Genomic DNA, 144,179 nt, shown 5'->3' with positions numbered 1-144,179 from the left:
GTCCGCACGCACTCTCCAGCCCAAACTCTAATAAGCATTCATTCACAAACTAAATCAGGAGACCTTTAACGTTTTACGTCCGATTCGCTCCTTTTTTCCTCGCTGTACACAGCTCCAGTTTGGGCATTAGCCTGTCATCAGATTGTATTTGTTGTTGTTGCTGCTGTAGCGGAAGTTTAGTACAATTATTTTTGATTAAATACTCAATCTCCAACCTCCATAATTGCACTTGCTTCAGTTGCTTGCTACTTTCTAACGGCGGTGAGAGTGGTGCAGTGACGCTATCTATCTTCTATCGATTAGATTTATGATTACAAATTTATAAAAGTAGGGTAGACATGTGGATATTATCCGACTGAACACAACGTGCATTTATCTAACAGGTTTGGTTTCCACTGACCTTATTTCGAGCTATTTTCAAAAATCCTATGGAGAAATCCCATTGCTTTCTGTCGAGGGAAACCGAGCGCAGCTTACTTCCGGGTTTTAGGATGCGTCACTGCAACACTAAGTTGATGCGATTTGATTGGATTGTGAGGCAAGGGAAGCCAGCCGCCTCTGGCTTCCCTTGGCATGGCCCTGACCAATCACAGGTTGGCAGGGGCATGACGTGAGCCTCATCTGATTGGTCAATCCTTCCATTTTTTTTCACCACGGGAAGCCAATTTCGGCTAGCCTCCTCTCGCAACAGAGAGTGCCATCTACTGTTTCACCATAACATCTACAGGGGCGCTGTTTCACTCTTTGTAAAATACTCAATGAGAATGGGGGAGAGCCTGGCCGGCAGCAACACACAACAAAGAATTTCCTAAATTAAACGAAGTGTTTTTATTTATTTATTAAAATTATAACTACAATCCGAAAAAACAGGGGAAGCCTGGCTTCCCTTGGCCTCCAGGAGAAAACGCCACTGCTTAACACATAGAGAGGGTAAATTAAAAGTATAGGCTGCATTCACTGACATGAATGACATGGATATGGCGCCACCTTGTGTCACGTTTACAATACAGATTATTGACATTAGGTCTGGCAATACAGTCAATCATTATCCTGGTGATTATTTTGCAGATAAACCTAGTAACCCCTAGTAACATGACAACAGCTGCACTGCTGGTATTTAGTATACCAGCAATTGAGGGTGGACACGTTTACTACCACTTTAGTTTCAAATAATTGTGTTAATTACTTATTGTAAAGCATTTGAACATTCTTTTGTGTCACATGTTCATTATTAAGTTGATGTATAACTGCATAGTATCTTAATTATTTTAAATATAAGGTGACTGAAAATGGCAACCGTATTTTCAGTTTTGGCAACCAAAAGCTGATGCCTGGTTGCCAGCCTGGCAACCACTTTTAAAAGTTAGCGTTGAGCCCTGATAATTGTAATATTCCAGTTATAAACGACATGAATCAAAGATGTGTTGCTGTAATTTAGTGGTAAAAAAAATGCATTCATCATCATAATTATTCTATATATATATAATTTACACAGTGCCTTTACTGAGGGATAGGGTCTGCAAAATTTGTTTATTTTGGGGATGGACCGGATGCTCTGACCGTTCCACTTCCTGCCCGGCGCCTTTGCGACACCACGCGTCCAAGCCCCCAGGAAGTGCGCCGGAGTCTGATGAGAATATTCGTGCTGGTCAAACGGCGGTACTACACTTCCTTTAGGTTGCTGGGCCCGGAAACACTTTTTCCCATTGACTTACATTGGGAAAGAGTGGTCTGTAACTCGTTGGATAATTTTTTTTAAACTAAATAAACTACCCAGTATGAACGTTTGTATAGCCCTTATTAAAAACATTCGTTCCTCAAGTTGTAAAAATGTGCTAATAACGTTATTCTGAGAGTTATTTCCCTCTGCATTATGAACGCGCATGTAACCCACGGGACCGCGCCGCCCGGCACTTTCATGTTACGTGTTCAGTACTACATGCGTTTATCTTTACCCATGGATGCACAATAACAACGGAACATATCGCCTTACTGCCATCCCACGGAGCTGTAATAATGGATATATTGCACATGTTTGCTGTAATTCATCATTTGTAAAATATTATACTACATGGGCTGTATGATGTAAATCTTGTACTGTAAATGTTGTATTAAATAAAGTTTATATTACCGACGTAGATTAACGTTCCTGTAGCTTCTTATTGCACTTGCAATTGTTTTAGTTACTTGTGGGCTACTTAACATGAATAATCACAGTTACTATCCTTTTACTCCATCACATTTCAAAAAGAAATAGGCTATTGTTATGTTAACTCCACCACAGTAATCCATCATCAGCTTTACTTTTTAGATAAAGTTTTAACTCACAATTGATCATAACAGGCTTCAACATATACATTTTTATATATTACCAAGTGGTTTCATGTACAACCCACACAAATATCATGCTAAATGAAGCTCTGTTGCTTGGATATCACTAGATCCTGATGTCAGCGTAATATAAAAGTACATAACGATTGATGTGTAACTTAGCATAATTTACTAGCTAGCCGCTAGCTGCTAACTTCCGCCTCATTAATATAAATCCAGTACCATGCTGTCATGAACGCGCGGTGCTGTTACGTGTATGCAAATTCACGTGCTTAATGTGAACGAGCCTTTTGGGCGGCGTGGTTAAAGTTGCGCATGCTCTGAGTGCACATACGGGTACTTCTCAGGCATGCCGGGTAATCTGTGACGTTTCGCTCTCTCAAAAGTTGGGCCATTTTGTCATCATGCGCCATTGAGCAACTCTCATAGGAATGAATGAGGCCCCGCCTCCCACGCTGTATCCAGTTCTTATTATACATCCATGCACGCGTTGCGTCGAAAATAGACTTGCATCCTATTTTGAGCGGAGCCCAGCGCCGTGACACCGTGACATTATCTCCACGATTCATTGTTTTATCTCTGGTTCCTGGAGCCCTGAATGTGTCATGTTTTAATGTCTTGTTTTATCCAACTAAGAGTACACAAGCTAAAGTTTAACATTTTAAAAGACTGAGAGAATATTGTACATGCTTAAAAATGACTAAACTATTTTATAAATCAAAACACAAGAAAACAATTAACATTTTAAAATACAACATAAAAAAATGTGAAATGTATTTAAGATATTAATTAAATGAATATAATTTTGCTCTTTAAATGTAATCTTAAAGGTGGGGTAGGTAAGTTTCAGAAACCTGCTCGAGTGCACTAAAATTTGAAAGTACACAGCCGAAAAGAATCCGCCCCTTCCTTCAGACTTCCTTACAGAGCACCTCCTCCAACCATGAACGTGCAATACACGCCCAATGAGGGCACGCCCAATGAGGGCACGAGATACATTTGTGCGTGCACGAGATGGAAGGCTGACAGACAGGGCGGCAATCCGGGCCGGCTAAACGGATTGGTCGTGCTTTTTACAGTATTACGGCTTCCACAGATGACATTTTTTTATGGATTTTTTGTTAAAGCACTTAAGATATTCATTGCTATCGGGATGTTAAGAGCATTCCATGGAATATAACAAAAAGTGTATCTCGAGCCGGTTTCTCAAACTTACCTACCCCACCTTTAATAGAAGGCACTTGCATTCAAATGAATAGAGTGGCGAAGTCCCTCCCCTTCCGGATCGGGTAGTGACAGTATTAAAAGAGGTGAAAATCACTACAAGTCTGGCCATGTTGAGAACTGTACATACACAAAAGGGGAGTTATTCGTTCCGTAAGAGCCAGCATGCGGGACCGGTTATACAAGGTGTCAGTGAGTAACACGGGTGTAATGTGTAATGTTAATGTACACGACTCTGGGATTTGTAGTCTTTCTAGTTGCATATTTTTCATAGTTGTATATTTCAACAGTTTTAAGACAAACTGACTTTTTTGACATGGAAATTATTTTTAAGATTGACAAACATCATATGTGTAATTCATGGCACAATTCAAACGGGATCGAAAGATAAGTTTTCTCTCTCCATTGACTTCAATACATAATTTTTCAGAAATAAGGTCCCATGGGGCGGAAGTAGATGGGCGTGACTTCGCCACTCTATACCTACAAACTGCAACTAAAAGGAGTGGACTTATCAATTAGTCATTAGATACAAAGTTAAATCAACACAACAATTTGATAAACACATTTTTGTCTCTTATATTGTAATTAATTTGCAATTGTTGTAGATCTGACTAAATTCAGAGCTTGGAATAGCATTTTTACTCTGTAGTATTGCAACTTTTACACTTAAAAGTCTCAATGTTTCTTCCACCAGTCCCTTAAATAGTTCAGACTAAATATCTTTTGAGTCTGAGGCAAAAGTATTACTTTGGTAGTTCTACTTACCAAACTTATATTCCCTACACATAAAACTATATTTTAGACTCAAGAACACATTCATAAATAAAAAAATAAATATATGAAGGGTAGCCTAATCATGTCGACAATATTAAATACAGTCAACCATTATTAATAAATTCACATTTATGATTATTAGACCATTTTTTTGTAATCTTTGACCAAGCATTCGTCAGTTTAATTAAATACAATGCGTTTAGCTTAATGAAATAGCATGCAATTAGCTTAAATGCCATGTTGTTAGCTTAATTAAATAAAATAGCATGCGGTTAGCTAGAAACATTAGCAACAGTGCTAAACCTACCGTTAGCTTGTTAGCTCGCTCATCCCGAAGGAGGTTCAAAACACTTTTCTAGGCTTTGGTAACATTTTGCTCCTTTTTGTGTTTGTATCCACTGTCGACAGCAACTTTAATGTTTTAGCACGCCATTTTGGGGATTTTCTAGTTCCTTCCAATAAATGTTCTGTGCAGGGAGGGCGCACCTGCCACGCAGTTGTTATAATAATGGTAGTGTCTGATTTGCGTCACCCGGGTGCGAGCCGGGCGGTGATTAATGGTGTACCAAACGTTATGTTGTCATGTGTGTTTCTCTTCATCAAGCATATGGATTCTAACAAACCATTCTGATAATTATGCAATAATGCGTAGACTGTATATAAAGGTGTCATGACTCATGTAGCATTCAGCATGTGTTTTTAGAAACATGTGATATTTAGATTCCTAATAACAATTCTTAATAGTCCATTTTATAATAGCCTACTGGTATTTTTCAAAAAATAATGTCATGATTTACAATAAGCTTTCTCTACTGGCAGGTAAGTCCTTCTGGTGGTCAAAGCATTAAGCAATATCCATATTTTGAGTCAGACACTTTAGTAAAAAAAATCCTGAAATACTATTTTAATATAGATGTTATTTACTATATCGTTAATAGTATTTAAACACTTCTTTCTATTCATGTAATTAATTCCCTGAAAATATTTGTTGGCCGTGGTGCAAAATGCTACTCAGATAAAGTCCAAGTAATTATACCAGTGAAAGAAAATACTCTGTTAAAATCAAAAGTCCTTAATGCAAAATCATTCATGTTTTAATGTAACTTATAATTAAATGTGTTGCTAGATGGTTATTTCAGTTAGATTGCAATTATTTCCAACTGTATTGGAGTAGAAGTAAAATTAGCATACCATTGACCTTAGTACCTCACAATTTAACTGAAGTACAGTAGTTGCATGTATGTATAGTTAGTTACAATTTGCAAGTTACGAAAAGATAAGTTAAGATAAGATAAACCTTTATTGATCCCTGTAGGGAAATTTGGGCACAGGATAGGAAAGGTATGAATTTAAACAAGGGAAATAATATTAAAAAATGTTTACAAATTTTAAGAGGAAATACATATACATTAACATTGAAAGTGTTAACATATACAGATATGGATAATTGATAAAATGTTATATATGTCAGTTTGGAAGTCTAAGTAGATATATTATCAGACAATTGCAACCTACAAAATGACAAACCCACAGTGTAGAATGTATCCCACTTTGAACAGAGAAGGCTGATATCCACAGTGATCATACATCCTTCATTTCACTGCATATTTCAAAGCTTCCTGACCTATATCCCTTCTGTCCGTCTTCATTTCACCCCCCTTCATTTACCTGGCCATCCAGGACAAAGTGTTTCCATAGCAACCCCTCTTAAGAGAAGGTCTGCAGTGAAAAGTAAGGGTTACCAAGCACACTGGTATTTAGCCACACACACACACACACACACACACACACACACACACACTCTATAGGTCAGCGACAGAGACATCAGCTCTTTAGCTTGGGAAGCTGTGGTGCAGGCTCTGTGCCTCCAAGAGGATCTGTGCACACTGTAACCCCCGGCTGCCTTTTATGTGGCTCCACCAATCAGATCGCCAGGATGCAGGCCAGCTTTTTTTTCAGTTAGTCTAGTTTTAGGCTGATTATGGTTTTATAATGATCTTCTTTGAACCAGAAAGAGCAGTACTGTTAAGATAATGTATTGGTGAAATGGAACTCAACACAGGTACCAGTAGTTTTAGGGTATTCTTACTTGAGCATATACATGATACAGTAACTTAAAAAATATATATATACATATATATATTACTGTATATATATATACAGTAAGTGCACAAGGCATTAACGTGTATTTAGTCTTTTGTATTTAGGGAGAGGAATAAAGAAAAAACGTCACATTTCCATAGTTTTTTGAGCTAGCTTTTTTTACCTTTAAAAAAATGAATAAAACCATCTTATAAGTTTAGAGGGGTTGACTATGGACAGATTCCCTGGCCAGTAGTTTTGAAAAACTATGAAGAGTTCCAGTTTATAGTACTGAATTATTTGAATTATACAGAAATGTATTCACACTAAATATTGTTGGATCATTTTAAGATTAAATGAATGATTCATTTCTGACACTTGTGAATATTTGTTTTCCCTTTTAAACATTCTTTCACATAATTAGTCATTCAAGGTGTATTTTTCAGTTGCAGATTTTACGTTTTTGTATTTTTCCCAAATGTAACCTTGAACTATAAGTTACGTTTAATCAAAACTGCTGGCCTGATTCTAGCCCCATAAATAGTCTTGGTTTAGAGTTAACACAATAGACAATATTTACAATTTAAGAAAAAATATTTATTTAACATATAAAACAGGTCTGAAAAAGGCACAAACATTCAAAGTGTATAAAACTAATTTTTGATTTAAGACAAAAAAGGGTGAAAACAGTAAGCCTAGTACTAGATGAATTATAATAATAATGCATATATTTGTAGACAGGCTAAGAAATGGACCTTCATTATAAAAAGCAAACAGTAAGTGCAAATATTTAAAGTAAAAGAAAATATGATCAAACAACCACCAATCAACAAAAAGGTCAGAAATGCTGGATTTTACTGCTGGAATTTCCCAAGGAGTTAACTGGCAATAAATCAGTAATTCGATATTAAATATATGAAAATCACTGCTAACTGCTAACTTTATTCTATGTTTGTCTAGACTTCCGCTTTGCCGACTATTTTATGCTAATACGACTTTAAAGGTTAAACTTGCTCACCTTTTTAGCCAATATCAAACACCAAAAAAAAACGTCCTAAAAAAGAATAATATATTTTGTCTTATCTAAAATAAAGCGCTGTCATAAAGTCTTAATTAAAGCTTTCTCCGGGGGTAAAAAACACCCTGATAAAACCCTTCCATGTTATATATTTGGTTGTTTAAACACAAGACACTGCAGTCCCCTTCACCACCATTGTGCAAACGTAGCAATGAAAGTACTTAAAGTTTGTTCTAATTAAAACATCAGATTGTTTTTAAGGCACCAACAAGAAAGTTACTGTACAAAACTTCACAGAGTCAGAGGAGTGAGAATTGACATGCTACATCATTGCAACCTGGGGCATGTTCATGATTACAACACTACAAAAAATACATGTCTTACATTGCATGGCTGAAAAATACACATTCCTCTTCTGAGTGTTGACTCGGAGTGCCCTCTGGTGGCCACATCCTCTCAGTCCTCCAATAAAATGTCCTCCTGCATGCCCTCACACCTCTCATCACGTGGATCTGAATCAAAGTGCACTAAAAGTCTGTCCAACATGGCTCGATTATTAAAAATAAAAAACGAACCACTGTCTGGATGTGTAGCTGGAATGATTTAAAAACTAAAGAGAGGAGGGGGGGCTTCCCAGGAGTCTTAGAAACCTGATAGCGTTATCACACAGGCTACACTTTGCACTGCTGTACCAACAGTCTGCTCTTTATCAGCTGTGCTTATAGAGTCAATAAAATCCAAAGACTGACAAACATGCTTTTGAGGCCGAGGTAATATAAAAGGATCAACAGGGCAGAGGTCAGGAGCTGTAAAGGGTGTCACAGCGCTACACAGACACAGGGGTGTTTGAGGCACACTGGGAGGATGCCCTTGTTGATTTGGTGGAACTCCACCAGCTGCAGGAGGTCTATGAAGAGAGTCAGCCCGTCGTCCATGGTGAAGTACTTCCTGCCTCCCTCCTCGCACTGCAGATAATACAAAGACAGTTACAATAAAGTACATATTTAACACATTTTGTAATTGCAAATACAAATGTGTTTTATCTGTGGTAGAATGGAGTTTCTTTGAGGGGAACTCACAGGGATCACCAGGTAATGTTTGGTCTTTAGCTTGTAGCACAGCGAGAGGACGAAGCACTGGGCGTGCTGCTGGCTCTCACGGATCAGGAACATCCTACACAGAAACACACGTGCAGAGAAACAGTTCAGATACTAACTTACTTTAATGCACTGGTCAGGGTTTATTACGTAAAACTAGAAAAGGTCACTCAGTGCAGTAAAGACATCAAGCAGGCGTCTCCCTCTACCCTCCCATTAAGGAATGAAATCTCGTACTCTGTCCTAATTCACATTCTTAGTGAGTGCATAAGTATGTTAACACTGAGAAGTACGGCAACACGGTACACTTCTCACCTTCACTTCACATATAAATTAACGTACCACTGTACTTTTGTATAATGAAGCCACTGTTTATTTAATTTAGTTGATTGAGTAGTACAGTATGTAACGTGATCAAAAAAATGTCAAGCTAACTTGCTAGCTAACAGCCGGGAACATCACTTCCTGTGAGGGCACAGCAGCTGTTTAGGATTCTAAACAGCTACTTGGTTGAAATTCAAACACTGCAAGTGTTAACCGTGTATGACATAATAGTATATTAAGTGACTTATCCAAATTCATATACAGCATCAATCTATTCTCCCTCCCAGCTCCCTTATAATCAAACTGGATTTATTAATCTTGTAACATACCTACATTCAGTGTTTCAGTTATAGTGTATTCTGCTGATATTCCTTTTGAAAATGAGACCAAACTTTTGTACGGCTGTCACTATTTGAGCAACGACAAAGATGACCTGCAGGGCCACTGTAAAGCTCAGTGGATATAGCTGCAGCCTCATTTAAGCCCAATGTAAGTCCCTGCTGTGGTGGATACAGGTTTGAATCCTGCCTGAGATCAATAAAGCCTGTGAATCTATTGAATCTTCAGCATGCAGTCATTAATCAGCACAAACAATGTAGGTCTGATCATTCATAGAATGTAATTAGTATTCCAAATAAACAACTAAATAAATAAACAACTGCAAACAGACAGACACACCCAATCAAACACACTATCTCCCTACAGGTTTACACTGGGCGGAGATTCAATTCATTCAACTTGGGTTTTGGTTCCATAAGAGAGTTTTTGAGACCACAGTGTTTAGTGAATGGGTCTCCCCTGCAGTCTCTCCACTCACCCGTCCACCAGGCCCTGCTTCTCTATCAGCCGCTGTGTTTCCTTTCTGGAGATGCCACCATGAAACCACGGCTGGGACTTATGGATGGCTACAGACAGACACAGACGGTAAACATCAGAAAAGTGAGAGGGGACATGTATTTCACATTCCACAGGTGTGATGTATTGTCCTCTCATGTGGACTTACAGGACGGTCTGGCGGCGGCGTTGGAGTTGGGCAGACTGCACCTCAGGGCTTCTCTCCTCTGCACCAGTGGAAGAAAAAAATCACAGTCAGATATTTGTGGATGTTTTCTACATCCTTACATTTTAGCTTTTTAAACAATCCTACATGATTTCATTCTCTATAATCAATTAGTTGTTTGGTCTATAACATTTCAGAAAAAGGGGAAATATTTTCCCAAAGCCCAGAATGACGTCTTCAAAGGTCTGTGTTGGTTTGTCCACAATCCAATATTTAAACACTATACTGTCATAGAAGAATCATGAAACTATTTTGTATATTAGATAAATGTTGACTTTTTTTCTTTCTTTAAAAAATGCAAAGCCTGCAACAAAGAATCGGTCAGAAAGAGTCAGCCTGTGATCAATAATACCTGAGCAGGGTCTGAGAAGGATTTTTTTCCGCACCATCTATCTAGTACATGCCTCCTCTCAAAATATAGAAATATAGAACTGCAACCTCTGATATATTCCACCAGTTTTATCATATGGTGAAAAATATGTTTATAGGAAGTAAGTTACCATGTTTGCCAACTCCTGCATAAAAATGACATGAATGCCATTTTTCTTCACACTCTGATGAAGCTAACCAGGTTCAAACGTAAGCATGTTTTTGTTTGACATGGCCAGATTTAAGTACTGAGATTATAGTAGTACTTTGTTCGAAATATCTATGTGTGTGCAAGCTGTTTACCTTTGGGTATTAATCTTTGAAACATAAATTAACCTTTAAGACTTAAGTGAATCTCGGCTGGACGGAGGTACAGCCATGCGTCATTACTTCCTCCATATCAGTGTTTATCACCGTTTGTATTGCTCCCGCTCAGCAGCCATGACCCTCCCCTCATGTCCTCACCCTCCAGGCTTGCCCCTCCTCCCTCTCTGCGCTCTGGGCCTCCGTTGGGTTCTCGATGACCCGCCCGCCGGCCTTGCCCGAGAAGTCCATGGCCACCAGGCTCGCCTCGGACTTTGACTGCTCACACAGAGAAACAAGCAGCGTGTGTGAGAAGAGAAATGTGAGACGACGCTACACAATGATTTCTCCTCTTAAATCATATCATGTCTGATGATCTCACTTTGGCATCTGTGAGTTTGCTTCCTTCCAGGATTTTCGGGGCCGACTTGGATAACTGGTAGTTGCACTGAAGCTGCTTCCCATACTGCGCACACACAAAATAAAGGTTACTGCTATAGTCAAGGATGATGTTCTACCAAATTGTATTCCCATATACTTAAGTAAATACAGTTTTGTAAAGAGGAAAAAGACAGGAAACCTTGAAGAGTCTGAAAGCAGACGTCCAGCAAGTTCGAGTCTGTTCGTTCTCAGCACACAGGATCTTCAGGTCCTGAGTACGCACAGGGTTCTTGGAGGGCTGTACAAACACACACATAGTACACACAGCTCCTTTGAGATTTAGTTTTCACAATTGTCATTAAATGCTAAGTCCATCAGATAATTAAAATTTTGAACAGTTGATATTCTACATTCTTTATGAGAAATGTGACCAAGCAGAGGCAGATTTACTAGATTTTCTTTATTGATCTTATTTTTATTATAATTTTTTTAATTTGTATGTTGTTATTTCTGTCTTGTTTTGCCTGTTCTTACTCAGCTGTTTTCTATTTCTTCTTTTGTTAGACATCTAAAATCCCATCTCTCTGAAGTGTTTACCTTGATGCAGAAGGTGAAGTCTGTAGGCGCTCCGTACAGTTTACGGCTGTTCACCACTGTGTACACGTTCAGATCGTCCAGATCAGCAACATACTGAAGGTGGCGAGGCTCCTGTTTGATCAAAATGTTATTGAAATGGCAATATGGACTAGTACAATTCCCAAATCACAGGAAGCACAATATTTGATCATGTGTTAAAATACCACTTGAATGCAATATTGTAGAGATGCAAAGATATCCCGGCCTTCAAATAATATTCTACAAAACAGATTTGTTTGGTATAGACCACACCATAAGCAGTTTTAATGATGATGAGAATTATGATTTAAAAAAGATCAACCCCTTCAGTATGCTGAAGATTCAGCATACTGAAATTGCAATATCAGCCAAAATAAATGGAACAAGTTATTTTTGTATAATCTTAAGCGTAAATGAAGTTGCTGATAGAAGTGTTCCTCTCACATGATTTGTCCTTTGTTTTCAGATGATGATGAATGGCCGGGTTGTGGGTTTTCATAGATTATTTTATAAAAAAAGTGTCATTTATCCATTTAGTCTGCGCTTATTTATTCATTATGTTTGACTCTGACCTTGGAGGAGCCTTTGGTGGAGCAGTAGAGCCCGGAGCGGCGGAGGAAAAAGTAGACCTTCTTCCAGGCCTTACGACTGGGCTCTTTGACCTGCAGGAAGCCCTGAATCTCCGGACACGTCCCGGACTTCAGCAGGTTCTGAGGAACACAAGGGATCAGAACAGTGAGCTGTTGTTCTCAGGCTACTAATGCACAAAAAATTATGTATGAAAAAGGAAAATTGTGTTAATAAAAATGTATGAACACAATATTTTATGATATAGAAAAAAACTGTTGCAAAACAAGTATTTCAAAATATATGCCCTTGATTTAGTTTTTTACATGAAAATAAATTATTTCCTAATTTTTGATCATTGCAAGAGGACCTTGTTTTCGGTAAACGATAATATTTTTCCGATATGTGTGTGTAGGGGAACAAAATTGGCATGATAAACAGTTTGAACCCATCAAGGGTTGAAACAGAAAATATATTGATAGACATTTTTGGTTATTGATTTATTCTTCAAAAAATTGCCAAAAACGATCCGTCCCGAGCACAGAGAATGTTAGGATGTGTGGCTTTTTCGGTCTTTTATATCTCTCTAAAAAGATATTTTTTAGTTAGCCAAAACTCATTTTTGCAATATTCTTTGATTTTAAAGAAGTAAAGACTAATACAAAATAAAAAATTCTAGGCAGTGTTCTGTAAAATAAAATGAAGCTGAATACATATTCAGTTAAGTTATCATACTTTTAATGAATATGGCAATTTATAGAACTTATTTAAAAATAGATACCTTTGCTTTAACAGCCTTTGTGTCTAAATAAATATATTTAAAACAAACTTTAAGCAGACAGGTCCACTGATGATTACCAGTGTTTCTACATGAATCGGTGTGATTTCAGCAGGTTTACCTGAATGAGCTCTGAGGACGTCATGTCCTTGGTGACATCAGCGCTGTCTGAGATCATAGTCTCTGGGAAGAAGAGCTGAGAAAGGAAGCAGAAGGATGTCATCATAAAACCCTCATTGAAAGACAAGGAAGCTGCAGGATTCTGCTTTTGACAGTGATTATCCTGAAAATGCAGATTAAACACATGCTCCTTTGTTGGAAACCTGATGAAACATCATTACATAGAGTTCGGACAAAGCCTTAACTAAATGATCAGCCATGCATTGTTAGCCACCTGTGCACAAAACCAACAGGCGTCACATTTCAAATGTGCTCGGAGGGAAACAAGAGGTCCTTTTGGTGTCTTTGTTTGCATACTGTATGCACCTGGATGTGTTGAAATGACTGTAGAGCTTTAAGAGGACATAATATGCTCATTTTCAGGTTATTATTGTATGTAGTGTCTCTACTGTGACATGTCTCCATGCTTTAATGTTCAAAAAGCTCTTTATTTTTCTCATACTGCCTGTGCTGCAGCACCTCTTTTCACCCTCTGTCTGAAACCAGAGCCCAGTCTGCTCTGATTGGTTAGCTGGCCGGCTTGGTTGTGATTCGGCAACCGCTTAGAGATGTCCAGCTAGACTGGCAATCAATTGATAAATCAAGAAAATCAGCAGATCATTTAATATTAAAAATAGTTAACAAATAATTTACAGCTATGAATGACTTGTATCCTGTGTGCATGACGCAGTGGTATGCATTGCTCCATGACACATGGTCACAGTGTAGGACACATTTTATGAGTGAAATGCAGTGGGTCCATGATTAAATTCACTTTAGTGCCTTTGGAGACAGTGAGGCATACTCTAAAGAAACACCAGTGGGAGGATCATCAAAACCAGTTTTTCATTTCAAGTGTCACCTTTGTTTAAGAGCAGATCTGATGTCATGAAATACCTGAGGCATGAAGTAAGCCTGTCTGCGGCAGCACGCAACCCGCCAAGGACTTTGTTTTTTAGTAGTTATATAAAAGCAAGTGATGTAAATGTATTCCCTCTTGTTTTTTTTATTCTATTCTCAGAGTTGCATTGTTACATTTTGAGCTATAAAAAAAGGCTGTGTGCTGCTTACCACTGGCTTCCTGAAGAACTCGTACTTGGCGTAGTTCTTGCAGAAAACAAGCCTCGTGTCGCCTTTGAGAGACCAGGTGGCCTGAACCTCCACCACCACCTCGTGGTCCTCCAGGCATCTCTCTGAGTAGACAGGAGAACATTTCATAAGGCATTCTTTACCATTTAGGAGAGGAATAGTTCACCCCAAAAAAGTATAACTATATGTATATCAATTACTCACCCCATTTTACCTTTATTCTTTGAAGATAATTAAGTATTTCACACTCCCCACCTGCCTGAAACACATCCACTGGACTCTTTTTTTTTTACTTCCGTAACATAATGACATCACTTGGTAACACTCATTTTTGGGCATATGAGCATAATAGGGCCCCTTTAAAATCTCACTATTTAAACTGGTGTCAATTAATTACATTCATTATTTTAAAATAATTTGAAAAAGTATGGCATCTCTTATTAAACTGTCTTCAACACCAAAGTACAAAGCCGGTATAAAATAGTTTTATGTTTGTCTTTTTACTATTCTTTTTATTAGATTATTATTTATTTTTTTGTCAAAAGTAAGAGGAATTTGTATATATTATACATTAATAACTGACTGACTTGAGCCTGTGTCATTTCAGTATTGCCTGTATTTGTGAGTGTCACTATTTGTATTTGTCAAAAATACGTTAAAAAAAACTCAATAAAGATATTGAAATCATGTGTTCAGGAAGAACTGAAGACTTGGATTAAACTGCAAGAGTATTGTGAGATATGTTGTTTTGATGTTGTTGGGTTTCACCAACTTCAATTCATTACGTTTTTTTATTCTTCGCCAACCATGGAGGTATGCAAGAACCTGTTATCTTACATTTTCTTAATGAATTCAAACTAACCCAGGGTGAGTAATTGGTATACAAATGGTCATTTTGTGGGTGAAGTATTCCTTTAAACATTATGTCTATCCTACAGCTCAGTCGTACCCAGGCCCAGAGTGGGATAGAGCTCCAGCAGAGCCCAGTTCTCCTGGTCGCTGCAGTGAGCCGTCTGCACCAACATGTGACACACCTCTCTGGCTGTCGCTGCTCGAGAAACCCACACCGACCTGCTGTGGCTGTCCTCCCCGTACACCTTCACCAACTGAGGGAGAGGAGGAAGACATATTCAGATCATTAGAGTAAAAGAAGCAATAACCCATAATTCAAGTTGCCATGCCAAGAAATACATTCATTGTAAGAGTAGGTAGTAGCCAGGGGTTAAATTGGGCCGGGGCTGTCCGGGGCTAAGCACCGGCACATAGGAAAATGCTCTGACGTCATGCCCCTCGCATATTTTTAACAATGTATGCAGCATGCCTATATCATATGTTTACACTAGGGCTGTCAGTCGATTAAAATATTTAATCGCGATTAATCGCATGATTGTCCATAGTTAATCGCGATTAATCGCAAATTAATCGCACATTTTTTATCTGTTCTAAATGTACCTTAGAGGAATATTTTTCAAGTTTTTAATACTCTTATCAACATATGAGTGGACAAATATGCTTTATGCTAATGTTTATTATCATTTGAACAATGACAAATATTATAATGAATATTAAACACAACAACCTCTGAACATTACAAATATTCACCTCAATTCAACCTGGAACCTCTCATACAATACAAATGGTGTGTGTGTGTGTGTGTGTGTGTGTGTGTGTGTGTGTGTGTGTGTGTGTGTGTGTGTGTGTGTGTGTGTGTGTGTGTGTGTGTGTGTGTGTGTGTGTGTGTGTGTGTGTGTGTGTGTGTGTGTGTGTGTGTGTGTGTGTGTGTGTGTGTGTGTGTGTGTGTGTGTGTGTGTGTGTGTGAGAGAGAGATGGATCGTTGGAGCTATGTGCAACTCAAGGCATATGCTCGAACCGGAGCTGCCTGGACGCTGCAATCATGTTGCGCACTATCCGTGCTGAGTGTGCTGACTTTTCGTACAATGTCCCACTGTCTGGCTGCCTGCATAAAGTCAAGTGCTCGGCGCAGTTGTGGCGAAATGTCGCTCCTCTGTTTTCATTTAAACAGCTCCATATCCGTTAGCGCAGCTAGCTAGCACCAGATGCTAACAACAACAATGCACGTAATGTCTCTCTCTCGCTCGCTCGGGCCACACATACACACACCCTCCCGGTCCTCCAGATGGCCAGTCGGTGCCTGCCGGTGAGCGTGGAAGTGTGGTCTGCCACAAGCGGGCGGCAGGAGCGGGGCTGTCAGCATCAGCTTGGAGATGGTATTTTAAACTCTATGCGCTCTGAAACTACGGGGCGGCCGGGGACAAAAAATACACATGCGTTAATCGCGTTAAAAAAATTAGTGGCGTTAATTTTTGTTTTGCGTTAACGCGTTATTAACGCGTTAACTTGACAACCCTAGTTTACACAAAAAATATATACATGTTAAAACTTTTCTTTCTATATGTTTAAGGTTCTTAATAATTCGAAAAATCAATAAAACACTCTTTCTAGCTGTAACATAAGATGACGCGACGATGACTTGCACTTTTCAAATTTTTCGCGGGTTTCCCCTTTCTTTATTTTCTTCAAATCTACTTGGCTGATTGGCGACCACAGTCTCTTCCGTCAGTCACACAGACAGCCAGCAGAGTGACAGATGAATCCGAGAAAAAGTGTGGAGAAAAATAGGTAATACGCTGACAGGTTTCTTAACATGAATTCGTCTGATATTCTGGTTTTACGTTCGACTACCATTAAGTTAAATAACGTTTTTTTGTTTGACTAACTTTTGATCAAATCAAGCGTTTCTTAAACTAAGAGAAAGACACCAGCCAATGGTCGATATTGTTGACTTTATTTTAGAATAGCAGATCTCTGCGACCAGCTATAGTTTGTCGGCTTTGTCAGTGAACGTGTGTCTCTGCTCCGATCGTGAGCTTTACACCGCAGCACCTCCCGCGGGAGTCTGCTGCGGTTCCTCCGTGCAGAGCGCCCGTTTCCTAAACTATGCTATGCAGGGGCGGTTCTAGGGGGGGCAAACAGGGGCCAGTGACCCCGTAACACTGACCAGGTACCCCCCTATGGCTCCCCTCCAAAAAAAGGTTACAATATTACGATTTATTGGAATTAAATCAAATCAGAGATGTACAGTGGAGATTAAACTGTTCATTACCTGATAAAAGCAAATACTGTTCATGTTTTTTTTATTAAATTGTCACTTAAATTTACCAAAACAAATACTAATTATTGTATTTTATGTTTATTTTACAAAATTACTTTATACTGTCAATTTAACCCGCTTTTATTGTACCCCTCTCATGAAATAACTGGCCCCAGCCTGATGCTATGTATGTGTGTGCATAAAGCTGAGATATGCATACATTTATTTCCTTTCTCTTTGAAAGTTTCAGAGTTTAAAGTGAGGCATGATGCCATACTTGCCAACCCTCCCGATTTTCGCGGGAGACTCCCGATTTCATTGCCCTCTCCCGGTTTCCTCCCGGGGTCATATTTCTCCCGATTTCTGACAAAATCAGATTTACTCAGGACTGTTTCCACTCGGACTTTAATACAGCTACATCATTGTTTGGTTTTCATGGTAGCGCGTCTCTTTAGTAGCGCGCGCAACTGAAAGTCTGAGAGGGTGAGGAAGACAATCACAGCAAACAGAGCAACTCCACCCTCTGCTCACTCCTTTCCTGTAAAATACCCCCGTGGTGGTTTTGGAAATGCTCCCGATTTCTGAGGTCTCAAGGTTGGCAAGTATGCATGATGCAGAAATGAGTGAAGCAAAAAGGAGGAAACTTACAGACTTCTTTAAAAAGGTATGTCAAAGCCATTTGTATCTTTTATTTATTCACCATAAGTTCCTTTGTTAATTATCCTACATTTAAATGCAGAGTTGAGCAGAACAAGGCAGGTGATGGGCGAGCAGGGCAGCTTGGAAAAGAGAGAGGATCAGAGCAGTGTAAAGAAGGGAAGGGAGTGGAGGAACTTGAGGAGAGGAGTAGAGCAGGCTGAGGAGAGCAGAGCAGCCTGAGGAGGGGAGAGGAGCAGGGCAGCCTGAGGAGAGCAGAGCAGAGCAGCCTGAGGAGGACAGAGGAACACGGCAGTTTGAGGAGGACAGAGGAGCAGGGCAGCCTGAGGAGAGCAGAGCAGAGCAGCCTGAGGAGGACAGAGGAACACGGCAGTTTGAGGAGGACAGAGGAGCAGAGCAGGGAAGCAGTGTAGGAAAGGCTGACAACTTGCCTGACTGCTGTTCGTTCAAATGGTTGGACCTCCTCTTGCCTCTTGGGACCCCACAAAATATGTGAGGAAGTGGGTAGCTACCAGAAGGTCTGCAGACCATTTAGCCTGTAGACAAAGATGCACGACTACACAGGCTTCCCCCTATCAGCCCATCTGGGATTTGATGAAGTTGCTGGTCGTACATACAGTAATGTTGTTGAACTGCTTATATTGATGTGGACTTTCATTCCTAAATCAATTCAGATAATATGTCTCTGTACTCATATAGTTGTTTTTTAATGTTCTTGATTAAGTGTGCAGAGAAATGTTGACTTAAAATGGCAATTTGAAGGTCTGTCATTTGTGAAAAATGTTTGTGTATATATTAATAATTTCAAATGTAAATTCATTCCAGTTAAATAATACTAATAAAAAGACGGTCTATTTGACATACTTTCTATGTTTACTTTCTCGATTGGTGGCATGAAATAGTGCATCTGATACAGGAGCAGTTGTTTTAGGATTGGGCATCATATATTGCCCCCCCCCAAAAAAAACACAGCCCCCCCCCCACACATATCAAATCCCAATTAACCCCTGGTAGTAGCCATATGAATACAAATCAATTATCAAAATATATCTTGACAAATACCTCGATAATGATATTGTGTCGATATTGTTTGGTTGCCAATTGATGCTTTTGAAAAAATTATTACACAATGAGAATTTTGATAAATAATCATTAGATCTGAACAGCTAGATCATTCAGAAAATGACATCCATTAACTGTACTTCAGCCATTAAAACCAGGGAAAGACTTATTGCGATCTCTCATATCGACTTAGACAATATCTAGTTTCATATCACTTATTGGTCATCAACAAGAAAATCCAATATCACAAAATGATTGTTGTTTAGACGATATTCAAATAAATTGGTAATAGGTGTTCTATTCGAAGCAACTGTTGACCAACTATACCTATGAAATAAATTAGGTTTAACTTGATCCTTCTGACATATAGTAAAGTAGACTTCAAAAGATTCTAAATCTTCTTCAATTATATCACACTGGTCACTTAACAGCTAGTTGACATATGTAGAGGTCATCTCATCTCATGTAAGTGTTTGAATTATTTGGATAAAGCAGGGTTATTCTTGATAACAGTGATAACACTTTTCACACCTGGCTTTGGCAATACTTCAAAACATGAGACAGGAAGCCAAAATGGGAAGCCAATAATATGTCAACCGCACTGCAGAGGCAGATAGTCGCTGGCTCCGATAAGAGACAGCCCGTCATCATTTTCGATAGAATTACATAACAGGTTGTTACTCGGAGAGACGGAACACGAGCGGTACTAGGGGGGGGGGGGCGGGGCAACAGGGGCCAATGCCCCCGTAACACTGAGCTTTGGAGGCCCCCCTCCAGAGAAATGTTATGATAGTACAATTTGTGCATCGAAGACTAAGACTAAGAGAATAAGAGGAATCGCTTGTTTTTTTCCACTAAAGTAATTTAATAAATGTGTAACTAATTATGTAACTAAAACAAACACCAATCATGGAATTGTATGTTTTTCTGTTGTGAGCCATGACTTTATACTGGATGCAAAATGATGAAATCTTGATTACTGTCTTTGTCTCGGTGTAGTTGGTAGGGCTGCACAATTTGGGAAAACAAACTAATTGCGATTATTTTGACTGATACTGAAATTGCGATATGTATTACAATTGTGCAGGGATCAACCATTTTGAATGATAATTCTCGTTATGATTGAAAAATATATTAAAATGGTCATGGTGTGATTTAAAAAAGAAACAAGTGTCATGCCTTCAGAATGTGATTTGTAGGCTAGCTCTCAGCAGCTACAGAATATTGCAATTTGAATATTACACAAGCTGATAAAGCGATTTTGTTAAATATCGATTAACTGTGAAGCCCTAGTTGTTGGTCTAGAAATATACCATAAACCTGCTTAAGAAAACCTTTTGTAAGTAATTTTCTCTGTTCCTAACTGTTTTTGTTCTTAGATGCTTTTTAAATAACTTATCTTTACCAGGATGGTTCAAGGTTCTTTATTTTGTCATACGAACATAGCTACAGTGTAGTTATGCCGATGGAATTCTTAGGTCAGAGGCTTCTCCAACAGAGCAACACAGATAAACAGAAAATATGGTGCAAGTAAATACTATGGGCTCAGAACAGTCTCATAATACACACATGCACACATGCACACAGAAGGATTCACACTTGTATTTCATGATCTGCAAAAGGATCCACACTTGTGTTTTTCAATGCACACACAAATGTGTTCCGTTTCATATACATGTAAATAAAATCCAAATACAGAAAAAAGTTTTACATATGTATTTTTGATCCTCTATTTGTTTTCCGTTTAAATCCCCTGAACCTGCAAACACAAACCGCTTCCCGTGCACAGATCGCTGTGCATTCGTGTGTGGGTTTTTTGAGACTCCCCTGACGGTCAGCCGATTCGTACTTGTAATTTTTTCTATCTATAGCCAATCAGATGTCTCCTCAATTCTAAGCCAATCACATGAGCGCGCCCCCACGAGGGTAGATTTATTGCGTTCATGACGTAGCGCTTCATATACGCATTTTGCGCTGTCCGGAGCTGACAGGTCCATGGAGCCTGCCTGCAGGCGCTAATCTCAGGACACCTCCACTCTCAGTACAGCGCCACTTTCCGAACAGGAAATGCACGCAAATACAAGCCTTTATATTATTAAGGTACAGCGCCACTTTCCGAACCATTGATGAATGCTTGTGTACACAAAAACGGCAGAAGCCAGTGCTAGACAGTGAACTGTCAACGGGGGGAGCCCCGCCGGTCATTATCGGCTCTTAATAGTTTGATCGGTGCTCTCTATAAAGGCCGATAAGGTGAGCTGGATCTGATCGATATGGACATAAAGACATAAACGTGTTACAGGCTTGGCCTGTCACTTTAAGAGTAGCAGCCGCAAGGGGTTGTGGGTTTTTGGAGTGTGTGTGAGTAAAATGTGATGGCCACGGCGAAGTGCGGAGTTATGAAGAGAGAGACGAAAGTATAGAGAAAGTGGTCAGAACGGGAAAAGTAACTAGTCTGTATGTAGGCCTATGCAATACAGTGTCAATGTAACTGATTAGTCTGAAGAACGTGAATAAACGGAGGTTCTTCCCACGGCACACGAACCCCCCGTTTGCATCCCTTTTCCCCTCGAAATGTCTGGGCAGCTGGTTACCGGCTGACAACGAGCCAAGTCAGAAACCACCGGTGTGTAACCGAAACTACGGTTTCGGTGCCGAGATACAGTTAGTAAAAAGGTAACAAACGCGAGTGAAGTATAACCGGACGCGAGAGAGAGATCAGATCAACTGCTGAGTCTGACGGAGGCCCAATCCCAAACCACTCCCTCGACCCTACCCCTCCGTGACGTGAGTGAACTCCGTCTGTAGCCACACTCGCAGCTCAACGAGGCTCCCTCCTGTCAGATGGAGGGCGTAAATACAGCAGCAAGCTTTGGGACGGCCTCCCCTCTCTCCGGAAGAAACAGGAAATGCCGTAACTGTATGTAACAACGGTTTCAAATCAGCATCTCTTTGACAAAAAATGTAAATTAATAACTCAAATAAAACTCCAAACATCTTTCATTGTGTTACTTTTTTGTAAAGCTCTTTTAGTTTTACACCTGATGTTTATAAGCTTCTTAGTGTTTGCAACAGTCTGTAAATATACACAACTTTATAATAAAATGCACACATTTACCTTTTTCTAGACTAAACACAGGTATGATCCTAAGTTAAAACATATGAGGTTATCATGAGGTTGTTAACATCGCAGTTTATCAGTGGATGTTTGCTGGAACTACTTGTTAACAGCTTGTTTCCTGACGGACACACACAGCGTTGAGACGGGTCAGGTAGAGACCGGTCTCAAGTCAGCACCGATGCAGACTCGCTGTTTGAGTGCTTGATAGCCCACTCCCCCTCCACACTCGTTGCTTTGGAACAGCCCTTAATATGGCGGACCCTCCGCGTGAACGCGCAAACGGAGGGGTAGGGTGTAGGGGGCGGTTTGGGAATGGGCCGGAGACTCGCAGCTCTGCATGATCACCTGATGCTCCGCCCTCTGTTTAGCGAGCTGACCGGACAGCACAAAATGCGTATGAAGTGTCATGAACCCAAGAAATCATACCCTGGTGGGGGGGGCGCTCATGTGATTGGCTTAGAATGGAGGAGACATCTGATTGGCTATAGATAGAAAAAATTACAAGTACGAATCGGCTGACCGTCAGGGGAGTCTAAAAAAAAACACACACGAATGCACAGCGATCCGTGCACAGAAAGCGGTTTGTGTTTGCAGGTGCAGAGGTTTTAAACGGAAAACAAATATGTGAGGATAAAAAATACATATGTAAAACTTTTTTCTGTATTTGGATTTTATTTACATGTATATGAAACGGAACACATTTGTGTGTGCATTGAAAAACACAAGTGTGGATCCGGAAATACAAGTTTGAATCCTTTTGCGGATCATAAGATACAAGTGTGAATCCTTCTGTGTGCATGTGTGTATTATGAGACTGTTCTGAGCCCATAAAATACAAAAGAAAAATAGTTTAAAAAAGTGAAATAGTGCAATAAGAGTCTATGCAAGTTATTGGAATGATATATTAGATAAATAGATAAATAATTACTAAGTAGCAGATGGATGTTGTTTCAGCAGTTCAGGTGTTTAACAGTCTTATGGCCTGTGGGATGACACCGTCTCGGAATCTGGTTGTTTTAGTCCGGATGCTGCGGTAACGCCTGCCAGACGGCAGCAGACAGAACAGTTTGTGGCTGGGGTGATGGGGGTCTTTTATAATCCTGAGGGCTTTCTTCCTAAGCCTCTGGGAGTAAAGGTCCTCCATGGATGGCAGCTCCGTCCTGGTGATGTTCTCTGCAGTTTTCACCACCCTCTGTAAAGCCTTACGATTGAGGGCGGTGCAGCTGCCGTACCAGGCCGTGATGCAGCCAGTCAGGATACTCTATATGGTGCACCTGTAGAAGTTGCAGAGTATCCTGGAGTCCATGTTGAACCTCCTCAGCCTGCGGAGGAAGAAGAGCCACTGTCAAGCTTTTCTGGTGATGGTGTGAAGAGTCCATGTCAGGTCCTCAGTGATGTGGGCACCGAGGAACCTGAAGCTGCTGACTCTCTCCACCGTAGTCCCATTGATGGCGATGGGGGCGTGTCCCTCTCCCTGCTGCTTCCTGTAATCCACAGTCAGCTCCTTTGTTTTGCTGACGTTGAGATTGAGGTTGTTATCCTGGCACCAAGATGTCAGGTTTCCGACCTCCTCTCTACGCCGTCTCGTCGCCGTCGGTGATCTGGCCGATGACGGTCGTGTCATCAGCAAACTTCACGATGGTGTTGGAGCTGTGTGTGGCCACGCAGTCGTGAGTGAACAGGGAGTAGAGGAGAGGGCTGAGCACGCAGCCTTGAGGGGCTCCGGTGTTGAGGATCAGGGTGGAGGATGTGATGTTTGCCACCCGCACTGCCTGGGGTCTGCCCGTCAGGAAGTTCAGGATCCAATCACAGAGGGCGCTGTTGAGCCTGAGGTCTCTGAGCTTGATGACCAGCTTGGAGGGCACAATGGTGTTGAAGGCTGAACTGTAATCAATGAACAGCATTCTCACATATGTGTTCCTCTGGTCCAGGTGTGAGAGGGCAGTGTGGATGGTGAGGGCTATGGCGTCGTCTGTGGACCTGTTTGCTATGTAGGCAAACTGCAGGGGGTCCAGAGAGTCAGGGAGGGAGGAGGTGATGAAGGTTTTGACTAACCGCTCAAAGCACTTCATGATAGGGGTGTAACGGTATCCGTATTCGTCCCGTACCGTCACGGTTCGGACGTCACGGTTCGGCACATGCAGTCACACGGCGAATACGCCTTTTTTTACGACTGGGAAAAAAGTCTGTCACTCAGGGCAGTATTACACTCTATATAATCCAGGGGGCGGTATTGCGCCTAAAAGCCAGCCGCCCGTAAATAACAAATGAAGAACAAGAACAAAACACAACAAAACGAACACAATACATGAAGAAGAAAAGTTAGTAGCTACGGCGAGTTCACACAACACACAGGAGCTAGAAGACCCACCTGCTTCTTTTAAATCAGCTGTGTGGGAACATTTCGGGTTCCCTGTGGACTACAACAATGATGGGGTGCGAGTTGTGGATCGGACGAGGACGGTGTGTCGGCGTTGTTCGACAGCGGTGCGGTATGCTAGTGGTAACACGTCAAACATGCTCAATCACATCCGAGTCAGTCTCAGTCCCCAGCGAGAGGGTTTTCTCGACGGCAGGTGACATAGTTACCGCCAACAGATCTGCCCTCACTACTGACAACGTAGACAAACTCATCTTTTTGAAGAAAAACTTGAAAATAGAGTAAAGCTTGAGCACCTTTATTTAGGCATAATGGCCTCACACACTCACAAGTTAATTACACATTGCTCCTAAAAGGTACAGATTTTATTTTGTTTTATATTTATCATTGTATTTATTTTATATTTTGACATCAGGAGATGTTATACGGTTCTGTATTGCCTTTTATTGATTGTGATTGAAACACTTTCTTATTATTTATTTAAATATTTTCAAGACATTCTTTTTAGTTGTACAGCTTATTTATTATTATAAATAATATGGCCATCTGAGTGTGTGTGTGTGTGTGTGTGTGTTACTGTTTGTAGTTTGTTTTTAACTGTGTAATACAGTTAATGATTCCAAATGTTAGAGTTCCTTATTTTCATACCAAAACTTGCACTACTGTTAAAAAAAAATGCATTTGGGATTTTTTTTTGCTTTTCCTTGTTGTACCGAGCCTGTACCGAACCATGACCCCCAAACCGAGGTATGAACCGAACCGTGACTTCTGTGAACCGGCTACTGGGCGGTAGTCAATGAGGCTGGTGATTGTTGTCTTTTTGGGGACAGGAACGATGGTGGAGTGTTTCAAACATGTGGGGACTAATCTAAGCTATAAAAAGGGACATTCTTAGAAGAGCTCATAACTCTAAGAACTGTCCCTTCCAGATGATAGGAGCAGCCATGCTTGCTGAGTGCCTGTGTTTCTGCTGCTGGGGTGAAATGGGTGCAGGTTATTCGTGGGTCAGGATGTTCCTCAGAGCGTGCTGCTGTCTGACACAACGTCTGGATCCTGCAAGCCTTAGGAAAACAAACCTGCCCAACCAGAAACCTGCGGCTGTCAATCAGCAAGTCCTGACTGGTTGTGTGAGTGCCGACGTCAGGACTGATAATGGCTGAGTATCAACCGGAGGATTACAGGGGAGGAACATTCCTTCAGTTCAATATCCGGTCAGTCCACTTTGACTCCACAGGGGGTTTTATTAAAAAGCAGAACATATGTTCCTTTTTAGTCAGAACAGTTTATTTGCTTCATACATAGAAAGCTGAATGAGACAACAGTGGAGATCTTCATATATTAAAAACGTACTCAGACAGTAGCATTTCATGTTGTGCATCAAATCTGAGATGCTGCATTGCTGCTGATCCCTCCCAAACTGATTTTGTATGTCAGAGAGCATAGTGAGCTATAATCACATTTTATTTTTGTACAACAAGCGTAGAGAAACAATTTAATTAATAAAATGTTTATTGATTGAACAATTGCTTCGGTGGTGAAAATACAGTTTTAACTAGAAGCTTCAGAAAGAGCTGATATTCAATGAAAGAGGTTCATTACATTGACAAAATGATATGAACACCTAAACGTCCAGAGCTTGAGGAAGGAAGTCACTTTTGTGCATGTTCTCACGCTCCAAAGCCACATAAATAAATACGTTTTGTAAGCCAGGAGGCAATGCGATGGACGTGAATGTATTTAATATGTGCCCAGTAGGTAACTTTATTAATTAAAATTAAGCATGATTATTAAATGTTTGTTCATTTCTTTACCACGGAGAAAATAAAAGCAAGATTACAGCTGAGAATATACATTTTAAATATTTATTTCACTAAATGATTGTTGTTTTTTAAAATCTTTATTATTATCATTATTTCACATTTTATTTCATTCATTGGTGTTACCTGAGGTGCAATATTTGCAGTGCACTGCTCATGTTTATGTAATTCTTAAATGAAGTCTTATTGTGTAAGCATCTTCTTGTATCCTTTGTATTATGTCGGGGAATTTTAATAATATAAGCGCCATTAAACAATACACTTATATTATACAGGGGCATATGAGCGTGATTAAAGTAACACAACAATATATAAAAGTCGATTCCATTTCTGTTTGTGACACACAGGAGACAGTGTGGCACGCCACTGTCATTAGACATGTCTATTCTGGCAGTGCATGTTTGTCAAAATAAGACAGCGCAGTCATGGCAACACGGTCGTCCTGTCAGTCACAATCATAACCGAACTTCATCTGAACTATTTGAAGGCAAGTTCAGACACATTAAAGGGATCCAGCTGCCAGAGCCTACAGGCAGGTGTGATGGGGTTAACACTGTAGCTGTGAGTTGTCCAAACAAATATATGAGAGAGGATCAAACCTGACGTTATCTTATTTTCTTAACATCCATTCATTGCATGAAAACCTTTGAATCTTTAAAAAACAGCTCACAAATATAGTAAAAAAAGGGATCAGCATTTCCCTCAAACAGCTGGTCCCTTTAAGTCAAACCAATAAATAGTAGCCCACATAAGTAATGGAAGCAAAGGAGCAATACTTTAAAACATCAGAAGAGGTAGTGACTTGCTGGCTAGATATTGGAGTCAAATAAAAGAAACACGCACAGATGTTGTAAGCTAACTCTGCGACTGCTGGCCAACTTTCAACAACACTCCGGTCCCAGACGTGTACATCACTTTTTACGGTGCCCGTCTGCAGGGTGATTTGATCTTCTTGCAGCGTTTTGTATTTGCAACGTCTCATTTATGTAGGCTATCTAGACACCTTAATCCTGAGTCACACTTCAGTGTGTGAAAATATGAAACCATTAAAAGATGCAAAAGACTTGCTTACCAACAAGGCTTTGAACTTACATGTTTGTTACTGGACAGTTGTGGAAGGGAATTATTGAGCACTGGAGACTTGGAGGGGCTGCACAGCTCTGGAAAGGGGTTGGGTATCGAGGAAGAGAAGTGCTCTACGCCTTTGGCCCTGGAAACAAAGTTAAAAAGAACACAAAAAAAGGTTAGGAGCAGCCAAGATAAATTGCAAAGAAAATTATTTTACCATACATGCTATACAAGTGGTGGTGGTGTTTATTGTTGACAAATCCCATGAGGAGACCAAAACAATATCTACTGACAAGTGTTTTATCAATGAGAAACACCATATGAGTCCATGAATACACTGTAATGTATTAAACCGACGCTGAAAATATTGATGATTGTACCTTTACAGATGAATGTCTTCAGGAGGAACTAATGGGATGGGGTGATCAACTCAGCTAGTGTCAAGATACAGGCTTACACATGATTGATTTGGTCCTTTGTTTCGATTTTTTTTTTTACAATAAGAAAAATCCAAATAATTTCAGCCTCTTCAAGGTATATGTGTGTTTCAAAATCAAATGCTTGCACTTGTCCACATAAGAGATCTTTTGTGTATTTGGACTTCACACAGAGAGTAACAACACTTCCCTATCTTGGCTTGCATTGGCTGAATACAGCATTTGGTTATATTGTCAGAGAACAAGCCAGTCACTAGATAATACGTTGTAACAAGCTATTATGTAAAGACACAGGGAAGTGAAACAGAAACAAATCTCTTATCAGTCACAAAAAGTGTAGAACAAAGGCACATGTAAGCATGTGTACTAACACTAGTGGAATTATTTCCTTGAAATGCCATAAGGAAAAAAAGATGTTCCTCCTTTCAATGCTTTTCCATATGCCTAGCCTCTTTAACTCTTCCTTGAGTTGTCTTACCAGAAACTGCTGTACACGTCAGAGGACTTTTGGCCTGAAGTTGAGTCACATACTTGGGTCAATACGCAAGTTCAGAAGACAATTGACTCACTTTCTGCATGCACGTTAATATTGAGTAACCAGTGAGTAATGCGTTCTGCCTGTGTGCACTGCTGCTGGTTGTACCTGATTACGGTGATCAGGATGGGTTGGGAGCGCCGTATGGAAGGAGACTCAGGTACCAGAGGAGCCAGGGTCAGGGTGGAGCTCCCCAGTAACGTTTCTGCTCCATCGGACATGTCCTTCATCTCCGAGCCCTCAAACACCTCTGTCCAGGGACCTGCCACTTCCATCATGTTACCTGAGGGAAGGAAGAGTCATATTATTAAACTTATGATATTCTAACATAAGCAACCTATTATAAGTGTTGAAACTAAGAATATTTTTAGGAGTTTTAGGAAAATATATAAGATTTTATGCAATGTATTCTTTTGTCTTTGTGGCCTTCCATGTTTACTTGATACTCAGCGAGGGCTGCACGATTTGGAACAATAACTTATTACCACTATTTTCACTGATTTTGCGATCGTGATATAATTAATAGCCCCCATTGAAAAATATATATAATTATTATGGTGTAATTCCTTTGAGAGGATCTGTCCCAAACAACTATGTTTTGTTAAGTCTACAGAATATGATTTGAATATCCTTGCAGCGCCATTTTACTCGATTACACATTTTATTTTAAAGAGGCCCAATTATGCATATTTGATTTTTCCCTTTCCTGTAGTATTTTATAAATGTTTTTTGTGCATGTAAATGGTCTGTGAAGGCTTAAATCCCCAATTTCCTCTCCAGAGGGAGTTTCTTTCCCACATACTCCCCTCTTTCCTGAAACGCCTCCATTGTAGTCCTTTGTTTACTTCAGTAACATAGTGACATCGCTACATAACACTTGCTATTCTATTGACTAGTGCACCAACACATTGTACGTGATATACTAAGGGGCAGAACATCTCTAAGCGATGGACCAATCACAACAGAGCCGGCCAGCTAACCAATCAGAGCAGACTTTGGTTTCAGACAGAGGGTGAAAAGAGGTGGAGTATGAGAAAGAGCTTTGTAAATAACCGAATTTGTGTTCTGTGAGACTGAAGGGGATGTTGCATTGTTTTTGTTGCTTTCGTTGCAGTTTTATATACATCTTAAATGTAATTTAGGTTAAATTCCTGTTTTATTTAGATACTTTTATTTTGAAGGCGAGTTTACGTTGTTGACAGGAAGTTGTTGTTGCTATAGAAACAACGTAAAGAAAAGAAAAGTATCTTCTATATATAACGACGGAGAAAGAAAATAATAAAGTGTATGGTTAAATGTTAGCACCCCCCCGAAGAGGCACAAGCTCTTACGTTGACTCTGGAGTTTCAATACACATCTAAATCATCAGTAAAGTCTACGACCATATTTCGGAGGGATATGCTACAAGCTTTTTGAACATTAAAACATGGAGACATGTCACAGTAAAGGCATATGAGCATAACAGGACCCCTTTAACACATATCTAGCGTTCAAAATATTCGAATTTTGCAGAAATGTATGTTAAGATTTCGATACAATTTTTAATAATTTTGCAGCCCTTCTCCCAGGGTATGTCATTAGATCATGTGACTGCAGCAAGTGTTTTTCTAAGATAAGGATTTCTAAGAGCATTGCAATATGTGAGAGAACGCAACTTGTATGAGAGATGTAATAAAGCTGATCAAGCTTATAGTTAGGGCTGATTAGATTCAGCCCCTAGTTTTGCTGATATAGGCTTAGTTTGTCGGGGGACATCTTACTTCTTCCTTCTCTCTGTCTATACCTGTGTACTCTCATGTTCCGATTAACCCAGCTTCCCCAAATGTCTTTCTTTTTGGTGTCTATATACGCCGGGATCCGGAGTCATGGATGATCCTGCGGTCCTGTGTCCTGCATCGCGAGCCCTGGATCTTGAGTCGTGGCTGTGGTCCTGGATCATAGGTCCTGGATGGATATCCTCGTGGATTCATCTTCCTATTATACACACATGCATTTCCAAACATTTGGACTACCTATGTTGCAAATGTATTATCTTTTCAATTTAGACACGGCATCTATTGCACGTCTGTCCGTCCTGGGAGAGGGATCCCTCCTCTGTTGCTCTCCCTGAGGTTTCTCCCATTTTTCCCTTTAAACTATGGGTTTTTCTCCGGAAGTTTTTCCTTGTACGATGTGAGGGTCTAAGGACAGAGGGTGTCGTATTGTCATACTGATATTCTGTATACACTGTGAAGTCCACTGAGACAAATGTAACATTTGTGATATTGGGCTATATAAATAAACATTGATTGATTGATTGAGATGTATTATTAAATTGCGTGTAATATCAGCTCTAAACTTAATAAATCCACACCCATAACATATTAATTTGCACGAGAGGTTTGTCAGACAACAAAACCAAGTGATCGTCATAGTTAAATCCAATTTACATACTTTCTCATTAATCATTTTTTATGTGTAAGACTTGTTATATGTTGAAACCTTGTCAGTCTGTGAATTTCCCATTCTACAGTGACAAATCAAATGTTCACACTATTAACTTGAACTGCATTTGCTGTTCGATAGCTGATAACTCATAGCAATGTAAACAAACTTGGCTTTTAGACAAGAACAAAGTTTGAGAAAAGTTAACGAAAGGTGACATTATTCAAGGCTTATGAAAAAGTGTTCATATTTAGGGAAATATCATTTATTTTCCAATGACGCATACACCCGCAGCAGGTAGTGTGTGTGTGTGTGTGTGTGTGTGTGTGTGTGTGTGTGTGTGTGTGTGTGTGTGTGTGTGTGTGTGTGTGTGTGTGTGTGTGTGTGTGTGTGTGTGTGTGTAAATTCAGGTTTGTAATAGTTCTCTGGCTCTGCGCCACCAAAGTCTATTTTCAGTAACGATAGTGTGACTCAACAGTGTTGTTTTTAATCGTAGCATTGTCTGTTCATGTGATCAGTCTTTTTTATGATGTAATTGTTGTTGTCACGAAAAGCCATCTCTAGGTGTGTAGTTTGACTGAGGCAGCACCAACATAAATACTTGCTCAAGAGTATCAACAGATGACACAGTAGACATTCTACAGATGGCCAGTCCGTCCCTGGAAAATGTCTATGCACACGTTAATAATAGTAATACAAATAACAGTGTTTCCCATACATCGACATAAAACCCCCACAGATCCTCAACTCCGGTGTGTCTCACTCATTAAGGCGAGACACGGCAGGCAAAAACATCGTTTTTCATGCACTGGTCAATTTTGATATGTTGTGCTATTTTGATTCCATAACATGTTTTCTTTCAGGCTTTTGGAAGGGAAATGTACAAAATATACATTTAGGTGTTTATTTTACTAGGCTATAGTTTGTCTATTTGCGGTGCCCCTACAAATAGAATCAAATGATGTGGGAAACACTGGATAATAATAATACTTTTTTAATTATTTATCTTTTTATTTTAATCATCTCGCGACCCCCCCTCGGGAACCCCATGGGCTAAATTGTCACATAGTACAAACAAATCATCAAATCATTACAGTCTAGATAGAAGCTTGTATCAGTGAATATTTGTATATGTATTTATATATATACTCTATTTAATTTCAATGAATAACCTAAATTGCTGACAATACATGTTAGTATAAAATGTTGTTATTTGACTAAAGCTCATTGAGTGACTAACAGACCTTGTGAGCTGAAATAACTAGAGTTAAATACAAGTCCGCAGAACACTAAGAGCTTATCATGTTATGTAATAATAAATTAATGTTATTTCTCTGGAACATGTGTCTCTTATTTATCTGTAAACGGAGGGTGGAAAGGACTAACTACTGGTAGTTCTAAAAGCCTAAACTCTTGACTAGGCTAACACAGGTGTTGTCACACAGCTCCAAAACCTAATACTGAAACTGAAGAAAATGACTCACCTTTTCTCATTAAAATACCTTTGGGATAAAAACAATTTAACTAAAATGACACCGAGATAAAGAACAATACGGTTAACTTCGGCTACAACATCTATTTGAATAAACGTTATATTTGAGGTTAAAACCAGCCTGCACCTGTTTGGGCTAGCTTGTTAGCACAATGCAACACTTACCTGTAGACTGTGCGTTGTCAGGCGGCAGGTTTTCAGCTGTCCGCCATTGCATTAATGCCAAAAACGTGATGCAGGACTTTGTGTCTGTTCTTACGTGTGGCACACAGAAACAGGATGCCGCGCCACTACTAAAGTGCCAACAACATTATCTGAGTGTAGAGGCGGAGTCTGTCCGTCAGGTGTGCTCCATGAAACCGACCCCCTCCTTCACCGAGCCGCTGACACCGTTTGTAGGTGAATGGGTTCGTTTACATCATAATGTTTATGGTGCGCACCATTCGGGCTCATTTAGGCCTACTCCTCATGTAGCCTACTATTATATTTTATTGCAAAAAGTAATTTATTAGGCCTCCCTTTCCTCAAAAACAGTTTTGAGTAACGTGTACTTTATTTGACTGTTTACACTTCTAGGCTTTATACTTCCACTCTCCAACATTCAGAGGCCAGAGGTACTTTTTTGTACTGCATTAGAACTGCATTTATTTAATAAACTTGAGTAAGACATTTATCTAGAAAAACAATGTGGAATGTAGAGTGTTATCTGGGAAACCCCCACATGATGGCAGTGTTAAAACCATGGTTAAAACGAAATATAATTGTTAACAGATTCACTTGCAGTGCAAGTATGATGGGCTTTGTTCCTCTCCCAAATGGCCTATAGGCTACCCTTCCAAAGGGTTTTCATGCAAATGTAACAGTCATATGGAACAGTGCTGCTCAAATCATGTATTGACTGAATTAAAAACTGTACATTATGATAATACATCTGTAGTCCTGAAATAAATCATAGGTATGGGGTGAAAAGAGGTGCTGCAGCACAGGCAGTATGAGAAAAATAAAGTACTCTTTGAACATTAAAGCATGTGAGAGTAGAGGCACAAAATACAAATATGAACCTGAAAATGAGCATAATAGGGCCGCTTTAAACATACCTTGGTTGCAGGGATCCGTAATGCATTATACTGAGGAAAGGCTCTTCATAGATATCAGCACCTGGACAGCATGAATGACACTGGCAGATTTGTCATGGTAAGGCAACGACATGCAAGCCACATCCATGGCCTCATGTGTTGGCACAGGTTTTGTAATGTAATGTAATCTAATAATCTCCACACCTTCACAATGTTGGCTTTCTTGCATTACGTAAACTTTTGTGGTGATTTAATCTTCAAGGTTCATTAACATTTATATACATTTTAACTGGATTATGGAAACCGCAAATATTCTGTTTCCTCGCTTAATTTTTATACAAAAATGTGCACTATAATAAAGCATTCATCATCATGATAAAGAAATATGAGATGCACTATTATAACTATTAATTCTACACAATGACTACTTTACTGGCTTTATCTAACATCAGAAATGGCTTTATCTAAAATCTGTGGCTTGATCTAACATCAGTTATATTTTGCATTGACCAGGATCAAAAATATGTGTACACTTGTGATAGATGCTACTTGTCTCCCCCAAGTGGTAGAGTCTGGTTAACTGGAGAAAGACAGGTGACACAATTGTTTTTCTTTACTTTACATGTGTGTTTCACCCGAGTAAAGTTTAACTACAAATTCAACCTGGGTTAAATGTTTACAGTTCTGTGAAGCTCCAGAAGAAAGAACAGACACATCACAGCAGCCACAATCAATAAGGCTATTATTATTATTATTATTATTATTATTATTATTATTATTATTATTATTATTATTATTATTATTATTATTATATTAATAAATAACGTCAAATTTAACCCAGATGCAATATTTCTACATCAGCTGCATGCTGCATGTTTTTATGCAGGACAAAGTGGAAAACATGCTGACTCGTGCAATTGCCAGATCTCCAAATATAATGACGTTTTTAATCCTACTATATTCCATGAAATGTCTTAATTACAATTTGTTTTAGTATTCTATATCATGCTACTTACTATAATTTTACGCAACTACTTTTCAGTCATATATGTAAAGTGTCTTTGAGCATTAGGAAAAGGGCTATACAAATCCCATGTATTATATATCTATAATTATAAAACGGACAAGTCAAATCAAGCAATCTGATATATGGTATACCACGGGTAGAATTGTAAATTACTTTTCACAACAAGTCAGTATCCCTCCGCGTCTGAGAAAAACTGCCCAAACTGCCTGCAGTTTGCTTTTCATACTGGAACAAGAAAGCAGCGGAGAAGTAACGGGCAGAAAGAAACCCTCCTTTTTACGCAGCGGTCCAGACATAGACATCAAACGGCAAAACATATTCAGTGTGCAGTTCCTTTGGCATTAGGGCAGGGATTTCTAGATACTTTCCATGGTTTGACATCATGAATTGTGCTACTTTTAAACAAGCAACGATGTTTTCAAATCTGTAATCAAAGAGGTCCGCAAAAACACTATCGGCCAATCAGATTGCTTGATTTGACTTGTCAGTTTTATATTTACATTTCTTCCGTTATGTACGGAGCCCTGGAGGGTTCATAGAGAGAAAAATAAATAAAACGTGGCCACGTTTTACTTTCTCGTGCGCACGCTTTAGTAACTCGTGCGCACGAGTTACTAAAGCGTGCGCACGAGTTAATAAAGCGTGGCCTCGTTTTATTTAAATTGAGGGATTCCTGTCCGTGACTCACAGTATCTGCTGCCCACAGCTGTTTTATAGAAGGAAAACCTCCTTCACTTTATGAAATCTCTGCGGCACCAGTGGCCTGTACTACGAAGCAGGATTTGCTATTTACTAGGGCTGTCAAACGATTACAATTTTTAATCAGATTAATCACAGCTTAAAAATTAATTAATCATGATTAATCACCATTCGAACTATTTTCCAAAATATGCCATTTATGTATATTGTTGTGGGAATGGAAAGAAGGCGGATATATCCATTTAACATACAGTATCTATGTTTATTATAACATTTTCTGCATGTCAAAATGAAAGACAACCCACACATCAATCATCAAACCGTGGGGTCTTAATTCATTACGTGTTGATTTCTATCAACGGGGGAGTACTTCAGGAAAGTCGACAGAGGGGGGGGCGGCGGCTAGTGGAGTACTTCTTGACCACAGAGTGTGAACGTTGTGATCAGCTGTTTTAGCGCAGTTCTCCAGTGAAGGGGGGGGGGAGTCTCCCTCCGCAGCCGGTTGGCTAGTTTTGGCACAATTCCGTTGTACAGACCGACGTTAACAGCAGCCCTGTCTGTGCATACGGAGACCGACTCTGTCGTCCGGTGATCTAACCGCCTTCTGGAAAAGCTTCACAAGTACGTCGGTACGCAAATGCGCTTTGTGACACAAGTGACGGTACGCATTTCAGATTACGCACATAACCTGCTGCGTACCAGTTATGTGCACTCCTGTACTACAGCAAAAGTATTCTCCGTCGGGACTTCCTGCAACAACACCACGCCGTTATCAAAGATGTTCTGTTGAGAAGACGATCACTACGTGACAAAAGTTTTCAAAACCGTGGCTACTGAAATCAATCTTACTAACTGCTGTCTGTGCAATTTACTCCGCGAGTTGGCAGACTTTATTTTGCTTACTTTAACATCATTTTTCATGGTGGGGCTAAGCCATTTCTTGGTATGGGTGTAGCCTACCCCAGCCATACCCTGGCGCTGCCACTGGTGGCATGTATGGGGCGGGCCATTCTGCACATGCGTTAAATGCGTTAAATATTTTAACGCAATTAATTCAAAAAATTAATTACCGCCGTTAACGCGATAATTTTGACAGCACTACTATTTACACTATTCATTCATGAAGCATGACGCTGCGCTGTCAGCACGCGTCTCCATGTTTGTGATTGGTCAAATGTTGCTAACCCCGTCCCTTTCACGTGAGCGCGCTCTCAGCCGGACAGAGAAACCCTGGTTGATTTACTGAGTTGATAATCAGCTTCGTAGGACCGCTTATCGACATCGCGTTTGTTAGGGTCAGTTAAGCCGGGTAAATCGAACATATCCAGGTCCAGGGTCTGTTGAACTGGCTTCGTCGTACAGGGCACTGGAGGAAGTAACGTGTAACTCAGCAGAATCTGAGAAGAGCAGCACCAGCTGCAAAGAGCTGTGCCTTTTACTGTTTACTTCACTAGAACCGCTGAATAGAGATCGAGGCTGCTACGTTTAACCACACACACCTATACACACATCGAACTGAGTATTCCCCCTCGCTTTATGAAGGAGATGTCCTGTCACCGGGGCGCATGATGTGTGTATGTGTGTGTATCCGACACCACCGGCATTTGTTTTCAAATTACCACGAACAGCACACGCACACACACACACAAAACGAGGCCACGCTTTATTAACTCGTGCGCACGCTTTAGTAACTCGTGCGCACGCTTTAGTAACTCGTGCGCACGAGTTACTAAAGCGTGCGCACGAGTTACTAAAGCGTGCGCACGAGAAAGTAAAACGTGGCCACGTTTTATTTATTTTTCTCTCTATGAACCCTCCAGGGCTCCGTAGTTACGGAACAAACTTACAAAGCATAAAATGGAAACATTTAAGATTAACTTTCGACCTCCGGGGTGGTCTTACTATGGAGGAGTGGATTGAGGAGTGCCTCTCTCCAGAAAAAAAGCACCTATCGATCGCGGGGAGATTCCCAGTCGATCGCGAGATGTGTCTAAAAATAGAACAACAATATTCTGTTTTATCGTTAATGTCCTATAACATAATCTTCCCGTGCCAGAATAATACACTTGAACGCATCAAAGCTTTGTGATTGGCCGGCTAGACGTGTCGGGGCGTGGCTGGTCCGCAGTGGGCACTATTTCTCTGACGTTGTCCGTGTCAACAACAAAAGTGACAGTCCGCACACACACATGACCGGCAGAAGCAAAAAAGCCCAAAATATATCATTTTCACTCCGAGTGGGAGGATGATTATTTTTGTATCTATTCCAATTCAAAGTCCATCTGTCTCATCTGCAATGCGAGCGTGGCTTTATCGAAGAAGGGTCATTTAGGAGCGGCATTTCAAAACAGTGCACAAACGCTATACGAGACGGAATTCCCTCCTAATTCTGCCCTACGCTCCCAAAAGGTGAGGGGCCTGAAAGGACAGCTAAATGCACAGCAGTCCATTTTCACCAGGCCCAACAACAAGAGCAAGGCTGCTTCTATTTCGTATAAGGCTTCGCCCTCTAAGGCTATCACTATTGGGTAATCCCACTGCACGTGTGCAGCACTGACAGACTTAATCCACGCCCACCTATGGGCCCCACCTACGGACTCACTTCCGTATAAATAGGAAGTAGTCCCTACAATCTGCTCCCACTTTTCTTCAGCACTCCGTTGCAGAAGCACTGTACACAGTGCTGGAATTGGGCCGGTACTCACCGGTACGCAGTACCGGCACTTCTGGTTCTGACCCATGGAGTACCGGCACTTCTTGCTCAGTACCGGCATGCTGGCGGTACTCCGGTACTCATGCACCGTGCCAGTACTCAACACTCTCCCGCCGTTCTTATTATACATCCATATATATATACAGCCGCCCGGTACTCAGTAGATGCGTCATGAGGTGCCGAACGGACATTCTCATCGCTCTAACGGCTGGAGTTTCACAGCGGCTGTCAGCTGTTTACTCCTGTCATTCAAACAGAACGTGCTGGAGAGGGGGCGGGGCTTATCTTCTCCATGTAAATACTGTGGTGGAAACGACTATGTCAAAATTAACCTATTTGACCGTGATTTAATAGTAATACACGTTTCAAAATAATAATAATAATAATGCCGAAGTAACAACATACTGAAAACTGTTAGTAAAACCATGTTTTAATGCTTTACAATTTACATACCTAGATGCACGTGTGTTTGTGTTTATGCAGTGCAACTCCCACCCAGTGGGTGGCTATGTAGAGTGATAGAACAGAGCAGGCACGCCCCCGAGAGAAGGAAAGCAAGTCACGTCACAAATTAGCATTTCTAAAATGTTAGCGTGGATTAATAAAAGTGCAAAAATACAGCGGTTGTCGCCGGAAGAAACTTCAAATACAGAGAATGCTGTGCCTGTGTTGGAAATTGTGTCTGATGGGGAGCTTTCTTTGGTTGATCCTCCTGCTCCAAGTTCTAGTGCATTAGCATTAGCACTAGCTCCGCCGCCTCCTCCAGAGCCTCTAAAGTTAGCTGCTGCTGGCGCAACTGCCACCACCAATACCGGGCAAAGCGATGCACCTGACTGCTGGACAACGGACCAGGTGCAATATTTTTACAAGACCAATGCATGGCTCCTTCTTAAAGATAAGAAGCTAGGATGTCGGATACGCAGAGATGTCAAATCTTTGGGAATACACACTGGACAAGGACTGAAACTGTCAACTGAATGGGGTGAGTGTGCAGTGTCTCATTTCGGTGTTGACAAGGGCAAACAACAAGCTAGCCTGACAAAAAAAATCAAAGAACATAAAGAATCACAAGCCCATGTAAAAGCTGCTAACATCCTTACATCTGCTTCACGTGAAACTATTCAACATCAAGTGCAGTCTATGCATACATCTGAATTAGACACCACTATCAGAGTTTTTCGAACGGCATATAAAATTGGCAAACATAGCCGGCCATTCACAGACATGCCAATTGATTTGAATGTACAGAAACTGAATGGGCTGAACGTGGGCAGGGTTTTGCACTCCAATAAAACCTGTGGCGAAATCATCGACCACATAGCTCATGAGCTGAAGAAAAAAATGGCAAAAGACATTACAGAAAACCAAAGAAAACTCTGTGTTTTGGTCGATGAATCTACCACTATTAGTGGTAAAACGGTGCTTGTTGTGTGTCTACGCTCAGCATTAGCTGATGCTGAGCCCGAAACGTTTTTTTGGGAGCTGATCGAGTTGGATGGAACAACGGCTGATGACATCACAAAGGCGTTAATGGAGTGTCTTGGAAGAGATTTTAACGAGGACTTTTTAGGTCAGTGTTTTGTTTCTTTTGCATGTGATGGGGCTTCAGTCATGCTAGGGAAGAGAACAGGCGTTGCTACCCAGTTGTGTAGTAAATTCCCAAGCCTGTTTGTGTGGCACTGCTCCAATCATCGTCTAGAGCTGGCAGTTGGGGATGTGGTCAAGGAGGTCTCAGGGCTCAATCATTTCCAGATCTTTTTTGACAAACTCTATTCCTTGTTCCATGCCTCCCCCAAAAATCAGAGGCAGTTAGCGCAGTGTGCGCAAGCAGTCGGACAGCGTCTCCTGGTGATAGGGCGTGTTTTGTCCATCCGCTGGGTGGCTTCAAGTGAAAGGAGCGTCAGAGCAGTCTGGGAAAACTACCGAGTGCTTCATGATCACTTCACAAATGCTGCAAACGACACGAGCAGGGATTCCAGAGACAGAGCAAAGTACAAGGGCCTGGATGATGTGCTCACATCTGCAACGTTTGTCAGCAATCTGGGACTGATGTACGATGCGCTCACAGAGCTCAGCGACCTCTCTCGGCAACTCCAAAAAAGAGAGATGACACTGCCTACAGCAGATAGGCTCTTAACTCGAGAAATACGAGTTTTTGAATCCATGGTCACCATGCCTGGCCCACACATGACTACAGTTCATACAGCTCTAGCTGAGAAGTCCTTCAAGGGTGTTGCCCTGCGTGAGAATGGCAGGCTTGTACAGATTCATGCAGGTCAGTTTTTCCGCAGTATGGTAGAGAATCTGAGACACAGAATGACTTCCACAACCTCCTCTCATGTCAGCACAAGAGAAATCCCATTACATGGCCGGGAGGCCCGGGACAATCAGCTAATCCAGGACATGAAAGTTATCCATCCTGGAAGTTGGCCTGAAGAGGAGTTAGACGTACAGTATGGGGACGTTGAGGTGCTACGTTTGTGCGAAGTGCTGAAAGTGGACAGAAGAGAGACTGTTCAGGGCTTTCGCGAATACAAGGAAACCAGGGCATCCCGTACACCTGCTGCCATGGAGCCTCTACTGAAAGCAGTCCGAACCATCGCTGTCTCCACTAGTGAGTGTGAGCGGGCATTCAGCTGCATGAACGATATCCTTACTGCAAAAAGGAATGCTCTCTCTGTCAGCCGACTGTCCAGCCTGGTTTTCATTCAATGTAATGGACCATCACTAGGACAGTTCAATCCGGAACAGTATGTGAGGTCCTGGCTGGCAAAGGGAAGGAGAAGTGCTGATGAAAGAGCCTGTCCAGCTCCAGCCCCTGATACTGATGTCCCCAAGGCCTTCTGGAGCCTTTTCTAACAATGTGAAGTATATTGCAAAGCAGCTCACCCAGTGAGAAGACTTTTGGCATAATGTGCCGATTTGTACAGATCCTGGAGATATAAGGACTTCAGACCAACCAGGGAGTTATCTGATCAGCTTGGTGTTCAATGTAACTCTTTACCATGGCTCAGACTTTGTTACTTGCAGTTACAGTTTCTCATTTTAGATTGTGCAAATTTTGCATTTGTTTTTACATGTTCTTTGTTCATGCTCTTTATCATTTTTCTGAGTTGGAAAGTTAGATTGCATCATAGTTTACTTTATACATATTTGTATTCTTCAGTGGTGAAGTATATTGCAAAGCAGCTCAGCCATGTGAGAAGACTTTTGGCACTTTTTCGTTTTTCGTTTTCTGAGTTGGAAAGTTAGATTGCATTCAAAATGTACAGAAATACTTAATTTTGTTAAAGCTTTTTATAAAAAATGCTTCTGACCAGAGCTTTGTTTCCTTGTCATTAATGTTGAACACCACCAGAGGGGCTCTCACCTGAAAGGTCTCTGCTTCATGTGTCTTCAGCAGAAGATCTAGACTTTGATTGCTATATTTTCAGTTAATATTGACCTTACTGAGCTTTAGCCATATCCGCTGCCTATCATAAAAAATGTTAAGTACAGTGAACCTTTCTAAAATATACAGTAGTAAAGAGACAAACCCACCAGCATTATAGTAGCCAAATTCTTGTTTGTGGGCTGTATATATAAAATTGACTTGAAAAAGTTGCTGATTTTAGAGTACTGGCACCTTTTTCATTCCAATTCAAGCACTGCGCAACACCATGGGACAGCCGCGAGTTAACGCATTGGCCATGCTTTCAATTGAAAGCCAGTTGATCCAGCAACTACAGGACTTCATCCCCAAAGTGATAGACACATTCTGTCAGAGGAAGGACCGCCGTGCCGCTTTTCTTTTCAAGTGAGCCTTCAGCTTTGGTAAGTTCATTTATGTCATATATTTTGTTGATCTTCTGTGTTTTGCCTCTGCTGGATCGATTGATATTGTGACCTCGATGATGAGTGTCTGTGTTTTCCTTATATTTACAGTCTATGGTGTTTTAATGCTAAAGCATTACGGTTGTTGTTATTGTTAAGAATTACTTTGTGATGGTGACCTTTACTCCATGTATGAAGGTGCATTACTATGACATCCCCACGCTGTGTACGTAAATGTATGCGCTCACAGTGTTGCTCCTGTGGTCTTCAGTATGTAATTTGACACTCCCCCTCTCTCTCTCCTCCCCCCCTCTCTCTGTCCCCCCCCTCTCTCTCTCTCTCTCTCCCCCGACCTCTTTCTGCCCCCCCAGTTTTGTACACCTAGAAACGCCACTGCGCGCATATGATTATATAATCAGACAACGTCCGTTAAAAAACATTATAACACATAGCCTATAATGAGAGACGTTCTGCAGTAAGGAGGGGCGTTTCACCGACGACAGGTGTTCTTAATTTTATGTAGTTGACGGAGCATTTTTACTTTACACGACACTGTTCAACACTTCATTCTGCTTCATTCTTTAACTAAACAACCGCGGATGTCTTGAAAGACTCTTTCGCTAAAGATTTTTGAAGACATCCGCGTTCTTGTGACACGTAAATACTACGCTTCCTATGTTTGGTGCGGACTGCGTTCACACCAGCAATGAACCGCTCCAGAGTTCGCAAGCAAGCGTTCCGAGACCACCTATTTTAGCGGACCAGAGTCCGGTTGTTTAGTTCACTAAGAGGTCTCGGATTGTGTTCACACCGACCCAAATGAACCGCACCAAGTGGCTAAACGCACCAGGGTTCGATTCAACCGGACTATACAAGGCAGGTGCAAAAAGGTGTTTTATCTTTGTGCTGACTCCTTTCAAGCACAGTTCAGGCAGATCCACACCAGATTCTCCTTCTCAGGGTGTTTCTGTTTCAAAGGATGAGTCCTGCAGCTGAAGTTACGGGCTGCATGAGACCTCTTGTCCCACAGAGAAGCTCCTCTTCATCTTACTGCTTGTTGCGTATCACAGGAATGAAATGACCATCCAGCCAAACTACACATATTTGAAGCTTTGGCTTTGCAGCCAGGTGTTTTTATTTACTTCAAGGAGTATATGTATGGCTGTGTATGTCAGTTTGCTAAAGAGACATTATCAAAGGACTTTGAAGTTCCAAACAATTCAAAACATCGAGGTCAAGCTGGGTCAAGATCATACATCTGTTTACCTCAAAGACACATGAAACAACACAAATGAAAAACAAAACTTCATGAGAGCACACTTACTCCTGTCTCATTCTCACACACAATCACTCACACAAGGTATAAGGAGGTTTAATATGTAAGAGTGTGTATGAGTTTGGGAATGAGGGAGTGAGAGAAAAAGAGAGAGAGAAAGAAAGAAAGATATGAGGCGAAAACTGCGACTTGCTGTAAACCAAATCTACTATATATTGTTGTCTCTGTGCACACACACTGTACATCCAGACACACACACACACACACACACACACACACACACACACACACACACACACACACACACACACACACACACACACACACACACACACACACACACACACACACACACACACACACACACACACACATTTCTCAGCTATTACCACTCTTCCACATCCATATCAACACACCTACATCATATTAGTTGCATACATGTATTCCAATGGCTGTCAGGGCCCCATTATACAACAGGCCCAGAAACCAAGAAATGACAAGCATGTAATTCAATGGTAAAATGTCACATCTGGTCATATACAGTAAAAAGGACAAACTGAACTATTTTCCTCCAATATAAAACCCTGACATTACAAAATGCATGATTTTATACCGGTATGGCGGAGAGATCAAAAGATGTGGTTATAATGGGAGTGGATGGGACATTTTTGTCCGCGAGTGGCTAATGTGAGTTTTTTTGTTTAATCTGATTCTGTGCAAAAACTAATTATCCACCAAAATCAATGTTGTTGCTAATCTTTGACATATCCAAGACTGTGATAAAAGACCCCCCCAACATTCATTATATGGAAAATAACTGCCTTTTTGTGCATGTTTTTCATAGAAAACGCAAATTCATGTTTTCAAACTGGCAGTTCAAGGGTTAAAATCCTGAACATAATTTAACATTTGGTATTTTTGATCAGGACTGAAGTTGATTGAAAGATTTAACCCCAAAAAGTTAAAAAAAATATGAATCTGTTGTCATTTTAGAGCAGTTTTTGGAAGTGGACATTTTCGTCCCGAATGACAAATTTGTGACTTTTTTGTTCAATCTGATTTTGTGCAAAAACTAATAATGCAAAAAAATAAATTTTGATGCTAATCTTCGACATATCCAAGACTGTTATAAAAAAAATAAAGAGCCAGTCCCCAGATATGTATTTTTTGGAAAATAACTCATTTTCATCATGAAAAAAACCCAGCGGTTTCATGTATTCAAAATGGCATTTAAAAGGTTAAAATCCTGAAAATGATTACATTTTTGATATTTTCTATTAGGGTGGAAGTTGCTTTAAAGATTGAACCCAAAAAAGTTGTGAAAAAAACCTTTTAATATAATGTTTTTATCAGTCTTTTGCAGTGGACATTTTTGTCTCGAATGACTAATTTGCCTAGTCCAATCGAATGATACCGGAGGGTTAAGTAAATACCTTTTCCATCAAAAGGTCATTAGTCATGCAGGTACTTGGTATGAAGCAAAGAATGTATGTAATTGACATAAAACACTTTAAGCACACAGTTGGATCAAATCATGTTTATTAATGTGTTCAGGAAATCCCCACAGAAACAGTTTACAGGGGAACGTACAGATTTACAATCAGTCTCGACAGAAGTGCCAGCTTAACCCCCGTGGTGCGACACTGAGAACGCCTGCTGAATCTCACGGCCAGATAACTGCACACCCATTGCCCTTTAACAGGTCTACCACCAAGTCCTTCAGCTCACTGGCGAGCCTCTCGTTGAGTATGTTGTTTTTTTTCAGTCATGAAAATGCAGCGCTTTAATATGTAGTAGCCTGTCAAAAGCTCAGTAATTAAACTAGGTTTCCTCTCTTTACATCTGAACCATTCACAGTTAAAGAGCCTTCATATTTGGTGCCAATCCTTCATCCCAAACAGGAAAATTACGCAGCTGGATGCTTTCAGATTTTACAACTGCCAACCGTTGGTGAGAAAAAAAAGAAACCTCTTCAGGCCCTCAAGGATACACTACTTTCATATACAGGATTTGTCATACTGCTCAAATGCATTTGGTTCAGCAGTCAAAGAACAAATAGAAATGCTAAAACTAGACAGAAAAAAACCACATGTAACATCTCTTAAAGGAATAACATGTGAAGCGTGTGAATGTCTCAGTCAACCGGCTGAATTTTGTGAAATGCCCAACGCCTTGATTTTTACCTACATGAAGTAGAAACACTGTCAGAATGATCAATTGTACTGAAAGTCATCTTCAAAGTCCAATTAAATCCAGGAATTAACTGCTAGCTACCCGATACATTTGACTATAATTGCATACATTTGATATCTTTATTTCAAGGTACATTTTAATTTGTTAAAATCGTTGGCTTGCTTTGTGCTTCACGGTCTCGCTCGGTGGGGGGGGGGGGGGAGAGAAAGGTAGTGTTCATTGGAGAACCATTGCTAAGAATAATCTGTAATATTCCAATATAATAATAATAATAATAATAATAAAACAAAAACAGCATGATTTTCAAATGACACCAGAATGATCGAGGATGGGCATTTCTTCTTCTATTTTTAGACTTGCTTCGACCTGATACAGGTTAAGATGCAATTTACTGAATCTCTTACTGGTGGGTTTGAGCTTGAGGTTTCAAAATCAAAAAGAGGTTAAAATGAACATTTAGCATTCAGTCTACATCAGGTGAACATTTCTAGTTAACATAGATATATACTACAGGGGAGGGGGGAGGAGAGCTTGCACCCTTGCTCTTTCTTTGCCGTATGAAAACCATGCTTCCTCTGGAGAGTAAGGGTGGGGAGAAGGGGGCCGTGCAAGACTTGGAGTGGGGGTAGGCTGAGTGGGGCAGAGGCTGAGTTTGGTGGATGGAGATAGGGGGCTTGAAAACCAGACTGCTGATTCCACAGGAGGTGTGTAAAAGGCACGCCAGGGTTACTCCCAATCCCAGCCAACATACACAGAGATGCCTTCACACCCACGAACACACACACGCGCACTCACTCGCTGAACACACAAGGTACACACGCACGCCCACACACAAGCAGCACAGGCTAGAGCCCCAAGAGTACTGACGAGGGCGGAAAACGGGGAGGGAGGGAATGAAGGAAGTTCTTGAAAGAAAGAGCTGAGGTTTGAAGAGTGGGTTAAATGGGAGCGAAGGGGGGCCTGGATCCGGTGCTGCCGCTGTGTTGAAACAGAAAAAATAAACAACAAACAAAAAAATCAAAACTGGTGGAATGGATCATTTCTGGTTCTTCAGCTGGTTGGAGAGCCAGTCCAGGCCCTCGTACAGGCCGTCCCCGCTGGTGGCGCAGGTGGCCTGGATGTACCAGCTGCGCTGACGCAGGGCGTGCAGGCCCAACTTGTCTGTGATCTCTGCGGCGTTCATAGCGTTGGGGAGATCCTGGAGGAGGAGAAACGGACTGTCATTATGCAGGGTACAAAAGCAGATACCTCACCATGTAACAGGGAAGAAAAGGGGCTTTTAGGTAAGGTTAAATATTTTAAGAATTAGCACGAGCCTCCAGTTTTAGACAATTTGAGATTCTCAATCGCAGGTTAATGGTGAAATATAGAAGATACACAGAAACGTGACCTCACCTGTTTATTTGCGAAAACGAGCAGCACAGCGTCTCTGAGCTCGTCCTCAGCGAGCATTCTGGACAACTCCTCCCTCGCCTCGTTCACTCTCTCCCTGTCATTGCTGTCCACCACAAAGATAAGCCCTGCAAACAAGAACGGAAATCAACTGTTAAGACCAGTAAAAACATGTATCCATATAAAAAGTTGTAATGCTCTTATTTATCTTCTGGTTCTAAGGCATCTTCTTCTTACAGGTCAAAATAATGTGACTTTGTTCACTCGATAATTCATTCGGTACAAATTGTTCCAGCTGCTCAACAAGCCTTAAAAATAGCTAACATTGAAAATGTTGTGCATTTCCAAACAGTGTGGTTCGAAAACGATGCATCAATGTAGGCATCAAGTTGCCTACATTGTAGAAAAAAAAGAAATCAACTCGAAATGTATCACTTAGTAACAGCAAGTCTGTTGAGTGTGACCATTTTATCAAGCAGAAAACATGAATCATGGTATCTGACAACTTCACTTACGCCTACAAATATTGTGAATGCAGCATTTTAAAAAAAAAGGGTTTTAAATGTAAGGAGACTCCCAGTTATAGTATAAAATCAAACAATTAAATACTTTTTTGACCATTTCTTTAAAAAAAAAAGGAAATTCATAGTTGGAGATTAATTAAATAGTTGAATAAAAATCAATACATTTTTGCAGCTCTAAAGCCATTGAGGATCTAGTAAGTTTTGTTTACACATCTCCTGATCTGTGTGCCAACATGTTTGCAAAATGTTTCATCATCTTGTAGATTGCTCAAAGCAAACAAGTTATTAATATAGATGCAGTCGTCACTTCGACAACACTAACCATCTGAACACAGCAACACTTTATTACATTTGAGAATATGTTAAAGATATCAGTAAACAAAATAATCAATACTCCCTGAATGTAAGCAGTCTAACGCCAAGGAGCTTTTCCCTTTGGTTTTTGAAACAGAACAAACCGACACTCATTGTTTGATGGTTTTTAACTGTCTTTTAATGGCTTCCCTCAGCCATTTAGAGTCCGATTTTTTTTGGTAAAAGCATTAAGACATTTGTTTCCTACTTGTGCCCTCTTTCTTGGCTGGTGTCAACAAAGTGTCTTCTTGTGAAAACACATCAAGGATTATTATGGGCGTTATTATGGAGATGAATTAGCAGTCCCACCAAATGTGGCACTCAGATTATTTGAATATGTTTAAGAAGGTCCGAAGTGGTAAAGTATTTCCTTGGACATCTTATTTAGGTCAGAGAAATACCAACGTTCCTTTTCTTATCATTTTAATCATATTGTGTTGGCTGAGATTTATTTTGGCATTTCCATGCTGGAAAATCCTTAAAGTAAAGGCTGGGATATTTTCCAGTCAGCAGGTCAAATAGCCTTCATATTTATTCTGGAAGATCAAGTCAGCATCTTTATGTTCTCGAGAAAACACTAAAATACTCAGAAGTAAGGCATGTTGTTTTTTGGATTATACTTGGGACTGTTTTTGATTAATGCTGCTGTATTTAACTGTCATTACCACCGGGATTCACACGTTCAATTTCACACTCCGATGCTCAGTATGCGAATGGTGCTGTTTGTTGCAGCTGGATTTTGGTTTGGTGCATTCAAGGAAAACGGGGAAAAGCTAAAGCATCCCTAGCTGAAATCATAAAATATTTCTGAAAGAAACCACTTGTTTTAAAATCTATAACAAACTACCAGTCCAGTTGAGAATATACATGCATGTTGTATCATTAGTAGGAGACAACAACAGTGTCTTTGCATATTCTGATTAATTAAATTCCAGGAAATAGTAGAGGAGTCACACGATAAGCCCTTTGTGATTGGACAATAGCGTATGAATCACTGGTTGAATAATTGTTAAGATAATCTTTTTTATGCACCAATGAGGCCACCTATAGGCAGTTATGTTCGCTGACAGTACTGCATGCTAATATAAAGTCCCCCTCACCTTGAGTGTTCTGGAAGTAGTGGCGCCACAGCGGCCTGATTTTGTCCTGACCGCCCACATCCCACACTGTGAAGCTGATGTTCTTGTATTCTACAGTTTCAACATTAAAACCTGGACAGAAAAGGAGAAACCTGGATGAGTCACATGTAAATGATCGAAACATTTGTGTACATTTCAGATTTCAATGCTAATAGTCGTCATGTCTGATATTAAAAAGCTCAAATCCAAAACAATTAGTTCAGGTTTGGAAAGCTGGCATCAAATGTCTTCCAAGTCTTTTTACAAGACAGTTTGTGATTATTCTAATGTTTACTATTCCATTTGGGAATCTTTCTAGTAAAGCAGATTGTGTTAAGAAAACATTTTTGTTAAATGTAAAAAAACTGGGCAAAGAGTGAAATCAAGGTATCAGTCCACAACTTGTATTGACACAAGTATGAATAATATAAAAAGGAAATACACAGAACTATACACCACAACATTTGAAAATAAACCCACACAAAAAAATACATTTGAAATGTGAGCAACATTGATTAATACGATTGAAAATATCCATACCAATGGTGGGAATGGTGGTGACTATCTCTCCAAGCTTCAGCTTATAAAGGATGGTTGTTTTTCCAGCAGCATCAAGCCCAACCATAAGAATCCTCATTTCTTTTTTGCCAAACAGGCCTTTGAATAAGCTTGTAAATACATTCCCCATGGTGACGAAGCTGTCAAAGTACAGAAGGAAACAGGGTTAGGAGAGAAACACTTGCAGTGTTTTAGTTTCAGTGTAGTATATGCCAAAAGGAAAGGAGGAACCAAAACTGTACCAAGAAGATAATTGAGACTGTATACTGGTGGTAAACTGGTGGTATTGTTTGACAGTTTAAAAAAAATGAGATTTCAAAAGTGATTAAAATCCAGCTAATGCATAATTCCCAAATAAACTATTCTGCATAATGAATGTTTGGTACATAATGTTTATTTTTCAAACCGGCGCTTTTGAGCTTTTACTTTTGAATCCACTTCTAACTGAGTATTTTTACACTTTTGTTTAGTCACTTTTTCTAGTAAAATATCCACTTCCAGCACTGCAGAACGATGGCAGCAGTATATTTGGCCAAGTAAAAAGGTCAATTGTCGCCGAACCTGAAGGTAGCAAAATAAATATAACACGGTGGGAACTAAAGTGAAATGTTTGCTTAAGCTAATGGTTAAACGTTAATGTATGGTTGACGTTAGCAGCCAGCTCAAGCCGTCAACATCAAACAGTATTTGACGTGTCTGCATTATTTTCACGACGTCGTGTGATTTATACAGCAATCTTGATCATAATACGATCAAAAAAAACATAGCAAAAACAGCTAGATTGTTATCCCGGATAAATTGAATGGCTAGCTGATCACCAGATAAGAGAGGCCTGTTCCAGCTGGTCACCTCTATCCCTCCCTATGTGCACTAGCAGCAGGGATAATGTTACTGTATGTGAAAGCCGTCACAAGACGCTAGCTGGCTAACAACACCTCGACCTAAAGGCCTACGATCCAACTACGTTCGTGTCAATGCGGATGAAATGTACGAGTTATGGTGTGGGGACTCTTTTAATATCGTATATATGTTAACAAGCGGAGTTGGATGGCATAATCTGGTTTCTAAAACTCGAACAAGTTGACCGTTATCATTACTAAGGGCGGATGCTTCAGCTTGTTAGCTTGCTAGCTTATGTTAGCTTGGTGCTAGCGGGAGCGACACCATTTTTCGGACGGGAACGGTCGAAAGAGCTCCACCGTTTAAATAATTCGGTGACGAATTGTCAACATATTTAACCTCGACATACTTTGAAAAATCGGCCGGTGAAATTTAGGTCAAGTATTTTTGTTAAACTGACAGTGACAGCTCTCCGATCCGACGGTTAACGTTACAGGAACTGCCTTTAGCAAGAAGGCTAACGTTAGCTACAGTTAGCTAAATGCCGCGTCACAGTAAAGAGAGAAAACCATGACGTCGTGTTTAACGCGGGAGAAAAATAGTCTTCCGTACAGAGAAACGTTTAGTTCACACAATGTATAATTTTAAAGCACAAAATCAGCGCGTAAGTGTGGGTTATTACCTTCAGAAAGACAGCTTCTCGATCTTTCCGTTATCTTCACTGTCACTTCAAAATGGCGTCTTGCGCAACCAGGGAGACACCGGCGTACAGGCACTTCCCAGTATAAAACCTGCTCCAATCACAGTGCAAATGGTGTAACTAATAACCCGCCCTCTGTTGTCCTTTTGGCCAATCACAGCGTCGACAGATTCCTGTGTGCACATTGCACAAAATGTCGAGGAAGTGAACCGCACCGCAAGTTTATTCAAGTTTCAGACAAAGTGAATAACAAGGATAAGGATTTACTTTATTGTCCCACATTATAGGACATTTGGCATGGGTTTAACTCATGCTACATCCATAAAAAACATTCCACACAGGGCTACAAGGGGATTCATGCAGCTACAGGAAACAAGAAACAAATTCAGGAATATAAAACATGTAGGCTACTGATGCTTTATAGGTTAAATCCTCTAAAATGTGCTGCTAATTGACCATTTTCACCATTAATAATTAACAATGAGCTACTGTATGTTGGTTTCCATCTAGAATACATCCTTATTACCTTTTCCAATGATGTTTTCATGAATCTTGCGTAAATGGAGTAGCAGGAAGAACTAATTAAACAACATTTACAATTTAATACTCTCGGAGTAGCCCTTGGTTTTTCTGACAGTCAGCAGGATTAGGCAAACACTACCGTCCCGATTTTTGTGAAACTTGGGGGAAGGGTGTAGCATCGTCCAATAAGTAACCCAGTACATTCTTGTTTTGGTCCAAATCAAAGGGAGCATAGGCTACAAGCATTATTATTACCTGCCATTGACGCTGGTATTCTTTTCACCTTTTGAGTCTGTGTGTATGTCCTGAGATCGTTTTTTGACACACTAATAGCATTGCAAGCATGCAAGAGACAGACATGAAGCTTTAGTGATATGTAAGTTGAAATCATAATGCAGGTCAAGTTTTAAGATAAGAGTTAACCAAGAAAGGATGGCAAAGGGGCTGTTTGCCCCCACTTTACCAACCCTGGTCTCAATTGCCTTCACAAACTAAATACACCAATAATCTTCCATTTAGTCTGCATTGGCTGGGCTAGTTTTGTGTTCAATAGCACAGAGAGGTAACCAAGCTGTATTGACAGATCTAGTTAGAGCTGTCAAAGAGTGCAGGCTTGATAAACCTTTCATCAACTCCGTTAACTTGTTGTATTTTCACAACAGACCCTCAACGTGCATGTTCATCAACCAAACTGAATGACTGACTTGACTGTGTGTGGGTTTTCTTGCATGTGCTCAAAAATCCAGTTTGTCAAAATGGTATTCTGGATTATTTCTCATAGACTATCATGGCTTGGACCTGGGCCTTGGTTCAATAATACAATAGACAATGGTGTGTTTCCAACTGTGTGGCAAGAGACTGTGTTTGCCTCTTTCCTGGTTCAACATGACAATGTATCCCTGCACAAAGCTAGCTCCATAAAGACATCTTAAAGGTGGGGTAGGTACATTTGAGAAACCAGCTCGAGATACACTTTTTGTTATATTCCATGGAATGCTCTTAACATCCCGATAGCAATGAATATCTGAAGTGCTTTGACAAAAAATCCATAAAAAAATGTCATCTGTGGAAGCCGTAGTACTGTAAAAAGCACGACCAATCATTTTAGCCGGCCCGGCTAAAGTAACTGGATGGCCTACCTGCCTGTCAGCCTTCCATCTGTGCACAAATTTATCTCATGCCCTCATTGGTCATGTGCGCGTTCGTGTGTGTTGGAGGAGGGGCTCTGTAAGGAAGTGGCAGATTTTCTCCAAAATTACCTACCCCACCTTTAAAGGAATGGTATGCTCATGACACTCATTTAATTTTTTTTATCATCCGATAAAACAGACCAGTCTCTGCCAGTCTCTCTCTTTTTTTTCCGGCCCCATAAAATCGTGGTTCTAGGGCCAGGGACAACGAGGCTGAGTATGCTAAACTAGAGAGGGAATCGCTAACAAGGGTGGTACTACATGCATACATATCTAGTAATCAAAATCATTGTATCTACTAAGTAGTACTAAGTAGGCTCGAACCTGTATGGCTGAATTCCCCCTTCCAATCTCTTCATATTGCTCAAAACTTCGCCATGTTTTCGTGTGTTTACCATAGACTGTATATGGTGTTTACAAAGTGAACGCATGGATGACGTCACGACCATCACGTGACTACTGAAAATGGGCAAAATGGCAGCGGCCTGACGGAATATACAGGTTTTGATAAAAAAGAGCTATAACATCATTATTTACCGGGGAATATCGCTGATTTCTTCAGGGTATGGTTTAAACATAATGTTTCACTAAATACTGAAGTTTTGATTAATTATCTAATGAGTGGAGCATTCCTTTAAGTAACTTTCCGAATTACAATTACAATTTGTTATCCCCTCTCTCTCCATTGAAAACCATGTATCTCCTATCTGTATGTGTTGTTTATATTTTTATGGTAACCTGAAAGATGAAATGTTTCTTTATGTCTTGTGTTATGTTCGGTTAGCTGGAAAATGCATGGGTAAAAAGCTTAAAACAGGGCTGTTCGTCTGAGCTTGGGAAAGTTTACTCAGGACAGCGACAAACATATAATGATCTTATGGAATATAATGCATTTTTTTACATTTGACTCGCCACAACCCTCATAACACAAATATTAAAAAACACACTCACATTAATACAGCAGTAATATTAATTAAAACAATTGAATATAAGTGTGAAACACTGACAGGGAACATTTTACTGCACATCAATACTTTTTTTTTACTTCAAGTACACTTTCTTCATAAACTTATGTTTAATGAGGAAAAGTAATGTTTGAATATGAAGATTTGTACTCGAACTGGAGTATTTACACTGGTGGGAGTTAGTACATTCACATTAATTACATCATCCCAGAGAACAGGATCCTTCAGGTTCTCTTACTCAGGTTTCTTCCCTTCTTTCCTGTTGTTGCTTTTTTCCCTTATCCAAATCTAGTTTTCAAGGACAGAAGGTGTGGTAAACTGTACAGACTGAAGCACTGTTTGTGGTTTAAACTAGAAAAAAAAATAGAACTGACTTTACTTAAATGTGACATTTATTTTGTACATGTTTAATGCACTTTCCTCTTCCTTTGTTCAAGCAGCAGTTTCAAGGCAGAACCAGTCTTCTATTAACCTTTGTGTTGACATGTGTAATTTCTGAGCTACTGGACACCTGCTGAAAGTCAACAAAGATCCCTTTCTATTCTAACCAGGTGGCCTCAAGCCCCGGAGCACGATTAGTTTATTCAGGCCAGAAGGAACAGCCATTCTTATCCTCACATGAAGTATCCTGCTGGAAAGATACATGTTATTTGTTAGGCCAAAAAGAAGGAAATAAGAGTAACACTTTTCAGTAAGGCCTGTCAAAAGGTGGTAGGCCATGTTTAAATATTTACTATAGGAGGAGCTGCTTCAGTGACCCTGTTAGCTCTACATTCCTCAAACATCATACCTTATTTGACAGGAAATCAACCAGAATTGTAACAAATATTGGCCAAATCCTCCACCACAACACATTTTGTGGCAGACACCAACAATTACAATTCTTAATTTGGAAAATTATTTTTGAATCATAGGTATTTTATCTACCATGTAAATAATAATGCATTTCCAAAATTATAATTCTTAATTTGGTTGAAATACCAATCTACATGTATGTATAGACAGTTTGAGAGACCAAAATATAGAAGAAACTAAATATATGTAATTTAACAAAATAAGGAAATCGGCTATAAAATATCCACCAAAATGTTTTAATTGTACAAAAAACACCCTGTTTCCTAAAAAGGTAACAACATTCCCATACATGACCTCGGTGACATCACTTGCTGGAGCATTGTTATAAATCCTATTTTGTGTAGTTTGTATTGAGAGGAAAAGTCTTGAGGCCAAGTCATGTGATCTGATCACGTGTGAAACCCTGTTTTACATGTGATGCAGTCACATCAACTTTCTTTGTGCAAGTTGTTTTATTAGTGTTGTAAATATCCCTTCAAACCTCCTTCAGACTATCGCTCCTGATATTCTACCGTTTCTCACCCATTTCATCAACACTTCTCTAACTTCTGGACACTTTCCAAACAGTCTCAAGGAGGCAAGAGTAAACCCTCTCCTAAAGAAACCCACTCTCAACCCGTCTGATGTTATAAACTACAGGCCTGTCTCTCTCCTCCCGTTCCTGTCTAAAACACTTGAACGCGCTGTCTTTAAACAACTCTCCTGTTATCTCCATCAGAACAACCTTCTGGATCCGCACCAGTCTGGTTTCAAGGCAGGTCACTCAACATAAACTGCTCTCCTTGCTGTCTCTGAGGAACTGCACACTGCCAAAGCAGCATCCCTCTCCTCTGTCATCATCCTTCTGGACCTGCCTGCTGCATTCGACACGGTGAACCATCAGATCCTCCTTCGCACTCTCCAAGAACTTGGAGTTTCAGGCTCTGCACTTTCCCTCATCACCTCATACCTCAAAGACCGCACCTACAGGGTTACTTGGAGAGGGTCGGAGTCCGACCCTTGTCAATTAACTACAGGGGTCCCTCAGGGCTCTGTTCTTGGTCCCCTCCTCTTCTCCTTGTACACAAACTCGCTCGGATCAGTCATTAGCCCGCATGGTTTTTCATACCACTGCTACGCTGACGACACCCAATTAATTCTGTCCTTTCCCCGCTCAGAGACCCAGGTCGTCGCACGCATCTCTGCTTGTCTAGCTGACATCTCTCAGTGGATGTCTGCTCACCACCTCAAGCTCAACCTTGACAAGACTGAACTGCTTTTCCTTCCGGGAAAAGATTGTCCCACTCTTGACCTAACAATCAACGTATCTCGCACCTCTATTGTTTCCCCGACTCAGACTGCAAGGAATCTGGGTGTGATCCTAGATAACAAACTGTCCTTCACTGCAAACATAGCTGCTACAACCCGTTGCTGCAGATACACGCTTTACAACATCAGGAGGATACGTCCCCAGCTGACCCAGAAAGCGACGCAGGTTCTGGTCCAGACTCTTGTCATCTCACGCCTAGACTACTGCAACTCCCTCCTGGCTGGTCTCCCTGGATGTGCCATCCGACCTCTGCAGCTCATCCAGAATGCAGCTGCTCGTCTGGTCTTCAACCTTCCTAAATTCTCCCACACCACGCCGCTCCTCCGCTCCCTTCACTGGCTTCCGGTAACTGCTAGAATCCACTTCAAGACAATGGTACTTGTGTACCATGCTGCGAATGGATCTGGCCCTTCCTACATCCAGGACATGGTTAAACCGTACACCCCAGCACGTGCACTCCGCTCTGCATCAGCCAAACAGCTCGCTGCACCCTCACTGCGAGGGGGACCCAAGTTCCCATCAGCAAAAACACATGGGTTTGCTATCCTGGCTCCAAAATGGTGGAATGAGCTCCCCATTGAAATCAGGACAGCAGAAAGCTTACACACCTTCCGGCGCAGACTGAAAACTCATCTCTTTCGACTCCACTTTGAGCGATAGAACTATTAACAAAGCACTTATATACTAATAAAGGACTGGCTTATCTAAAGCCAGTTGAGTAGCACTTGAAATGTTTTTGCTCTATGAAACCTGATGTACTTATATGATTCTGTTTTCTTCAAGTTTGTATTTTGTTGGTCGAACGCACTTATTGTAAGTCGCTTTGGATAAAAGCGTCAGCTAAATGCAATGTAATGTAATATAATGTTCTATAGGCTACAGCTCCGGTCTAAGTCTATGGTCGGAAGAGAGCATTCCGGCAGCGAGTGTGTGTTGAGTGTATCCCTTCTTCTACTGAAGCTACATTGACCACGTTATGAATGAAAGGAAACATAACTTTAAAACAAGCAGAAGACAGAACTTCTTTGCCTCTGATGTCATCTTTTATTAATATATAAAGTGTCAGTAACCTTGAAGGATTAATGTATTGAGAGCTTATATTGTAATATGAAGGTAATCATTGTTTTAAGCACCTTTACTCCTAAACGACAGTTAAGAAGCACTAACAAACATGACATACTCTAGTTTCCAGATCAGAGATGACGCTAAGAAGCATACTTAAATATTGATCTCTTTTGCCACCAAATAAAAGTAAGGCAATTTAAGAATATAAAAAAAGAACATCTTTAAAAATAGAAAGGCATCTTTAAAGTCACATCTTATTGATGAAATTCATATAATTCCTAAAAAAAATACGCACAGGCTATTTCATCCAGGAAATTCACTCATAACAGTAGCACAACTTCTTTAGTACACATGTTTACATCCTGACTTCTTTAGAACAATCTATTCATAAAGTAGTGTAAATGACAACAAAACTAAAATCTCATTCTCGAAGTTCCAGCTTCCCGTATCTGACCCTCCACCTCCAGCGCTGACACCTGTCAGGAGCAGGAACGCAGCGCAGCCACAGACAGGACTCTCTGATCTCCTGTTCAAAGGACACCGTCTTCCTGTCCAGGGTCTCCAATGTGAAGGCTTTCCCTGAGATCTGGTAATGATAGATGAGATCACTCATGTGGATTTCGGTTGGGTGGGTATCAAACTTCAACTGTCAACTTGCCCATCATTTAATGGTTTCAGCCAACATTTAACATCTGAAGACTTTTGCTTTTTTGAAGTTTGTTCAATTATAATGTTAATATAACTACAATGTTGAGGTTCTTATGCTCTGAGTACACTATATTTCAATGGTTAATATTGTCCTTTTTTACTCCAATTTCTATGACTGCTGTAGTTACTTATTCAGATTTTCTGTTTAGTCATTTTAGTTTATAATTAAGTCCCCAATAACATTACACAAATGTCACAGGAAACCTGGCCAGATTCCATGGAATCCATCCAAACATTAAAGAGGAAATATTATGCTCAGTTTCAGGTTCATATTTGTATTTTTGTTCCTCTGCTGTGACGTGTTTACAAGCTTTAATGTTTATTTTGCCTGTGCTGCAGCACATCTTTTCACCCTCTGTCTCAAACCAGAGCACAGTCTTCTCTGATTGGTTAGCTTGCTGGCTCTGTGGTGATTGTTCTCTCGGACAACCGTGATTTTATCCTTTGCAGACCATTTACATGCACAAAAACGTATATAACACACTACAGGAAATGGAAGACCCCAAAAAGTATAATAGGGCCCCTTTAAAACAATCTACTTTATCTTACCTGATCGCTTATTCCTATAGCAACATGTCCCACTTTGACCTGCCGACGCTCACGGATCCGCAGACACTCGCCCTGGACGTTCTCGATCCAGATGTCAATACCTGGAGCGTCAGAGAAGAGAATATCAATGAAAAAAAATGAATCAAAATCAACCAGCATTAAAGTTATTACAAGCGCCCGGCCATCTTACCCTCGAAGCAGCAGGAGGAGGGCTGATTGTCTGAGGCCAACCACTCCAAATGTCCGTCTGTCTGACTGTTGCAGGAGGAAAATACTCCAGAGCTCAGATCATCAGACGAATGGTCAGAGTCCTTAACACAAAGGGAACTTTTTTTACAGCAGCAATCACACATGCACATACACATCTGTGTGCTTTCAACCAAAGACACACACCTTCTCTGAGGCATCCATCGGTGATGTGTCCGAGCAGCTGAAACAGGAAGGAGGGTCATCTCGAGGTTCAGGGGATGGGGTCTGGATTGTTGTGCCGATAGCTACATCTAGTCATAGATAACATATCAGCAGTTTCTGTTAACAGCTTGACTTCCTTCCAACTAAAGGACAACAGCAGTGTTTTGTTCTCAGATTCAAGTGCTTTAACAAGAAATCAGGATATTAAATATTGCCTTAATTAACTCTCAGAATGTCTGGCTCAGTAACTCAAGGTGCGTGTTTGCAAGAAGCCTTTTCAGAAAATAATTTGGATGGACACCTTCTGTGTAACTCCTTGCAAAATAAACTCAATTTAAATGAGCTTTTACACCTGATATAATTTAAATAATGGCTTGATAGTTTGGACTGGAGCAACAAATACAACAACAAAATACTCATTCAGCATTAATATGGCATTTGACTAATGTATTGCAAAAGTACTTCGCATTGGACTAATCTGCAGGCTTAAAAAAAGGAAAGAAAACTTTTAAAAAGGGCTAAACCAGAGATATCATTCTTTTGTACAAGCATAATTTGTCCTTGTGTAAACCTTGTGCCTGCATTACACACAATGCAATTTCATCATGCTAGGATCAGCTAATGTAGCCTGGAGCAGGTATGAGCAGCAGGCAATACAGACCTGAGCTTGCTAATAGCACACCTCCAGATTTTTTACATTTGCAAACTTGTCAGACCCCACAAACGACTCATGTGACATCCCTTGAGGTAATTTTCTAATGTTTCACACAGCTCTCTCTGGTGCAACTGAGTCTTTTTCAACATTTGATTTATTGCAACAGCTTTTCTGATGATTCAAGTTGGTAGACTTCCTCTTTAAGACAGCCTGGGGAAAACAACTCTGTGTTCCTTTAAATATGCAACAGAGAGGAACATCTCTGTAATCACTGTGAGATGCAGTATTCTAACAAAAATGCAGAGTGTATTACTACCCCTCTTAGGCTGTCCTCATGACACAGAGTTTTTCTGACTCACCGTCTCGGAGGTATTCCAGCTCTGGCTCTGATCCCCATGAATTGTCATTTGTCTGTTGGCCTTTTTGCAGCAAAGGGAAAATGCCCCGAAGAGCACGGCGATACTCTGACTTGGAAGATTCCCACTCTTCTTCGTCCTTATCCTCATCCTTCTCCTCCTCTTCATCTCCTTCCTCTTCCCAATCCCCCTCATAGTCCCTGTCACTTCTCAGCCACTTCTGCTGAACATATTCCTCCTCTGCCATGTATATATCGACCTCTGAGTCAGAAAAGCTGTCCCAGTCTCCTACATCTGTGGTGTAATCATCTTGAAGTGATTTTGGCCGGGATTCCCACTCCCTAATTAAGGAATATGTCTCCGCTTCAGAGTCTTGATCTGAGACACCATCTCTCCAGTCATTGCTGTCCTCGTCCACTGCTGTAGTCCTCCAGGGGCTCACCCAGTACATGGTATCTGATGCTTTAGTTGGGTTGACATCAGGTGACAAAGAACAGGGGGTGTCTTCATTCTGGCTCTTGCTATGATGAAGCTTCTCACAGGCAATTTTGACAGACCAGGGACTCAAACCCCCAACTGTTGAACACATTCAGAGTGGTCAGTGACACAGATCCTTTCACAACAATAATAAAGTACTGAAGATGATCAAATTTGAGGGTTGACACATTGTTTTCCTATTTAATAAATACAAATATCTGTGTTTTTCTGACAATCCCATCAACAACACTATGTCTGAGGTGCCTCAAGGCTCCATCCTGGGTCCTATTTAATTTCCCTATACTTGTTCCCTCCTGAGGATATTATTCCCTGCCATGGGTTCTCCTTTCATTTTAATGCTGACGACTTTTTTAACAAATCATTCAGACTTGTATATGTTTATATGCAGCATATTTCTGACCGTCTTTAAAAGATTCTAAATGTAGCAATATTTGAATCACCATGTTACTATGCTTGTGCAGTCCGTCTTTTCACTTTGTTTATGTTAAAACATCTTCCATGCATTTATTTTGTATGTGCTTTTATTAATGCCCTTTTTACCTTTATTTTTATAATTTACCACTAACGTTTAAAGCATATTGGTGCAGGGATGACGTATGTTTGTAGGCCAACCAGGAAATAAACTGCGCATGGGTTCCCTCGACAAAAAAGCAATGGGATCTCTCCATAGAATTTTGGAAAATAGCTCAAAATAAGGTCTGTGAAAAATGAACCTGATTGATAAATGCACGTTTTGTTCAGCCGGATAATCGCCACATGTCTACCCTACTTTTATAATTTTCGAATCATAAATCTAATCTAACGTTATGCTATAAACGAACTAGAGCCGAGTACAGCAGGGTCGCACGACTTCAACGTGGAATTTTCGATATTCAAAAATACAGATTCAAAATTGTACAAGTTGAAGCGTTTGTTTTAACAGTTTGCAAGAGCGCAGGCAGGCCCGCCCCTCCCTACACGCAGATCACGCAGACTGCGTGCGGAGCGCTCTCTCCCTCTCCTGACAGCCCGTCAGTATCATGCAGCTCGCGGATCAGTAATGAGTGACCCGACAGTAAAACTAAACATATCTATAACTAGTTACGGTAGTTTGAGAGGTAATTAAAATAGCTACGTGTGATATTCTAACCTGAAGTGTGTTTTGTTCCGCTCACCGCTGCATGTGATCATGCAGAGCTGCCTGTCGACTCGTCAGCAGCAGCTGATCTCTCTCTCCCGATTAGACTTTACTCGCGTTTATGTCCATATCGATCAGATCTAGCTAGTTCTAGCTAATGATATGACTACCTGCTTATTAAAAGACACCTAAACAATAAGCATTATGCATTTGTTTACATGCCGACCGGAACCCAGAGGCATTACCAACAGATCAACGCACAATCAACCCATACAGGAAATCTCTTTCTCCACATTACGTGTCACATACTCTTTTGTCTGTCACATAAGTGAAGTTGCGCAACTGATGCGGTATTGCGCTAAGGGGAATATATATTTTGACCGGACGCTTTGACCGGAGAGATTTAGATTTGTCGGTCTTCAGCATATTTTACCGGTCGTAGTTCGGTAATTACCGGCCAACGGGAACTCTGAGCCGTAGTGGTAAAATGCTAACTGTTTATCTTTGTGTTTTTTGTTGTTGCCATGTTTGGTTTACACTAAATTGTTTCGTAAACGGTTTTCTGATCCAGTTTTATGTTTTTGATTCCTTTGTATTGCTTGATATTGTTTTGATAATGTAGAGCACTAATCTTTAATTAAAAACTCTGTTCTAGACAATGTTTCATTATATAAAATAAAACAATGATTCTGGAATATGTATCACATTGACCTGCTCTAAGGGCCTTGGTGGTTTTCCTCCGGAGTTCTTTGGCAGATGTTCGTCTGTCGGATTCTTTCTGGAGTCCAGCCCTGAACACTTTGGCCGTGAAGTTGTTGCAGTTGGACGGCACCTCCCATAGAGGCGGTGGCTCATTGACAATCTGACAAAAACACAACAGGAAATCTTCATGCATGTCATTTAGCTTGAGAATGTAAACCTCACCCTTTCTAATTAATACAAAATGAGACTCTCACCTGCAGACACAGAGGATGGGAGTAGTAACGTATCCAAGGGTGGCATCCATTGAGCATGTGCAGCAGCATACAACAACTGCTCCATACGTCGGCCTTGGCACACAGTTGATCCCCTCGGGCCACCTCTGGGGCCATGTGGGTCTCTGTGCCGGGGAAGGCCGCTCCTACATCCACAAACAACAAATTCATTTTTATCTCTCCATATTTTTAACTCTTAATGACCTCGTCTTCAGGATCGTGCTGCTGTTGTTGACACATTTTGGCCTACTTCTTTCTGAGGCTGTAGGCAGACAGCTTTATTTAATGTTATGTTTTTCTTTCTGTGTTTATAATTATATGGAAGCCCTGAGAGGCAAGTGAGAAAAAAAACAATTTTGGTGATCGAAGTCTGATCTACAGTAAATTGATCTAAACAGAAAAAAAGGGTATTGACTGAATAACCTTTTAAGGTTCATTCTTTTTAAATTACTTTCTTAATTTCCTTTACTGTTTTTTACGTTATTCAGAAAAAAATTCAAGCATTTGTAAGCAGCGAAACAGATTATTGCTCAATACACTCAGCTATGTTGGTGCTACAGCCAGCCTAACTCGGTCTAGTATGAACACAAGCTTATGGGGTAGATTAACAACCTAAAGGGAAATGTTGCTGTATAACTAACATTAACATGGGCCTGTTTGATAACTTTGTGACTTTATACTTGCAGTTGCAGACTTTAAATTATGAAATCTTTTTTTTTTATTAATCTTTAACTTTCTGTTATTTTCGTGGACTTGCTAAAGAACATGATAACACCTCACACCAGTCAGACTGACCTTTAGGTGTAAATACAGGAAGCAAACATAATGTTGTTCATGGGTTAACAGCCATTTGAATAACAGCCGCTTATTTCTTTCAGTCAAAAAGTGAATTTTTATCAATTGTAATTGTTAAAGTAAACTTCATCCCTAATCTATCCAAGTGTAATTTGTTGAACCAAATGCAATAACGTGGTCATGATAAGGTGCATCATATGGTTTTTATAATGTACAATTTGCCACAATGTATGCTGACTTTTTAGACCTTACTCACCCCTGAATGTGTTGGTGCTCCATCCATTGTCATCCAAAGTCTCTGAGAGACCAAAGTCACAGAGGAATGTGTCCCTGCAGTCTGCAGACAGCAGCACATTGTCAACTGAAATAAAATCAACACGCAGGATTTAGTGTGACAGCTTGCTTTCATTTGGTGCTCATAAATAAACAGATGAATGAGAAATCAGGAGTGATGGGTTCACGGGGGTCAAAGCTGTGATGAGCAGGTTGGGAAAATATGTTTTCGGTTACTATTACTAATTGCCTTATTATCAGTGACCTAAGTGTCACATCATTAAAGTGCTTAAATCTGATCACTTTATGCCTTTTATTCAGGCTAATTGTATTTGAATTATATGAAATCCTTTGGTTTAACTTTAAAATGTTTGCAACTAAGTACACAATATAACTAACATGTCAAATAATATACTTGATTTATATATTTACATCCTACCTATAATAATAAGTTTAATTCTTTAGCCCTGAATATAAAACGTCTTATTTTCCATTTGTATTTGAGTAAATAATTGTTTTGACAGCCACAACAACAAATAAAAATGTAACATATCTTGCAGGGAGCAGAAAAGAACAACTTCAGTTGTTAGTTTCATGCAAGTTACAACATTAACATTTTTGAAAGTAGCATTCTACTGCATGCTAACAATATTCTCTGTCAGTGAAGTAAAGTTAAGTGCAGTAAGTTCAATTATGCAGCATTACTTTACACAATGACATCGAAAGGCAAAACAGTCATGTGTCAGTGTCACTCAAGTCAGTGTGACGGCTGTGACTGAATGCTGTCTGTGAGTGCTTTATAGTCCGGCCCATAGCTAAAGAAAGCCAGTGTGAGGGAGGCGGCTCGGTGAATGTGGTAATGTGATCGACGGGTTAGTGACGACCACTGAGGACCAACAATGGAAGTACACGTCACGTCAAATGTACTACAGTTTACAACAATGTGCATTTTTTTATTATTAACTACACTGAACAAAAATATAAATGCAACACTTTTGTTTTTGCTCCCATTTTTCATGAGATGAACTCAAAGATCTAAAACATTTTCTATATACACAAAATAACCATTTCTCTCAAATATTGTTCACAAATCTGAAAAAATCTGTGATAGTGAGCACTTCTCCTTTGCCGAGATAATCCATCCCACCTCACAGGTGTGGCATATCAAGATGCTGATTAGACAGCATGATTATTGCACAGGTGTGCCTTAGTCTGGCCACAATAAAAGGTCACTCCGAAACGTGCAGTTTTGCTTTATTGGGGGGGTCTGGGGGGGTCCGAAAACCAGTCCGTATCTGGTGTGACCACCATTTGCCTCACGCAGTGCAACACATCTCCTTCGCATAGAGTTGATCAGGTTGTTGATTGTGGCCTGTGGAATGTTGGTCCACTCCTCTTGAATGGCTGCGCAAAGTTTCTGGATATTGGCAGGAACTGGAACACGCTGTCGTATACGCTGATCCAGAGCATCCCAAACATGCTCAATGGGTGACATGTCCGGTGAGTATGCTGGCCATGCAAGAACTGGGATGTTTTTCAGCCTCCAGGAATTGTGTACAGATCCTTGCAACATGGGGCTGTGCATTATCATGCTGCAACATGAGGTGATGGTCGTGGATGAATGGCACAACAATGGGCCTCAGGATCTCGTCACGGTATCTCTGTGCATTCACAATGCTATCAATAAAATGCACCTGTGTTCGTCGTCCATAACATACGCCTGCCCATACCATAACCCCACCACCACCATGGGCCACTCGATTCACAACATTGACATCAGAAAACCGCTCACCCACACGACGCCACACACGCTGTCTGCCATCTGCCCTGAACAGTGAAAACCGGGATTCATCCGTGAAGAGAACACCTCTCCAACGTGCCAGACGCCATCGAATGTGAGCATTTGCCCACTCAAGTCAGTTACGACGACGAACCGGAGTCAGGTCGAGACCCCGATGAGGACGACGAGCATGCAGATGAGCTTCCCTGAGACGGTTTCTGACAGTTTGTTCAGAAATTCTTTGGTTATGCAAACCGATTGTTGCAGCAGCTGTCCGAGTGGCTGGTCTCAGACGATCTTGGAGGTGAACATGCTGGATGTGGAGGTCCTGGGCTGGTGTGGTTACACGTGGTCTGCGGTTGTGAGGCCGGTTGGATGTACTGCCAAATTCTCTGAAACGCCTTTGGAGACGGCTTATGGTAGAGAAATGAACATTCAATTCACGGGCAACAGCTCTGGTGGACATTCCTGCTGTCAGCATGCCAATTGCACGCTCCCTCAAAACTTGCGACATCTGTGGCATTGTGCTGTGTGATAAAACTGAACATTTTAGAGTGGCTTTTTATTGTGGCCAGCCTAAGGCACACCTGTGCAATAATCATGCTGTCTAATCAGCATCTTGATATGCCACACCTGTGAGGTGGGATGGATTATCTCGGCAAAGGAGAAGTGCTCACTATCACAGATTTTTTCAGATTTGTGAACAATATTTTGAGAGAAATGGTTATTTTGTGTATATAGAAAATGTTTTAGATCTTTGAGTTCATCTCATGAAAAATGGGAGCAAAAACAAAAGTGTTGCATTTATATTTTTGTTCAGTGTAATTAATCATGTATAATTCATACTATCTACATTGGATTCCACCCTAATGGTCTGGAGCTAGCGTAAAGTGATATTTTAAATAATAAAGCACATTATTTTGCTACTCCAATTGAAGATCTGATATGTTGAGAACTGTTGTTGGTTGCAGTGAACGCAAAGGGGCCTCATTCTGAGCGAGCCCCCTCCTCTTCAATCCTCTCAGTGAGGATTACTGAGGGCTTAGGTGTCAGTTGAGGATTAGGTACCAACACTGGGGATGCCACCTGACAGTAGAACCAGCAGCTACAGGCTTACTGGGCTCCCCCCATCCCTGTAAGAACTGCTGATAATGCCACATCTACTATCATGGCTATTTCAAGCTAACGCTAAATGCAAAAGGAACCATCAAAATAATGTAAAAAGTGATGGAAGATCAGATCCTTTAAAAGTAAATGTAAAGGTAAAAGCAAAAGTACACAAAACAAAAGTAGAGTATCAATTCATCAATTCTTTTTATTTTTTTGTATTTAAATTGTCATATACTCTAATGTTTTTATTATATAATCAACCAGTGTTTCTGAAATGGGGATAATAGAACCCCAAGGTGTATTAGATTTTAATATCGTAGTTTGTAAAGTCACATAGAAATAAATGTAATGGTATAACATTATACTAAACAAATACTTTTTACCACTAAGGGTCAGCTAAATAATCTGTACACAACACTGACATATTTTACCAAACAAAATGTTTATGTGAGCAAACAGTTGCCCGCACAGTAGACATGGAACACCGGTGTCATTCATTTGGAGTCATGTTTCTGGTAACCAAATATGTGTCTCTTTAGCTGCTTATGTTCCTCTTGTTCACCAGCGAGTTTCTAAAGGTTTCTAATTGAGTCTGTCTGCTTTGTTAATGAGTTTTTCTTTTCAAATAAAATCTGCTTTAAACCAATCACTAGTAATCTTTGGCCTTAAATCACAAACAAAATGGTAATATTCCCCTAACAGTTGAGAAGATTTGAAGAGTCTTGAATTGTTTTCTGTGTGTTCGTCACTATGAGTGTCGCCTTTCACATTAAACATTTAATCCATTGCTCATATTAAAATATTGATGAGTGCAGCTTAAAGCAGAGGAATTAAGTTACCTTCCACCACTGTCAACGTATAGCACGAGCATGAACAGTCGTGCAAGAAGTGTTCAGTATATAAAAGTAAAGTTTAGTAAAGTACTAAAAAGTAGCAAAATCAAATGAAAGTATTACAAAAATAGTATTCTTTATATCAGTTAGTGTTATATCATTATATCAATGGACAGTTGTTCCATTGTTCTTCCACGACATTGTTCAAATATATACTGTATTCATTCAATACATTTAAATGTGCACATTGCTTTATTGCTCGAAGAACAGGAGATTAATTTAATTTTGTTATATTCTTTTGGTAGTACTATATCTTTTGTTTGTAAAATATGAATCTAAGGACTGTCTAAAGAAGACTATTAAATGCAATGGAGTAGTTTAAAGTAGCATATCATGAAAATACTCAAGTAAAAATACCTAATACTTGCAATTAAGTACAGTGCTTGAGTAATTGTGGTGCATTTCCATACACATTGCCTGGAGTTACATGTCCGATTACCGTAAACACTGTGGCTCCAACAAGACTATCATGTTGTCTGACACCCAGTGGCGGTTCTACGGGGTGGCACAGGGTTTACAGTTGGCAGCTTTGTTTTGAAAGAAAAGTTGTGGCTCATCGGACATTTATGAGAGAAAATCTCTAATGTCCGAGTGCAATTGAATGCAGCACAAGACACAAGCCTTGTAACCCCTCCCCCGGCGCGAGCGTGGATTGGCGGCGATTTCATTTGAACGGGGGGACAGCGCAAAACGAGAAGCATTTTGGATCCAAGTAGACTGAAGGAATGAGGTATTTGCGGTCTACAATGGCAAAGAAGAGCCCGTCAAGTTTGGCTGTACTCAGCATTGTATCAAAACGCACCATAGCTTTAAATCTTAATAGAGTGGCGAAGTCCCTCCCCTTCCGGGGGAGCTCCATGGGACCTTATTTCGGAAAAATGATGTATTGAAGTCAATGGAGAGAGAAAGATTATCTTTCGATCCCGTTTGAATTGTGCCACGAATTACACATATGATGTTTGTCAATTTAAAAGATAATTTTGCAAGTCAAAAAAATCAAAATGTGTCGTAAAACTGTGAAATAAATATTTTTTTTGTGTGAAACGCTTAATGAACTACATCTCTGGTCTCGCAGACTCTCACAACAACGCACGTCACCAAGATGGCCGTCACTACTGTCTTGTCAAAAAAGCGATTGACTACCCTCACTATCAACACAATGAAACACGTCCAGAAGAATGTCATGCAAAGCTGCCTGCCTGCCTTCCTTTGATTCTCTCTGAACTGCCTGATCTTTTTAATGTTTAATGTCAACTATTTGTGCAGATAGCATGAAGTAGAACAGATCGCCGGTGCTAATGTAGCGTTAGCATTTCTCCCCCGGGCTTAAATGGTGCATTATAGAATGATCACACCGGTGTGACAGTACTCTTCAAAGGGTTCACGAAATATGACTACTACTCTTACTATTTAACATTTTGGGTTACTTGATGTTACTTGATGTTAAGGCTAATAAAAATGACAAGGCTAAGACTGTAATGCTAACTAACGTGCTTGCTACTAGCTAGGTAGCTAACTTGATCCAGCCAGCCACTCCTGGTCCTTTCATCAGACGGGAAGTGAAAGAACGAGCAAGACCCATTGCTGGTATGATTACAGCCTGGTACTAAGCACATAGGCATCTTGTTAAAGTGATCTTATCTTAGCGATCTCTTATATTTAGCGGAGGAAAACAATTGTGACATCAGTTATGACATCACTTACGCGACTCTGGGATTTGTAATCTTTCTAGTTGCGTATTTTTCATAGTCTTATATTTCAACAGTTTTACGACAAACTGTGACTTTTTTTACATGGAAATTATTTTTTTAAGATTGACAAACATCATATGTGTAATTCGTGGCACAATTTAAACGGGATCGAAAGATACGTTTTCTCTCTCCATTGACTTCAATACATAATCTTTTCGAAATAAGGTCCCATGGACCGGAAGTAGATGGGCGTGACTTCGCCACTCTATACGTTTGTGAGGCGTTTTGCTGATCAAGATGGTAATCGCCACATTCAGCTGTAATATGCATGCCACCTTGATGCTCTGCTCACGGATGAGTCGATGAGAATAATAAACTGTTAAGATGATGACCTTACGTCTGTATAATATTTTTCTTCTTTGTGGGAGTCTGCCCCCACAAAACAGTTTCAAGTCCTGAGAAAGTCAAATAAGACGGTGTGTAAAACTTCACTGCCCAGCCAAAAAAAAGTAACCACTTTGATTTATCTAGGCCAGTAGGTAAGGACTTTCCACTGGATAATAACTGTAGCTATGTATATGTTTTAGCTGAATACACGTTTTTTAACCCTAATTGATGCAGTTAGTCACTTCTTTAATGTTTGTTCTGTCTGATGTAAAGTCAAGGTTGTAACTGTTTGCAATGAAGTTGTGGGGCGCTGAACTGTTCTTTTGATTCTTTTGATTTATGATAGTAATTACTTGTCTTTCCAATTTGAAGGAGGGTGAGCAAGCATCTTGAGGAACATTCATCATTAACTCCTCCAAAAAATATAGTTTATTTAATAATAACACTGAATATGTGAATAATAACAGTGATTGACAGCTGATAGGAATGATATGATTGTTAATATTATCATATTCATACAGACAAACATTGATGAGACAGTTAATTAATGTACTTATTGCAGCAGTCTGCATATATTTGGTACCCCTGCTGGTCTAAGAGTGAGACAAACTAATTCAGTTATTGTTCAGTTAAAATTCATTAAATTATGTCTGCCACCTTATATATTTATATGTATGGCTTTACTGATGTGCCACAATAATGTCACCTAATGTTATTGAGTTAAAATATCAATATTGTGGCTTTCCAAGTTAACATTGATTGATATGACTGCGATTAAATCAGCATATACTTCTGCCAGGGGATGCCACCCCTGAAATTCTCCTGCCACCCTCTTGCCACCCCAAGAATATTTTTATAGATCCGCCCCTGCTGACACCTAAACATACCTTTGACGTCCAGGTGAAGGACCTTCCTGTGGTGCAGGTGCTCTAGTGCTCCTAGTGTCTGGTGAAGGTAGTGCAGGGACAAATCCTCAGGCAGGGAGTTCATCTCTTTGAGAAGCTGGGCCAAACATGCTGAAGAAACACATCATTTACTTACAGATAAACAGCAAATTAATTATGTCATTTATTATAAGAGGACATATCATGCTAATTTTCAGCTTTATATTTGTATTTAGTGCCTTTACTGTGACATGTTTCCATGCTTTAATGTTCAAAAAGCTCTTTACTTTTCTCATACTGCCTGTGCTGCAGCACCTATATTCACCCTCTGTCTGAAACCAGAGCCCAGTCTGCTTTGATTGGTTAGCTGGCTGGCTCTGTTGTGTTTGGTCAACCGTTTAGAGATTTGTCAAAAATGTCACATCACAATGTATGCTATAGCCAATAGAAGCGTGGGTGTTTCATAGTGATGTCATTATGTTACAGAAGTAAACAAAGGAGTCTAATTGAGGCATTTCAGGCAGGGAGGGAGTGTGTGGGAGAGAAACTCCCTCTGGGGGGAACACCAGACCATTTACATGCACAAAACCTATAGAACACTACAGAAAAGGGAACCTCAAAAATAGCATAATAGGACCTCTTGAAGATATATATATTTTTTTACCTGGCTTCAAGTCCATGAAGAGGACGATGTTGGGCCCCTCCCTCACAGCCCCAAAGAGCTCCACCACACGAGGAGAGTTGAGAGCGCTCCACGTGCTCACCTCTTCCCCGCTGAAGTGACTCAGTGGAATCTGAGATCAGTGGATTACAATGTGCTGAATTACATTTCAAAAACCTTAAAATCCCTCAGTGCTGAGGAGAAGGACATTTTGGATGATGTCACACACTTTCTTGGCTTACCCTCTTGGCAGCACATTGGAATCCGGTCCTTTTGTCCCGCACACAGAACACGTCTCCATACGAGCCATTCTGGATGTGGTTGAGGACACAGTACTCCTCTCCCTCCCTGTACTGACAGCTGTCGGGCTGAAGTTGCTGAGGGATACAAAAGTTCAAAAGGACAATGGGGCTGAAAAGTTAAAACCATCAGAAAGCCAGATGCAGTTAGGCCACACCCTAAACTGTGATGTCACTGCAGGTGTTTCCTGTCTCGATTAACGGACAAATACTTGCTCTAAAGTGCGTTTACAAAAGTACAATACAGAAAGCTTCAACCACAATTTGATCATTGCTACATCAAATACTCACTTTGTGTCACCTTGAATTCTTAAAGAAAAGTTTTTTTTTCTGGCATTTATCCAGTGAATGATGAATCAAAAATGGATTAAATAATACATTCATTGTAGTAATGCTGGCATTGTTAAAAGACAGCAGAACTTTATGAAAACATCCCTTTACAAACTCTCACACAATTCCTGCAGCATAATCTACAAAAAAAGGCTAATTTATCCAGTCTTACTCACTACTTTACAAACATGCATTTTCGCTAAAATCTTGCTTATTAAATAAACTTTTGCTTGTAAAGTCTTTCCACAGACAAGTAGCAAACTTGGGCAAGCGTGAGACTTTTTTATGAACAATTGTTTTAAATAGTATGGTATATCGAAAAAATAAGTTAGCAGTTAGCCTACAACAAGCTAATTGCTACTTGTATTATACTGCAATTGTTATCTAAGAGTTTGTTAAAGGGTCTTTTGATATAGTTTCTGCCGCGATATACTTTAAATCATCCAAACTAATATCTGAATGAGATTCTTTGTTTACCATGGAGGCCAGCAAGAAAAACAAAGTGTTCTTCATTCATTCCTGCCTGTCTGTCTTCTGTTGATTTCTCTGACGTCCAACGCTCTGTCTTTTAACCTCTTTCTCTCCCTTGATCCTTCTTAGCAACCCTCAATTTTGCTTAGCAGCGGTGTTTTATTGAGTATTAACAACCTCTGAAACTTCCAAATTGACCAATCAGAGAGAGTATTAAACTAAGCAGTGTACTAATTCAAGGTAACACATGGTGAGAAGTTGAGAAATGATTGGCAAAGTATTCCTTTGAATTATTAGATGTCTTACATGATGAAATATGAGTCCTTCATTGACAGGTGTGCTGGTCTTCCAGTCGTTCACAATCTGTTTTATCAAATCTCTGAATAAAGGTGAAACAAAGAGCTTTGGCAGCAGTGTCACTCTGCCTCTGAGGTCGTCCAAAACTGTGTCACTCAAGTCATCAAAACCAAAGGCACACTGAGGTGTATTCACAGTGTAGCCTGAAACTCCCAGCAGGCTTTGCACTCCCTCTGTAGAGTCAGAGTCCCACTCAGCATGAGCAGAGTTAAAACCGGACACTTGCATCAGGTCAAAGGTCAAATTTGACATTTTGGCTTCTACTCCGAAGCTGTCTATGCCATCCTCAGCAGGGCAGGATGAGTCTGACTCGAGAGTGTAAACTGATTCAGAGTCTGCTTCACCTTCAGTGCTGGAGGTGTCGTCGGTATCTGCTGATCTGTAGCACTCCTCTGATAGTGACACACACTCTGATCCATGGACACACACATCTGCACAGCCCTCAGAGTCTCCATGGCTGCAGTCAGTAAACTGCGGAGGCGGCGGTATGATCTCAGCGGATGATGACATCATCTCTCTGCTTGCCAATTTCAGCCAATCGATCTCCTGCACCCAGAGGCCCCGGATGATGGGCGGCTCTTCCCCGTCCTCCTGGCTCTGTCTCCGGGCTTTCCTCCGCTGTTTCCTCTGGAGGTGGTGCTGCGGGAGTTTGCCATCAAAGTCCTCGTCCTCCGAGTCAGTCAGCAGGGCAGTGTCTTTGCTGAGAAGTCTGCAATATAGAGAAAAACTGAGGTTTACAAACTGAAGCTGTGCAGGTTTCACTACGTGCTGAAATGAAGTAATTTGTAGACAACTTAGAGTTTGCATATACATTTTTTAAATGTCATTAGAGCTAATTCTCCCTATTATTTCAATGGCATAACACACCATTTATTTTGTTCCCAATTACTGGTCTGAATATAGTATGCAAAAGTAACAAAACATGTGATTTCCAGGGTTCATACAGATTCAGGTACAGATGTAGATTAGATTTAAGACTTTTTTAAAGCCACTTGCAATAAAATGCAAGAAGTGTACAGTTATTCCAGTTCTTGAAACTGCATGATGTAAATGCGAGAGGCATTTGGATTAAAAACAAATTATGTTACTAATTATTTAAAGATTTTGCAAGTTTAAGAAAGAAAAAGGCAAACATTCCCATGTCCAAGCAATTGTAAGACTTTTAAAATATATATATTAATTTAACATTTGAGGCCCTTATTTAGGTCAAAAATGCAATGCGTCTGAAGTCTTTTGATTTGCATATATGGAACCCTGGCAAAATAAGAAAGGAAAGTCTGCTGCTTAAAATATTGAGTACTCGTTTTGTATTGTTTTAACGTGATATTATATCTTTAAACCACCTCGATTTTCTATGTGTTTCCAGCCACAAGTACTAGAGTCATGATGGAGTGTTTATTATTTTTCCAACTCCTTTTCACACATGTTTTTGCTCTCGCAGCTGATTTGTTAATTTTGTGACATACTGATGGTAATGGGGACTGTATGTTGTGAGGTACCTGTGCTTTTTGAGCAGCTGAGCTCTGGTGTAAGGGCACTGTGTGTTGGAAGGGCTGAACTCCTGGAAGTCTTCTCCTGGGTCAGAGAAATGTTAATGTTATAAAAGCTGCCAGTTGAAATACATTCTGATAATTATTACAAAGAGGAAGAATGGATTTTAAAGCAAATAAAGCAGAGACGTGAGAAGACTGGTACTATGATGCATCGTTGTTGTCCCCCCCCCCCCATCAATCCCATGCAGCATTCATAGGTGCATATTGCAGGTCTTACTCTCTGCCTGTGCCACTATGGAGACACAGAGGTCCTCCTCTGCCCCCCCCGGCCCCTCCTCAGTGACCACGTGTTTGGCAGTGCCGTGCTGCATCACCCGGCTCAGATGGGGTGACATGGCCTGGACCAGCGAGTCCTTCTCCTCCTCACAGCCCTGGCTGCTCTCCTCTTTGCCGAGAAAGGAGATTTCAGATCCTCCGCTCACGATGATGAACGACGTGTTGGAGTTCAACATCCGCGGAATGGCCATTTCTTTGTCGCTGTGCATCTACGCTATGAGAACTGGAGAGAGGATGAACAAACACATCAGTACATACAGACCTGGCGCCAGAACAAATCTAAAGGGAGGGAATATGATTTTCATGGGAGGGCACACAAAACCGTCACGTGCTGCGGGCCTGCGGCACAATATATATCAAACAGCAAGGCCAACGGCATTGCGTAAAGACGCACACTTATCGCAAATACATACACAAATAAAGGGCAACATAGTAACCACTTTTGAAACATTGTGTGCGTGGCAGCACAGACACTGGTAAATCACGAGCAAGGCACACTGGTTAAGGATGGCAGCTTCCTCATCGCTGCACTCGGAGAGAAATAGTAGAGACGGAGACGATGAACTGTTTAGCCCGCCTTGGGCATGGTTTATTTTCCTATGCACTGCAGGTGCATCCTTTCGCTCAGCCGAGCTAACTTAGAACATTATTTTGGCCAACTCTGCATCTTTGTACTGCAGCGTATACTCAAATAGCGAAAGGAAGAGCCCACTGCCTGACTCGGACATGCTGTGGAGTGAATCGTGGTCACCTCTGAGAGGGAGTTGGTTGACAGCTAAAAAAGCTATAATATCAACGACAGCTGACACGTAATAACGGCTCCGTGCCAGCTGATCTGCACCAAAGATAGTAATTTCCTTATTTGTTTCCTCGCGTATCTGTCTCTCTCTCCACAAACTCTCACATGAAATGTGTTCTTTTGATGCGGCATGCCTTAGCAGTCCTTTATCAGTCTGTAATGCGTGTTTCCAGTCGCAAAAACCTTTGACAGTAAAAGCCGCATCAGATGAAGACGTATTTACTTTAAACTGTCTACAGGGGAAACAAAAGGCTGCGTCTGCTTTTAACGAATATTCAAGCCATGGTCTGTTGTTGTACCATGCAGCGGCACAAGTGCGCTTCTTTCCTGAAAACAATCTCCCTGATAACGATCCAGTTTCACCTGCTTGGGTTAACCCCAAGATCATCTGGGGCTGTTGATCTTGGAGCGGTTGCTGGCCCAATAGTACCTGTTGATGTGCTGCAAGGTAGCGTCTGTAGTGGAGGCACCGGCGAGGAGGAGGAGGAGGAGGAGGAGGAGGAGGAGGAGGAGGAGGAGGAGGAGGAGGAGGAGGAGGAGGAGGAGGAGGAGGAGGAGGAGGAGGAGGAGGAGGAGGAGGAGGAGGATGATGATGATGATGATGATGATGATGATGATGATGATGATGATGATGATGATGATGATGCTGGCGGATGCTGGCGGGTGTGGTACAGGGTGTGGCAATGCAGGTGGTGACGGTAGGGGCACAAGGAGCTGTGCCTCGGAGGACAGCGTTGGTGGCGGCCGCCTTGATGAGTCAAGGCTTGGGCTCGCTAACTCAGCCCCGGGGTTTGCCGAGGTCAAGCTTGTGAAATTAAGGCGTGCTGCTGCAACGGCAGGTGCAGGGTCGCCAGCAGCACCATCGGCTGCAGTTCTTTCATTGCTATTTCGTTTTAATAAATCCTTAGACCTTTAAAGCCAATTTCTGATGTCCATTTTGTCATTCAAACAGAAATGGGAGTCTACAGAATGCACAATAAACAATAAACAAATCCAGAATAGGCGGCAGAGTGTGACGCTGTGATTGGTCTAAATGTGGACGAATCACAAACCGCAACAGACACATGAATTTATTTGACGTAGCCTGCGATATTTTTTGTTACTATCTGACATCACATACATCATAGCATAAAAGTTCACAGTTTATTTATAATTTAAAAAAAAATATATATATATACTGAACAAAAATATAAACGCAACACTTTTGTTTTTGCTCCCATTTTTCATGAGATGAACTCAAAGATCTAAAACATTTTCTATATACACAAAATAACCATTTCTCTCAAATATTGTTCACAAATCTGAAAAAATCTGTGATAGTGAGCACTTCTCCTTTGCCGAGATAATCCATCCCACCTCACAGGTGTGGCATATCAAGATGCTGATTAGACAGCATGATTATTGCACAGGTGTGCCTTAGGCTGGCCACAATAAAAGGCCACTCTGAAACGTGCATTTTTGCTTTATTGGGAAAACCAGTCAGTATCTGGTGTGAGGGGTAGGATTAGGGTTAGGGGTAGGATAATGTTGTGAATCGAGTGGCCCATGGTGGTGGTGGGGTTATGGTATGGGCAGGCGTATGTTATGGACGACGAACACAGGCCACTCGATTCACAACATTACCCTAACCCTAACCCTCACACCAGATACTGACTGGTTTTCGGACCCCCCCCCAGACCCCCCAATAAAGCAAAAATGCACGTTTCAGAGTGGCCTTTTATTGTGGCCATTCTAAGGCAATAATCATGCTGTCTAATCAGCATCTTGATATGCCACACCTGTGAGGTGGGATGGATTATCTCGGCAAAGGAGAAGTGCTCACTATCACAGATTTTTTCAGATTTGTGAACAATATTTGAGAGAAATGGTTATTTTGTGTATATAGAAAATGTTTTAGATCTTTGAGTTCATCTCATGAAAAATGGGAGCAAAAACAAAAGTGTTGCGTTTATATTTTTGTTCAGTGTATATTTTTTTTAAATGTTATAAATAATAAAAAACGTGTTTATTAGGGGAGGGCAGGAATGTCAAATGGGAGGGCCTGGCCCTCCCTGGCCCTCCCACGGCACCGGGCATGCATACATAATGCCTTTTGGAAATCACCTACAATCTGGGAACGTTAACATTTTGAATATTGACTACAGTCAAAGACAAATATATTGCAGGACAAAAGAAAAGTGTGGGGTATGATTTTTTTCATTAATACTTTTTCCACCCCTTTCAATTAATTAAATAAAAAGCATGGAGTTAGCAAGCATTTTTCACTGTGCTACTTAAGTTTAAACTACTCTTTTAGCTGTATATATACAACACAAAAAACCTAAATAGAGCTAAATGCTAACAATAACCTGCTAACATACTCACTGACAATGCTAACATGATGTTTACCATATTCAGAGTCCTTATTTAGCATGTTAGCATGCTAACATTTGCTAATTGGCACTAAACAAATAGTACATCTAAGGCTGATGGAAATGTAGTGTTGTAGGTATTTGGTCATAATAGGAAGCCAAGAACAGTCATGCTGTTTTTTACGTTATCTTGAGATCCCATTTGTATTTACCTACTGATAACAAGGTTCTTTTTCTGGCGTAAACGGAAACAGAAAGACAACAGAAGGCTTGACCGTAGACCTGATATCAGCCTCCTGCGTCAGGAAGGATTAATAACGCACACTATGCTCCACATAATGAATCCATTAACTTGAGATACTGACAACTACAATAGCAAACATTTCCATTATAATTCTCTTTCTAGGCTTTTCTAAGGCAATAGTCCTTAAAGAGCTGTGCACGTTCGATTTTCAACTTTTGATTATTTCTGTGAATTATTTCAGATAAAATATATTTTAGGCAGTGTTATAGGTAGTGTTTGCATTTGTGCACTATACCTTGCACCGTGTGATTTGTTCATGTAATGTTGTGTGGCATGCACATTTCAGAGGACCCAACTCTCTACCTCTATGATTTCTGCACAGAACTTTGTGCCAATTCATTCAGTAGATTTAGTAGTTGGGATATTTCACTGGCTATTTAAAGTCATTAGGGTTCATCCTCAGGAGACCATGAATACCTCGCCAAATATTGAACTCGTGAACAAGGGTTGGACCTACCAAGAGTGGCGAAAAAACATGTGCAATACCAGCTAGAAGCATCCACCTCCAATCATAGCAATATCAAGTACTTTTTTGTACACGTGTTTGTCATGGTCACTATGTAAAACTTAAGAACCAGCCTCACACCCTGAATACAGAATGTTTCCGCCCTGGTTGTCAGTAGATTGTACATGTTAATTGATAACATCAGATGCTTTTCCACACTAATGGAATGGCAGCAACAGCACATTTGTAATTGGCACTCATTTGAATGCGGTGGCATTTGCCGTGGCAAGGCGTGAATGAACAGACACCAGAAGTGATCCTGGCAAGGTGCGTATAAATAGCACGCAGAGATTTGGCACGCAGGAGGGCGGCCGCATGCCTTCCACTGCCGGGACAGCTGTCCAAGTCTCTCTTCCTCAAACACTCGCCATGTTGACAGCGAATACTGGAGGGGATCACAACACACACACACTGTACACACAGAGACAGTCCTGATGTCCTCAGACACAGAGCCTTGAGGGGGATGGAGATACTGTAGCCTTTACTCATGAAATCTGGAAATCAACATGTGTCTGTTTTGACCTACAGTTAAAACTACTCTAACAAGTTCTAATTCCTATCATATGCACAATGATTGCACAGAAGCAGTTGTTAGCGATAATAGTCTGTAGTCTCTAATTCCCACCAAATATGCCAATTAAATATGTATGAATAAGAAAAAGATTATATCGTGTGAAAAAACTAAATGAAAACCTGAGCAGGTTGTTTAAAGAGCTAAAAATAATTGAGGACAGGAATGATATTAAGATCACGAGTTGTGGAAATTAGTAAAGGAACTATCATGAAATACACTAAGATGAGATAAAGATCACATAATATAAGATACAAATAAGCTTAAGGTGAGCATTTCTTTTTATCTGCAGAAGGTTAATTTGTAGTAGTTATGACAAGTGTATACAAATAAGAATTACCACAACATTTGGATAAATAAATTGCATAGTAAAGTTGCCTAAAACAGTGTTTTAAACTTATCGGTATTAAGTTAAACACAAGAAAGACTCATTCAATCTTGCATCACATGCTAAATCATTGATCCCATAACAATGGCAAACCCTTCCCATTGGTCACTGATAGCCACACTTCCTGTCTGCTACACAGCTTGCCTCCCTTTGCGACCTGAGAGTGAGAACTCCTCCGATAAAACAAAAGTCAGACTTGTTTAAAGTGTCCTTCCAGGTGCACATTACCTCAGTAAGTGTCGATCTGTGGCTCCACTTCCTGTCTCAGGTTCAGGTGAGATCCTGTCCAGAGAGAAGAAGAAGAAGACGAGTGTTTGCTGACTGTCTGACTCTCTGTTCGTCCTGTTTGGTAATGTCCAAGTGTAACCTACCGGCTCTTTGCCCCCGCAGCCTCTGCTGATTGGTCCACCATGTGTGTGAGTTACAAGCTCTTACACCTCGGACACCCCTGCCCACAGCCAACCCCCCCAACACAACCACCAACCCTTCAACACACCCACCACATAACTGCCTCTACAGACTACAGATTGATTCTGCATTTCTATTATGATGTATCTCTATAATGATAATAATAATAACAACTCTGTCCCCCCTTTAACAAAGATGACAATAAAATGAAAGCAATTCACGCTCCATGGTATAGCCCCAAAACTGGCAAACCAATGCAAACTTTATAGAACATAGAGAAAACTTAAAACTAGTGTTTCCAAAAGCTCAATGTTAAAGTAACCTTAAAATAGAAAACTCAGAAACAGCTGTGAAACCTGATATATATTTAGACTGTTTTTTCCCATCGACCTTCCACTCACCCCAATTATTCCCTCCCCCTAAGTCTCTTAGATCCCATACCAATTAGCCTGATTAAATAAGTTGTACCCTTAGTTAACACTTATTTATTAGATAAGATCAACCTGTCTTTATTATCAGTCAACCAGGATCCTTTAAAGTAGCTATAAAAACTCTTGTTAAAAAGTCTTGATCCAAAGGTTAACGACAACTATAGACCGATATGAAACCTTCCCTTTTTCTCTAAGATACTTAAAAAAGCAATTGCAATTTTTTTTGGTGATTTCTTAATAATGATAGTTAATTTGAATATTTAAGTGCATCATAGTACAAAGACGTTATAATTGCATCCGATAAAGGACTGTTAGATCTTAGTGCTGTTAGTTGTGGAGTCCCGCAGGGTTCTGTACTTGGACCTATTCATTCAGGTGATACTTCTTCTAGGCAATATTATTAGGAAACACTCAATTAACGTAGTTATGCAGGTGATACCCTGTTATATAAATTGATCAAATCAAATAAAACGTGTCAAATTTAAAGCATACCTCACGCTTACTTTTGTAAAATATGTTTTGTTAATCGACCAAACAACATTACATTTTAAATGCATGATATCTATACTCAAAATGTGGTATTTAGGTAATCCTTTTGTTCACCCCCAAAAAACTACTCAACATTATTACAACTATATGAAAAAGGTACATAAAGTTGTTCAATGTCAGCAGGCGTATTAAAATACAGTATATTACGATTAGCCTAACATTTTGCTTAAGCCTTTCTAAAATAACACTCAATATACTTGAAGTTGTAAAAAGGACACATTTCGTATGCACTTTATATTTCAACCAAACTGTGATACATAAAATGTACACACAAAAATGTGAAGTTTATTAACAAAAATAACAATGTAATGTTTGCTACATCTGCTGTTAGCAAAAGTTAATATAGCATCCTCTAGTGGCTGACACATTTGCTGTCCCACATTGAGATGGCAAGAATCTATACATTCCTGTGGGAATTCACAAAATACCAGAGGAGTGTTTGTGTGTGTGTGTGTGTGTGTGTGTTTTGGGTGGAGGGTCCCTCTCCCCGGCAACATCTGAATGGGATCAGGGACTGACCAATAGTGAGGCTGAGAAGAAAGTTTGCTCACACGTCAAAGGATTTTTGTCACTTTGGGCCTCTCTGCTGTTGGTAGGTCAAATCTGCTATACATAGAACTGAAAAGCTTCACAGAGGTTATATTGGGCGAAGAGAAAGGGATTATTCAATAAACAGTAGTTGGATTATTAAATGCTGAGGTAGTTTTTTGAATGAACTGAAGCCCAAATTACTCCTGTTGACTCACTGTTTAGTGGAAAAGTTTGACATTTTGGAAGTATGAGTTAGATTAGAAGATCAATGCCACTCGTATTTATTTGTTAAATATAACGCTGTAAAGCCAACAGTTGGTTAGCTTAGCTTAAATGTAACTTAACAAGGGGAAGGGAATAGCCCTCCTTAAAACGTGCAACTTCCAGTAAAATTCATATATTTATTCTTTATATTGCTTTTTATACAATATGACATGTCTGGTAGGGGGATTTTGTTACCATTGGGGGAGCCACTTCACTCAATCCCCCCTCCTCTGTGATGGTATATCAGGAGGTGGAGGAAGAGGGACACATTCATAAATCAACCACAATTTCAAATGTAGAATGATTAAAGGGACAATCGAACTTTTTTTTATAAAATGTTAAAACTCAAACATTATTATCACGCTCTTTACAGTGAACTTTTTCACGGTATGTTTATGTTATTGAATGTTTTTCATATATTTATTGTGATTTTTTTCTAAATATGGTTATCGTTTGACATGCACCTATAGATAAGTGCTTCTCAGTGAAAATCCAACCTGGCACTGAACATTATTCTGATCATTTGTTTTAGAATTAGTGTGTTTACTTTTGACTTGGCATAAGTACTAGTTAAAGGGGGAACACCTAGGTTAACTCATGTTAAAAGGAAGCCTCAAATACTTATCAAAATATGTATCTGCAGTTATTCATACAATTGCTGGGCAGGTTACTTTTTTTTGCAACCTGCAAAAAAGTACCTTCCTTTCAACACTGTGCATAGTAATACTAAACAATTACAACTAGCAGGTTACTCATTTATTCACACATATTTAACATTATCAATAATGTAAAAAGTAAGTTTAAGTTTTTTTTAACTAAACAACATTCTGTACACATCAAATAAACCAAAGAGAACTTCCTGTAATGAAAAACCCTAACATTAATCATTAGCATTTAAATGATGAATATTTTTTTAAAGAGGGCTGCATGGAAAAGTCTGCCCTGCAGGACTTCCTTCCCTTTTTAAAAAAGTATTTTATATTATTTAAGTTCCTTTAAAGTGAACCCAGCCACTCCTCCACTATATCTCGACTCTACAAAGACATCAGTGTGTGTTGGAGTGTTAATAAGTAACCGTCCTGTAGATCTTTAACAATGGGGCCTCACAGTATCTGACCTCATTTAGAGCTCCAGCAGAATGTGTTGCTCATTGTTTTCCACTCACACAGGAGAGCCGCCATGTTTGTTTCTGACCACCAGAGGGCACACAATAAAGTCAAGCCGGCCTGCCAAGCTCACAGCAAAGTGGGACACCAACCCCCCATCCCACACACACAGCTGTGGCTCTACCCATCCATCTTGTTTTTTACTCTGGTCGTCATAACAACTTTCTGATCACTAGGGAAGACGGGGGAGGGGGTGGGTGGGGGGTAAGAGGATATGGACAGGCAAGGGCAGAGGAAGAGTGTGGGTGTGTGTGATAATACTTCAAGGATGACCTCGCTGAATTTAATTATCAACCACACTTATATTTGGAAGAACTTCATTTCCCCTTCCTGGGAGTTAAATCTTCTTTGAAAGGCTTCAAAAAAAAAAAAGGGAACAACTGTACCAAGACAAGTATCTGGAAGAAGTGACATGATGTTCAATCTGGGTCCCATCTTTATTTATTTATTCATTCAATTACAATAATCTCATTACCTAGAAAGCCCTTCAAATATCCTCTGTGAAATCCTCCACCCAATTAGAGCATTCCATAGCAACATTAATTACAATCTTTCAGCAATTGGAAGCTCTCTCCAAAAGCAAGAAAACACTCGATAACATTGATCTACAGCTGCTGCAGTGCATCCGTGTGTTGCCCCACTGAGAAGCAGAGTAACAGTCAACAATTGAGCACATGAAGCAGGAAACGCTGCTTCTTCACGGAGTGGGGCCCGTACAGAGGCAGATTACTATTCTTAGAAACACCTTCAGCCTAATGTGACGAGATCTTATCAAATGTTGCCCGCACTCAGGCTAGCTTTCTCTTTTTATAGGAGAAATTATATAGGAATGAAATCAATAAAGCAGGTTTAAAAAGTCAACAAATCCCAAGAAAAGACCGAACAGTGAATGTGTAATGTTTTTTTTTGTTTTGTGTATCAAAGCCTGAAATATCTTCTTCCTCTTCCTCAAAAACACATACATGAGCTACACTGTGGCTCTGGGTGACATGTTCCTTTATTACCATGAACACACCCACTGTAATTTACTTCAAATCATGCCAATGTGAGCAAATCCTCACAGCTGACTTCAGTGTCATTGTAATTGATTATCTGGGCCCTAGTTCCTGTCTCTTCTTCCTCACTTCCTGTTTATCCTGCTGCCCCTAATATTCTCTAGAGCACCAAATGTGGATTAATCCGCCACAGAAAACAGTCACGAACAAATACACCATTTCCTTTAAACCGATATATTTTAACTTACGGTTGCGTAATATATTTTATATGAAAAACACCATCACAAGCTAAAATTATCAGGGGAAAAACCATAATGCTTAATCCCTAGGTACCAGGTCTGAAACATTTGCAACCCGAGTGAAAGTAACATGTTTGTAAGAAAAGGTTTAAACTTTATTTACATTTTCCCCAATGTAACCAGTCCATCACCACCATAACCTTTATCCATCTGTATTTTATTTCATTAGTACAAAAGCCCAATGAAACAATCTAAATAAAGAAAGTGGCATGTTTTCACTAGCTAGACATTTTCTAAACAAAATCAAGGCTTGTGTGGAATCACAGCTGGATCAGAATTAAAAAAGGTACGTTTCAAAGAGTCAAATAAAAACAGCCTGTCCAACTTTATCTTCCTGGCATATGAAACAATGGAAAATAAGAAACGATATTTTTCTGAGCCATTTTTTAAATCTTCCGAATCCCTTTCAGTAGAAATCAATTGAGACGGATTAACATGTTGTTTTTGATCTTTGCATGGGATTTGCTGACAATAAGATAAATACAGAATAACAGCAACATTATCCTTGAAAGACAGTAAATCCTCACGTTGCTTGTTGTTATAGTCACATTAAAATGTTGAATTCCAGAAAGTGAGTGTTTTCTGACTGGTGAAAAACGTTAAAAGGACTCCCCCTCACTGTTTTTCACTCTAAGTTGAAACTATGAAACATAGACAGACATATCATGTACCTGTCATGTCACCTGTTGAGCTCCGTAGCAAAGTGCTTCTACTTCATTTTAAAATTCCCCACCCACCCAAAAAACAAAACCTGGGAGTGCACACAGTTGGTATTAAATACACCTAATTGAATAAGAAAACAGGAAGTGTTGCCCATGACAGCATGAGCAGTAGATGGATGTTACGAAGAAGATCAGTGCACCTTTGTGTGGCATTAAAGTCCATGTGGGACAAAGTCTTTCTTTCTGTTCCCGATCAAAAAGTCCCAGGTTAGCTGGGTGTGGGGGACGCAGCCTCCATCCTTCAGGTCACACAAGAAGCCCGCAGGACAGCAGTGCTTGGAGTCAGCGCAGCACTCCGCCTGTCAGGGGAACAAAAGCAGCAGTTAAAACCAGTTTGATTCTTGTTGCATATATATAGTGGCATATGCATCTTTATAAGCTTGTTGCAGAACTTTACTAGAATGGAAACCCCCTGATCCTCCTGGATTAAAGACTTGATATTTCTTCTTAAAAACCGGCTGATTTTCAGGTTCATTTTTGTATTTCGTGTCTCTACTAGGACATGTCTCCATGCTTTAATGTTCAAAAGGCTCTTTATTTTTCTCATACTGCCTGTGCTGCAGCACCTCTTTTCACCCTCCGTCTGAAACCAGAGCCCAGTTTGCTCTGGTTAGCTGGCCAGCTCTGTTGTGATTGGTCAACCGCTTAGAGATGTCCCGCCTCTTAGCCTATCACGTACAATGTGTGGGAGAGAAACTCCCTCTGGAGAAAACCTATACAACACACTACAGTAAAGGGCATAATAGGGCCTCTTTGATCAAGCTTAAGAGATGCACTTCTGCCATAACTTAAATAACTTTGAAATATGTTGAAGGACTTTAACCATGAATAACTTTAATTATTTCCATTTAATAATGTATATTTATAGTCAATAGATAGATTGTTATAATATAAATAATCATATCTGAGTTGCTGCTAGTTTCCCTCCATGCATGTGGAGAACACATTGTTCCCCAACAGTAATATGTAGACTTGGAACAAACAAATGGGACACAGCATGTAACAGGGAAGCTGCAGAGGTTCTCTGGATAATGTAACCCAATGTTCACTGGTCACATTATCCACACTCCAGAGGCTCGAACCAGACGTGGTCGCACTATAAAAACATACGAAAGAAATGTGCAGTGCACATGTGAGTGCAGTGTGAGCGTACCCTGGCTGAGGGGCAGCAGGCCCACGCTGAGTTGGACACTTTACAGCACGTGTCCTGCTTTGGGCAGTGGAACTCCCCCGTGCTGTCACATGGTACGTTTGCGTCGTTCTCTGGGTGTCTGGGCTCGGACTGTACCACTTTGCTCTGAGGGAGGGTGAGGATGAGCACGTTGTGGTTCTTCTTCTCACATGTTCCAGTCTGCATGTTGCAGGAGTAGCCCTGAGGACAGCAGTGCTCCTGGTCCGCACAGCAAACCGCCTGCAGGACACAGAAGAAGAAGAAAGACATTTGATATTTTCGCCATGTTCATAATGCTAGGATTTAGAAAGGCCTGTCACATTTCCAAACTAATTTCTCAAACATAATAAACAAGTGTTTTGGTATTGTTTATTTTTAATTAAAAAGTAAGGTGTAATACCAATCCTGAAAACCAGTCAATGCTGCGTTCAAATGCTCTTCGGATGGTCCCATTTCCAAAATTGTCTTCAAATGTTGGTGTATTCATAAGCTCTATATTAACTCAAGCTGTGAAACATAAGGGTCCCATCTTATTAAAAAATCCCTGAAGAGACACTGACCCTAGTTTTTTCCTTAATGCTATCAAAGTTCTTTTTTTTAATTGACCAAAAGGATTACTGCTTAAACACACAGGACTTAAAGTGGACCTATCATGCTATATTTGAATAATATATTGTAGGGTCATACCTATATAAAACATGTCTGTGAAGTTTTTTTTTCAAAATACCAAACAGATCATGGATTTGAGCCATGCCTCATTTCGCTCTATTTGCTCTTTTCCAGCCCTGTTTTTGCAAGGGCTGATTCTGTGGCAAATGAGCTGCAGCTGACCCCCCCCCCCTCTGCAAAAGAGGGGGGCGAGGCACGAGCGTCATGTTACCATGCTGTTACCATGCCACGGCAAGCTCTCATTCCCCTGATAGGTGGGGCCCATATAGGCGGAGCTCCTCGTTTCTGACGTCAAGAGATATTTCAAATCTGTATCAGCCTGTATCAGATCCGTTGCAGCCCCGTTTTTAGAGATTTGGGTATGGAGGAAAAGAGAGAGGGTTGTGTTTTCTGACACTTGGTGAGTTCCCTGACACACCAGGGACACATATTCATGTATAAAAGACGTACAAATGTGCATTTTGCATGATAGGTCCCCTTTAACTTTGATGCATTTGTTTATGCATTTTTAAACCCAATTGAGCTTCACACAGTGAATGAACTATATGCACTAACATCTAATTAACAGCCAATCATAGCTGTGTTTTTGGGTTATATTGGTTTTACTTTTTTAAACTTTATTTTGACCAACACTGAAATAGGACTCACAATTATGATATGTTTTGTTGTTGTTTATCTGCCTTTTATTAATGATGTTGTGGTCCTTTATTATATTTAGTTTATGGTTGTTGTTGTTTCACTGTCACAGATTCAGGCAGAGACTCAGACTTCAGCATACACCTTATATTTGTTTTATTCTTCACATAAAGATCTAGTAATGTTTAATCACCCTCATGGTATGGTGTATTTGTTTAACTGTAATTAAATGACCTGCAAATGATTAACAGAATAACACACCTTGACGAGCGGGCAGCAGCCCCACTCTCCGGTCTGCAGCTGGCAGCAGGTGGTCCCTGAGGCGCAGCTGCTCTTGTCGTCACATTTAACGTCTGTAACTGGGCTCAGCTCGGTCTGGGAGCTCAGTTTGGTGAACCAGGGAATAGCAACACTGGGTCCCTTGGAGCAGGAGGAGCGGTGCGGCTCACAGGTGTGACCGCCGGGGCAGCAGTGGTTTCCATCCTTACAGCACACCGCCTGAACAACAGAAAACGTTACTGAATACTCAATAAATAAAAGAACACCACCTGATAAGCATTCAATCTGAGGCTGCTTTAAAAGTCTCCTATTATACTATTTCTAGTAGGCTCCATCTTGGGGCCTCTTCTCTTTAACATCTACATGCTACCACTGGCTCAGATAATGAAGAACAACAAAATAAGTTACCATAGCAATGCAGATGACACACAAATTTACTTAACAATTTCACCAGGAGACTATGCTCCAATTCAAACACTGAGTAAGTGCATTGAACAAATCAATGACTGGATGTGTCAGAACTTTCTCCAATTAAACAAAGATAAAACTGAGGTAATGGTTTTTGGAGCCAAGTCAGAACGTATAAAAGTTAGCGCTGAGCTTCAGTCTGCAATGTTCAAAACAACAGATAAAGCCAGAAATCTATGTGTAGTCATGGACTCTGACCTGAGTTTCAACAGTCACATTAAAACTGTTACTAAATCAGCCTACTATCACCTAAAGAATATATCTAGGATTAAAAGACTAATGTCACAGCAGGATTTGGAAAAACTTGTCCATGCTTTTATCTTCAGTAGACTCGACTACTGCAATGGTGTCTTCACAGGTCTCACTAAAAAATCTATTAGAAAGCTGCAGCTAATTCAGAACGCCGCTGCTCGAGTCCTCACTAACACTAAGAAAGTGGATCACATCACTCCAGTTCTGAAGTCTTTACACTGGCTTCCTGTGTGTCAAAGAATAGATTTCAAAATACTGCTGCTGGTTTATAAAGCACTGAATGGTTTAGGCCCAAAATACATTTCTGACCTCCTGCTAAATTATGAACCATCCAGATCTCTCAGGTCTTCAGGGACTGGTCAGCTTTCTGTCCCCAGAGTCAGAACTAAACATGGAGACTCTAAAAAATGCCTTGCCATATATTATAGGTCTCAGATTTATACAAATATGTAAAAAAATATGTCTATGATATGTTTTGCTCAAAATACCATACAGATCACCAATTCTAGCCATCCCTCATACCCCTCTATTTCAGCCCTGTTAGAAAAGGGCAGATTCTGGGTCCTTAGCTTTAAAAAAAAAAAGAGAAAAAAAAGAGGGGCGCGAGCTTATGCAGGAGAATTCTACCTAGAGACTCAGCTAAATGCTGCCGTGATCAAACGCCATCATGTGTAAAACCACATCAAGGATTATTTCTGAAACAGACTTTCTCTCTCGCAGGTTTACCACAAGGTGATTTCCTTTTTATAACCTGCTTCTTACACATACTCTCTCCAGTACAGGTTAGCTCTGAGTGTTAGCAATGCTTGCTAATGTAAACAAAGACCATATTACTTTTAAAACTTTGCGCATTGTCGATAGCAAGCAATATCGGCAGCAAATCTGGATCAGCTCCGTTGTACCCCCGTTTTTAGACATTTGGGTACGGAGGAAAAGAGAGAGGGTTTTGTTTTCTTACACTTTGTGAGCTCCCTTACACACATTTATGTATAAAAGACATAAAAAAGTAGATTTTGCATAATAGGAGACCTTTAATGTTGACGTACCTGCGGCAGAGGGCAGCAGCCCCACTTGTGTGTCCGGTCCATGAAGCAGCAGGTGGTGTCTTTGGGGCAGCTGGTCTGAGCGTCACACATGTTCCTGGCGGACGGAGATGAACCGGAAACGGCCCGGCTGGGCTCCCTCTGCAGGGCGGGGGTCTTCTGCAGCCAGGGCAGGTTGAGGGCGCCAGGCTTATCACACGTCTGCTCTGCCACGTTACATTTGTAGCCTTTAGGGCAGCAGTGGTCATGATCGTTACAGCACACGGCCTTGAAAGAAGAAGAAAGTATACCTTACATCCCTGTAAGCATCACATCTCAGTTCAACAGATGGAAGGGATTTTATGCAACGTGACTTCCAAAAAATGACATAGAAGTAAAAGAATGTCACGCAGATCTGAATAATTTCTGCTTGTATTTTTACAAAAACTCAGCTGTTTTGATAGTCCAGTAATCAATGCCTCTGATTTCATTATCAGCGTCATTTTTTACATGTGATAAAGTTCCAAAAGAGCTGCTGTTTTAAGAATCAATAAATTCTCATTTACCAGTTATGATATAATGTTTTCCAAAATGTTACGTAACACAATTTTCCTGGTTGATTTCATTATAATAAAATGTGTATTTAAAAAGCTACTTTATGTCACTTTTCCCACTCATCAATCAGAGGCATGAATGCAGCATGATTTCCAGCTTAGATGAACAGAATGGGAAAAAAAACTGAAAGAATACCTGGGTAAGTAGAAGTACCTCAAAAACGTACCCAAGTACAGTACTTAAGTAAAAGTATTTAGGAGCCTTCCACCACTTCTTTTTCATTTGTTGGTATTGTGTTGTTGTGTTGGCTCCTGTGGGTGACTTTGTTAAATTCCTACCTTGAGACTTCATCATTAAGTATTTAAATTATTAAGCTGTGTATTTGAGGTCTAGAAGCCAGTAACAACCCCCTTCCATATTATACCGAAGAACAAACAAACCCTCAGAGTAAGTACTGACCTGCCCCCCCCCCCCCACTAAGCGCTGACAGTGTGAAGAAGGAGACACTGACCTGAGGTAAGGGGCAGCAGGCCCACTGCCCGGGGTAGTTCTTACAGCAGGTGGTGCCTCCTGGACACATGGTCTGCTTGTCACATTTCTCCGCCTCCACCTCAGAGGTCAGAGCCGGGACCCTCTCCACCCAGCGGAGGGGGGGTGCGGCAGGGTCGTCGCAGGTTTCAGCCTCCAGGTTGCAGACTGTGCCGTGAGGGCAGCAGTGGAGGTGGTCCTCACAGCACGTGGCCTGGCAGGAACACAGGATACACACCCAGTGAGTGTGTGTGAGGGCATACTGTTTTTAGATCATCATAAAGCCTTGCGAAATACCTTAACGTTTGAAAACCTGTGATTGTTGTTAATGTTTTATAGTGAAATATATGGCACTAAAGGTTTGGAGAGCACATCATCTTTACTTAAGCAAGATAAGGATTTTTTATTCTTTTTATTTACAGATCAAAAAATATGTTGTGCTTTGATCTATTTTCACTATATTTAGGTTTAGTCTAAAAAGTTTAAGATTGACATTTGTGATTCTACTGGGAGTTGGAATCCAAAAACTGGTACCATTTATGGTAGAATATGTTGTCAAGTAGTAGGAGCCGTGTTAGTAGGGGATTGTGTGATCCCCCAGAAGAATACGGGTAAAAAAACATAAGAAAAAAAGGAATATAGATGATAACATTTCACACATAAAAAATATATATTCACTCAGTTGCCAGTTTATAAGTCACACCTGACTTAAACGTATCTATCATACAAGAATCCTGCAAAAAAATAAATTCACAACATCACACACTAAAGCTTCCAAAACTTAAAAGAGTTAAAATAACCTTGATGGAGGAGGATGTATTACAGGTGAAGCTTTTGAATAAACTAGCATCTGAATGTTAATACATGTAATAAAAACTATGAATATGTTGCATGTTGTAATTATGTCGCAGTAAGGAAAATCTCCATAATAACCAGAGTCCATTTGTACCTCCGGCAGCGGGCAGCAGGCCCAGCCTCCAGCCTCCTTCTTGCAGCAGGTGGATTTTCCAGGACATGATGTTGACTCGTCACATTTGCTGTTGTCGCTCACTAAGGGGAAGACGGGCAGTTTGCTGAGCCAGGGCATCAGGGTGCCGCCCGACGGGTCGTCACACGTGGAGGCTGCCAGGTTACAGACGGTGCCGTGGGGACAGCAGTGCAGGTGGTCCTCACAGCACGTGGCCTGCAGGGAGGAGAAACAAACAGAACACAATAGCATTTAAAGATAAAGTCAAACAACTGATACGTTATACGATATAATTCACGAACCCAGAATATAAATAAAACTGTCAAATTGACTCAGAAGCAAACTTAAATGCAACCCACAGCAAAATGTACAACAACAATTTATATAAAATAAAGAATAATTAAAGTAGCCTAAATATTAACCCCAAAAAAACTCAGGTATTATGTCTGTCTACCTATAATATATGGATCTTTCTTTTTTTAATGCATTGTAAAATTGTAATCCTGCTAGTATTCTTTAATTTAAATCAATGTTTTTTTATTAATGTAATTGTACAAAAATGTATACGAATACAGTTACCTTATAAATTATGCTTTTAAAGGTCCCATGTCACGGCCATTTCTACTGATCATAATTCCATTGTTGAGGTCTACTAAAATAGATTTAAATTGTGCAATTTTCCAAACTCACATTGGTTTCTCATACAGCATCTCTGTATAGTATGTGTATTCACTCTGTCCTACACGGCTTGTTGGAGCTCCTGCCCCCCCCCTCCCTCTGAGCCCAGTGGCCATCTGCGAGACACAGCGAAACCCAGCCCAAAACCAGCCCGAACACATACACACACCCGCAGCCTGGCTGGGAGTTTGTGTGTGTGCTCACACACCGACTCACAGCCTCGCCGCGTCCCGCCGTCTCAGGGAGGAGAAATCGGCGGAGCTGCAACTGAGAAAAGATTGAGTGTGTGTGAGGAAGTTCACGGACTTAACCTAACGGCTCCGCGGACGTAACGTAACGGCTCCACGGATAGGTCCATTTGGACCAATGGGTGCATTTGGGTCGTCGTTACGTCACTTAGTACCAGGAAGAAAAAGAGAAATCTCCAACGAGGTGTTTTGGGGCAGCATAGACAGGTCTTTTCTGTGTTAAAGTTTTGGGTGTACTTTGAGGGTTTGTGACTCTGCAGACCGTTTACATGCAGAAAAACCTTCATAACACACAAGGGGACGGGTAATAACCAGAAAAGCATGACATGGGACCTTTAAGTGCTATCCTCATGAGTCGTTGTGCTTTTGAATCCTGTGTAAAAATCTAATAATTGGCGTCTTTGAAGGAAAACTGTCAACTTCTTCCTCCTAGTTGAACTATACTTCTGGACAATAATGTGCTAGAACTCCCCACAAAGTCTGAATATAAGCGGAATGACTTGATATTTCTACACGAGAATGTTGCTACAATACAATTTTACTCAGCCGAGATTAGGGGAAAAGGCTTTTTTTTAATACCGGATCTCTGGAATTGAGTTGTGTGTCGAGTAATTCAGTGCAGCTGGACAGAAAGCCGAACACAGTCAGTGTGTGTGACTCACACACATCAGTATGTGGGTACCTTAGGTAACGGACAACAGGCCCATCCTCCCTCTGACGATTTGCAGCAGGTGGACCCCTCAGCGCAGGCCACAGAGCTGTTGCAGGGAACAGCACCGACTGGAACACAAACATCCTTATCAGTGCACACGCAGGAAAAGATTATCTAAAAAGAGGAGCATTGCATTCCGATGACACCATCGTTGGACTCATGCTGGAACGATGTTTTTAAAGAACGAATCAAATCTATGCAGCAAAATAGACAGAGATATCATCTTTTAATTCGACGCATTCTTCTTACTTTTCGACACCTGCTTCCTACATTGCATGTTTTAATTAATTGCAGTCTTGCAGATAAATGTCTGCAGTTAGATGAACAAAACAATGTGTCTCTTGATAACATGTGTATGGATACCTGGAGGGTTTTTTTGTGGATACTTTTAAGATAAAATAAAAATAAATACTCCACACATTTTTCTTAGGAATTGTTAGCCTTTGTAGACATGTACAACAATCAATACAACACACTACAGGAAAGGAAATACTTAAGATCAAGAAGGTCTCGGTGTGTGGAAAGCAAGTTCTGCTTTAAGAAGGATTTCCTCTCTTTATGAAAACCGTCCAGACCAGACAGATGATCAATACGCTAATCTCAAACTAGCGATTCAAAAATATCCAACCCAGTCCCAGTCGTAACTGCTCACCGTCATTAGGTACAGCAGCAATCTTCTTCAGCATGGGAACGCTCGTTTCACCAGACTGGCAGACCCCATGCTCCAGGTCACATATTGTGTTGCTAGGGCAACAGTGGAGATGATCGCTGCAGCAACTCGCCTGCACGTGATTTAGGCATCAGACACAGAGTCAGTGAGAAAATCACAGTATGTTTAACTAGAAAAATACTTTTTCTTGTTTAGCTAAGGAGAGCTGTGACGAGATGTGACGAGATGTGATGTGATGAGATGTGATGTGATGAGAGGTGATGAGATGTGATGAGATGTGATGTGATGAGATGTGATGTGATGTGATGTGATGAGAGGTGATGAGATGTGATGTGATGTGATGTGATGAGATGTGATGAGATGTGATGTGATGAGATGTGATGTGATGTGATGTGATGAGATGAGATGTGATGAGATGTGATGAGATGTGATGTGATGAGATGTGATGAGATGTGATGTGATGTGATGTGATGAGATGAGATGTGATGAGATGTGATGTGATGTGATGTGATGAGATGTGATGAGATGTGATGTGATGAGATGTGATGTGATGTGATGTGATGTGATGAGATGTGATGAGATGTGATGAGATGTGATGTGATGTGATGAGATGTGATGTGATGAGATGTGACGAGATGTGATGAGATGGCAATCTCTGGAATTAAACAGTAAAACATTCATTTTTGCTGCTGCAAACAAAGATGATGTCGGCTGAGCAGTGTGTAGGTGCTTTTACATGTGTTGTAAATGCTACTAATCTTATCTACTTGTGCATCATACATACTTTTTTGTTATTCAAGTATCATGTATTGAAAATGTATGATGTCTTATCCTGCCTTTTTTTAAACAATTGTCACTTCATCAGCAACACTTCATCTTACATAAATAAGCTGCAGTGGCATTCTCCAAAGTCCTTACTAAACTGTGTGTATGTACACAACAATGACAAATGTTTATGTATACAGTAATTACCAAGAGCTGAAACATACAGTAAAGCACACCTAATACAAATCAAAATAAATCTTTACAAAAGCATATTTACAGCTGCAACTGACACATTTTCTTGTTTAACAGTCTAATATTTGGTCACTGAAATATCAAAAATAGTGTAAAATACCATGGGAAAATGTATACTAAAATGAAACAGCAAACCTCACATTTGAGAAGCTGAATATTTGGCATGACTTAATCAAACAACTGAACTTTTGGCGATTCCTTTCTATCGAGCAACTAATCAATTTATCAACAAATCGTCATATATATCTTCGACAGACTAATAAGTACCTGTGGGTAGGGGCAGCAGCCGTAGTCTCCGGAGGGAAGCTGGCAACACGTATAACTTTCTGGGCAGCTGCTTTTTCCACCAGGACATGTCACTGCATCGGCCACAGGAGCTACACACATAAAGAAAGAAACAGCGTATATCAGCATACATAAAGACCCTTTCCAGCCTATCCAGACAATGTGTTAGAGCGCTAGCCAATAGAAGCATACGTGTTACATAGTGATGTATAAAAGCAATGTTACAGAAGTAAAACACAAGGAGTCCAATGTAGGTGTTTCAGGTATGTGGCAGAGAAACTCTCTCTGAAGGGAAGTCTTGGATTTGTACCTTTGCAGACCATTTACATACACAAAAACCTAAATAGCACACTACAGGAAAGGGAAACCCCCAACAGCATAATAGGGCCCCTTTGAAAATGTAAGTATTGGTTGTCACTCAGTAATGAACTTATGCTGATTCAGTCAACAATTCAAGCCCAAAAAAACATAATAGGAACCCCTTTAAAAATCTATTTTTCACATTGGATTTTCAGTAGAACCCACGCCCCTCTACATGAGGGACTGCCCACCTGGATTATTCTTCCTCCTCCTGGCGGGCAGTTTCTCCAGCATGGGGAAGGACTCCAGTGAGGAAGACTGACACTTTGAGTGAGCAATATCACACTTTGTGTTCTCAGGGCAACAGTGACGTTTATCCTCACAACACACCGCCTGCAGAAGAGGAGAAAATACATTCCGAAAGCCATGAACACTAACTGAATTCAAAACGGAATATAATAAAGCAAATATATATTTTCGGGTCATTTTACTGGATTTTGTATGTTTATTTTTTACCATGAACAAAATAAGATAAAAATATAAAATAAAACGTTTTGAAGATTTGGGACATTTTGTAGTTCTGCAAATATCTTCAAACATTTCTTTATTATGTCTGTACTGGAAATAATGTAACTAACTGTATATGCCTACGAATGGGTTCAAAACTTTAACATAACTTAGAAATGTAGTCTTGGATAATATAGCATTTTCTTATGCAGCTAGAAGAGCAGCAGGCAGAATCTAACACTGACTATCAGACCATGTGATATGTTACTTGGTGCAGGGTTAGTGCTGAGCAAGCAGTTTGAGGCGACAGTGTTTGTGAGCTGGTGTATATCACCTTAGCTAACGGACAGCAGCCCCAGGAGTCGTCGGTAAGCTGGCAGCACGTGGTGTCATCGGGACATTCAGACACCTCGTCCGGACAAGTGATGGCTTTCACCCCCTCCTCGATCTGCGACATCACACATTACAGCCCATGCATACCAATGAATGAAAAAAACAAAACAGCACATCAATGGCAGGACTGCAAATGTATATACTAGCATTCCTTCTCTTATTAACAAATGGAGTGCAAATTAAACTGATCTTATTGTGTGTAAAAAGTGTCATTTAACCTACATTTATCAAAAAGATATGTATGAAAGTCTAAAGGAGGAAGTCTAGAAAACAATCAAAGGCTAACAGAATGTTATGCTCCATTGATTGTAGTGCAAAGGTTGATTAACAACTCAAACTTGCTACAAAATAACGTTTTGTTCAAATACCTTTGTTACAGCTACCCGAGGGACGAGTAGGGCCGGTTTGGCAGGAAGTCGTCTCATCCAGGGCAGAGAAACTGTCTTATTAACACACTTGGAATGAACCAGATCACAAACAGTCGCCTCAAAGCAGCAGTGGAGGTGGTCTGAACAACACTCAGCCTGCAGGCCGAATCAAAACAGAGATGGGGAAACATGATTAAGGTTTAATGAAACACACAGCAGCAGAGAATGACGTGGACCAAGAGTTCACCTTGTACACACCTTCAATTCTTTAAAAGCTTAATATAGACTCTGAAAAACCAACCCGAGTCTAGTCTAAAGAGTCTAGAGAGGCTTCTCAATTCTTACATTTCCCCTCCTCGACTCCTATCCTCGAGACTTAGTCCCGCCCACAGGAGATGCGAGCGGAGGACTGAGGAGGGGAACCGAGGAGAGAGGAGTGGATGCAGCAGGCGGTTAGAGAAATGAGAACTCCTCTCCTCTGAGCGGTCATTTTAAAGAGACGTCCATTAATGATGACAGGAGGCACAGCAGCCCTCTGTCTGATGGACAGATGTGTTCATGATGACTTCTATATTTACTTTGATTCATTGACAGTGCGGTATAATGAGACAATAACAGGCTACAGATGCGGACACACACACATATACACACACATATATTTATATAAATATATACAATTTCAGAATCAAACAAGTATGAGAGCACTCTCATAATAACGTAACACAATCAGAGACTGGATATATCCCCCCCCTCTCTCTGGTCGCTGAAATGGGGAATTGAAATTACGGGCCAAAAGTTGTATTTATAAGTATTAAAAGTAAGCATCGGACACCAAACCAACTGAGACACACACACACTGTACCACACACACCTAGCTCCTAAAGCATAATCAGGCTACAGCCGTTGTGTATTTTATTATGTGAAGCACTAAATGGTCTTAGAAAAAGATCGACTCTTTGTTTGTAGATATCTACTAAACTACAGCAAATAAAGAGAGTAGGCCTGTTATACTGAGTGATATATATTATACACACTGCTCTGCTTTCTGCATGGACCTCACAGCTGTTCTCTCTGGAAACATCAAGACGCGATGAAAGCAGTTACTAAAATAATATCCAGGGGATGCATGCAGAGCTGTCATTGGCTGAGATAAGTCCGGCCGTGCGTCACGCCTCCACCGTTCCCGGAAATGCATCCGCGGAGGAGCCGTGGAGGAACCATCAGTGTCTCCTCGGTTAGAGGATGTGCATTTAGAGAAATGAGATGTCCTTCAACATGGCGCGCTGAAATCCATTTCCGGGTCACTACCGGAGGACCGAGGAGTCGAGGAGGGGACATTTAAGAATTGAGAAGCCTCTTAGGTCACAGTATATCTGGAAGAGGTGGTTTGAATTTCAATTGCCCAAATATCATAACATTCAGATTCTAAAAGTAGATTTGCTTCCATTCTGGGAAGTGAAAACAGGAAATACTGTAAGCATTAGTATGTAATTTCTCACTATCTTCTTTTGCATGTAGTGATTCAAATGGAGTGTTCTAAAAATATAATTACCATTAATAACTTTTCTGTGTTTTATATCATTTTAAAGTGAATATATTAGGGTTTTGGACAAAAAAAGGACATTTAAATCTGTAAAGCTGTTAAATTACTTTGATGGATATTTTCTTAGTATTTTACGAAATCTTTAGACAATACGAATCAGTTATCATTAGTTTCGGCCACACAAATATCACAATATTGTACCTGTTCAAATGGCAAAAAACGTACTTACATTGTTTGACTGTATCAGCAATAAGTCCATTACTGAGTGACCACCAATACTTACATTTGGGAAAGGAGCCCTATTATGCTCTTTCCTGTAGTGTGTTATATAGTTTTTGTGCATGTAAATGGTCTGCAAACACTAAAATCCCAGCATTCCTTCCAGAGGGAGTTTCTCTCCAACACACTCCCCCCCTCCCCCCCTCCATTGGACTCCTTTGTTTACTTCTGTGCCATAATGACATAAAAATGCAGGACTCGCGCTTATATTGGCTCGCGTTTCAAAACATTGCACGTAATAGGCTAAGGGGCGGGACATCTCTAAGAGGTTGGCTTTAATAGCTCAACCTGTGTGACTGAAAAGTAACTCACGTGTGGTAGTGCACAGCACCCGTATCCGCCCACAGCGTTCATGCAGCAGGTGTCGTTGTCCTCACACATGCCTCCATCCGGACAGACCAGGGCTGAGCTCAGGCCCAGCAGAGCCAGGACCAGGATCCTGAGCTGCAGCATCTAAACACAAACAGGAGAGGAAAGGGCCGTTATACATGCCACTATAGATCATGAACTATTGTCAACAACGTCTATTTCATCTTCAGTTTCTGTGTTTTTTATATTGTTTTGTGAGAAACTTAAACTTTGTGAAGAAGGATAAGAAAGATAGAATTATGTGTTAGAGCTCAGCAGGAATTCTTACTCATTAAAAATGTAATCTAATGAACATGTCCTTTTAATTTTTATGTAAAGCACTCATATCTTAATGAAATGTGTTCTTCCCTTTTGTAGATTTTAGAGATGCAATTAATGATTATTTTCTTCATTGAGGTGAAAAATACATTGTTTTATTTTAAAAGCCAGAAATCAGAGAAGGTTTAGCATTTTTTTGCTGTAAAAATGTATGAAACAATGAATTGATTATCCAAACAGCTGCTGGTTTATTTTTTCTTGATTGAATAATCAATAAATTGACCAATCGCTGCAGCTGTTGTATGTTTATCGAGTCAGCACATTGTGTTTAAAACGAGTCAATGAGTCACCATTTCTGATAAGCAGAATCTTGTGCAATTCGAGAAGACTAAATGATTATTTTGCATTATAGAAATGTAAGCTGCTTAAGATTCATGAAAACAGATCATTATTTTTAACTGGATTGTTAAATCTCATCAGCAAAAACTGCACACATGTTGAGTTATCTGTTTAAATACAGCTGTAGAAATGTAGCAGCATCTGATTGAAACACACCTTAAAAAGAACGAAAGTGAAACACCTTTACTGTGTCATGAGCTTAATCAGGTATGTGAACCAGTTGGGCAATGACTTAAGGTTTTTTAAGGATGAAATAACCTGCTGTTTATATGCTTGGTTATTGTTATCTTTTACTTTTGCACAAAAGCAAAAGAATCAACAATAAAACAGTAACAAAATATAAACATTTAAAGTTAAGCATGTGTAGAATCAGGGTAATGTAGTTTATAATATGCAATAATAAATATTGATTAATTATTGATAACATCACTTCATTCATTAATTGAAGTGATTTTACAACTTTATATTACTGCTAGCTTGGATATTTATGTTAAGAATGAATTAAAGGTGGGGTATGTAATTTTGGAGAAACCAGCTCGAGTGCGCTAGAATTTAAAACTACGCAGCCGAAAAAAATCTGCCTCTTCCTTCAGCTATTATTTTATCATGGCTAACGATTTATACAAATATGTAAAAAAATATGTCTATGATGTGTTTTGCTCAAAATACCATACAGATCACCGATTCTAGCCATCCCTCATACCCCTGTATACCCCTCCTCCAACACACACGAACACACACATGACCAATGAGGGCACGAGATAAATGTGTGCACAGATGGAAGGCTGACAGGCAGGTAGGCCATCCAGTTATTTTAGTCGTGCTTTTTACAGGACCACGGCTTCCACAGATGACATTTTTGTATGTATTTATTGTCAAAGCATGTAATGTATTCATTGCTATCGGGATGTTAAGAGCATTCCATGGAATATAACAAGTGTTTTGAAATAAATGACATACCACACCTTTAAGTCTCATCTTTACCGTTGAAAATAATACACCAAATGATTTTTGTCAATTATATTTTGCATTGCTGATTTGACTCTTTACAGTTACTAAAGCTATAAGATAAATGTAAATGTAGTAGAGTACACGTTATAAAGGTAGTAGAGAGTGGGAAATGCTCAAGTAAATAATAATGTATTTAGTTACTGTCCACCACTTTATCTAATATATAATTATTATAAATATAGTAGTGAGAGTACTTTACCATTTTAGCAGAGGACTGAAAGACAGGCAGAATGAGTTCAGTATTTAAAAAACAGCACTATGCAGCATACTCCTCTTACAACCTGTAAAACAACCAAAAAACACAATTATTCACCATCATTCTGCGTTAAGATACTCAACAGTATATATACAAAATAGAGCTTAACATATAACTACTTGACACCAGAAATATCTCGCTATCGGTAACAGTTTAACGAGCTAACATCAGATAAGTAGCTAGAAAAATAGAGCCTATGATAAAAACAAGTTAGCTTAGCATGCTAGGTGGCTAACATGATTAAAGCTAGCCGGTGAATGACTTGGAGCGGTTAACAGACAGCGGTAGAGTGTTTGCCTTACCTGGTAGGTTCAGAGCAAAGAGTCACCTCGTTAATAAATGTCGTATGCATAGGCTGCACAAACATTCAGAGTACAAAGGACAGACGAGCTGTGTTTGATTCACAATTCATTAATCACATGACACTCACACGTGACTGTGCAGTTTTGTGTTAAAGGGACACTGCACTTTACACCACCTTTAAATCCCCTGGAATACGTGGTTTTATTTATTTGTTTGCACATATACAAGTATAACAAACAGTTGTAATTTAAGAAGAAGTTTGAACATCATACAGTAGAGGTTACAAAAAACAGAGTCTAAGAATACTCTTTTACAAGTAAAAGTCCTACATTCAAAATGTTACTCAAGTAAAAGTAAAAAAGTATTAGCATCAAAATATACTTAAAGTACCAAACGTAATAGTACTAATTTGGCAGATCCATTTCAGAATAATATAATATGTTTTGATTATAATGATTGATCATGAAAGTGTTACCAAAGCTGGTAAAGGTGCAGCTAGTTTGAATGACTTTGTATACTGCAGGGTAGCTGCACCCAATATACAAGCTGTTAATAAACTTTTCAATCAATCAATCAGCTTGTGAATTTACTCCAGGTGGAACTAAAGTCTGATATAAGACTTGATTATATTTCACATCAGTCATCCAAATCTGCAAAGTAACTATACGTATTAAATACATTTAATGGAATAAAAGTACACAATTTACCTCTTAATTGTAGTGGAGTGGAAGTACAAAGCAGCATAAAATGGTATCTCAAAATTGTACTTAAGTACATTAATTGAGTAAATGTACTTAGATACTTCCCACCTCTGCTAATCAGAATCAGAATACCTTTATTAGTCCCACAGAGGGGACATGTGCATAGTTACAGCAGGAAAGAGCCACAGACAGCTTAATGTTACATATGTTAAAAAAAAGTACTAAGTTATGATATAATAAAAAATATAATGTAAAAAAAAATACTTTTCAAAATACAAATCCTGTAACAGTTCTTAGGATTTAGCAGCCAGGTATATATTACACAGTTATTAATGGCATATGTATATAATAATGTATATATTTCACATATAGCACATCGTTTGATGGTATTTAACAGCAGCAAGTTACACAGTTTACAAAATACAAAATGCAAATACACACCTTGTAACGGTTCTAAGGATTTAGCAGCCAGGTATAAATTAGTTATTAACGGCATATATATATTGCACATATAGCACATATTGCACATAAAGCAGTTATACATAAAATGCAAGACATATATAATCAACACAATATGTTTTGTTTGTAAATTGAGCTTTGGTCTGTTGTTTAATAATCTATGATATGTAGCTCTTTTCCAAAGAGATGGACCTCTGCATGTCAACGAATAGCCTGATCCTAAAGGGGAAATAGCGGATATGGGAGGAAAAAGACTTGTGCATCTTGTCTTTCTCTTTTTTAATGTATAACTTTATGAGCATCACATGTAAAGGTAATGGTATAAAGTAACCCTGTCTTCATTTACTCAATCACTGTACATAAGCACCGTATTAAGGGTAATACATCCTTTTTTTTATCTTAATAACTTTTTTCCAGATTCAAATCAATCATGATGTTATTCTATCAAACTTGGCTCATCCCCAGGGGCAATTCACAAGCAATCCAGAGTTGATGTAACACATGTAATACTGCTTGCTTAGTCATTTTGTGTTTAATTGCTTCTAGTTTCAATTTGAATTTATATTAATTTGAATTTTCTATTGATTTCAATAAATCAATTGTGTTATGATTTTTTATAAAGCACTGTGAATTGCCTTGTTGAGATTTACTTTAGCCATACTCCTATTCAATATCTCTTAGCCTTTGACCTATTGCTGATTCAAATGTTTGTTTAGTATTTACTTTGTCCTTATTTGTCTATCCTTACATAGATTTGTTGTTTCGCGCTTTCCTTATGCTTCAATGTTTCAACACGAAACTTAAGTATTTCTAAAATAAAATAAAATCACACACGCTGACTGACCGTGGGAACACATTTATTTTTAATTTTGTCTCATGTACAGAAATAACCAATTTACAGTTTACAAACAACTGACCAGGTTTATGAAGCATGTGATTCACTGCACAAGATGGAGGCCTACAGTCCAATCCTCCTCACCCTCATGTGTATGTGTAATATCAAAAACCCAACTAAATGATTCAATACAGGTTTAATGTGGAATCAGCCTAAAACACAAGGTCACAAAAAACCACTGAAAAATCATAATCTGTCATAAAAAAAGACAAGAAAGGGAAGCAACAATTGCACAACTCATAATAAAAAATCCACAGCTGGTCCCAAAAAAGCATTTACAGCAGTGGACACGACAATTCAGTAGGAATCATTTCATGGCTTCATGGTTATTCTTCAGACTTTGAATTACATCACATTTTCAGTTTGGCTACTGACACAGGCTTATGAACAGCAAGCAAATGTGGGGAAAGGACCAACAAGTCAGCGTGACCTTTATACAGCCTTTACTTCATAATCAAACTCTAAAACAAAACAAAAAACATCTTCAAGTTTTCTAAACTGGTGAGCTTTTATGTGCTAGATTATATAATTAAGTTCACAGTTGTTGATGCTTCGTAGGCAGTGGTGATGCTAGAATTAGCGGGCGCGTGTTGTCAGTATGTTGTAAACATTTACGACCGGAAGTGAATTTTTGTTAGAACTGGATCGAGGGAAAAGTCAGTGTTTCTTCATATAACAGAGTTCATTTTTGGCAACATGATTCAATGCATCAGTGCATCATATTTCTGTGCCAAACATCCTGGATGGATATCCGAAAAAATGTTGAATTAAAAACACCCTATTCTACATGTTACATGCACATCGTATACACATAAAATCTCATATAGTTCATCATACCATTTACAAGTTCGGTGAAAAAGAGGATAGATACAAGAAATTAAGATAGTAAAAGGACGTAGTAGCCGCAAGAAAAGTTGTTATTTTTGGCCGGCGTGCTCCCCAGAGTGACGCGTGTTGTTGTTACCACAATGCAGTGTGCTTATTAGTGCAGTAGTGACTGCTAACTGCATTTTGAAACGGGACCTGCATGCCTATCACTCGATCCTATGTGAAAGAAGGCACTTACAGGAGAGAAGTGGTACAGGCCCTGTCCGAAAACTACCCCTGTAGATCTTAGTAGAATATTAAATAGGTAAGACTTCAAGTAAAGTGGTGTTTATGCTGTTTAGAACACACACTTCTTGGCAAATAGGGGTCTACGCAGGAGCCCGACGAACACTGGCTTTTGGTGCCTTCTGTTTATTTCATACATTCATATGCATGCAACCTTTCTGAGCCAAATGCTCTTTAAAATGTCTGGGAATCTATTTACACAGCAGAAATCGCTAAGAAGTCTCTGTTGATCTAAGAGAAGAAAGTCAGAAAGTCCAAATGTTGGCAATAAATCAACGAGAGAGGGTGACATGAAGACTCAAACATGATGCTCAACATTTCAAATCATTATTATCTGAAGAAGTCATTTGTAGATATGAACACAACACAGGAGGAAGAGGAAATCTTCCCTGAAGGAGCAAAATGCAAGTCGCACTTTGGTCTTTAGAGATAATATTATCCACACAGAGGGGCTTAAGAAAAATGTCAGTACAACTCATTGATTCCCTACATATTCAAAAATGAAGACGATGTTTCTTTTAAAGAAAAGTTATTGTAGTTACAGTTTAGGGCAGGGGGAAGTTAGGGAAACACAGCACACATCCTCCACCTCCAATATGAGCCTTTGTGTAGTAAAGGTAATCTAATTCACCCATCAATACCATAAAAAGGTCATCCACTTCCTAATACTTTCAGTCAATCATTTATCCAATAATTAGTAAGTGCTTCTTTCTTATATTTTGCTCTACAAAATGGCTATTTCCACAATCAGTATATGCAATGGCTCAGACGACGGTTCAGTAATGTGATAGGTAACATATGTCACAATAAACTGGATACGTTTCAGTATACGATTGATTATCTCAATGGAAACCAGTGAGATTAACTGATAGTGAGATTACGAGAGCAATCGGAAAGCACTCACCAGAAATACAAACAACAACCTTTAAATCAGGGGTGGGGAACCTTTTTCCTCTAAAGGGCCATTTCAATTTTTTCAACATCCTCCGAGGGCCGTACAAATTATTGACCTCTGCTTAAAAATACTAAAATCACAGCCCATTAATTTCGCCTTTCTTTCATTCTGTGCAAAGAAAAAGCAACCTCTTAATCCAGATATCTTACCATGACTCGCGCATGCATGCACGTGCACGGTTGTGGCATGACCACCCAAACAGAAAGATATGGACACAAGATGTGCGCACATTTATTTTGTTTCCTATCCATGTGGACATGATTTAAGTGGAGGGGGACCTAACCTCCTCTAGGGGGGTCCGGGGGCATGTTCCCCCGGGAAGATCTTTTTTCTTTTTTTTTTTAAATGTTGAAGTTAAAAGCATCAATCTGGTGCACTTTGAGAGCAACATGAGGAGATCTATGGAAACATCTCTCAACACCCATATGAAACAGAACTGTAAACAGAATTATTTTTCTTTATGGATATTTGACAAATCACTCCCCTTTCAAACTGTATTCTTGTTTATTAATAACAACTTTTTTTTTACTGTCATATAGTATTTTATGCCTGTTTACTTTATTCTCTTATTTTTTATAACTATAATGATCATATAAAGATTTGCCTCACTGGTTGTAGAAGCTTCTTATATTCGTTAGCATAGCTAGCTAACCAGATGCTAATAACAACAAAGTTATTGACTGTATGATCAGTATGACAGATGAACAGATTGCCACTGGGCTTTCAACTAAAGACACAGCCACGCAAAAACTGCGGCATGAGTACGGCTCCTTATCGGTACTGCAATTTCTGAAGTGCCGGAGCGACGTTCTGGTGCTCTCCGTCAGCAATCAGCATGTGTCAGACGCATAGGTCACAAGGATCCGTCTTGTGTAAAACTCTCGCGAGAGTTTGCAAGTCACGTGGCTGAATGTTTACGTTTGGCAGGCAGCCTTTCAGTTACGATCGTTAACATCAGTGAGCCACAGCAAATGATGGTGAGAAGCTAAACTATCTATTAATTATGTCAATGACAGGGAGTATGATTGTTGAAATAGGGTGTTAGCGGTCTTGCTGTTCAAAGAAGAATGACAACACTGTAGATCACCAACACTATGGTTTATTTTTTATTCACAGGCAAGTCAACGTTGTCGCAGTAAAAGTCCCAAGATAGCTCCTGGTGCAATAAAATGTTCCCTTTCAGTGTTTTACTATTATGTCTGATGTTTCTCTATTAATATTGCTGCTGCATTAATGTGTATGTTGCATGTTACTGCTGTAGATGTGTTTCCGAGCCGCTCCGATTACAACGAGAACGTGACGTCATATTTACACAAGACGGATCCTTTCTAGCCATAACCTAGGTCAGACGAGACATATACCACGTGATGACACTTAGGCTCGTGTTGTGTTCAAGGACCCTGACCTTGGCCAGGAAAAACAGGCACTCGCTTGTTTAATTATTTTGCGGTCTAGATTTCTTAAAAATCGAAAATTTATAAATTACCTTGAGGGCCGTACCAAATGGTCTCGCGGGACGTATACGGCCCGGGGGCCGGAGGTTCCCCACCCCTGCTTTAAATGGACCAGTGAAGCATGGTTGTGCTTATTGTGATGTCTCTCTGTGAAAACATCTTGTTCCAAGTTTGTTGTGGAAAGATTGTTAAAAGTGTCAGAAAACTCAAACAGCTCACTTCCTGGGGTGGAACACCATGAGAGGCCTGTCTTCAATCTTCTGCCAGGGGCTCTTCTTGTTCTCTTCTTTGTCGTCGGGGTCGTCCTCTGGGCTTGTCATGGAGTCGCGGCGGTTCTCACTGTTGCTGCTGCGGCTGCTGTTCACGCGACTGCGCCCTCTCCTGGGGATTGTGGACCCTCTGGAGGACGGACCTTCATCGAGAAGAGGGGTGAGGGAGTTCTCCTCGGGTGACACCGGGCGTCCCTCGCTGCTGCTGGGCTCGCTGTGATCGGGATACGCCAGCTTGGAGTAACACTTCCCTCCACTGCTGCTGACACTGTGGCCCTTCCTTCCTCCCGTCCCCCAGCGCTCGTCTTTTCCCTTCCGGTTCATTGCTAACATCCGTTCTTGAGACTCCAAAGGTGGTTCGAGGTTGCTTTCTCGCCCGCTGCTGGGGCCACCCAAGAATCCACCAACACCGCCGCCACCGCCACCGAGGTCATTCCCAGCATCGATGTAGGAGTGGCGCACATGAGCGTTATTGCGTCCATCCAGGGAGATGAACCACGCCCTTGGGTGCTGCTTGACACCGAGCTCCAGAAGCTTCTTCTCAGTCAGAGCCTGCAGCTCTCCATTCATCTGAGCCATGGTGGAGTCATTGAAGAGCACCGGGATAGTGACAGGTCCACCGGAGGAGTCGGACGCCCAGCTCGGGTCTTCAGAGTCGTCACCTTGGGATCCACCTTGCTGCTGTTTCTGGGAGTGGTGGTGATGGTGCTGCTGGCCTCCTCCCATCTGGACACCATCTTTGTCTTGGTCCTTCTGGTCTTTGCCATCTTTGGAGAACTCGGAGGGCAGGCGCATGTAGTGTGCAGGGATGACCAGGGTTGGCACCATGCTCCGGTACATGTTCTCCTTCATCTGGTCGATGGAGCTGCAGAAGATGATCTGGCCCGGTTGGGTGTTGAGGGACGTGGGTCTGGCAAGGCTGTCTGCAGCTGCTGCCGAGTATTCCGGGGGTTTGTCACTCTGGTTTGGCACATACCCTTGGAAGCGAGGCGGGGACGGGGGATCAGAAGCGTAACCTCGGTTGTCGTTGGCGTTGTGGTGTCGGTGATATTCAGACTCCTTGATCTCCATGGGGCTGTAGCTCCGGTTGTAGTCTTCATGCAGCAAAGGGTTGTCCAGGTTGTTGGTCTCTGTGGCACGAGTAACCTTCATTTGGAAGCTTTCACCTCGTTGGGGACCTAGAGCATTTTTTCCCTTTGCGTGTCGAAGCATGTGAGCTGGAACATGCTTGGTTAAGTCATCCCTTGTATTCTGGTAGTCTCGAGATGGGGACATCTCAGATTTGTCATTTGAGGGGCCGGACTCAGCATGGCTTCCGCAGATCAGATTTAGGCGTGAAGTAGATGTTCCTTGGTCTCTTTTTGCACCGTTTAGATTTGCGGCGTGGGGTTTCCCTTGCTGCCGACGAGGTTTTAAACACTTCCGCCTATAAGGTAAACAGACACTGAAGGTCAGAAATGAACGGAACACCTGTTATCTTATGTGGATTACAAGAAGAGTCTGATCTAATATTTAACCAGGGTTCACTATTATCAATTATCGCCACCAAAATTCTGTGATTTTGCTATTAATAGAAACCTAAATCTGAGACCTGCGCCTACGCTCCCCACACCTGCAGTAGTAGAGCAGCACACAGAGCAGGATGAGCACCAGCAGGGCCAGCGAGCCCAGGATGGAGAGCAGGAACAGAGTGTGGTAGGTGGTGATGTCCCTCAAGCCTGGATGAGACAGACCCAATCCTGCAACACAATTGAAGTAGAATGAATCCAAGAATCACTCATTGTGTTTCATCAATACTGCTGCCATTTCATATTAAAAAAATATGACGTATTTTCCTAAAAACCTTGATTAAAATCACTAGTTCAAGGAAAGATATAAAGGAGAACTTATTAAAACTCACTGCATTTACACTAGTCTACCTTATTATTCAATGATTTAACATTGCTTTAAATGTTGCTGCCCCAAGGAATTGTGGGATTGAAATAGCTCCTTTTTTTAATAAGGTAAGATCTAGTGAACCCTATGCTAAAGAAATAAGAAATAAAGCATTGAACCCTCTTTTCTTCAGCATATAGTCAAAAAACATTACATGTATGTTTTTTCTCCAAACCATTTTCCTGTGACCTCATTGGAGTGCGTCAAAGTAAAATAAATTACAATGCAGACAACAAGATTTATGTGAGGGCTTTCTTACTAAGATGTGTAATTTATCCTAAATGTACAATTAAACAGAGACAGCGGATTGTATTGATGGCCAAATGGTGCATTGATATCTCCCAGTATAAGGTATACTGGACCACACTTCACCAAAGATAATGCTGTCCTACAATTTAAATGAATGCACCATTTTGCAAGCCTTAAGTAACTTCCTCATCCCCTTTTATCTATTTAATTATAGATCAATTCAAAACATCGATCTTAGGAAGTGTGATTCTGTTTGATTCTGTAACTTATGTAATAAATACAGTTGCTAAAAAAAACTACTATTGGACGTACTGTAGCAAGGGTAGAGAAGATGGACAGTATTGAGAAAAGGACAACCCTTTACCAAAGGAGATAAGAAAATAAGCATTGAAGTATCATCCTTCACATTTATTCAACTCAATTGTAGCTGAAAATGTGATACTTCCTGGTCATTTTACTCAGATAGTAACCTTTTTAAGCAAAAACAGACTATTTATTCCAGCACAGCCACAATAAACTACTGTGTGTTTATGGTAATGAAGCAACAGTGTGACTCATTGATGTTATTTTAATCGTTTTTTGGACAAAAATGTAGCCCTATGGCTTTAAACATTACTAGAAGACACAGTACATGTAGAATATCACCAGCCTCATCATTTTAAGTGGGAGGTTTTTATTGTTATGGGATTGAACTTCTTCCAGGGACAAAATGTTCTATATGTAATGCTTCTCTCAAACTGTATATGAGGAGAATAACACCCCATACAATTTCCCTGTACCGATTTTAATATGTTTTTCCTATCATCCCAAGAGACATACAGCAACATCTGCTGGCAAAGCAGCTACACTAAAGATGAAAGCAGCACAAACAGTAGAGTGGAGGCTGTAGATGGGTTACAGTACCTGAAGATGAAGGGAAGGCGGCTAACCAGTATCCCATCTGAGGAACCACCACGTTCCACACAAACTGTTGGCCGTCCTTTTTGATGTAACCCGTCCCGCTCCGAACCCACAATCCTGCAGGAATGTAAATAATCATGACTGTAATCATTATTCACAAGAAAAAATGTAAAACAGGACAATACAATTTGTGTGCCTCCATTACCTGTCTTAGGCTGATACAGCCAAGCAGGCACGCTGGTGGCCATCCTGTTGCGGGTGTCGGACGGCAGCGGCACCGAGACGTGGATCGGATCTGAGACCTGGATCTCACGGCCATCTTTGTCAAAGAGGTGAATGCTGACCAAGGCCAAAGCCGTCAAGTCTGTCCATCCAGTTTCTGCACCTGAAGAGACACATTTAACAATATCAGCTTTAATTCTTCTTTTATCTGCAAACTGTTGTGTAAGAAAAACATGATGGTACAGGTCTTTTGAGGCCCAAAAATCAGAAAAATACTAAAAAATACAAGTTCCCCATAAAACATGTTTCATGTGAAGGGAAGGCAATTTAAGGACACCAGGCTGATTATTCTCCTACCTGAGCTGTTGGTCTCTTGGCCCAGCAGAAAGGGGAAGCCCCCGATCTCATACTGAGTCCTGGCCGTGGTCAGCGTAGCAGACAGAGCGGTGTAGTTGGAGTCTGACGGCAGCTGGAGGGACTTCCTCTGGAGCTGCACCAGAGGCTGGTTACGACCTCCTGCAGAGAAACACATCAGTGAGTAAACTCTGCAACCAGCTCATCTCTTAATAAGGTGTAAATATACAGTTTTTTAGGGATTGACAGTTACGATGCGATACAATACGATATGGTACAATGTAGAGCGATACAATACGATATGATGCGGTGTAATACGACACAATGCGATATGAGATGGTACAATACGTGGAATATGGTTCATTGTATTACGGTAACATTTGATACAAACGATAAGTTGCGATACAATCTGATACGATGTGATACTATACGATACAATAATACTTTGTTTTCAGGTAAAGTCGGAAATGTTTCTTATATCACAGCAGCTCCATTTGTAACATCAACAAGGACAAATATTAAGACAAGATACAAGGATACTTTTAAGATTACAATTACTGAAGACAATTAATTTAAGACCCTTTAACTTCAATGTACGTTGACCTGGGATTAAACTCTAGGTTTATCATGCAAAATCATAGATGTAAAGAACACACAAATAATTTGTCGTCACGCCCCGAAAGACCTAAAGTGTTGTATAAAATAAGTTCTTTGTTTGTCGTTATTACAGACACATTCAATGAGAAGATGGTCTATCATTACACCTCAGTATTTCTATCAAAGTAGCTGCTTGTTTTTTTAATGAATAGGTGGATGAGACTGAGCTTATTTGTAGGAACTGTTAGAAAAAAGCATTCTGCTACAGCTGTTGCTATGGTGATAGCAGCACAAATGGCACAGGGTCATGATAATGATAATGTGAAGCAGTAAAATCTATGGAGGCCCGAGTAGACACATTGGAGAGAAGAGGGGTGTGAATCTGTATTCACTCTCTGCAGGAAACAGACTAATTTAAGATGTGTTGACAGGGTAACGGTTGACGTGTGAAACTCACTTTCTCTAGACCCCAAAATAGGACAACTGTTACCCAAAAAGGTCTAAATGTTATAAAATGGTCTGTTGATGTGAATCCTTGGAGAAGGCTAACAATGATTTATAAATTCAAGGTATGACAGGATGAGCGCTCATTAACAACTTCATTAATCGCGGATTTTTGGAGATAAATGTGTTATTTTCTTTACCTGGGGACCCAGACAGCACCTGCAGGACGTCATCGTACAGGATGAGTGTTCCTGGCCTCTGGACCAGGAGGTACAGGCTGACTGATGCATACACTAAAAAAGGGAAAGAAAAAGATGAACACAGCAGATTTCTAGGTGCAACAACAACGTTTCTGCAAAGTACATCATGACACATTTTGGGATTTTTTCAAGGTCGACTTAATACATGTATAATGACTGATACACAAAATGGAACTTGAACAGTTGTAACTTAATTAAGGATTAAGTAATATATGAGCTAATCAGTAATATATTACTTGTGTTACTCTTTAAGGTATCAGGATATCAGAAAGATATGGTTTAGATATTAAGTGTTTTTTTATTTACATTTTTGAATGATTTTCCTTTAAAAGGGAGACAAACATTTTATTGACAAGTAAAGAACTGCAAATCATTCTTCATTAAACAACCCTCACACGATAATATTAATTAATTTAGAAATAGATAACATTAAAATGGAAAAGGGAAAACAATAGTTACAATTAATTATTAAAAGGAATATACAAAAATATATCTCGTTGTTTTTGGTAGTACTTTCCAGTAATATATTAAGATAATTCCTGATAATATAATCCATATGACCTGGACTCTCTTAAGATACAATTATTAGTTCATAATTTATTGCTAAATAAACATTATATGTTGAAAAACTAGCAACAGTGTTTGCTTCAGGTCTAATAGTTCTCACTGAAACTCCACAAGTAAGTGACTAACCACAGCCTCCTTTAGCAATACAATCTCACTTTTGATTAGAGGTGTTATTATAAATGTAAGAAAAGCATGCACATTTAAAAGAAAAACATAACAGGTTCTTCTAAGACCTTGTTTGAGCAAACTATTTCCATATAAGACTCTTAAAGCCGTGCAGATCGGTGGAATGAGAGAAAATAGCTGCACAGACAGTCATTGAGATAATTGCTGTGAGGCAGATTTCACAGATAGTCATCAAGTGCCCTTCATGCTTGATAAAGTTAACTGGGTTTCTTCCTCTGAGACTTACGGGGGATGCGGCTGGAGTGCCAGGGCACGGAGTTGGTGACGTAGTCTTGTTTGGAGGCTGTGATGATTACCCATGAGCCCGTACGGTACAGGAAGTTGACTCTCAGGACGCCATCGCTGCCCGCCCGGCTCGACGCCAAGACGGTCTGGTTTCCGTGCACTTCCACCTGAGCGCCCGCCAACGGTGACAGGTCGCTGTTGTCGAACACCTGGACTTTTATTTGCACCTCTGGAAGAACATCGAGACAGATTCAAAGAATTAGTGATAGACAGGAAATGTTATGATAACTTAATTAGGAAACCTTGCAATAAAAAGTAACTGCATGTTGTTAAATATGCAAGATGGAATCAGTGAACATTGCTATTTTGCCTTATGAATAACTTCATTATTATCTGATATTAAACACGTTTCAGTACGTGAAATAATACGCTAAATATCTCTTTAGAGGGAAATTGTTTTTTCACAATTACGGCTGCATGATTTGAAAAACAAAGAAAAAAGAATTGCAATTATTTTCAGAGATATTGCAATATTTATGATTCATGAAATTAGAGGGATTGATAATGTTTGCATTATTACTCTTAGTATAATTGAAAGATGAATAATATGATTGCACTAGCCCATAATTCAAACAAAAGTGTGCAGAAAAATAATCAGTGTACTCATATTCCACTGCAGTATTAAAGCAGTTATTACACCTGGGTTTGGCTCAATGATTTAAGTCACCTTGGCCGTCTTACAAGGACAACATCATTATGCAGCAGTGCGATGATGTGAACCGCCTAAAATGACCTTCAAACTGTAGGGAATTTGGCATGAAACGACCAGCAGCTGAACAGACACGGTGACATCCCCCCCCACCCAAACTAAGACTTGTGTGTCCCTCAAATCCCCCTTTTTGGCAATATTTAGTTGAGAAAATAAAAATATTGAAAGATAGAATAAGGAGCAGCCCCAGTTTGCAATGTACCCATGAATGTACAGACAACTATCACTGAATTACTTTAATGCTGTGTTAAACTTAAAAACTACATTTTTGTCAGGCAAGTTCTGCAGTAAGAGAGAGCGTAATTCATCCATTTTGTGATTTCTAAGCACATTTAAGTCAAAATGTCATTGTCTAGTCAAAATGGACATAGGAGATGATGATATCTGAAAGTCTTGATGAATTAAAAAATATATATTTCACATATTTGCATTTAGATTTAACTGAGTTATGACTATTTTGAGTAACAATTTTGATACGATAATCGGGCGCTAAGGATTAAAAACTACAAAAACGAACTTCCTGTGGTTTTCTGAGGACTTTCACACCACTCAGTATCTATTCTAAACCTCATAAACCTCTGGTGCAAACTCATCATTCCCAGCAGGGATGGATTATGATTTGGATATTTGTAGTCATTACAGACGCAGCCATCACATATCCATCATGTGACAGCTCCTCCCGTGTTTTTCAGCCCCAGTACATTTTGTTTTTCATCTCGCCTCTTGGACAGCGTGGATGTGGGTCATGCTGGGGGAGGTTTCCATGGATACATGCTGTGCTAAGAGCTGTCGTTTTCTAACCCCCCCCCAGGCCTCTAGTGACAAACCCCTCCATGCAAAACTTCCTCAGTCTCACTACTGGCTGCATTCACATCATAAACAGCATGTATGTATGTATGTATGTATGTATGTATGTATGTATGTGTGTGTGTGTGTGTGTGTGTGTGTGTGTGTGTGTGTGTGTGTGTGTGTCTTTATCCATTGTGCATGAGTTAAGGCTCAACTATTACCATAATTGGTTCAATAAAAGGTCCCTTGTGTGTGTGTCCAGAGGATTTCCTCAATCTGGGCTTGAAGCAGCTTTGAAAACACTGAGAGTCACAGTGTCACTTCAAGAGTCTGGGAATTTTCACCCACTCAGATGCTTGAATACAAAATCAACAGAGATTTAGTGGAATGTTAACACTTGTAATGTTGGGGTGAATCATTATAACTTATATAAATATGTTTTCAAAGGCAGGTGTAAGAAACTAATATTTTGAAGAAATTAAGGGCTAAACAAACACATTTTGAAAAATGTTACAGGTGATGTCTTTAAATGTCCTGTTTTGTCAGTCCAAAACCCCAAAATATTCACTATTCAGAGAAAAGCAGTACATGTCCATATTTAGGAGGCTTTAAAAAGCATTTTTCTGAAATGTTTGCATGATCAAATTACTTTAAACTTTAAGACTAATTGCTTTCAAAATAGTAGATTTTGTTTCTTTTGTTGATCATTAATTGTTACAGACCTTTAATTTATACGTTTAGCTTTAAGGTTTTATCCTTTTCTTTAAAATATAATCAACGGATACTGCATCTTTTCTACACAGGCATCTCCAAACTGTAAATGTAAAAGCACAGGAGTGTAGCTAATGAAGAAAAGTGCTGATTATTTTGTTAATTAATTGATGTACTGTTATAGAAAGACCACTGGAAGCAGTTAATCTTAAATACATAATGAATTTTCGGGAATAGTTGCTGATTTATTTTCTGTCTGGTAATTAACAGGTGCTGCTGAGTAGAACTGTACATTTCTTCAGACGATAATTGCTTCACAACATCTTGTGAATTGTTGTAGCCGCTCAGGAGAGATGTGCTGAGCTGTTCCAAACACCTCTGAGGTATCAATTCATTCACAATGTAATCAGTGGCACAGCGGCTGGGGAGCCAAATCTATTCCAATTTATTCAAAAATAGGCCCCAACAGACAAACAAAGGACTGGAAGATCCCAATGCATAGGTTCTAATATGGCTCTGTTTAGTTAACAAATACCTTCGCTGTAATGTGTTATAGGCCTACTGTAAGATGAATAGTGTGTTAGCAGTTTGCTAACATTGTAGCTAGCATATTGAGCTAATTTTAGAAGTTAATATACATGTTGTAGTTTAATCTTCAACAAAGCAAGATCTTTTAAAAAGTGACCAAGTTTTTTTTGTAAAACCGATAAGATTTGGTAACTGTGTGTGAGCTGAATAAAGCGGCCTATGAAGTACAAATACTCCATTACAAGTAAAAGTACAGTAGCCTACATTGAAGGTAATCAAAGTAAAAGTATTGCACTAACTATAAAATACAGACCCTTTCTGTCTGTTTTAAAATGGCTTTTATTGCAATATGTATTACTTACTAGTGTTGTGTGTAAATAGAATATTAATCCTTCTTTGTATTCTGTTGGTTAGTTACATAAATATGCATAATATTGTACTGCTTGATAATATGTTTCGTACATACAATGTCACTCTACTAGCCTATAGATAAATAAAGTGGAGTGAAACGTGTATTATTTCCCTACGAAATGTAGTAGAGTAAAAGTATAAAGTAGAGTAAATGTACTTAGTTACAATCCAGCATGTATGTGTCCATCCATGCGGTTCAAAATAGCTTGAAGCATAAATAATGCAATGCAATTACATAATGTCCTTCAAAATAAAACACCAAAATACAAACACTGGTGCATCGACATTCATGTTTCAATTCAATTCAATTCAAAACCTTTATTTATCCAGGTAAAATCCCATTGAGATCAATGATCTCTTTTTCAAGGGAGACCTGCAGCAGTAGGTTCCACAAGAAGACATAAACAACATGTGTAGTCATGCAAATGCATTTTGGGCTTTTATGAATTCATAATGGTGTCCTGTGTTTTAGTGACACATAGTCACACACAGATAAACACTCTGTCAATGCTGTGCAAAGCAGAAAATAACACACAGGCCTGGGTTCCAGCAGGTGAGGCCTGACATTACAGCAGACTATATTTAAGGCCTTTATACACACATCTGAACAGTATTAGAGCACACACTCTCATGTGGCCCTCTGTGTAATATTACCTCATATTTTAATAAACCCATACCATCAAACTAACATGATGCAACCTCAAAAGCAACCCCTGCGACCATCCCCGTTCAGGGTGCACGATAAGGGGGTGCATCGGTGCAAAAAAAAACGCCGCTTTGTCGACAAAAGCCATAAAAAAGCAACCACTCCCATCTCCTCATTGTGCTGCATCCCCTGTAAAGCGAGCTTACCAAATGCTCCCTGATCTGGAAGAGATTTGGCCGCGCAGATCGAGACGAAGAGGAGCACACGAGAGATGAATCTGGCCGGCATCCTGGCTCCTACATCTCTAGTCCCAGCTTGGCGGCCATGTATCCATACTCCTTCTCCAGGAAGCAGCAGCGGGTCACTCCTCACACATTTAGCTTCGGATACTCGCTGAGATGCTGCCGTCCGCCTGTGTGGGCTTCGCCTTGTTTTTATTGTCTGAGGGCATGAAGAGGGAAAGGGGCCAAGGTTTCCCTCTACTGGGAAAAAGAGGAACAGCAGCTTCTTAGCCACGGCTTCCACAGATGAAATATTTACTTATTGTCAAAGCATTTAATTTATTCATTGCTATCGGGATGTTAAGAGCATTCCATGGAATATAACAAAAAGTATTTCTGAAGTGAATTACCTACCCTACCTTTAAGTGAACAATGGAGGTACTTGCACTTTACTTACTAAGAGAAATTATGACACTTAAGTTTCCAAATGCACCTAATTTACTGCATTTATAAAAATAAAAATAAATCATATATACAACCAAAAATAAACAAATTATTGTCCTAGTCTGCTATAAAACACCACAAGGGCTAAACGTACCAAGTATTGCTGTTATCAATACAATGAATACATTGTAAATTATTTTAAAAAAATTATAAATATTAGCTGAATGACTAATTAAGGTCGTCTGATGTTTCATTAAGATACCAAAAAGGGTTATTAAAATCATACAAAAAATGATTTCCATGTCCTGTTTATAATGCATCACCTATATCCAGTGGTGCAATGTAACTAAAAGGTATACTCAAGTATTGTACTTAAGTAAAAAATGGAGGTACTTTATTTTTAAAGTATGCTACTTTATACCCTTACTTCACTACGTAAGGCAAATGTTGTACTTTTTACTCCACTATATTTATTTTACAGCTTTAGTTACTAGTGACTCTGAGTCTGCAGTTTTAGGTTATTAATACAAAATCAACACACACTACATTATAATATTCTAGGTTAAGCTACCCGATAGTGTATCAATTCATTCAAATAAACCCCACCGTTAACAAGTGCAACCCTGAAGCATTATGCTAATGCTTTTGTACTTTTACGTAAGTACAATTTTGAATGCACACATTTTACATAGCTGTATATTTTTACACTTTAGTATTGCTAGTTTTACTTCCTGTAACATAATCTGAGTAGGCTACTTCTTCCACCTCTGCATTTAACCCATCCTAGAATAGTAGCAAAAGGCAGCCATTATTCAGTGCCCTGGCAGCATTGTGGGGGTCAGTTGCCTTGCTCAAGGGCACATCGGCAGTCACGAGGAGGTGCACTGGCACGTCTCAAAGTACCAGTTCACGCTCTGTTATTTGGTCCGCTCTGGGACTTGAACCGGCCCTCCGGTTCTACAGAGAAGTCCCTATAGACTAAGCCACTGTCACCCCGTGCATGTGAAACTCATATAACACTAAAGACAGACTTCAATATGTTTATGGAAAATATTGAAAGTACTCAAGATGCTTTTTGGAAACTCGTAGCTTTATATACTGCTGCTGGATATCATTACCTATAATTTGCTGTCATTATTTATTAGTTGTTTGTTTTAGCTAATAATCTGAATCTATGAAGTTACCAAAACTGTCAAATAAAAGTACTGGAACAATAAGAACATTGGCTTGCAAAATAGTATCATAGAAACACAGAGAAACGTAGGAATAATTCACCTCTGATGGGCTGGAAGTAGTGTATTGTACTGGTTCAACAATGCATTTGTAGTGATATTATGAGAATGGGCCTCAGCATGTGTTGGGGTACCAGCAAAGAAAACTTTTCTAGCATTTGAGGCTGCCTTTATAGCATCCTATCATGTTTTCTCAATTTAAAATAAACTCTCTAGAGGGCACTGCATCTCTTTCTCTATACTGCAAAGGACCACTCTTGGGCACATTATCACATATTCTCCACAGAAGAGCATGCTAAGAGTCCACTTTATTACATATTGTCTACCATTACAACCAAGAGAGCTGCATTTTTTTCTTAACATGGGAACACCAAGGGGTACAGTATGGATGTATAGCCCTCTTACTGTATTTCTAGTTAACCATTTTTTATTTGACTACTGTGAGGTCAAATAACAGTTATTAAATGAAAGACCATGTAAATAAACAATTAACTGAATTCATTTACATGTTCTTTGTGCCCGACACAGTCCACAATCCCAAATGTTTAAGTTGCAGAGTCAGCATAGAGACAATGTGTTATTTCCAGTGAGGGGTAACGTAAAGTCTCTTTAATGCTTTGAACATAATTCAAAGTTATTTTATATACTGTTGTGCAGTTTCATAATAAATAATAAAGTTTTCTATTTTAGATGCTGATTATTTGTTTTAAATCAATTTAGAGAAAGTACAAAGTAGCATAAGATGTGAATACTAAAGTTCAAGTACTTCCAAATTCTTCTCAACTACTTAAGTAAACCTACTAAGTTACGTTCCAGCAATAATATGCAAGGGGGCGATTCTGCCTGCACAATATCTACTCTTAATATTTCTGGTAAAATAGCATTTATACTTCTGGAGTATTCTAATAAAGGTATTACCACTTTAATCATTAGCATATTTTGAACAGGATCTTAAATATAAACGCTTTCAAAATCTGTATTCTGTGTGAAAAAGTTCCCCGTTGTTGTTTTGACAGCGTGAGGAAGTGAAGCGGCTCAGCAGTCAGAGATCATTTGGGCTCAAACTTCGCTCTGTGTCTGTTTCTCACATCAGAAACTGAGAGAAGAGTAGGGCTGACTACAGGATTCTTTCTGCCTACTTCCACCGCTCGACAGCTGGTACTCATATTTGTAATTTCAAGTATTAAATTAAAAAGTCATATTGCACAAGTATTTCAATCTTTGCAATATGAAGAGGTGTTTGCAGATGTATCGTCCTGCATGTGAGACAGCTTTACTGACGGTCAACAACAAGTTTTTTCTCAACTTCAAAATGTGTGGTTGAACTCCAACACAAAGCAACTGGAGGGTGAACATATAATCACACCTTAAACACACCTTTTTATCTTAAGGCCAGATATAAAAGCATAGTTATTGTTTTTGTACATTATGACCTATGACGTATTGGCATACAAACCTTTGCAACACATCAACATTGTTTTATGAATCGAGACAAGACTAAGAATCTACTGAAGGATCGATATACCAGTATTGGTGAGAAATAAAATGAATAATAATTATACATGATCCGGCAGAGGACTGTAAGGACTTGGCCTGGGAACCGTAGGGTTGCCGGTTCCAGTCCCCGAATAGACCTAAATATGGAGTGTGGACTTGGAGAGATCCCCTCCTTCCCACTGCTCTTACTAGGATGGGTTAAGTGCAGAGGTCCAATTTAACTTTGTGTGACAAATAAAGAGGGTTTCATCCTCCGATTCTAATGATATTGTGGTAAGAATCCATAATAAAACATCTCGTATAAATACTTGGAAGGTTGTGGTTTTTGATTTGGTCAAAATGTCGATGTATCCTTGGGCATGATACTTAACCCAGAGTTGCTCCCAATGGCAAGGCCAATGGTGAATGAATGTGTGTGGGTGTTAGCTTCCTTGAGGATGTGGTACATTGCTCTTTATAAATGGGGTGCAAATGGGTGAATGATGACTTGTAAATGTTAAGCACCTTGAGGGGTCGTAAGACGGGATGAAGTGCTATATAAATACAGTCCAATTACCATTTTATACATTTATGGTAATTTACTTTCCACCACTTGTGTTAAGAGTTAAAAAACACACAATAAACAAAGTTGAAATATTGCAATAATACTGTTTTTGTTGATAATTTTGGCCACAATTAAAACTACACATATGAACGTAATACGGCGTTTGTAAAAAGCAGGGAATTCACTTTGGGGACTAACATTTGTACCAACTTTTATGAAAATCTATTAAGTTGACATATGTTCATCTGGAATTAACTCTTAGTACTGACATTTCTAGAGCCATGCTGCCTGCAGGTAATTCAATGTATTCAAAAGAAAAAGTACCCGTGATGTTCCAGAAAACACCTCATCATCAGTTGAGCAATGGGCAGCAGAAACATTCCATGAATTCAAAACAGAAACATCTCATGGAAAACATGAGCAGAGGTTATATGTCATGTAAGGAAAGTATTAACTCTGGCATCTCAACTACTGTAATTATAAGGATTATGTACAATTCATCAGAAGCAGATGTTTGTTGGCTTTCAGAAATAAAAACAATGTTTATCTAAAGAGATATTGGGTATGGAAGCAAAACGGTGCCAAAAAATGAAAAGTTATTTACATACTCAGTCTGAACTCAGTCCAATTAGGTTTCTTTTCAAATTGGAACCACACAAATTCATATATATATACCATATTTGAACATTAAGTGTAATCTAAATGAAACATTAAAGAGAAACTGAAAACTGCTTTTCAGTTTAAACAGGCATCCTTTCGCAAATAATAAAAAAGTATTATAACGTGTAGTAACTGATTGTGTTTAACTTGTGCGATCAAAAGCATAATTTGTAATCATTGAAAGCAATGAGTGGGATTTCGCCATCTTCCCGAGTCTCCACCTTAACTGGCGGAGATTCAGAACTGATAGCTTTTTCTTAGCTTAGCAAGGCACTACCCTCAACAACATGACGCCCCAATAAGTTTGAAGTACACATTCGATTTTTCACAACTCTTTGGAGGTCAAGTTGATTTTTTGAAGGGTTGAAATAATGGAGATGTCTTGGTCTCAAAACCACTTTTTTAAAGGTTTTGGTCTCGTCACAGGTTCCGTCTCAGACACTTTAATCAAAGAATGGGCAAGACCACAACTGCTGGGTTATCTCTAAATAACAAAACCTTAGGCGCATTCACACCGCAGTACTTTTCCCACAAAGGTTCATGAGAACTTAGTTCATGAGAACTCTTTAGTTCTCATGAACTAAGTACAGATCGAGTTCACACCGGAATAAGTCCCTGGGGGAGGATTAGGCAAATGAAGCCACTGACGTCACTTCTTCTTCTTCTGCTTTGGGTTTACTGGCAGGCCGCAAACCACTTCACGGCGTATACTGCCACCCAAAGTCCCCGGCCGAAAGTCCCCGGAGTTGGGGACTGGCTTCAGTAGAAGCTGCTGGGACTCCCAGCAGCTTCTACTGAAGACTTCCGAGTAAATCGCCAGAACGCCGACACCTCCTCATCTCCACCGCTCCCATGTTTTATTTTGTGTTGCCATAAGTTAGTCTCTCTGCGTTTCTGCGCTGGGCTAATGCTAATGCTAATAATGCTAATGCGAGGATAATAAAATGGCGGCTTCACAAAACCTTTTGGGAGTTTTACGGGGCGTGGTTTGCAATCCGCCCAGCCAATCAGACATAGGAACCTTATTCTCCCACGAAAGTCCCTGCTCTCTAGCAGGGACGGAAAAGGGGGTGAAAAGGTTCTCATGAACTCATTTTAGTTCCGGCTCTTTTTGGTGTGAACGCAACATTTTGGAACTATATCGGAACTAAAGTGGGAAAAGTACTGCGGTGTGAACGCGCCTAATGGTAAACATCTCTGCAATGCATCTTGGTCATTCTATCAAGACTTTTTCCATGGCACAAATATATATAATATGGCAATACATGAGGTAATTTAACCGCTGCTACTCTGGTTCAAACTGGCTCCTACTCTGGTTCAAATTGCATCCACCATGATTTATCGATCCTACGCTGTCATTGGAGGCAGTCGCAATTTCTACAGGCTCGCACTACCTGTTAGCATCTGGCATCTGTTAGCATCTAGCTCTCCTGCTTACAAACTTTTAGCCATCCCTGCTTATACAAGTAGTAGTTTTAGTTGTCTGCGATCTGCCGAGGCCTACTCCCACCTGTTGAGTACGGCTGTACTGAGGTGTTTTTCCTCCGGAGACGTCGCGAAGAGACGGAGCGGCTCCACCTGTTGCTGCATGCGATCTGCGATTTACGGAGGCCTGCTCGTCGCGAAGAGACGGAGCAGCTCCACCTGTTGCTGCCTGCGATTCTGCGATCTGCGATCTACGGAGGCCTGCTCCCACCTGTAGAATACGGCTGTACTGGAGAGGTTTTTACCCCGGAGTCGTCACGGAGAGACGGAGTGGATCCACGCTTCGGGCTTGGCCTGCTTCCACCGGGCGTGTGCTGCTGTACGGAGGAGGATTTTACCACCGCTGGGGCCTGCTTTCCACCTGTCCTGGTTCTGCTGTTGCAGAGGCCTGCTTTCACCCCGGGGATACCACGGAGGGACCGGAGCGCTTCCACGCTGCTGTTTTCGCCTGTCCTTTGCTGCTGTCCTGATTTTGCTCCAGGAACATCGCGGATACTGTGTGCTGGTCTGGGGAAATGGCCCATATCGGGATTCTGCTGTGCCTGTTAACTGTTTTGGACTATGAGAAGATCTCTAGTCATTCTGAGGAGTCTACTGGATTCAGGTCTGTTCTGCCACCCGCAGTGGGCATCCCCTGCAAAGGTTCTGATGTGTTGCTCAAACAATTATCGGTTGCCTTGTCACAGACAATCTGCTCGACAAAATATGTTTGTCTTTTTTGTTTTCCTGCGATGATGGTTCTTCAGGACTGCTTCTTAAGCTCAAATCACACTCTCGTAGACTTTTCCGGTGTTTCTAAATTAGATGACAATGTATGTGTGTCGCTTAAGAGGAAAATATGCCTGTTTTTTTTGTTGTTATTACTGTCAGGAAATGTACAACCTAACCCTGGTCCGCCCAGTAGTAGTAGTCAGATCGCTACTCCTGCTGATTTTAAAGCTAGGTCTGGGTTGGGTTTCATCCACTTGAATGTGCGCTGTGCGCAGTCTGTTAGGTAAACTAGATTGTGTCCGTATCTGGGCGAGCTCAACTGACGCTGACGTCATTGTTTTATCAGAAACATGGCTAAACAAATCTATTTTGGCCTCTGACATTGCCTTAAATGGTTTTAATGTGTATCGTACCGACCGGCCTAATAAAGGTGGTGGCGTTGCCATATATGTTAAGAATAAGTTCAGTGTAACCACATTAGTTTCCAAATCGATCAGTAAGCAATTTGAATTTTTAGCCATAAATATAGAAGTGGCAAAGGGTCAACAGGTCATGGTGGTGGGCTGTTACAGACCCCCCTCAGCTGTCAAAGACTCCTTGTCTTCACTAGCAAATCTTTTATCACAACTAGACTACAAGGAAATAGTGCTACTTGGAGATTTTAACTGGGACTGGTTAACTGCAGTGTCAGAGGATTTTAAAAACCTTTGTATCTCTTTAAATGTTACTCAGATTGTTGACAGTCCTACTCGCCCTAACATTAAGTCCCCTAATAAATCCTCCCTAATTGATCTCATTTTAACTAATGTTCCCCATAAATATTCATCTGTGGGAGTATTTGCAAATGATCTGAGTGATCACTGTGTTGTAGCCACAATTAGGGACACTAAGGTCCAAAAGGTTAAACCTTGCATTATCATTAAGAGAGACAAAAAACCTTTTGTGGAGCAGGGTTTTGTGCATGATCTGTTTGGGTTTGATTGGGGTAAAATCGATCTGTGTGCTGATGTAGAAACCGCATGGTCTTATTTTTATCTTGGTTTTATGGAGATCATTGATAGACATGCACCCCTGCGTACATTTAGAGTAAAGGGACGAGACAATCCTTGGTTCTCTGCTGAACTGTCCAGTCTCCTTCATGAGAGAAACAAGGCCTGGGCAAAGGCTAGGAAATCAGGCTCAGAGGTAGAATGTCTGCGTTTTAGGCAGCTAAGGAATAGCTTCACATCGCAAATCAAAAGTGCTAAATCAAAGTACTATCTGTCAGTAACCACAAAGAATCTGAATAATCCTGGAAAACTTTGGAAAGCCATTAAATCGTTATCCACCGGCGATATCCGTAATGAGCTACCTCCGTGCATTACCACAGCATCTGGCACTATATCGGACAGGGCTACTATGCTAAATTGCTTTAATGAGCATTTTGTGTCCTGTGGTTCTCTATTTGATTCTGTCACTAACTCTGCTTCTGTGAACACTACAGTATGTGACTCTGAAAAACGTGTGTTGGAAAACCCTAGTTTTACCCCTTTTACTGTTGATGTTGTTCGTGAAGCTTTAACCAAGTTAGATCCTAAGAAACCGGCTGGCCCGGACAACGTAGAACCTTTCTTTTTAAAGATAGCTGCAGATTTTATTGCTCCACCTCTCACTACTCTTTTTAACCTCTCCCTCAGCACTAACACAATTCCAAAATTGTGAAAGTCAGCGTATGTCCTGCCTTTGCTAAAAGGAGGGGAGGCCACCTTATTAAATAACTATAGGCCAATCTCTAAGTTGTCAGTTCTGGCTAAGGTTCTTGAACGCTTAGTGAGTGAACAGGTAAAGGTGTTTTTATGTACAAATGACATCCTGTCTAAACATCAGTCAGGCTTCAGAAAACAACATAGCACCATCACTGCCACAATGAAAGTGGTGAATGATGTGGCGAGTATTTTAGATAATAAGCAGAGTTGTGCAGCTCTATTTATTGACCTTTCAAAAGCGTTTGACACCGTCGATCATCGCATTTTAAAGCAGAGGCTAGCCAGTATAGGCATGTCCAGCCATGCAGTAGGGTGGTTTGTGAACTACCTCTCTGAAAGGTCCCAATGTGTTCACTTTGATGGGCTGTCTTCTGAGTGGTTAAACATTGCTAATGGCGTTCCCCAAGGTTCTGTTTTAGGTCCACTTTTATTCTCCATATATATCAACAGTTTAGGTGAAAATGTGGATGAAGCTACTTTACATTTTTATGCGGATGATACCGTGATGTACTGTGCAGGTCCCTCCATTCAGGAGGCTGGTGTTAAATTACAGGATGTTTTTAACATTATTCAAACTCAGCTCTCTGAACTAAAGCTTCTTTTAAATGTTGAGAAAACCAAGGTAATGCTCTTTTCTAAAGCTAAAAAGACACCAGAGCCTGTTTTAGATATTGTAACTTGAAGTGGTTACCTGTTACAAATACCTTGGTATCTGGCTTGATGATTGTCTCACTTTTAAACTTCATGTCAATAACCTGCTTAAAAAGCTGAGGGTTAGGCTAGGTTTCTTCTACAGGAACAAGTCCTGTTTCTCGCTTGAGGCCAGGAAAAGGCTAGTCACTGTGACCTTTTTACCTGTGCTGGACTATGGTGATTTGATGTATATATATAGACATTTTTATTGATTGGGATAAACCCCTTGAGATGCACCATCTCGTTTTCAAGGGGGTCCCGACAATAGCAACAACTTACAGACATACATAAACAAAAATACAAAATGCAAAACATGACACACAAGACAAACCACATATAGTCTGTTAAGTAAAATTCAAGCAATGCATACAATCATTACAATTTGAGACGGTCAAGCAAATCAGTTTCATCAATATCAGTTTCATTATGTATATAAATGCACCTGCCAATTGCCTGGTCAAGTTAGATGCTGCGTATCACAGTGCACTAAGATTTGTGACAAACTGTAAAGCATTAACCCATCACTGTACCCTGTATGCAAGGGCTGGTTTGCTTTCACTAACTGTACGGAGGCTCAGTCACTGGTACATTTTTATATACAAAGCCATGTTAGGGAAACTTCCATCTTATATCTGCTCCCTGATCTCACGGAAAATTGTAAGTGGCTACTGCCTGAGATCGAATGCTGTGGTTTAAATGTGCCAACTGCTAGGACTGTCTTAGGGAAGACAGCTTTTAGATGCGCAGCTCCTCTGTCTTGGAATAGTCTGCAAATTAAATGGAAACTGAACAATCTGGTGCCACTAAATGTTTTTAAAGCTCGGTTGGATGCTACTCAATCGGAAGCTATAGGTACCTGTTTATGTGGATAATTATGTAAATGATGCTGTATGATGTCCTTTTGTTGTTCTATTTATGTTTTTACGTTTCATGTGGAACTACTTGAGCAGGTCTCCCTTGAAAAAGAGATCAATGATCTCAATGGAATTTATCTGTCTAAATAAAGGTTTGAAATGAAATGAAATGAAATCCTCATTTGTATTTCATGTGTAATTTTATGGGAATGTAAATCTTACTGATATTTAGAACAATGTTGGACAAGTGTGTCAGTGTAGGAGTGGCACTGGTCTGGGTATTGACTCAACGTAAATCCTTTAAAGTATTGGTGTTGTCCTGTTCTCTTTACACTTGGTGTTGGTCGTGACATGGACTTGGTTTAGGTGTTCTTGACTACAAGACTTTTACATTTATAAAATGGGATCAGGATAAAAAGAGATATAAAAAGGAACAGTATATAAAATGTACTAACTCTAAAGGAGAGTTATTATTACTCAGTAAAATTCAGGGTCAAACTCACAGTGAGGTACTCTATTGGTCATAAAATGTGTATTATAATTTATTATTAGGGATGCACGATATTGGTTTTTTGAAACCGATACCGATACCGATAACTTCCTGCTTCTCGATAACAAAAATTTGTTTACGCCACTAATTATTTTAACGCGATTAACGCATGTGTATTTTTTTTCCTTGGCCGCCCCGTAGTTTCAGAGCGCATCGAGTTTAAAATACCATCTACAAGCTGATGCCGACAGCCCCGCTCCTGCCGCCCGCTTGTGGCAGACCACACTTCCACGCTCACCGGCAGGCACCGACCATAGACTGTATATATAAAGGCACCGACTGGCCATCTGGAGGACCGGGAGGGTGTGTGTATGTGTGGCCCGAGCGAGCGAGAGACCTTACGTGCATTGTTGTTGTTAGCATCTGGTGCTAGCTAGCTGCGCTAACAGATATAAGGAGCTGTTTAAATGAAAACAGAGGAGCGACATTTCGCCACAACTGCGCCGAGCACTTGACTTTATGCAGGAAGCCAGACAGTGGGACATTGTACGAAAAGTCAGCACACTCAGCACGGATAGTGCGCAACATGATTGCAGCGTCCAGGCAGCTCCGGTTCGAGCATATGCCTTGAGTTGCACATAGCTCCAACGCCCATACCACCGACGACATGTTTGTTTACTGTCCTGGCTTCACGGCCGCACACCATTTCCGTCACAGCCAGGCATGAGTTAGGGAGCGCTGGATTTGTGAAAAACTCCCCTCTTCCTAAACCACTAATACCACAGTACTGGCAAAACGGGAGGAGCCGAGTGAAAAACAAGCGCCCCTCATCCCAATCCACCCACACACCGCAGTATTTTTTTCTTTTTTTTTACCCAAAAAATATATTGTATATTATCGGGGCTATTAATACTGGTATCGGGTTTATCGGGATGACGTCATAATTCCTAATATCGGACCGATAATTATCGGGCCGATAATTATCGTGCATCCCTAATTATAATGATATTTCTTTGCTTCCATAAATTCCAAGTAGCACGTATCATTGCTAGAAGGAGCATCTGCAGCCGAAATAAAATAAAAAAAGTCTAATGATCAGAGTTCATCAGTAACCAGCGGACATTGGGGTTTGTTTCAGGAATGAGCTTTCCATCATACTGGATTATGTTGCATAATAACAAGCATCCCATTCAGACTTAGAGGTTTTTATTATTGTTTGCGAGGTCAGGCGCTCTGTCGAGTTCAGAGAACATAACTGTCTCCTTTCAGCCAGATGAACGACCTCAGAACGGGAATCATGAGGCCGAGTGCGTGGAGTCAACTGTGGGAGGATCATGAGAAACCTAAAACTAAATCATCTGTGGAATGAGACATACCAAATACAAGAATACTTTTTGAAAACAGTAAAAGATGGGTTAACTACTCAAGTTGTAAAGATTTCGAATTCACTGTACATGAACTGTCTCATCAAATATCCTGGTATAAAATTATTATTTTTTACTACGATACTCAAAGAAAAAAGAACAGAATGATATTAATAAACAGCATCATAGAGTTGAAAAATAGCACAAACTTGTGGTTGCAGCAACATACTCTGATGTATTTAAAATATATATATTTCTTATAGACTTCAAACACTTTTTAACAAAAGAACTCAAACAATGTGAGCAACACAATGCTGTATATCAGTGTTGGACTACATTTGTGCGAGATTAAATATACATTTTATTTGTTGTCATGTGTTGTGTGTTGCTCTGGGATTAAGTAAACTAGGAAGAGTTTGACATTTAAACTGAAGCATGTTAGTTAACATGTAAGTAGCACTATAGCATATTTAATTAATTACTACATGAAAGTTCACATGAGCTACAATAATAATAATAATAATAATGAGTTCCATTTATAAAGCACCTCATATTTGACTCCAAATCCCGAAGTGTAATGTATTTTGATCATAAATAATTAACATATACTGCAGGTGTGCAACTATAAAGCCTTGCTGCTCCTGTCTGTACTAAGCTCATACTTTTTTGAAGGTGCCTTATTCTGCTCATTTTCAGGTTCTTATTAGTATTGTGTGCCTCTACTGTGTTTCATGTTTCCAAGTGTTGGAGAGTGTTACACAGTGATGTCATTATGTTACGGAAGTAAACAAAGCAAGACCATTTGAAGACTATTTACATGCACAGATACATTACATTACATTACATTGCATTTAGCTGACGCTTTTATCCAAAGCGACTTACAATAATGCGTTCGACCAACAAAATACAAACTTGAAGAAAACAGAATCATATAAGTACATCAGGTTTCATAGAGCCAAAACATTTCAAGTGCTACTCAACTGGCTTTAGGTAAGCCAGTCCTTTCGAATTCACTGTACATGAACTGTCTCATCAAATATCCTGGTATAAAATTATTATTTTATACCTATATAACACATGCACAGAAACCTATATAACACACTACAGTAGAGGGAACCCCCCAAAAGCATAAAAGGGCCTCTTTAAATAAGTATAAATAAGCAAATGTACACAACAGAATGACCTTCACTTTTCATACCTATTTGTCAGTAAACTGCTACAACTTACATATCACTAGAAATTGAAAAGAATCTCCAGCAATGAAAATAAATCTTTGATATGATGCTATTAGGAAGAAAATTATGAGAGAACCACCACACTATTTTATGCTTGTGAAAGTCAGCTACCTTGTCACATGTGACCTGTAGTAAGTAGCTTATTAAAATTCAAATAAGATCAAACATGACTTCCTGTGTTGAATTAATTATTTACCTGATTAATTATTAGGTTGCCCTTCACGGAGGAAATAATTGTGAGTTGAATTGATTCCGATCTTTACATGAGGAAAGGTTTCGAACCCTTGGAGGCACTTAAGACCCCAGCAATGAGTAATTTAATTAAAAATGTAAAAGTGAAATACTATTCTCCATGTGTAAATATAGAAATATTATGAAGTAATACATGCATTAGAGAAGGACTTGCAGTTAAGTATGAAGTATTTCTTGGCCACCTAAAACAGTTACAGATATGTTTAAACATGTGAAGCTGCAGGGACTTGCTTTTGCTAAACACAGCATTTCCACCGATTTTCATATTAAGTCTTTGCTCGGGTTAGTTTACATTTTCCCAGATCACAACTCCAGATACAACCTTTGTGGTTTTCCTCAAACACACTTACTAAAGACTTTTTGGGCTTGTCCTTGTCACGATATTCATGTTATGTCACGTTTTTATGTCTTGTTTTGGGTGTTTTGCTGTTCTCCCTGTCATGTTTTCCTCTTGGTATAATGTCTGGTCCTTTTCCCTGTGTTTTTCCTCCTGTCGTTAGTTTCCCTGGTGTGTCTAGTTGTCTGATTGTGTTCACCTGTGGCCCTTGTGTTTCTCCTCCCCTGCCCGGCTGTTTCTCGTCTTGTGATTACCCCTCCCTGTATTTAGTCTTGTCTCTTCCTGTGTTCAGTGTTGGTTCGTCTTTTGTTTGTGACCGAGTTCACCGTGGAGTGTTTTGTTTGTTTCCATGTGATATGTTAGATAAGAGCCCTTGAAATAAAGGTATTATCAGTGTTATCTGCGTTTGGGTCCTACCTGCTTCACTCCTCGTATCAGTCCTAAACTTTTGGGAGATTTTTGGAGCTATGTTTTTGACATTCTAACTTAAGTTCTAGGGGGCCTAGAAAGAACCATGCCCTCTTCTGGCGATTCGGCCATTTAGCGCATCGTACAATACTTTCCCCTTGAAATCTCCATCGTTATCATCTCAAAGGATGTTTTCATGAATCTTTAAATGTGCTAAGGATGTAATGATCATTCCACTAAGACACTATTTTCAAAAAATGTTGCGACCTTTCTGTAGTACTTCCTGAATAGAACTCACCTCAGTGGTCAGTTGCAATATTCACCTACTAAAAATGTAAATTACTGGATTGTTAAAAAAATACCTAAGTAACCATATGGCCATATAGGGTTGTCCCTTTTTCCTCATTTTCATTCTAATTTAACAGACTGTCCCTAGTCTACTAGCAGGTAGTTATTAAATCATTTGGCTCATGGTGTAACACCTACAAGTCATATTTGAAAATTGGTTTAATATATTTATTTTTCCCACATTTTTAAAAATGAACCGTCTTCTACTTTTTAAAACATTCTCCGGTGTCAAGACAACAATTAATGAGCTCGTTAAGGGAGTTTAATTTCTGAGTCTGATGCACACAAACAAGTACCTTCATACCAGATGGTGTTGGCGTGAGAGAGCACTTCCTCTCCTGTACCTGCAGTTTTAGGTAATTAGAGAAGCCAACAGCTGCTGCCATGATGTGACTGCATGGGGAGTTCTCCACCAGCAGGGGGCAGAGGTGGGCTTGACAGTCATTTCCTGCTGACAGTGACCTTTGTCACAGTGGACCTGTCATTGAGACAGCACACATGTTGAAATCATGTCATGATTTAAATGCCTCAGGAGATGAAATCTCACGTCAAGATTAAGGGATTTGGTCTTGGCGTGAGCCGAGGTGTGACTGGGTTTCGGTAAGCTATGCAGGGAGACTTGATGGATACCAGGCTTTCAATTTCCAACCCCCCCTACTGTTTGTGTGGGATACATATGTTGAAATGCACCTGCTGTTACCCACTGACCTGCTGCGGGCTAATTGATAGTTATAGTGCTGTTAGCCTGGAAGATAATTATCACTTTAAACACAGATCAAACAATTCACAGTCTTCATGTGGTGCACAGTTTTAAATTCATGTTCGGTATTTATCAAACAGAAAAATTAAGATTCTGCACCAAGGGAAACATAAAAACCCTTCAGTTTTACTCACAGACTTAATGATCAAAACGGTTTCTTATTTTCTTTGACGTATGAATTTAAGACATCCAGTAGTAGGATGTAATTAACACAAACTGTACAAGTTCTTCTGTATTTCCATCTTATTAGGTGGCGGGGGCACATCAGTTTATTGATATTGCTGATTAATTAAAAGCATATCTCCCTATCTATACGTAACATAAATGCTTCATGAATTCCACTGACCTGAAACCAACATAGTTAAAGACATATATTTGCAATTGAGAAATGAAAACACAATTTTCCGGGGCATTACCTATTTGTTGACCAGGTTTGTGCTCAGCTGAGCAAATATTTTTGATAATATTGACAATAATACAGTGATCTCTCCTGGGATAGCATGCTGCCTTACATAAATGATCTATTCATCACAACTGCTCCTTTAATGTTGAAAAAACAAATGAAATACTGTCTACTTAGATGATCCTGCTGAAAGTGTTCTTGTTAAGTCTTTTTTGTTTCAAGTTAAGGCTCCAAATATATTTCGCATCACATACATATCATCAGATTGTTAGGCATAAAGAGATCTTAGACTCTTGTCCTTTGACCATTATTTATTCAGCAGTTTACACTTTCTGCAATGACTTTGCAATGTCCCATAAACCCTGGTTCATTTCTAGCTAAAATACAGTCATCTTACTGGTAGCATGATGGTGTTTGGTAACCTGACTATACACAAAAAGAGTAGGACAGTAAACACGGCTCCATAATTCATAGGAAGTTACATGAGTTATTTTCATCCCTTCCTCAGGAAAATACACAGAGCATCAGAGGTCGGACTGTTTTACCTCCAGGCGGTTAGACTTCTGAACAGCATACCCTTTAAATCACTCACAGATTTATTATTGTAGGATGTTTTATTAGTTTTGTTTTTGAGTCAGGGCAGATATATTTCATTGCATTTGAGCTTTCTGAATGTATATGATAGTTAACTAGAACTTGACCTTAATGCAATAATATCCTATCTCCTATATAATAATATACATTATTCTGAAATCCTGCATAATAACAAGAGTACTTCTACTTTTTGTACTCATGTTTTGGTACTATTATTTACTTCAAGTAAGATTTTTAAAGCATGATATTTTGTAACAGAGTTCTTAAACTATTGTGTTATTATACTTTTATTATAGGTTTCAATTTCTGTCGATTTTTTCTCCCCTACAAAATGATTACAATTATCTTTGCCTTAATGTCTAACTTTCAAAATTGAATATCCAAAGTGTTTCTAAGTATTTCTTATGAGTGTGAAATTCTGAATTTCAAGTGACATCAACATAAAGGGAATTAACTTCAATCAAAAGTTAGTTTGAAGAGCCAAACTGCACTACTCTGAATGCTGCATCTTGCTTTAGAGTTAGACCAATGCTACATTGTAGAATGTGTTTCCGTTCTATAAACAGGGGGAGACGTGCTTTAAAAGCAAATTGAACAGAGAGCAGAAAACAGAAAAAAGTATGAAATAATTCTACAGCAAGTGCTAAATAATAACTGAAGTCATTAGAGTCAGGGTTGAAGCAACCAATAAAAGGAAGTCCACCAGTCTGACATGACTCACGCTGGGCTAATGTAATTAGCGACGGGGAAGGTCAGGATGTGGCAGTCACACTCAGCCAGAGCTTCTGTTGGTGTGCTGATGTTGAGAGTGGTGGTGGTAGCAGTCTTTATTTCATAGAGATTTTTTACAACATAATGGGGATGCAAAAGCATACTTGACTGAGAACAGCTATATCAAACTGCCTCTTGAGCATAAATAACCCCATGTAAATTGAACACAGTTAAACATGCAATATGTTCCGTGACACATGTTTCAAAGAAATAGGGGGCAGTATTTCACCTCTGCTAGCTCAATAGAATCTCAATTTACAGTCATCAGTTGTTAAAAGATTCTTCGACAATATGTTAACTTGTGTTTTTAGTTTTTGTTGTAGCAGATTTATTTTAAAGGGGACCTATCATGCAAAATGCACTTTTTGATGTCTTTTACATAAATATGTGTCCCCGGTGTGTCGGAGAACTCACGCAGCGTCAGAAAATAAAACCCTTTCTCTTTTCCTCCGTACCCACATCTTTTAAAACGGGGGTACAACGAGCGGATACAGATTTGCTGCCGATATTACGTAATTTCGGATGGTGGACCCACAGAGAGTTGCTATCAGAAACAATGCCTGACGTGTTTTGGAAGTAATCTCGTCTTTGTTTACATTAGCAAGCATCGCTAACACTCAGAGCTAACCTGTACTGGAGAGCACATGTGTTTAAAAAGCAGCAAATAAAAAAAGGAACTCACCTTGTGAGAATCCTCCAAGAGAAAAAGCATTTGAGCTCCATACTGTTTCAGAAATAATCCTTGATGTGGTTTAGAACCATACTTGCCAAGCCTCCCGATTTTCGCGGGAGACTCCCGATTTCATTGCCCTCTCCCGGTTTCCATCATATTTCTCCCGATTTCTGACTAAATCAGATTTACTCAGGACTGTTTCCACTCTGACTTTAATACAGGTACACCATTGTTTGGTTTCCATGGTAGCGCGTCTCTTTAGCAGCGCGCGCAACTCAAAGTTTGAGAGGGTGAGGAAGATGAAAACTGAACAAGAATCGACAACTCCACCCTCTGCTCACTCCTTTCCTGTAAAATACAGGTCCAGCCCACACATCTGCTCCATGGTGCTACAGGCATTGCCCTTACAACTACAATAAGCATGTAAATGTTAATCTACAGCTCCGGCGATCCACTAGCACCGGAGTCTCCACGTGCAGACAACTACTGTAGCGTCACCTTGGATACGAGTCCAAACAACTCACAGACACACAGGCCAGGGCGCTGACAGGGCGCCCTTTGAGCATCAGATCTGACGACGCTGATTGGCTGAAATTATGTTTCGGCGGCATAGTATACAGATAGCAACAGTCAGCTTGTTGGCTCAGTGGGTCTCAAACGGTTTGGTCACAATTTATGTAAACACATATTTCCAAGGCACTCCTTTATAATTATTGGGATAAACAGGTTTGAAATCATTCCAATGTATAGGCTACTATAGGACAGTAACCAAACATATCCTTTAAAACTGGAGATACAAAAAAAAAAGCATAAATAAATAAATGTTAAGGTAAAATAAGATATGAACAACAACAATAAAATAAGTTACATTAATTTGTTATTGGCTATTGTAGGTTATTGGTTATGTTCACATACTTATTTGATTACATCCACTTGTCTAAGATGACAACAGAGACTTTCGACCCAAAACCAGCTGTTGACTTGTGGATGCAAGCAGCTAATCGCAGACTCAACCAGAGAGGAAGTAGTAGGCCTACATCATAAGCTACCATGTCTGACAGAGAGGAAGACAGTGAGGAGAACAGTCAGGAGGGTAGTGATGACAGCTTGTAGGATTACTGGTCGTGCTAATGTTGTCTTGTGTTCACCTCTGCATGTGTGTTCTGTGTTCACCTCTGCATGTGTGTTCTGTGTTCACCTCTGCATGTGTGTTCAGTGCCGTGTGTCTGGCAAATAAAGTCAAGACCCCCTCAAAAGTTACAGTTTATTTCATTTTAAGGATGAGCACCAAGCAACATCTCCAGGTGCTCCTTTGAGAACCAGGGCAAAAAAGTTATGTGCACCCTTGATTATGAACATCTTTGGAAACTTCTATGAGATGGGGGAGAGTGGACAACATTGGTCCTATTTTGTATTATCTATAATCTTTTAATATATTTTCATATTTTGTAAACAATTTCAATTTGCACTTTATGCCCTGTTAAAAAAAGTAACATTGGGAATGTTAACATAACATATTTGAACTGCAATAAAATGATGACGGATCAATATTTTTCAAATGTTTTTCCTCAAATTTTTCATGAAGTGTTTAATTTACATAATGATTTAATTAATTACGATACAAATGTAACCCTTTAGATACCAGTTTTGATCGTATACCAGTAACTGCTTTTTTGAAAAAATACACTATAATTCAATATTCTAAAAACTAATTTGACTTTATTATTAGTATAATCAGTTGATCCATCTGAATAATAAATGAGGGACTTTTAACCTACAAGATTTGTACCATAGACTTCCATTATAACCACATTTTTGTATCCCCTCCCCCCTTTAAATTAAAGTGAAAAAAAGATTTTGCCCTAATTGTCCTCTGCATTTTACCCTAAATGTTAGTGGTGCCATGGCAGCCCGGGGACCGACTCTAATTCTGAGGTGCCTTAGTCAAGAGCAATGAAAGGAGTATCTGAACATCCATAACATGCTTGTTGTTTTAGGAGTATAATAATTATCTTTATGCTGGTTGGTCTCCCACCCTCGGCGGGCTATCAGCACAAATTATGTCCCCATATGATAAAATCCACCATCCCCCCTGATTTCTTTTTACAACTTGAGTACTGGATATGAGGGATGTCTAAAATGCATGATCTGTTTGTATTTTGAGAAAAACACATCATAGACATGTTTATATATCTGAGATCCATAATATATGCCTAAAAAAATGCATGATAGGTGCACTTTAAGAATAAAGACATTCAAATGTATTCATTATTTTGTGTTTTGTATTCTATATCTACATTACTCTTTATTTTAGCATTGATATATTTACAGTTTTTTTATATAATGTGTTTCTGTTGCAATATATCTTAATGCTTTAATGTTTTACTTTTATTTGTTGTAAAGCACTTTGAATTGCCTTGTGTTGAAGTGTGATATATAAATACAATTGCCTCATCTGCCTTGCTTTTTTTTTTATATGTAATTCGGTCAGTCATTCAGTCAGTTTGACCAAACAGCAGGAACTCTAAGAGCCGGTCAAAATAACATTGCTAATTTCTAATCTTTACGTGGAGTTCAGCCATCTGTGTGTTTACTGTGGAACGTACTGGGAAAGTCTTACAATCCAGCAGGGAGTCGGGCAGTCATCTTCCCCAGGGATCAGATCAGTGGCGTAACTATCGACGGTGCAGCCGGTGCAACGCATCGGGGCCCAGAGCCGTATATATATATTTTTTTTTTTTTGGGGGGGGCCCCAATGGCATTGACCGGTTCACGCAGTCTTCGAAGTAACCAAGCAACCTAAATTAATTTGTCATTTGTCTGTCCAATGACCTTGCTCCCTTTCATGTCATGTGATACCTTTGCGTGACGAGCAAACAGTTTAATCAACCTCAAAAGTTATAGGTACTGTAGCTAGCAGCAGCAAGTTCGGCAGCATTATAAAAAATTGAATAGCTTGCATTTATAATGTACAGCAAACCAAAGCACAAGAGTGGGGCTCAAACGAGAAAGGACAAGAGAGAACAAGGAGATGTAACGGCTAAACTGACAAAATTAGACCGTTTTTTTTGGCATACATCGTGCTCAAAATCTTGATTAATTCTGTAAAGTGATTGTGTGATTAGTTCGCTGTGCCGTTGTCAGGCTGTGGTGGTCTGAGGCCAGGGCAGGCTGTTGTTGATAACCTACATGTGGTGCTTATGAGTGGTTGTGTGTGTCCGTGCGTGTGTGAGCACATCAGCGTGCGCTTATGTTTGGGACGATGGGGGGGGGGGCCCAAAACAATATTTGCACCGGGGCCAATCACAACCTTGTTACGCCACTGGATCAGACCCCTACCCTCAGGGAGTTTCAGTACTAGATAGAGCTGACAGCTGCAGAGGCTGGTACCTGCCTCTTGCACAACTGATGCCAACCCTGCAATCAAACACACACACACACACACACACACACACACACACACACACGAGAAGGGGGAAGGGAAATATAGGATGCATATAGGACATGCAGGACCAGAAGGTAAACTGCCACCTCTGCAGCTACCAGTCCATGCAACAAATATTTATATATTTTTTTCCGCCTTTTTTTGGTTATGTGTCCAGGGACTTCTTCCAGTGACCATCTGCTGACTGTTGAGTTGCCAAGCCCCAATGGCCTGAGCTACTGCCTGCAGGAGGCTAGTTAGTTAGCATGCTAATTTCAGTGCGTATCTCTGCAACACTAAACTTGTTTTTGACATAACGTGACCACTGTTACCTTATAACATTCTGTTGGTAATGTTAGTTCATATTTTGAATGTTTAAAATTCCAATGTTTGCACCTTTAATTCATTGGATTCTCTTTTGAGCTCCACTGTGTGATGCCCCTGTGGGTTCATCTAGATAGGGTGTGGCTGTGCTGTCTTGATTACCTTGATTGCAGTAACCCTACAGGCACCTGGTTTTGGTTGAGTATGTTATGAGTTTTCTCAGTTGCTTCATTTTGTGCACTTCAACACTCTAACACTCATACATGTCCATGCAATCCTCACCCTGCATTTACACTACTGATACCACTAACATCCACACCTCATGCTTCATTTGTTTTGCACTTAATGCACTGATTTAGAAAACATGATTTACTTATGTGGTTACTTAGGTGGATGCCTTAAGGTTGTTAATATTTTTTTGTAAATGTATTCTTTTTAAATTAATCAAGCTTTAAAGAAACCTGAGGCCAAGAAACCTTTTGTAAAAACAGTCATTAAAAGACAAGAGACAAAAATGTATAATGAATGTTAATAAACAAAAAGGCAAGGTTAGATTCTCAATGACGTCAATTTGAAGTTGAATCCATTTAAAGAATGTGCAAAGCACTTGAAACAATTCCACCGTGTGTGCGTATGGCAGTATTAGTTATGACAAAGACCTGTTGTGATTTTTACAGAAGACCCAGGCACGGAAACAGGCACAGTGTGATACTGAAGCGATAGTAAAAGGGATTTATGGAAAAAGTGGGAAATAGAATGCATGAGAAAGATTGCTGACCGAGGCGGGGAGCGTTGAGCAATGGCCGGAGAAGATGTTGAGGGGGGGGGGGGATACAGAGGTTATCTCAGGAGGCTCATGATAAAGAAAGGCAGGCAGACAAATTGGCAGGTGGTGGTAGATGATGGTGATACACAAGGAGAATAAACTCACCCACTAGGAGCAGCCACTGATGGAACAATATGGAGGAGAGTGGATGTCCACCCAGCGTGATGAACTGCAGTGTGAGGAGCCTGATGGTGGCAGGTGTGAGTAATCAGTGGTGACCAGGAGAGGAGGGAGCAAGGAGGGCCACGGACACATGACGGGGGGGGGGGAGACGCAGGGAAACACACGGTAAAGTCATGGATAAACTGTGACAAGAAAAAAACATTTTTCTCCAAAAGAGGAGACTGATTGATTTATGCTACTTTGAGCAATGATCTGATTTCCATCTGCAGTCCTTGGGTCAGACACTACAAACATTTCATTTAAAGACACCATTACATAGTCTTTAACCAATCTACACATTAACATAGAGATAACAGCATCATCATCCAGTACATTTATACAATTACATTTAATTAAAGAAACATAAAATAACCGGAATAATGGATAAATCAGTGTTGATAAGATCTTCTTTTTCTGCAACATGGGGAAAAAGAGTGAAAGGTTTTGCACGCTCAGCTGGAAGCATTTTCCGATGGCCGTAAATGAAAAAGCAGATTGTGCAAAGGCAGTCCGCCTCAGTGGGATGTTTAGGCTGAGTTTAGAGCAGATCATGAGCTCCTAAGTGGAGCAGAAGAATGATCCAGAACACCATGTCCACCTTATGGAAACAGAATGAGATTTTCAAATCATACAGGGTTGTATTTGGACAATATGTACTTTAGATTAAATACGAGATATTGGAGCTTCAGCAGTAAAGCTCTATAAATTATTTACATGAGATGGCTGTCCCTTCTTTACTGTAAGGAGGTCCATTTAACCGTGTGATTCGGAGAACAATGATGGGTCGGAAATGTGTCGTTTGTGATAAAGCATAATGCGCTATGATACACAGGGTTTAACAACGGAAGTGTTGATGGGGCACAATGGCACAGTATCTCCATAGTCAAGGACAGACTTAAAGGCTGACTGCACAATGGTTTTACGGCTGGAAGGAGAAAAAACATCCTTTAATTCTATACTAGAAGCCCAGCTGGATTCGTTCGTGTTGGACATCAAGAATTTGTAAAGTTCAGCAAGAGTATCAGTACCATTTTAATGGGAGGAAAGCTAATGTCAATGGTGAAGGTAGACAATACCATGCCAATAAAAAAAACAATGTAATTGACATTTTGGTAAACTGCTCCTTTCAAATACGTAGAATAATTATCATAAGAAACTACAAATTATGATAAAACATTTTATACTGGATGTTGCTGTTATTTATCTGAATGATTAGAGAGGTAGCAACCTGTTTGTCCAAATGTGTCCAAGCTCAAAATAATACCACTACGAGACTATGAATATAAGAAGCAACAATACCGTAAAGATATTAATAAAATATAATAATAAAACATACAAATAAAACATAATAATAAAAGGAAGTATTGCAAGGTGCACGCTAGCTCATGAAAAAGAAACGTGGTGAGCACAAGGGCCAGCTTTAATAACCCAGGGGCCCAGGTGAGTTTAATAAAGCCACGGTTGTCAGGAAAAGACAGTTTCCCCATTTGAAGGGTAGGAAAGTACTGACACTCACTGTAATGACTGTAGAGACACATTGATCTGCTGCTGTGTGATAGCGGCAGGTATTTAATAAACTCAAGGTACAGAATGTGCTAGTAGCTCTACTTATTATCTTTAATTGCTAAGCTAACTTTGTTGCTAAGCCAAGCCACATTCATTTACCTATTACATACTCTAAAGGTGAGATAATACAGGTGATAGGGTTAAACTATTTATATAATTGGATTATAATTATGAAACCTCCCCAGTTGATTAACTTAATTAAGGCTAAATATTACAAGTTTTATAAAATGTAATGACGCAAATGAGGCATTACATAAAGCTTACATCATGTTATTATGATCAGTGCCTTAACATACTTGTTGTGTTTTTATGGACATATTCATTTCAAATGATAAAACTTAACACATGTGGTCTTTTGCTACCTATGAAATGTTGTATAATAAAACATATTTGTGCAAAAATGTTAAATTTAAAGAGCCTGACGTTTAGACTTTGACTTTTTTTATGCAAAGAAAGCTTATTTAACTGAATTGAAATGTTGAATTGACAGTATAGGAAAAATAAATATTTTACATATTTAAATAAATAAAATAAGCGCAGCATCACTTGAATAATCTAATTTAACATATATAGTGGTGTTTTCTTTTGCAAGAAGTACTACAGTTCCAGTTCTTGTTAATATTTAAAGCAGCAAATAGATGTTGTATGAAACCATTTTGCCTGAAGCATTAGCTGTACATTTGACTCTCTACCACACATAAAAGCAGGTCCTCTTCTTATGTTTCCATCTTTTTGTCTCGTCATCTTTGTACAATATTTATTTATCTACATGAATGCTTATTTTCCAAGGGCGTTTTCCAATTAATCCAAGGGCTATAAATTAACAACCTTACTTTCATCTGAAGTAGCTCCTCTGCAAATGAAACGCCCTGGCAAAACATACACACATGCAAAGGAATAATTAGGCCATCATTCTAACCACAATTATGACAGTTTGTTGAATGAAAACATACACACACACACACACGTTCTCACTCCCAACCCGTCACATGTTGACGGACGGTCAGGGCCCCTCCCCGTCACTGTATTACGGACAGTGACGAGAGTCAGTTTTCAATGGGCAGGGCGTCCCATAGACCTTTATAGACCTCCCATAGCGTTGATAATAGACGCCATGAGAATGCTCCCGACGGTCGGTTGTTATTGTCAATATTAATATAATAATAATTTATTTTTTAATAGTCACACTCGATTTCGCCGATTTTCTTGTTGCCCCAGCTGGTCGACACCTCTTTTAGCAGAAACAAAGGCTACCTTAATGTATTAAATCGATGTTAATCCATCAAACTCTTCAACTACAACCCTAATTATATTTAAAAACATTTTAGAAGGCCTCATGAAATACTTTAATGTAAATTAAAATGTAAATGTGAAGGGATGTGTGTAATGTGGTGATTGACATTATTCACCCACGGATCTATGGGTTGGGGTATTGTTCCGCACGGAATTTAACTTCTTTTAGACAGCTATCATACTGAATAAATATTTACTGTGAATGTATGCAAAAATGTATGGCATATGGCTGTCTAACAGAAGTTACATCCATTTCTCATTTATTCTGACAATGTACTTAACCCCAAATAAAAGAACCCAATAAAAAGAGTTGTTAAATAATAGTGAAGTCACGTTGTAATAACAATAACTCATCTCTCTCAAGTTTTATTTTTCAGCTTTGCCAAAAGCCACTGTGTCAAGTGTCCTTCTTGGGTTGCCGTCCGGAGTTCTCCAATATGGCGGACCATCTCGCACATGCGCAGTACAGATCGGGCAGGGGGACGGATCGGGTAGTGACAGTGACAACCACGTCAATTTGCGTACACGTAACAGCACCGCACGTTCATGACAGCATGGTACTCATGCCCGGCGCCGTGGGAGGGCCAGGGATGGCCAGGCCCTCCCATTTGACATTCCTGCCCTCCCCGAATAAACACGTTTTTTTATTATTTATACAAATTAAAAAATATATTTATTTTATTTTTTTAATTATAAATAAACTGTGAACTTTTATGCTACGATGTATGTGATGTCAGAACTAAAAACAAATCGCAGGCGCCAGGCTTCGTCAAATAAATGCATGTGTCTGTTGTGATTTGTGATTCGTCCCCATTTAGACCAATCACAGCGTCACACTCTGCCGCCTATTCTGGATTTGTTTATTGTGCATTCTGTAGACTCCCATTTCTGTTTGAATGACAAAATGGACATAAAAAATTGGCTTAAAAGGTCTAAGAATTTATTAAAACGAAATAGCGATGAAAGAACTGCAGCCGATGGTGCTGCTGGCGACCCTGCACCTGCCGTTGCAGCAGCACGCCTTAATGTCACAAGCTTGACCTCGGCAAACCCCGGGCTGAGTTAGCGATGATCTGGGGTTAATAAACCCAAGCAGGTGAAGCTGGATCGTTATCCAGGGAGATTGTTTTCAGGAAAGAACCGCACTTTTGCCGGTCTGTTGAAGATTCGTTAAAAGCAGAGGCATCCTTGTGTCTTCATCTGATGCGGCTTTTACTGTCAAAGGTTTTTGCGACTGGAAACACGCATTACAGACTGATAAAGGACTGCTAAGGCATGCCGCATCAAAAGAACACATTTCATGTGAGAGTGTGTGGAGAGAGAGACAGATACGCGAGGAAACAAATAAGGAAATTAGAACTTTGGTGCAGATCAGCTGCACGGAGCCGTTATTACGTGTCAGCTGTCGTTGATATTATAGCTTTTTTAGCTGTCAACCAACTCCCTCTCAGAGGTGACTCGATTCACTCCACAGCATGTCCGAGTGCAGTGCATCGGAACATAAACCATGCCCAAGGCGGGCTAAACAGCTCATCGACTCCGTCTCTACTATTTCTCTCCGAGTGCAGCGATGAGGAAGCTGCCATCCTTAACCAGTGTGCCTTGCTCGTGATTTACCAGTGTCTGTGCTGCCACGCACACAATGTTTCAAAGTGGTTTCTACGTTGCCCTTTATTTGTTTATGTTTGCGATAAGTGTGCGTCTTTGCGCAATGCCGTTGGCCTTGCTGTTTGATATATATTGTGCCGCAGGCCCGCAGCACGTGACGGTTTTGTGGGCCCTCCCATGAAAATCATAGGCCCTCCCTTTAGATTTGTTCTGGCGCCGGGTCTGATGGTACTGGATTGTTATTATGATGGATTTGATATTAACGAGGCGGCAGTTAGCAGCTAGCGGCTAGCTAGTAATTATGCTAATTTACACATCAGTCGTTATGTACTTTTATATTACGCTGTAACAGGATATAGTGATATCCAAGCAACAGAGCTTCATTTAACATGAAAGAATTATTGCACTGTATATATATATATATATATTTATATATATGTATATATATAGGCCTACATATATATATATACAGTGCAATAAGCTTCTTAGTGCAATAAGAAGCTACAGGGACGTTAATCTACGTCGGTAATATTAACTTTTTTTAATACAACATTTACGCTACAATATTTACATCATACAGCCCATGTAGTAGCCTATCATATTTTACAAATGATTAATTACAGCAAACATGTGCAATATATCCATTATTACAGCTCTGTGGGATGGCAGTAAGGCGATATGGGCCACAGGAGGCCTCAAGCGGAGAGACGCCCACAGTAACCGCCTCAACGTCAGACTCGCCCTTCGGCGGCTGCAGGGGCTCCGTCCCACGTCTCCGCTCCCCCGCCACCCCACAGACAGGGTCTCCCGGTGGCGAGTCAAAGGGGAGTGAGGCTCCCCCGCTCCTGGTCTGCTCCGCGAGAGCCTCCGAGGAAGCAGAGCCGGTAATTAAGCCGGCTGCCACTAATCTGTTGATTAAGTAGACAGCAGAACTATGAACTGTGGGAGACGAAATTCTTGGGCCATCTTCGCTTACAGGGACTGAAGAATATTATTTTAAGGAGTCCTACGGACATAATTGAGGAAGATGAAGAGGCGAACGATGAAGGGAAGAATTAAGAGGCTTATGCAGAGCTTATCCAATTTCTTGATGACAAAAGTTTGTCCCTTGTAATGAGGGAGGCGGCGGATAATGGTCGGCAGAGATTGAATATTTTAAGAGACTATTATGCTGGTACAGGTAAACCACGTATTATCAGCCTATATACTGAACTGACATCACTCCTAAAGTCAAGCAGTGAAAGTGTGACGGAGTATATAATACGTCCAGAGACCGCCATCACCGCCTTGAGAAACGCGGAGGAGAAATTAAGTGATGGGCTTCTTGTAGCAATGGTTTTGAAGGGACTGCCAGAATCATTTAAACCATTCGCCATACACATCACGCAAATTGACCAGACAATAAGTTTTGCTGAATTTAAGACTCCGCAGCTATGAGGATACTGAGCGAATGCGCACACCGCCACCAGAAGACAACGTCATGAGGGCGCGGGAGCAGTTGAGAGCGAGACGACCCTCTGTACCAAGAGCATGGGATAAAGGAACCAAGTGTGCGGACATTGTTTGTTACAGATGCGGCCTGAGTGGACACAAGGCCGGAATGTGCCAACGTAAGCTGTGGTGCAGTCATTGTAAAAGCAACACACATCGGGAAGCGGCCTGCAGGCGGAAGCAGCGACGGGAGGACGACGCGC

The 144,179-nt window shown here is 40.1% G+C and overlaps 5 protein-coding genes and 1 long non-coding RNA gene across 8 annotated transcripts; 1 reads left to right on the top strand and 5 right to left on the bottom strand.

Annotated features, from left to right (window-relative positions):
- Positions 1-6,995: 6,995 nt before the first annotated feature.
- Positions 6,996-32,627, bottom strand: grb7 (growth factor receptor bound protein 7). The gene is made up of 15 exons (XM_034227576.1): positions 32,445-32,627; positions 28,472-28,646; positions 27,416-27,533; positions 15,124-15,280; positions 14,157-14,278; positions 13,048-13,122; positions 12,154-12,291; positions 11,564-11,674; positions 11,166-11,264; positions 10,968-11,051; positions 10,748-10,864; positions 9,857-9,914; positions 9,671-9,758; positions 8,512-8,605; positions 6,996-8,397 (listed from the first exon to the last, which is right to left on the bottom strand). Exons 1-15 carry the CDS (start codon positions 32,494-32,496, stop codon positions 8,251-8,253), a joined length of 1,635 nt encoding a protein of 544 aa, XP_034083467.1. The 5' UTR covers positions 32,497-32,627; the 3' UTR covers positions 6,996-8,250.
- On the top strand, positions 9,608-12,466 carry LOC117553573. Of its 2 annotated transcripts, XR_004570162.1 has the most exons (4): positions 9,608-9,777; positions 10,755-10,907; positions 10,998-11,072; positions 11,531-12,466. It is a non-coding gene; the product is annotated as an uncharacterized LOC117553573 (long non-coding RNA). The 2 variants fall into 2 exon arrangements; XR_004570161.1 differs by having other exon boundaries at positions 10,755-11,072.
- An 11,778-nt stretch (positions 32,628-44,405) lies between the features above and the next one.
- On the bottom strand, positions 44,406-50,671 carry LOC117553535 (ADP-ribosylation factor 1). The gene is made up of 5 exons (XM_034227523.1): positions 50,545-50,671; positions 49,005-49,162; positions 48,447-48,557; positions 46,472-46,596; positions 44,406-46,274 (listed from the first exon to the last, which is right to left on the bottom strand). The coding sequence occupies exons 2-5, from the start codon at positions 49,150-49,152 to the stop codon at positions 46,113-46,115; spliced, it is 546 nt and encodes a 181-aa protein (XP_034083414.1). The 5' UTR covers positions 49,153-49,162; positions 50,545-50,671; the 3' UTR covers positions 44,406-46,112.
- Positions 50,672-56,424: 5,753 nt separating this feature from the next.
- On the bottom strand, positions 56,425-78,781 carry LOC117553501. The gene is made up of 15 exons (XM_034227462.1): positions 78,643-78,781; positions 73,438-73,719; positions 73,167-73,242; positions 71,617-72,376; positions 70,453-70,587; positions 70,214-70,343; positions 69,553-69,681; positions 62,788-62,892; positions 61,719-61,882; positions 61,474-61,624; positions 59,151-59,723; positions 58,119-58,225; positions 57,916-58,036; positions 57,726-57,826; positions 56,425-57,054 (listed from the first exon to the last, which is right to left on the bottom strand). The coding sequence occupies exons 2-15, from the start codon at positions 73,703-73,705 to the stop codon at positions 56,890-56,892; spliced, it is 2,985 nt and encodes a 994-aa protein (XP_034083353.1). The 5' UTR covers positions 73,706-73,719; positions 78,643-78,781; the 3' UTR covers positions 56,425-56,889.
- Positions 78,782-82,176: 3,395 nt separating this feature from the next.
- Positions 82,177-100,071, bottom strand: grnb (granulin b). The gene is made up of 15 exons (XM_034227528.1): positions 99,922-100,071; positions 99,563-99,644; positions 97,639-97,779; positions 95,505-95,660; positions 95,078-95,191; positions 94,488-94,629; positions 93,919-94,028; positions 92,617-92,746; positions 91,935-92,032; positions 90,309-90,542; positions 89,343-89,573; positions 88,301-88,564; positions 86,517-86,753; positions 84,933-85,190; positions 82,177-84,078 (listed from the first exon to the last, which is right to left on the bottom strand). The coding sequence occupies exons 2-15, from the start codon at positions 99,563-99,565 to the stop codon at positions 83,932-83,934; spliced, it is 2,265 nt and encodes a 754-aa protein (XP_034083419.1). The 5' UTR covers positions 99,566-99,644; positions 99,922-100,071; the 3' UTR covers positions 82,177-83,931.
- Positions 100,072-105,124: 5,053 nt separating this feature from the next.
- Positions 105,125-116,021, bottom strand: LOC117553482 (protein FAM171A2). Of its 2 annotated transcripts, none has more exons than XM_034227423.1 (8): positions 115,768-116,021; positions 111,709-111,936; positions 110,670-110,762; positions 109,432-109,590; positions 109,058-109,237; positions 108,856-108,969; positions 107,360-107,507; positions 105,125-107,194 (listed from the first exon to the last, which is right to left on the bottom strand). In XM_034227423.1, the coding sequence occupies exons 1-8, from the start codon at positions 115,847-115,849 to the stop codon at positions 105,715-105,717; spliced, it is 2,484 nt and encodes an 827-aa protein (XP_034083314.1). In that variant the 5' UTR covers positions 115,850-116,021; the 3' UTR covers positions 105,125-105,714. The 2 variants fall into 2 exon arrangements, with proteins under 2 accessions (XP_034083314.1, XP_034083315.1); XM_034227424.1 differs by having other exon boundaries at positions 107,381-107,507.
- Between the last annotated feature and the right edge of the window lie 28,158 nt (positions 116,022-144,179).

This window comes from Gymnodraco acuticeps, unplaced genomic scaffold (genome assembly GCF_902827175.1).
Source record: "Gymnodraco acuticeps unplaced genomic scaffold, fGymAcu1.1, whole genome shotgun sequence".
In the NCBI taxonomy this organism is placed as follows: Eukaryota; Metazoa; Chordata; class Actinopteri; order Perciformes; family Bathydraconidae; genus Gymnodraco; species Gymnodraco acuticeps.
Note: the sequence above shows the minus strand (reverse complement) of the source record. Positions and strands in the feature narration are given on the sequence as shown.

What these genes read in the sequence shown, in the direction of transcription:
- grnb (XM_034227528.1), bottom strand. An exon ending in CTCGGGTAGCTGTAACAAAG is followed by an intron (nt 95,192 to 95,504) that starts GTATTTGAACAA and finishes GTGATGTCGCAG; the next exon opens with ATCGAGGAGGGGGTGAAAGC. An exon ending in GAGGAGGAAGAATAATCCAG is followed by an intron (nt 94,029 to 94,487) that starts GTGGGCAGTCCC and finishes TTATGTGTGTAG; the next exon opens with CTCCTGTGGCCGATGCAGTG.
- grb7 (XM_034227576.1), bottom strand. Translation starts at nt 32,496, where the DNA reads ATGCAATGGCGGACAGCTGAAAACCTGCCGCCTGACAACGCACAGTCT. An exon ending in AGTTCTTCAGGAAGCCAGTG is followed by an intron (nt 13,123 to 14,156) that starts GTAAGCAGCACA and finishes TTCCTTTCTCAG; the next exon opens with CTCTTCTTCCCAGAGACTAT. An exon ending in AGGAGGGGCAAGCCTGGAGG is followed by an intron (nt 9,915 to 10,747) that starts GTGAGGACATGA and finishes CCACTGGTGCAG; the next exon opens with AGGAGAGAAGCCCTGAGGTG.
- LOC117553535 (XM_034227523.1), bottom strand. Translation starts at nt 49,152, where the DNA reads ATGGGGAATGTATTTACAAGCTTATTCAAAGGCCTGTTTGGCAAAAAA. An exon ending in CTACTTCCAGAACACTCAAG is followed by an intron (nt 46,597 to 48,446) that starts GTGAGGGGGACT and finishes TCTTGTTTGCAG; the next exon opens with GGCTTATCTTTGTGGTGGAC. An exon ending in TCGTTTTCGCAAATAAACAG is followed by an intron (nt 46,275 to 46,471) that starts GTGAGGTCACGT and finishes CTCCTCCTCCAG; the next exon opens with GATCTCCCCAACGCTATGAA.
- LOC117553501 (XM_034227462.1), bottom strand. Translation starts at nt 73,705, where the DNA reads ATGCACAGCGACAAAGAAATGGCCATTCCGCGGATGTTGAACTCCAAC. An exon ending in TCCAATGTGCTGCCAAGAGG is followed by an intron (nt 70,344 to 70,452) that starts GTAAGCCAAGAA and finishes CACTGATCTCAG; the next exon opens with ATTCCACTGAGTCACTTCAG. An exon ending in CACCAAGGCCCTTAGAGCAG is followed by an intron (nt 59,724 to 61,473) that starts GTCAATGTGATA and finishes TGTGTTCAACAG; the next exon opens with TTGGGGGTTTGAGTCCCTGG.
- LOC117553482 (XM_034227423.1), bottom strand. Translation starts at nt 115,849, where the DNA reads ATGCCGGCCAGATTCATCTCTCGTGTGCTCCTCTTCGTCTCGATCTGC. An exon ending in CGCCTTCCCTTCATCTTCAG is followed by an intron (nt 107,508 to 108,855) that starts GTACTGTAACCC and finishes ATTGTGTTGCAG; the next exon opens with GATTGGGTCTGTCTCATCCA. An exon ending in TGTGGGGAGCGTAGGCGCAG is followed by an intron (nt 107,195 to 107,359) that starts GTCTCAGATTTA and finishes TTTACCTTATAG; the next exon opens with GCGGAAGTGTTTAAAACCTC.